Source organism: Erigeron canadensis, chromosome 9 (genome assembly GCF_010389155.1).
Source record: "Erigeron canadensis isolate Cc75 chromosome 9, C_canadensis_v1, whole genome shotgun sequence".
NCBI lineage: Eukaryota > Viridiplantae > Streptophyta > Magnoliopsida > Asterales > Asteraceae > Erigeron > Erigeron canadensis.
The window spans coordinates 12,090,062-12,234,240 of record NC_057769.1 but is presented as its reverse complement, the minus strand read 5'-3'; the positions used below and the strand labels follow the sequence as shown (position 1 = coordinate 12,234,240).

General features: G+C 34.1%; 11 protein-coding genes across 16 annotated transcripts; all 11 read left to right on the top strand.

Annotated features, from left to right (window-relative positions):
• Positions 1 to 8,620: 8,620 nt before the first annotated feature.
• On the top strand, positions 8,621 to 9,166 carry LOC122583228 (craniofacial development protein 2-like). The gene has a single exon (XM_043755653.1). The coding sequence runs from the start codon at positions 8,621 to 8,623 to the stop codon at positions 9,164 to 9,166; it is 546 nt and encodes a 181-aa protein (XP_043611588.1).
• A 2,184-nt stretch (positions 9,167 to 11,350) lies between these two features.
• Positions 11,351 to 11,680, top strand: LOC122583227. Its single transcript, XM_043755652.1, has one exon. It carries the CDS (start codon positions 11,351 to 11,353, stop codon positions 11,678 to 11,680), a length of 330 nt encoding a protein of 109 aa, XP_043611587.1.
• Positions 11,681 to 12,710: 1,030 nt separating this feature from the next.
• On the top strand, positions 12,711 to 18,233 carry LOC122582821 (chaperone protein dnaJ 50). Of its 3 annotated transcripts, none has more exons than XM_043755257.1 (11): positions 12,711 to 13,109; positions 13,226 to 13,288; positions 13,397 to 13,463; positions 14,139 to 14,198; positions 14,276 to 14,326; positions 14,437 to 14,517; positions 15,186 to 15,298; positions 15,415 to 15,532; positions 15,990 to 16,116; positions 17,802 to 17,901; positions 18,018 to 18,233. In XM_043755257.1, the coding sequence occupies exons 1-11, from the start codon at positions 12,997 to 12,999 to the stop codon at positions 18,019 to 18,021; spliced, it is 897 nt and encodes a 298-aa protein (XP_043611192.1). In that variant the 5' UTR covers positions 12,711 to 12,996; the 3' UTR covers positions 18,022 to 18,233. The 3 variants fall into 3 exon arrangements, with proteins under 3 accessions (XP_043611192.1, XP_043611191.1, XP_043611190.1); XM_043755256.1 differs by having other exon boundaries at positions 12,713 to 12,832; positions 12,977 to 13,109; positions 17,802 to 18,233; XM_043755255.1 differs by having other exon boundaries at positions 12,713 to 13,109; positions 17,802 to 18,233.
• A 5,207-nt stretch (positions 18,234 to 23,440) lies between these two features.
• Positions 23,441 to 31,273, top strand: LOC122581948 (tyrosyl-DNA phosphodiesterase 1). Its single transcript, XM_043754278.1, has 16 exons — positions 23,441 to 23,501; positions 23,594 to 23,785; positions 24,082 to 24,348; positions 24,501 to 24,665; positions 25,582 to 25,642; positions 25,950 to 26,026; positions 26,115 to 26,372; positions 26,500 to 26,589; positions 27,004 to 27,138; positions 27,590 to 27,739; positions 28,327 to 28,430; positions 28,621 to 28,674; positions 29,940 to 30,030; positions 30,433 to 30,510; positions 30,610 to 30,760; positions 31,021 to 31,273. The coding sequence occupies exons 1-16, from the start codon at positions 23,484 to 23,486 to the stop codon at positions 31,083 to 31,085; spliced, it is 1,956 nt and encodes a 651-aa protein (XP_043610213.1). The 5' UTR covers positions 23,441 to 23,483; the 3' UTR covers positions 31,086 to 31,273.
• A 7,082-nt stretch (positions 31,274 to 38,355) lies between these two features.
• On the top strand, positions 38,356 to 43,330 carry LOC122583226 (carotenoid cleavage dioxygenase 8 homolog B, chloroplastic-like). The gene is made up of 6 exons (XM_043755651.1): positions 38,356 to 38,625; positions 39,084 to 39,827; positions 39,980 to 40,173; positions 40,693 to 40,885; positions 40,989 to 41,091; positions 43,185 to 43,330. The coding sequence occupies exons 1-6, from the start codon at positions 38,356 to 38,358 to the stop codon at positions 43,328 to 43,330; spliced, it is 1,650 nt and encodes a 549-aa protein (XP_043611586.1).
• A 13,398-nt stretch (positions 43,331 to 56,728) lies between these two features.
• On the top strand, positions 56,729 to 58,798 carry LOC122580942 (polyubiquitin). Its single transcript, XM_043753089.1, has 2 exons — positions 56,729 to 56,808; positions 57,538 to 58,798. Exon 2 carries the CDS (start codon positions 57,538 to 57,540, stop codon positions 58,681 to 58,683), a length of 1,146 nt encoding a protein of 381 aa, XP_043609024.1. The 5' UTR covers positions 56,729 to 56,808; the 3' UTR covers positions 58,684 to 58,798.
• Positions 56,785 to 119,660, top strand: LOC122580940 (polyubiquitin). Of its 4 annotated transcripts, XM_043753088.1 has the most exons (3): positions 117,092 to 117,176; positions 118,401 to 119,264; positions 119,493 to 119,660. In XM_043753088.1, the coding sequence occupies exons 2-3, from the start codon at positions 118,401 to 118,403 to the stop codon at positions 119,544 to 119,546; spliced, it is 918 nt and encodes a 305-aa protein (XP_043609023.1). In that variant the 5' UTR covers positions 117,092 to 117,176; the 3' UTR covers positions 119,547 to 119,660. The 4 variants fall into 4 exon arrangements, with proteins under 4 accessions (XP_043609022.1, XP_043609021.1, XP_043609023.1 ...); XM_043753087.1 differs by lacking the exon at positions 117,092 to 117,176 and adding an exon at positions 56,785 to 56,808 and having other exon boundaries at positions 118,401 to 119,660; XM_043753086.1 differs by lacking the exon at positions 117,092 to 117,176 and adding an exon at positions 98,972 to 99,021 and having other exon boundaries at positions 118,401 to 119,660.
• LOC122583225 lies at positions 64,835 to 66,709 on the top strand. The gene is made up of 2 exons (XM_043755650.1): positions 64,835 to 65,386; positions 65,441 to 66,709. The coding sequence occupies exons 1-2, from the start codon at positions 64,835 to 64,837 to the stop codon at positions 66,707 to 66,709; spliced, it is 1,821 nt and encodes a 606-aa protein (XP_043611585.1).
• On the top strand, positions 96,821 to 97,998 carry LOC122583224. The gene is made up of 2 exons (XM_043755648.1): positions 96,821 to 97,427; positions 97,571 to 97,998. Exons 1-2 carry the CDS (start codon positions 96,821 to 96,823, stop codon positions 97,996 to 97,998), a joined length of 1,035 nt encoding a protein of 344 aa, XP_043611583.1.
• Positions 98,940 to 101,052, top strand: LOC122580943 (polyubiquitin). The gene is made up of 2 exons (XM_043753090.1): positions 98,940 to 99,021; positions 99,792 to 101,052. Exon 2 carries the CDS (start codon positions 99,792 to 99,794, stop codon positions 100,935 to 100,937), a length of 1,146 nt encoding a protein of 381 aa, XP_043609025.1. The 5' UTR covers positions 98,940 to 99,021; the 3' UTR covers positions 100,938 to 101,052.
• LOC122583223 lies at positions 109,863 to 111,064 on the top strand. The gene is made up of 2 exons (XM_043755647.1): positions 109,863 to 110,646; positions 110,733 to 111,064. The coding sequence occupies exons 1-2, from the start codon at positions 109,863 to 109,865 to the stop codon at positions 111,062 to 111,064; spliced, it is 1,116 nt and encodes a 371-aa protein (XP_043611582.1).
• Positions 119,661 to 144,179: the final 24,519 nt, after the last annotated feature.

The window sequence follows — 144,179 nt, the reverse complement described above, 5'->3', positions numbered from 1 at the left end:
GTTTAATAAGATTTAACCCAATTAATTAATTTGTTTTGGTTAAGTATTAACAATTATGTCTACTTGAAATTAGTGTGACACCATCAACTATTAACCCCAATTAACAAATCGTTTCCTATGATTACCATGTCGTTTACTATCACTCCATGAACTAGCACCAATTACTCATAGATAAATAATTGAAATCATACTTATGTACTTCCGACACAATCGACAAAGCATATAAATATCACCCACAAGCACAATAATATAGAACAAGAAAACGATTCATTAAGATCACGACATAACGTTAATAAAATCAACTTGGATTAAAAACATGCAACCATCGTCAATGTATCACTTCATCTCAGTGGATGATAAAAAATTTAGCTAAACATGACAAAACTAATAAGACTAACAATCATCGAATAGATAATATCCATAATAATAATTGTATAGTAATATAGTCTTACAATTAAACAACTAAAATAAAAACAAAAGAGTTAAAGAATTCGAACGAGTTGGACTAGCGGCTGTTGTTGATTCGAATGTAAGCTGCTCCTTCGAATTGTGATATTATGTTATGATGGTTGCTTCGAATTATTGCCTCCCCACAAACCGACCAATTTCGAATCCTCCTAATTCTCTATTCGATTCCCTAAAAACTCTCGTACCAATTGTCTCTTTAGTCGAATTAATGATAGATAGATAATTCGTCCCTCACCAACCGAATACCAAAACCCCTCATTAATTCGTCCAGACTTGGGATATATATAGTAATATATATATGTTTTTTCTCGGCACAAGTCACAAAACAAGGGCATCGGCCCTTTGGCTTTTCCTTTGGGCTCACGCTTCATCAAGCCCAAGTGGGCTGCCCCACTTTTTAGCCTATTTCTTTATCTTTTCTGTTGGGCTATTAACAACCAGGCCTAAAGGCTTTGGGCTTTTCTTTCTTCTTTTTGGCTGGACACAAGCACGAAACACCACCACCATTTTTGGACTTATACTTTTATTAGTCCATATCATATGTTGCACAATTTAGCCTCGTCTTGCTGTCTTGTAAACTTCATTAACCGAATTATCTTCTATGAACATTTTAAGTCTTTCCAGCTCCAATCTTCATTTTTTCCGTAAATGATCTTTATTCAATATACTTTCGTCAACTTTCATCTTGTAGACCTATAATCATATAAAATCACATATTAAGTATAAAAGTCTATAAAAGTGACCATAATACAAACTTAAAATAAATAAAAGAAACGATATCTCGTAAAATAACTATGTATAAAATAGGCGATATCAGGCTTACTGTGGGTCACCCAAATGGGACTCAAGCCAGAATTTTGAAAATTGGAGACTTGAAACTTACTGATAATATCATGATGTTTGGTGTATTGTTTGTGCCTGAATACTGTGTGAATCTCTTGTCTGTGCATAGTCTTGCTAGGGATAGCAAACTCTACATTGGTTTTGATCAAAATAAATGTTATGTCCAGGACTTGAACACAAGGAAAGTGATTGGGAGTGGTAGTGAAAGTGGTGGTTTATATATTTTTCAAAAAAGTTTTCAAGGTGGGAACATTTTGTCTAATCATGTGGAATTTAAATGCTATATGTCTAAACAATTATGGCATAATAGACTTGGACACCCTGTTGATCCTGTTATATATACTCTTTAAGAGAAACTCAATTTGGATCTGATGAACTCTACTTCCCCTTGTGAGGCTTGTCATAGAGCCAAACAAATCAGGGAACCTTTTCTAGTTAGTATGCATAAAAGTCATATGTTGGGAGAACTTGTGCACTTGGATCTTTGGGAACCCTATAAAATTCAAAGTAGATAGGGTTTTAAGTATTTTCTCATTATTGTGGATGACTTTAGCAGGGCTGTTTGGGTGTTTTTACTCAAAATCAAAGAAGAAACTTTTGAAAACATCACTTATTTTTGTTCCTTACTGAAAAATCAATTCAATAAAACTGTTAAAGACTTTCAGAAGTAACAATGGAAGTGAGTTTGTAAACCATAAGTTCACTTCAATTGTAAAACAACATGGGATCATTCACCAAACTTCCAGTGCCTATACTCCTCGACAAAATGGGATTGTTGAAAGGAAACATAGACACTTGCTCAATGTAGTAAGAGCTCTTATGTTTCAAGGGGGGTTGTCTACTTACTTCTGGGCTGATTGTATTCTGACTACGACTTATTTGATTAACAGGTTGTCCTCCTATGTTCTCTCCGGAAAGTCTCCCTATGAGTTAATTTTTAAATGCTTTCCTAGTCTGTCCCACCTTAGAGTATTTGGATGTTTATGCTTTTCTACCATTTTAAATAACAATGACAAATTTTCTAATAGGTCTAATAAATGTATTCTCATAGGCTACTTTAATGAGAAAAAGGGGTACAAACTCTTCAATCTTGATAATAAAACCACTTTATACTCAAGAGAAGTTAGATTCTATAAAAATATTTTTCCTTTTAGAATGAAGAATAACTCTCAAGTTGAGACTTCACAAGAGTCTCACTTGAGACCTCTTTACTCTGTTTTTCTTGATAACAATAATAATTATCATCCAAAGTGGAAGGATGCTTTTTTCCTCGATTTTTATGATCATGAGCTATACCATTGTATAGGATTTGTGGTCAAATAGACAAGCAGTTTGTTATTATTATAAACTGAGAAATTGAGAGAGAAATGATTTTGGTGAAATTTTGTATATTGATTTCTTGTATCAATTACATATGCAACTCAATACATATATATACAAGAAGGAAAATAACCTCCACTAACAAACTTTAAATATATTTTCATTTTTGACCCTAGACTATCCTCTATTGCTATTTCTAGACATTAACTTAACATTACATTTTGTTACACAATGTCAAACTCCAAAAGCATAAGAGCCTTCTTCTTTGAAGTGCATATTAATGTTTAGCTCCATCTTTTGCACTTGCATTCTGGTTCTTGTTTATATCTTTATACCCCCCACAAGTTGATATGTTGTAAGGATTACAACAATTCAACTTGGACAAACAATTGTAGTGTAGAGCTTTGGGAAGGCCTTTGGTCAGGATATCTGCAACTTGATATTAGGAAGGAAGAAACTGAGGAATGATGAGGCCTGCTTTGATTTTTCTCTTACAAAATGGCAATATAACTCAATATGTTTGGTTTTGGCATGGTGAACAGGATTAGAAGCCAATGCTATAGTGGAAGCATTATCACACATCATAAAGATGGGGGTGGGAATGTTAATATTGAGATCTTTTAACAAGCAGGCTAACCAAGTAACCTCACATGTACTATCTGCAAGAGCTCTCTATTTAGCTTCAGTAGAAGACCTAGATACCACTACCTGTTTCTTAGACTGCCAGGAAATTAAACTAGTGCCCAGAAATATAGCAAAACCAGAAACAGACCTTCTTGAGATTGGGCAAGAAGCCCAGTCACTGTCACATAAATTTATTAGGTCAAGATTGTTAATTTTGGGAAAGAATAAACCATGGCCAAGATTTAACTTGATGTATCTCATAACTCTTATTAGGGCCTTCATATGAACAGTAGTAGGAGAGTGAGTAAACTGACTTAGGAGCTGAGCTGCAAAGATAAGATCAAGTCTAGTAATTGTAAGGTAAATGAGCTTCCCAACTAAGGTCTGACATGATCAAGAAGGTCAAGTGCATATTTTCTTTGAGTCATTGCTAAACCATCAGAATTTCTTAAAATCTCAATACCAAGGTAATAATGGAGAGGGCCTAGTGCTTTGATGGTAAACGTCTGATAAAGTTTAGATTTGATAAGATCAATGAGCTGTTGAAAAGTTTCACAAATTAAGATATCATCAACATAGACTAACAAGGCAATGAAATCAGTGGAAGATTGTAGGTGAGCAGAGATGTGTCTGCATAACTTTGTTTGAAGCCAAGAGAAGACAAAAATGAGGTAAGCTTGGTGAACCATTGCCTATTAGCTTGTTTCAAGCCATAAAGAGACTTGTTGAGTCTGCAAATAGTATTGACTGGTAACCCTTTGGAATGGTCATGTAAACCTCTTCATGAAGATCCCCATGTAAGAAGGCATTATTCACATCTAATTGTTCAATTTTCCAACCCCGTTGGACATCTACTGCTAATAATGTCCTAACCGTTGCCATCTTAGCAACTGGAGCAAAGGTTCCCTTGTAATCTATGCCTTCTTTTTGAGTGAAACCCTGAACAACTAGTCTAGCCTTGTATCTTTCAACACTACCATCAGCATGGTATTTTATTTAATAAACCCATTCACACCCAATTGGGTGTTTTCCAGTGGGAAAAGGCATGAGTGTCCAAGTATTATTAGCTTCTACTGCATGTATTTACTTAGTCATTGCATCAATCCACTTAGGATCTTTAGATGCTTGGATATATGTGTGGAGTTCAATGTGTTTCTCAGTTGAATTTATGAAGTGCAGGGATTGAGAAGAGAGATTGGAGTAATTGATGTAGGTGGATAAGGCAAATTTAGAGTGAATGCAATTGACATTAGATTTGGGTAAAATAAAAGAAAATCTTTGACTTTGGTGGAGAGTTTTCTTGTTCTGTTAGATTGTCTGAGGGGGGGAAGCAGAAAGTGGAATAAGTGGGTGAGCTGATTGATGTTGTAGAGGGAGAAGAGGTTGGAACAAAATGAGAATTGGGAGAATGGGAGACTGTATTAGAGTTTAGATCAGTTGGTTCTGAATTAGAGATGGGAGATGATATAGGAGAAGAAGTAGAAGAATTGGGTTCAAGAGAATCAGAATTAGGAGTAGAAGAGGATGATGTATTGGGAGTGCTGGTGTTTGGAGTAGTTGGTGATGATGAAAGAGGAGGAGGAAGGAAGATAGGTGTGAATATGGTTGATTGAGTGTTAAAGGTAGGGTGGGGATCATTGTGAAAAGGAAAGACATCTTCATTGAAGGTCACATGCCTGCTGACAAAGGTAGTGTGAGTATTTAGATTGTATAAAGTATATCCTTTTTGAGTTTGAGGATATCTAAGAAGGACACATGGAATGGCTCTTGGGTGGAATTTGTCATGTGGATGGACAGAAGCAAACCATTGGCAGCCAATTGTTCTTAAATGAGTTACTGAAGGAGGTTTATTGTATACCATTTCATAAGCAGTTTTGTAATTCAGAACACTGCTTGAAATCCTGTTTATGAGATATGTGGATGCAAGAATGGAGTATCCCCACAAATGAAGAGGTAAATTTGCTTGAAATTGGATAGATCTAGCCATGTCTAATATCTGTCTATGTTTTCTTTCCACCCTAGCATTTTGTTAGGGAGTGTAAGGGCAAGATGTTTGATGAATATTTCCATGATTTTGAAAATAAGAGGTGAGATCAGAATTGAGAAATTCAGTTCCATTGTCACTGCGAATTATCTTGATATTAGTGTTGAATTGGGTAGTGACATAGAAATGAAAGAGTTTAAGAGTGGAAGATACACGAGACTTGGCAGGTAAGAGATAAACCCATGTGGCTCTAGATTAATCATCCACAATTGTGAGAAAATATTTGCATTTATTAATGGTTGGATGATGATATTGTCCCCATATATCAACATGAACTAAGCCAAACAATTCAGAAGCATGAAAAGTACTAAAAGGAAATGAAAATTGATTTTTTTTAGACAAAGGACACACGCTACATTTATGCACATCTTTACAGTTTATTGAACGAGAAATACTAGGAATCTTCTTTAAGATTTTGCAGAGAGGAGTGACCAAGTCTTTCATGCCAAAAATGAGAAGTACTTTTGATGGAAAGAACTGTGGAGTTGCAGATTTGTGAAGATGGGGAGGGAGAGGTGTAGATTTAAAGCCCATGGAAAATAGAACCAATTGTGATCCTTCCATCATGGGCCTGCAACATGCAAGTATCATGAGTAAAGATAATAGCAGAATTTGTGGTCTTAGTCAATTTTCTAATAGATATGAGGTTATAGGAAAACTGAGGTACATAAAAGACATTGCGAACTGTGAGATTTGGACCAAGAGTGACAGTTCTTATTTGTTTGACAATAACTGTCTGGCCATTTGGCAGACCAACAGATATTGGAGTTGTGCATTGTGTTATAGAAGTGAATTTGGCAAGGGTGTTGCAAATATGGTCAGTGGCCCCACTATCTAATATCCAAGCATCTTTAAAATCATAAGCACAATAGGCAATAATATGGTAAATACATGCAGAAACAAGTGAGTAAATAATACTTGAACAGGGGTGTGCAAAATCAATATTACCTTGTGAGGCCTGCTGCATGATCATCATCAATTGATTTAACTGGTTCTGCAGCTGGTCCATTCTGTTGTTCATTGCAGATTCAGAGGCACTGGCATTGGCATTATTCTCAATGAAGAGAGTAAGAGGAGTAGCTGGAGTAGTGGCCTGAGCAGTCAAGGCTTCATGTTGAATTATTGAGTTGACATACCTCCCTTTGAATGAATTATGTGGTTTCAACTTGCCATGTAAGGGATGACCAACAGGATACCCAACAATTTGATAACATCCCTCTTTAGAGTGTCCTTCCCTGTTGCATTGTCCACAAAAGATACCTTTCTTGAACATACTCTTTATGTCAGTGAACTTGGTAGTTTGAAAGTTTGGTTTGAACTTCAAATTAGTGTTTTGAGGTTTGTATGAAATGGTGTGGCTTGAGGAGGGATTGTAATTGGACAAGGCTACAGGGACAGTGGGTGGTTTGGGCAGAATTCCTTCCCTTTGCTTCTCTTCTGGCTAAGCATACCATATGCTTTTGGAACAGTGGGTAAGGGTTGTTGTAAAAGTATTTGGCCTCTGATATTCGCATAACTTTCATCCAATCCCATCAAAAATTGTAACAATCTTTTTCTCTGTTCCCTTTCACCATTGGTTTTTCCATTGTCACAAATGCACTTACAACTACAAGCATATGGAGTATCTAAAGCATCCAGTTCATCCCAAAACCCTTTCAACTTATGATAGTAAATTTCCACACTTGTGTTATCTTGTTTGAGATAGGTAAGGTCAACAGATAGTTGATAAATCCCGTGGTTATCTAGCTGACTATATTGTTCATTCAACTCTTTCCATATTGCATGTGCAGTGTGGATGAAACTTAAATTGTTTACAATAGAATCTGAAACTGAATTTAAGATCCAAGAAATTACCATATCATTGGTTTTATCCCAATGTGGTTTCAGAGGTGAGTTGACAACAGGCTCTTTGTACTCCCCATTAACAATTGTTAATTTGTTATTAGCACTTAGAGTAATTGACATTGATCACTTCCATGTACTGAAGTTTTCAAATCCTGATAGTTTCTTTTCAATTAGAATGAGTCCTGTATGGTCATTCTGACGATTGTAGAGAGGATGGTGAACTGAATCCACACTTTCAGTAACCGTTTCTGAATTCACACTTTCAGTAACCGCTTCAAGCATCTTGATCAATTCTTGAATTGATTATTTGAGAAATTTTGAAAAATTAGGGTTTTGATGAAAAAATTAGGGAAAAATTATTGAGAAGAAATTGGAGAATTATGAGTGTTAGGGTTTGTTTCGGACTAAAATAATGGCTAATTGTTGTATTGAAAGTCATTAATTTTAGGTATTTTGTGGTGAATTTTGAGATTTTGAAGAGGATGAGTATGACGGTTTTTGTGATCGGATTTCGTTTCTCTGGCCAAAAAATATGGTGATTCCGGAGATCAGATCGTTTACTCTAATACCATACCATATTATAAACTGAGAAATTGAGAGAGAAATGATTTTGTTTATTTGTTTATTTAAGGGTTTCGCAAAATGCAAATGCATCAGAAATCAAACGAGCTTACTATAAGCTCTCATTGAAACAGTAAGTTTTTATTATTTCATATATTTATATATTATTTATTGTATATTAGTCATATTTATTTATTTTTCATTTTAAGAATATCTAAATTTTGTGTTTGACAGTCACCCTCATAAAAACTCGGATCCGGAGTCTATACCATTGTGTGGGAAGTGTGGCCGGCGACTAGTGGTTTAGTTGTAGAAAAATTTCTATTTCAAATTTGTGATTGATTAGTATTACTATTTTGAAACCATCGTTCTAAGTTAATTTCTCTTTTTTTATTCGAACTGATTAAGACCGGTAGTGACAATTCACAGATTTTAGTAACAAACACTGTGAGGTTAAAAATGTAATTTCCTACCCCAATTGGAACCCAATTGGAACAAGAAGAAAAAAAAAAGGGCTACTTGAAAGATGGAAATCTAAGCTCCCTCTTTTTAGATCAAAATCCAAACAGAAAGAAAGAAGAAGAAAAGGATGGGTACGCCGTCGTTTCATCATTACGCTGTAGTTTCAATCCTCATAATCTTTTTCATACAACCTTCGATCTCTATCTATTGTGACGAAGATGAGTGCTGCGATCTACTAAGGTTAAGAGAACCTTTAGACTTAGATCCAGGGCCTGGAATGTAGGCACCCTTAAGAGAAAGCTTTTAGAGTTAGGAGATGCCTTGACTAGGTATAAAGTAGACATTGCATGCTTTTAGGAAACTAGGTGGACGGGAAAAAGCACCAGAGAGGATAACGAATACAAGCTATGGTATTTTAGAGCGCTTAAGTCGATATACGGAGTAGGGATCATCATGACCGAACGACTTAAAGACTATGTAGTGCTCGTCAAAAGATACGGGGATAGGCTGATGTTGGTGAGATTGGTGACACAAGAGGAGACAATAAACATGATCAACGCGTATGCTCCCAGTTGGGGACGGAGAGCGGAAGAGAAGAAGTGTTTTTGGGACTCACTCGATGAGCTTGTGAGGAGTTGCCCTGATGATCAACGATTAGTCTTAGAAGGAGACTTAAACAGGCATATAGGAGTAGAGTCAGACGGCTACCCGGGTGTTCACGGGGGATTAGGGTTTGGAGTTAAGAATGAAGATGGACGCACGATATTGGAGTTTGCTACTGCACACGACCTGGTTATCGCAAACTCTTTCTTCCGGAAGAGGGATCATCAGTTGATTACCTTTCAGAGTAGCCTAAATGAAACTCAGATCGACTACTTCTTGGTGCGTAAAGGCAATTTTAGGGCATGCAAAGATTGCAAGGTCCTCCCTAGTGAGGCTGGCTACTCCCAACATAGACTGTTGGTCATAGATTTGCTCTTGAGTAGACGAGCAAGATAAAGAAGGCTGTAAAGCCAAGAATTCTTTGGAAAAACCTAAGGGGTGAAGCAGCAGAGACGTTTAGGTCGATGACTAGCACGAGGTTCACAAGGGAGATTCAAGACATTCGCATATGGAAGCTAACCAGTTGTGGACACTCTTGGCAGAGGGTATGAGGGAGAAGGCAAATGAGGTATTAGGGTTATCTAGAGGAACAGGTGTTGGAATAAACATGGTTTGATTCAAGGTAAAATACTCACCAGATGATCTTGTGGAACCTGTAAAGGCATTAAACATGTTTGCCATTAATTTCGGGTTCCCAAAACAAGGTGATTGATTAATAATGGGATGAGTAATTCGGCTGTTGCTTGATGCACGAATTGGAGAGAGAAAAACACACGAATTTAGTGAGGGATTATGTGTAGGGATTAACCTAAACTTAGGGTTAATTACCTTCTATACATAATGAGAGTAATTACACATTCAACCCTTTAGTAATTACACATTCAACCCTTTTGGTGTTTAATATGTGTACCATTAGTCCTCTTAGTCACAATCACCTAATGGGAAACCCTATATTACGCCTCTAAGAGTAAATACGTCCATCATATATTTACTTAGACATAGGGATTTCATTATCGTCAATTATCATATCAGGAATGATAAACGATCAGTGACGATCATACTAACGTGGTTCCAAGTTTCCAACAACAGGAAGACTGCGTAAAGTGGGTAGAGAATCTTGGTGGATCAGTGAAGAGGTCCAGACCAAGGTCGCGACAAAACTTAGTTGCTTTAAAGAGCTAGTCAAAAGCCGCCAGAACGGGACAAATGAAGAATGGTCCTTGGCAAGGCAGAGGTACTACGAAGCCAAGAAAGAAGAAAAGAGGAGTGTAGCTAGAGCAAAAGAAAGAGCATACGAAGAACTGTATAAGAAACTAGATTCTAAAGAAGGGAAAAACGATATCTTTAGAATTGCTAAAGCAAGGGAGAGATGACGTAAGGACTTAGGTGATGTCATTTATATCAAAGACGGAAGCAGGCGGAGCATTGTGAAGGAAATAGACATTAGGAAAATATGGGAAGAGTACTTTGCCAATCTGTTTAATGGGAGTAGGTCGGGGCGAAGTAAAGGATGAGAGAACCACGCCACACTCCCACACACACGCTACAACGACGACAATGTTACGAGGATCAGCCAAGAGGAAGTAAGGTTCACCCTATAGAAGATGGGGAGAAACAAAGCAGTAGGTCCAGACCAAATCCCTATTGAGGCATAGAGATGCCTGGGGACGTGGGAATAAGCTTGTTGACAACCCTCTCCAACAAGATTTGGACAAGTGCAAAAATGTTAGAAGAATGGAGACTTAGTGAGTTTATACCTATCTATAAGAACAAGGGGGACGTGCAGAGTTGTAGCAACTATAGGGGCATTAAACTCCTAAGTCATACCATGAAGCTTTAGGAGAGAGTGATCGAGATGAGACTTAGAAGGGTTACGAAGGTTGCAGAGAACCAATTCGGTTTTATGCAAGGGAGGTCGACGATAGAGGCTATTCACATCACCAGAAGCTTATAGAGAAGTATAGGGAAAGGCAAAAAGCGCTACACTGTGCCTTCCTAGATTTGGAAAAGGCATATGATAGTGTACCACGAGAGCTTATTTGGAGGACACTTCAAGTGAAAGGAGTTACTAGGAGATATATTAGTGTTATTAGGGGTATGTACGATAGGGTGAGGACTAGTTTTTGAACCCTCGTGGGGAGCACATAGCTCTTCTCGGTAGAAATGGGCCTATACCAGGGTTCGGCGCTTAGCCCATACCTTTTTACCTTGATCTTAGACGAGTTGTCCAGTGGCCTACAGGATGAACTACCATGGTGCACGATTTTTGCCGATGACATTGCGCTTATCGCGAGATCAACGGAAGAGCTAAACCGTATGTTAAAGAAATGGAGAGAAGCCCTGGAAGACCATGGTTTATGCGTGAGCCGAGAGAAGACTATTTACCTAAGATGTGACTTCGATAAGCAGGAGATAAGACAAAATGGGGATGAGGATATTCGCATTAGGGAACGGATTTTGTGACCGAATGAGTCTTTTAGATACCTGGGATCGGCAATACACAAATCAGGGGGGATAGATGATAATGTGACACGTCGAATACAAGGTGGATGGATGAAGTGGAGAGCAACTACTAGAGTAATGTGCGACAAGAGGATCCCACTAAAACTGAAAGGCAAGTTCTACAGAGTGGCGATTAGACCGACTATGTTATACGGGTCAGAATGTTGGGCGATGACGAAAGCCCAAGCGTCTCGAGTGGAGGTGGCTGAGATGAGGATGCTAAGGTGGACTTGCGAGAAGACCCTATCAGACAGGATCCCCACGGGAGTTTTTAGAGCCGAACTTGAAGTAGGGGCCATCATTAACAAGCTAAGGGAAGGGTGCTTGAGATGGTTTGGCCACGTTAGGAGAAGTGATCGAACAACACTACTAAGGAGAGCGGAGTCTATTCACGTTGACGGCATATGAAGAAGGGGAAGGCCTAAGATGAGGTGGGAGGATCGAGTAGCGAATGACCTAATAGAGCTTGGCTTGTCGAAGGACATGACGTCAGATGGGACGGCTTAGAGGACTAGGATTAGAGTAAAGGGTTAGGTTAGGGTAAGACTTTTTGATCGACTCTTTTCCCATATTGCCTTGCCTAAGGATGGTAGTGATGGCTGGAGTAGTGGGCCCAAGGTGACTTGACGCTACAGAGGGCTTACACCTGATAGGAGAAGAGGTAGGTCGATGGAGGTGGAAGGACGGATTTCTGAAGGCGCCAATTGAACTTCCTGGCGGAGGACGTGGACAAGGAGTGTAAGACATATGGGAATAGGTTAAGTAGAATTTTTTAGTTAGACTTTGGTTCTCTGTGACCTCCGTAGGGGTTTTGGCCTTAATTCTCGATAGGTCGAAACCGAGGGGGGGTTACTCTAGTGTTTGTTGACCTCCAAATGCTTTCGTCTGTCAGAGGACATGACCAATGAGAGGTTTTCTAGAGGACTAGGGTATAGGCTTACTTTAGGGTTTTGAGAGTTTGATGAGAAGAGTAGGAGTCTAGGATTAGTTTTAGTTAGGCGGCCTTAATTACCTTGCTCCGTAGGTTGAGTGGAAATCGTTAACTTTCTTGGAAATGCTTAGTCAATTCCTATTTATATGTATGTATGTCTTTGTTGTTTTCTTACCATCTTTTGAGTTTCTTGTAAGAGACTTTGTTTATTATATTTCTATACTTTTATGTTGTTATATATGTTCAATGGTTGCTATAGTATATGCATTGTCGAACCAGTGCTAAGGTTTTGTTAGGTCACATGCTTGCTAATCTTCTCTACTCTCAAGGTAGCCGGACTCGGCTGACAGATATATCTCCTTAACATGTTCCCGGATGTCAAGTATGTTTTTTTTCTAAACACTTTACACTTTCCGACTTTTATCTTTTTTGTGGCCGGAGATCCTTACGGAATCTACATTTGGAGAGGTACCGCCTCAGGTTTGTTGTTCTGTCTCCTCAATCGTATCTATCTATATTTACGTTTATACTTGGGACATACTTATATATCTCTATATCCTCTCTCTCAAGCGCCACCACCATGGAATCATGGATACCGACCATCGCCCCACGGTGACCACTAGCAACAGGTCGTCCTCACTCCGTCTCTCTATCTATTTTTTTTTTCTTCTCTTTCTCCACCACTGTGACCGTTTCTTGAGCTATTGACCACCATTTCCGTTCCCGAAACGGATCCATAAGTACTCCCTCTTTTTGGATCAAAATCTAAACAGAAAGAAACAAGAAGAAAAGGATGGGTACGCCGTCGTTTCATCATTACGCCGTCGTTTCAATCCTCATAATCTTTTTCATACAACCTTCGATCTCTATCTATTGTGACGAAGATGATTGCTACGATCTACTTGGGTATTTACCATCATTTTCCCTTTTTTTTTTCTTAAATTTTAATTTTATCACTATTTATTATCACTTTTAATTTTAATAATGATTTCTCACCTTTTTTTTTTATTTGTTTGTTTAAGGGTTTCGCAAAATGCAAATGCATCAGAAATCAAGCGAGCTTACTATAAGCTCTCATTGAAACAGTAAGTTTTTATTTTTTTTTCATTTATTTATTTATTATTTATTGTAAATTAGTCATATCTATTTATTTTTCATTTTATAATATAATATATGAATTTTGTATTTGACAGTCACCCTGATAAAAACCCGGATCCGGAATCGAAAAAATTGTTTGTCAAAGTTGCAAATGCTTATGAGGTACTCTAATGCCATTTTCTATTGAATTTGATTTTTAGGCAATACTTTATGATTATAATGTCGGTTTTTCGTTGTGTGAATTTGCTTGTTTCGGATAGTACATTCAAAGTGTGGTTCAAAAGAACAAAGAAAATAACCTAGAAACATCTATAAGATACAATTTTGACCAAATTTTTTTGGGTTTTCATAAATTTTCAACAAAATTTCCTTGCTTTTTTCGAAATAACTTTGCTATTTCAATACCACAATGCGAAATCGCAAATTAGTATTGCAATTTAAACATCCATACAAAAGGCAGGTGATTTGTGTGCTGTGCGAATCGCTTCTATTACATAAAGAAACTGTAAAGTTGAGTAATTTATACATTTTTCTACCGACCAAATTAGTAATTACGGAGTATATATTTTTTTGTTTGCATGGTTTTGAAAAAAAAAGTTGCAGTAGTATATGGATATGCCATGGTGGAAAATCTTGGATTTATCACTACATAATATAGAAATGAGTCTGTTAACTTGTAAAGAGCGTGCAACTTGTGACTTGATGAGATTAGATTAGTTAGTTTCTTAGAGTGTGGCCGCTACTGAAGTTATAAAAGGTATAGTTTAGGACTATGGACTTCTGTTGTACGGAGATTAATAACACTTACATGTCACTTGTATTATTAATTTTGTGCAGATTTTAAAAGATGATGTTACGAGAGCGCAATATGATTATGCAATTGAGCATCCAGAGGAGGTAAGTTGCTATTTAAGACGCGTGCTTATTATGTATTTATATCAATAACTTTTAATGTGTCCCTTTTGCAATTTTAGGTCTTTTATAATACAGCTCGATATTATCATGCCTACTATGGTCATAAAACGGTAATATTAAACTGGCACTTTTGTAATTATATTTTTTACAGATTATAAGAAGCTGTAGTACATCTCTTGTATCATGATCAATAACGATGAGTATGCTTTTTATTTGCTAGGATCCTCGTGCTGTTTTGATAGGTCTTCTTTTAGTTCTCTCAGGGATTCAATATCTGAACCAGTGGACAAGGTATCATCAGGTAAACGATATGTATGCTAAAATAACTTCAGTAATGTGGTCAAACAGAACACTCTTTCAAAACCCTTAGCTTAGCAATTCTGCAATTAATTGTGGCCATTATATAATAGCTATAAAAGTATGTTTTCTTGCTATGGTACATGGGAATAACTGCAAGAAAGAAAAAGGTGATTTCAGTGGTTATAAAACCTTGGGTCATATTAACATGAGTCAAGCAACCTTCACCATTGCGCTTGTAGTTGGAGGTGGCTCTTTGAACCCATTAAGTATATGGGTTGATATGGATTCTGCTTATCTCCAATGGGTAAAATGAGTATGATATAATTATTAGCTTTATATGAAACAGACTTGAGGAATTGAGGGGTCAAAACAAGTCGGAAAGTGTACTTCTATTTCAGAAATTTTATATCGTTTATTATTGAAAAGATAGATTGTTTTGGATATCTAATAAGAATTTGGAAGATTCTGAACACAAGGTGTTTCAGCTGACCTGGCCTCTACCAAAATGATCCACTTTAATCTATTAGCCTACCCACCCATTGGCCACCTTGACCGGTGATTAAAGAAGTTTTCAGTCTACAAAAACGATACTCGCAGACTCCTCTCTACTTTTCTTATTAGTCATTTTGTTTCCGGTATTATATTCTTACTGCTTTTATGTATGATTAGGCTATTGACATGGTCAAGAGGACACCGGCTTATAAAAATAAGTTAAAAGCTTTGGAACTGGAGCGCACTGGGGCTATGTCAAGCAAGAAGAAAGGTGGTTACAAGATAGACAAGTATGAAACCATTATTGGATAATCTCATTTAATATTTTTATATAGTTCATTGAAAAACAATTTTATTTCACATTTGATGCTATTCTATATAAATTTTGAATTCATATTTATGGCAGGAAAATGCAGGACGACCTTAGCAAGGAACTTGAATTGCAGATAAAAGGTGCTGAAAAGCCAACAATGTGGGGACTTCTTGGTGTGCGTTTTATACTCTTGCCATACACTCTTGGAAAGGTTGTTTTATTATCTTGCAATTCAAGAGTTGACAATATTAAGCCGAGTAACCAATTGTGCCATATGCCATTAACTTTTGATATAGGTGCGAACATGGACAGGGTGGGTAAAGGGTCAATCGGCACTTTTTATATGGGCGGGATTATGTTGACCCATACTCTATAGAGTGTGTCAAATGTGACAAAAGAAAAGTTAATCAACTTTAATACAAATTAAAATCTGTCAACAATGATTTAGGAGATTCTATGCATAAACAATATGCTTTTGGCAAATTTCAACCCATTTGACTCTGTTTCTTTTAAGCTATTTTTCTCTTGAAGACCCCATTAGAGATGAAACACAACCAGCATCGACCTATGGGTCAAATTTTTCTTCTCTTATCACAGCTATAAACCATCATTCTACAAGGCATACATATAGAAATTGATCTGATTTTTTTTAAATTTTCTTCTTTCAGCTAGTTTTATGGTATGGATCTTGGTATTGGAGGTACAAAATAAACCGAACTTCATATTCTTGGGAAGATGCATCTTATTTGACAAGACGAGCACTTGGGGCACCTCCTGATTCATGGGAATACCTTGGTAACATTATTCAACTTTTTGGCAGAATTTATCTTATTTATGAAATTTCATTTATATATACATGCAAACCACTTTCATGGTGGCCTAGTGGTAACATCCCTGACCAGTGACCTCTTTACAAGAGGTCTTAGTTTCGAATTCCACCAGGTACAATCTTGTAGATGGCCAATTTTAGGTTTGGAAACGGTCACCAAATTCCCCGATTAGGCCGCATACATCTGAGTAGGAAAAAACATGCCCTCCTCGGGTAACCTTGAATAGGGAAAACCTCATCCGTTTTTAATTCATATATACATGCACTGGACAACTGAAGTATGACTTATGTCATTAAGTTTTGTCAGTAAATGAATTTTTCTTCTCCATTTATATTATATATATTGCTAAACTGGATATACTTATTTGCTTCTGGTTTTATAAGCTCAAGATTGGAATCATGCTAGTAAAAAAATATGAAAAATTGTAAATTGTTTTTCATTATCGAAAAATTTAGTCAATTCGTGAATATGGATTTTTATGGTATTTGTCCATTAATAATCTATTTCTTAAAAATTTTAAATCAAAATGTTTAAAATGATGAACCAAGAAAAACTCTCCAGTAATGATGATCTACCTGAGGTAAGATTTCTCTCAAAGTGAACCCAGAACCCTTTTTAACATATTTGGCTGTAGTTGTAATATGTTCTCCATTCAAGTTTAATAAGAATATGAACATTATACTAAGGGTATATCGATTTAGTAACATATAAAAATCATCTAATTTCTGTTGCATACATCTTGCGATAATTCTTGTATCTTTACTTCTAGCTTCAGCCTCTGCCCTTAACATAAAATGTTAGTAATCTAGAATTTCTTATTTGTCATTATTTAAACATTGAGTGGTGCAGTATGATTTTCAACTAATTTTTACTTGAAACATAGATTTCTGGATTGCTTGGGATGACAAACATGATGTTATTGTATTATATAGTTATAACTGATACACAACCATTCTTGCATAAATAAGGTTACGCTGTCTCTCTACTCGATTCTGAAGAATTTACTTGACAGACTTATTAATATCATTATTCCATGGATATTGATAACTGTTACTGGAAAGAATTTCAAGAGCATTGCTTGTTATTTGAAAGACAAAGACTTGCATATGTTGGACACCTGCTCCATATTACTTTATATGTGTCAACGGAGACTTGAACCCACAACCTATTGGTTAAATTTCAAATTCATTGCTAATCTCCGCCATTTTGGTTATATCTAAGAAGCCATCCACAACTTAAATGTACTGAATCTTGAATTGGCGAATCTACCTCTTGAAGATATGTTGATCTACGAAAAGCAATGCTATGATTTTGATCAAGAGCCAAGGTTTTTGTAAATGGGTGGTCAAAATTGGTATATTTTTTAAAGGGATCGGGTTGGCATTTGACGTGCATACACTTTTTTTTTCAAGTTACTTTAGCTTTGCCATAAGTATTTTACAAAAATTGAGAAATTGTATGCAGAATAGGTGCCTTTAAACCTCTTTGGCCATTCATTTTTTTCCTGAAATTGCTAGCTCTAATTTTCCTCTTAATTAATAAATTTATTTTCCTATCATATACAAGAATATATCTTTAGTTTTCTCGTTTGTGTGTTTCATCACCTTCTCCATAGTTTACAGTAATTAACTTTGACTTTGCAACTGTTAGATGACTCAACCAAGAAAGATCTCATTAGCAGGCGCTTATGGGTCAAGTCCAACTTAGATAGTTACCTTTCAGAGATGCGAAAAGAGTCAAAACGGAGAAGGTAAACAAACTGAAGTCCAAAGATTTGATTTTGCAATCACCATTTGTAATCAAATTACAGAAGACTGCCCATTAGTCATCATCAGTCATCATTTTACATCTAAAATTTTGATCCAGGTAATCACATAGAACTTACAAAGCAAGCTCTATAGCCACTCCTTTAGTCTTGACAATTTCATACAGAAATCACAGAAACAGAATTGTTGTCTCAACCCCAATATTGTCTGGGTTGTTTACTGGTATACTCTATTTATTACATGAAAGTTACAATATATATTAATTGGAACAGTTTGTATTGAAGATTATTAGATATCAAAAGTATGTTCTCTCAAACTTTCTGGCGGAGAATTCTACTAAATTTAATTTTATTGATCATTGTGTATCCTTCAGTTTGTAGGATTCAATTATTTCAAAACCTATCAAAGGAGTATCTTTTTAGTAGTCATAGGCAAAACAAAGTCAACTTAATTTTGTCTGTCCAAACAAGTCCGTATTATAGTTGTTGAAACTCGAAGATAACAATACATGTAAAACATATAAATCGCATGAATTGTTGTTGAAATTTGATCTAGAAAGCCTATGCCATGTAATTGAGTTTTTAAAAGTATAGAACGAAGAGAAAAAGAAAAAAATAAATAAATTATTATTCTCGGTGTCAATTTTCTTTTAAAATTGAATGCAAAGAAAAGACAAAGAAGAGAATATGTAATAAATTTGATTTTAAAATCTGTCATCTCATGTTTTAGATGATTGAAATGAAATGAAATATCACTTATAGTTCTCTTTGTTTTCTTAATCTTTGGAAAACACATCTTAAGATCAGTTTAGCTATATTTATGTTATTTATTACTCAAAATTCACAAGTAAAGCTGATATAATCTAGGCACTTAACATAGATGATGTTAGGGATAAGAAAAAGAAACCCGCAATCCTAAACCTAACTACTAACTCTTGCCTCAGCACAATAGGTCTGGTTGTCAATCCTATATATACCCATGTCTATGGTCTTAAGGGCGTTTAGTAAGAGTGAATCATAGAGAATGGAAATGAAATAAAAAAAAGAAATAGTAGGAAAGAGAATTATTTTTTGGAAAGAGAATAATTAAGTTGTATGGTAACAACAGAGAATGAACAAAGAGAAATATATAAAATAAACAAATTAATATAAATTTTTTTTAACAAAACTAATTATAATATCATGATATAAATAATTAAAGTTAATAGTTAAATACATGAGAAAAAAAAAAGATAATTTGATTTCATTCTCACCATTCTTTACCATTTTGTGAGGAATCATGAGAATGGAAATGATTCACTTTTCTACCACTTTATTTCCATTCTCTTATAGTCACCAAACAAGAGAAGTGATTCTCATTCAATTTTCACCCTTTCCATTCCATTCTACCAAATATCCGCTTAGTTCGGTCCAAAATTGGTTTGATCCGGTGCCCTGGCCGGATATCAAATGGTCTTTTGCAATCTTGAAGTTTTATATGTTTGTTTTAATGCAAGTTTTAATGGATTTTATATGCTTCTAGTTTCATATTATGTATAAATACAATGTAAGGGAAAAATCCGGGTGTTGTTGTTATACATCAAAGTTGGTGAAAGACTGTCCTCACATTTTTACTTTTTTTAAATAAAAAAATATATATAACTCAAAAAGTAAAAAAAAAATGTTGATTATGAAAAAATTTTAAAAATAATTAAGATGTGAGAAAGATTTCATCTAATTTATGTGTAAGAGACTAACATTTATTATTTCTACCTCTTTTTTTTACATCCATGGTCATCAAAGAATTTCAAACTACCATTTCCACCTCCCTTGTCTAGCTTTTGACATCCATGGTCATCAAGGAATTTAAAGGGAGAGCCAATTGCTAATCTAAAAGCTTTTCTCCTATTAGATTCATGTAAACAAACTAAATGATGTAAGAAGCCTTCAAACCCTATTGCTCACCCAATTTCTCTAATAGATCGTAAGTGCGAAACACGTTATGATGATATAATCGCTTTATTAAACTTCTATGATATGTATAGTCAAGTGATCAATCCCCGGAGTATCACACTCGAAGGGGGCATCAAGCTATAGGTCTAAAATTTTCTATACTAGGTTCATTTTATCAGGGATTAAACAAAAACTTTAAACGACTCTACTCATATATTGATGAAATAATTATTGAATTATTAATTTATTATTAAAAAAACAAAGCTTAAAGATGTATCTTAATGAAAAAGGTAAAAAAGTAAAAAATAAAAAATTGTAACAATAGTAACTCTAGAAATTTTGAACACCTTCATAACTTTACTTACTTCATGAGTTAGAATTCGGTAATTCAGTTAAAAGCACGATAACAAATTTATTTAGCTAGGATCGGAAACTTATGTCATATCTCTTACTATATTTTGATCGTATCCGTTCATGTGGAATCCTTTGTTTTACTTCTAGGCTTCTAGCTTGTGTCTCGTATGTAGAGAGTAACAACAACAAAGTTTTTGTCTCCCTTCCAGGCTTCTAGCTTGTGTCTATGTTATGTAAAAATTTCGTAAAATGTATATGTTAATGAACTTTCAAATTCTGGTTAATGGATGTACCAGAGTATATGTGGTAACCATATAAGCTGTCACGTGTAAGTTTTTGAGTGGTCAGGTACATCCAATAATCGGGATTTGAGGATTCATTACATGACATAGACATTTTACAATATCTTATAACATAAACATTTTAACATAGTTAGTTACATTCATTGATAATAATCCCTAAAATATTTACCCTGAGAATTTCTCCTTAAAATGATTGTACGATAAGTCAATGACGAATAACATGAAACGTATCTGTCTAAAAGAAACTAAATGAAAAATATAGGAACCATGATTCGATACAAAATTCTTATACTCTTGGTGTTCGTTTTGGACAAATGGATTTGACAACAAACAACCTACAAGCACCATACACAAATCGATAATTGAGCACGATATGGAACAAACAAAGAAGGCACCTAACTGGATATCGAGTACTTAGAATAGCTATCAAAATATGAAAACAATTTAACTTAAGTTTAATTCTTCCATGGATTTACTCTTTACTAGATTTGAGGCCCGTATATAATACACGGAGCTTACGGTATTATCAATATTGGATATTAGTTTATTATAGTTTATAATTTAATATATTATTTTGAGTAATAAAAAGTTGATCAATATATCAACATTTTGAGTTTTATATTGAAATATTTTTAAAAAAAAATATATTTATCGAAGTTGTTTACAATGACATGTTTAACGATAATTGAAAATTAAAAAATATATGTTCATCAAAGTTGTAAATAGTGACATACATAACAATATTTAAACATTACAAAATCATAATAAGTCATTATTATTTTATTTGTTTTATTGTCATACATGGTGTATTACATTCTAATATTACACTATTGAAAGTAATATTTTATCTTTGAATAATATCTTAAATATTTCAATTAGAATATGACAATTTTTTATGTTTTTCCTATAATGAATTATATTTTTATATATGCTTATGTTTTTTACATGCATCATGACAATTACTAAAAAACAATAAAAAATAATAGTACAACTACTCATAAAATCTTAATATATTTACATTAAATTTTATTTATCTTTAATCAAATAATTTTATATTTATATGATAGAACAATATATATTAATGATTATTTTGTTGGATATATATCAGTTACTATTCTATTGGATAATATTAGCCATCATTCTATTGGATATATAGTAACTATTATTATTTTTTTATTTTATTTAAAATTATTGGGTCAAAAATGTAAATTTGTGATAGAAAAAGAAAATGTAAATTATAGTCAAAATTGAAAACAAAAGTGAACTTTAAAAAATCGAGAACTGTGATTGGTCGATAATTTATTAGAGCAACTGTGCTTTAGTATAATAAAAGATATTAAAATTAAGATGAGATTAAGATAATATTAAGATAGAAAAATCAAATAAAGATTGATAATTGAAATATATAATTATATCTGAAAGAGTAAAACTATAAAATTGATGTTTTCGTTTTCTAGAATTTAAGATGACAAAACCTTTTTGCATGATTAAAGTTTATATATAGACAATGTTTCCGTTTTTTAAAATATTTTTAAAGTTTATATATTTTTGAAGTTAGGTCGACAGTTTTGATCATCAATAACATCGAATAATAAAATGCAATCAAATAAAGATTAATAATCAAAATATATACTCATATATTCAAAGTAAAATTATAAAATTGTTAATGTTTTCGTGTTTTAAAGTCTAAGATGAAAAACTCTTTTTCCAATCCAAGATATATGACCACTCATCCATTATTATTGAAAGTGAGCCTAATAACCATATTATTCGGTATGTGTCTTTTACACTATGTAAAATTGTAAATGAGTAAATCATCTTTCAAATTATCTTTTGTATGTATATTTGACTATTTGTTATATAAGTTTATTCTATAATATAGATAACTACTCCAAATCTAGTTTATCTATCTATATCTTTATGTCTATATCATCGATATTAGGAATTAGCTTTGTTATTAAATTGAATATATCTAATACGTATCTTCAATTAAGATTTATGCATCCATAAATTGTAATTGTAAATTATAGTTATAATTATGACATCATCAATGTTTAATTTGATAAAATCAAGAGTTGTGATTGGTCAATAAGCTATTAGGTCAGTTGTCTTTTAGTATATATAAAGATTCGACTGGAAATCAAGAGAAACAAAAATATCATAATTGCACAAACCAAAGGACATTCACACATGTGAAGCATGACTAAAATTTATGTCAATATGATGATTTAATCGCATTTATAACATACACAAACTTTTGACGAGAATTGTTAATACTCTAAAACTACGAACATCACAAACATCCTCAGTGAAGATAATATGGGGTGGGTGGGAATGAAGAAATAAAATAAAATAAACTATCTTATCTTATTCCTTTCTTTAAGTACTCGTATTGTAAGTCTGTCTCCTAACGACAAACCAAGCTCCTTTAGGTCATTCGATACTCTATCCTCTTATCTTGTTTTAGGAATACCCCTTCTCGTCACGGTTAAATGTGAATCAAATCTGCTCTCTTAAGGGGTGTTGCTTAGTCTATTCGTTTAACATGGATGAACCATATCAGTTAAATGTGAAAATACCTTCCGGTTTAAATTTCTGTTTGTTAAACTAGAAAAAACAATCCTTTAAGCATGTTTATTTTTTAACCATTAATTGACTGAATGATTAAAAAGATATTTGTATATATTAAGTCAATATAATTTTTTTAAAAGAAACAATTTTAATTAACTTAATAACTTAACCGATCATTCCCGATGAACATACCCGGTAAAACGGTCTGTTCGAACGTGATTTTAACGCATTGACCAATTCATAGTAAAACAAATCGTAGAGAGAAAAAAAGAAAAAAAAAGAAAAGTAAAACGGAGCTCCATCAGTACAATACTTAGTTACTGACCCACTATTATCTTGACCAAAACCCCCCAAAAATTAACATATTTCCGTTATTTAGGGTTTTATGATCTTATTTTATTCTCTAAAATGTCAAATTCTTCTCAGGTGCCTCCCCGTCTTCATTCATTATAAACTTTCATTATCACTATGTTGATTATTTAATAAATTACATAATAGTTTTATTTATTTACATACAGAAAGTTGGAATTTTGGTTCCATTAACAGATGAAGAAGAAAAAAACACTTCAAATCCAATCCCAAGCATTGAAATTAGTAAAGGAGTTAATGTTATAGGGCGAGAAGTTATTCCGATTCCCGACAAAAGACTTAGTCGCAAACATGTCACTATTACTGTCTCTCCCGATGTTTCTTCTGCTCAACTTTTCGTGGTATCGTTTCTCTACCTCTTTCGTATACACGACACTTGTTAGTTTTACGATAATAAGATTGTTGCCGTATAATGTGACGAATTGTCATTCGTATGTAATTAGCTACGTATGTAATGGACTTCTTTTTTTTTTTTTTTTTTTTTATGGTACCAATGTATGTAAGTAACTATTTATAGCAATGTTGAATGACTAAATTACCTCACAATTGGATCGCTTTGGTTTGTATAGTGCTATTAGTGATGCTTTAATGATGTTAAAAGAGTAATATATGGTTGACGTATTGTATCGATTTGTAGGAAGGAACAAACCCGGTTGTGATTAGATCTCAGGGTCAAAGGAAGAAGCTTTTGTCTCGAGAGAAACAGACGATTAGAGATGGTGATATTATAGAATTAATCCCTGGGCACTACTTGTTTAGCTATAGAGCTATCGATATTATAAGAAAAGGATCTTCATCAAACACCGGAAAGAGACCAATAACTGAAGGAGTTCAAGATGAGTCACCTACACAAAAACGATTGCGACAAGTCTCCCAAGATGAGGCCCTTGCTAGAAGATTGCAGGTACCATTTTATTGATTCAAAGAGTATATCAAAAATGGGTAAGATGTTTGTTGTGGTTGTTCCAGTGGTATTTCTTACTGTAGCAGTTTTTGTTGTGTAGTTTAGTTGACTGCTATGAGTATATGACTTATCTTTTTCTCTTTTACGTGCAGATGGAAATGAATGATGATATACAAGATAAGGAAAGCTCTGTTGAGGCAATTCGCAATTTTAAGCCCCCAAAAGAGATATTGTCCATGACCTTTCGGCTTATGCGCGTGAAAGGTCTGCAATCATGGGCTAATACTAGTTCTGTGTCAGTTGGTGATGTGATTCAGGTAAAGCGAGTTTTTTGCATTAGTGCTAATGAAATGGCTTTCAAATATATTCTGTTGCTTGTAACATATTATATATTGGCCAAACAATACATCTTAGCTGTTATATCGGTGTAGCATTTTGCAAGAAAAGTTTTAATGTTGCAGTTTGCAATCGGGTGTAGCAGCCTGTATCCTCCCCGCCCAAAGCATTCTGATTGCTTTGTTCTAAAATTTAAGAGTCTACTTGCTCAAAAAAACACCAACAGTAATATAAAATATATTATTAAAATCATTAATATGCAACACAGTATGTGTACATGTACACTGAAGTTAGTCCAACCTTAAAAAAACTACCATGCCATGCATATTTAAACTCTGAAACCAAATATCAGTAAATCAAAAGTTCTTTTTGCTTTTTTTTCGATACCATTCGGTTTTGGTACCGTAAAAACCGGTACCGAACCGATGACCGGTACCATAACTTCGGTACGGTATTCAGTTCCTACATTTGATGGATTTCGGTTTCGGTACCAACCGGTTCGGTACGGTACGGTACCGAGAACCATCCCTAGCTTGTAGCGTGATCAAGGGGAAAAAATCATGGAAAATAATATGCCTTGACATTTGACATAATATAACTAAAAAGTCGCACTGAAAGAACATCATTTTCTGCAATGAGCACTTCTACTTTATTATGGTCTGAAGAGACACTATCTTTGTGGCGTATAGTTTCTTATTTAATTTGATAACGTAGACAAGATGGAAAAACATTTAGCTTAGTTATTGTCTTGATATGAAATTTGTTGGGAAGTAAGATAGATTAAGTGCTTATCATTTGTCACTTTTGTACCCTCAGTTCATTTGGGGTTGGTATATATTACTGTAATAATGAGGGTTATGAAAACGCTTTCTGATATGATTTTCATATGTTTGTTAGGGGAATGTGCTTGTTGCTGTTCTTTCAAACTACATGGTGGACATTGATTGGTTGATATCAGGTAAGAAACATCCTCACAACTCTCAAGTGTGCAACTCTGCAACTCTGTGAGTCTGTGATATGTATTTAGTGAAACTTGTATAGTTTGTTGTCATCTGTAAAATTCTTTAAGACCTTACATTGCTACTCTCTGTGGATTCCAGATCATGACTACACATTCTTTGCCATTTCAGTTTAATTACTAATACTATTAAGCATATCTATAGCTTTTAAAAAAAAATTCTTTTGTGTTTTGGTTACTCTTCCACAATTTTTAGTTTGTCAATATTGAGGACTTATAATGATGACCATTTTGTTTTCTGGTGTAGCATGTCCAACTCTAAAGAATATCCCTCATGTTTTGGTGGTTCACGGTGAAAGTGATGGTAGACTGGAGCATATGAAGGTCTGCGTCGATCTAAGTTACCATTCATGCTTTTAAAGATTTTTGCTGGCGTAAAAATCTCACCAATTTATTCCTCGCTATCATATAGAAAAGCAAACCTGCAAATTGGATTTTGCACAAACCACCATTACCTATTGCATGGGGAACACACCATTCCAAAGCCATGTTTCTGGTCTACGCTGAAGGAGTGCGAGTTATCGTCCATACAGCAAACTTAATTTACGTTGATTGGAATAACAAAAGCCAAGGTCTCTGGATGCAAGATTTCCCCTGGAAAAGTCAAGATAATTTAAACAAAGGAAGTGCTTTTGAAACCGACCTGATCGACTATCTTAATGCATTGAAGGTCATTTACCTTTCCAATTAAAAAATTCTCATTTTGTGGCGTACATAATTAGTATTATCATTGTACATAAAATTAAATTAATCTGTCATCTATGGCTCATTTTAGTACTTATTATTAATATTTGCAGTGGCCTGAGTTTTCTGTCAAACTTCCGGAAGTAGGCAATCTCAGCTTCAACTCGTCCTTCTTTAAAAAATTTGATTACAGTAGTGCTACGGTAATTTCCTGACAGAAGTAGAGAGGATTTGTAATGGCCGGTTGGTAACAAGTCAAGGCTGGTACCTTTTCACACTATGGATCAAAACTAGTCTGATTGGGTTAAACATAAAACTGTTTTTTTCCAGTTATTTATATCATATTAGAAATGATTCATAACTTTATTATTATAATGTTTAACGTAATCGTTTTAGTAATGCGTTAAAAGGTTGTGTGGAATCGAAGATTATTCTCGGGAAGACTTTAAATTTGACCCATTTGAGATTAACTGTTACCTAAGTTGAACCTTTTTAAGTAAATTGGGTAAATTTTCTATTTAATAAACACACACACATGAACGGATGGTTTAGTAGTGTTATGCACTCTCAATTTTCTACTTCGACCATCTTTCCAATTTGGCACTCGTAAATTTCAGGTAAGGTTAATAGCTTCTGTGCCTGGATATCATACAGGCTCAAATGTCAAGAAATGGGGGCACATGAAGCTACGATCCATTCTACAGGACTGTATTTTTGATAAAGAGTTCCAGAACTCACCCCTGGTTTATCAGGTATTCATTAAATATTTCTCTATAACTGATGATGATCTGTTTACTTATATGAATGCCCTTTATTTTTAATTGACGTGGAAAAATGGATAGGTGGTTGACGAGTTATTATTTTGGTTGTCAGTGACCTGAAAAGTTTTTATCTATTTTTTTTCTTTGTATAAACATTTAGTGGGTCAAGCATATGACTACTAAAGTTATGCATTAAGCCATTAATTAAATTAGCTGTATTTTTTTTGTTATATAATGATTTAGGAGGTTTGATGGACTAAAAGGACGCTTTCGGCGACTTTCTATCTTTTCGATCCATTTGAACTTTATAAGCTAGTTATTTCTTTTTATTACACATTTGATATTTTAGAGGTAATAATGACTTTTGTTGACTCATTTTGAAGTATATGAGTAAAAAATTTCATCACTACCTCTATGCACTGATATGTTTGCACTGTAACAGTTCTCTTCCCTGGGTTCTTTAGATGAGAAGTGGATGACTGAGCTGGCATTTTCAATGTCGGCAGGAGTTTCAGATGATAAGAAGCCTCTTGGCCTGGGGGAACCTCTAATTGTATGGCCTACAGTTGAGGATATCAGGTGTTCTCTTGAGGTAATGTTCACCCATATTGTAGATGACGGTCATCATGGTCTTGTAGCTGATACTTGATCACTGCATTGCGTCTGGAAATACACAATTATGAACTGTCTTATTTAAAGTTATTTGATCATTGTTTAAACTCTAGATATTATGCTATATTATGAAATTATAACATACAGAATGATATTAGTGAAATTGTTTGCTGATTTAGTCTTTTTAAGAGGCCATGCTAAAAACTCATCTATTAGGAAGGCAATTCGTCTTACCTTATATTTCGAGGCTAACATATTCAATATCTGGTAGCTATTTTTATGGTTTAACTGAGAAAAATGTATACACCAATGAACCATTAGTTTTTTGAGTTTGTGCTTTTACTTTCTGTCATTAATGTTAGAGAATTTCTGTTATGTTTGGGTCAATCGAACTGACAGGTTTCAACCCCTACCCAAATTTGACAATCTCGTTTCGATATGTTGCCCCACTGGCTGGGATGAGGATCCTCTAAAGTTGCTTTCAACTTTACTAGTAAAGTTGGAAGCAACTTTACTGGCTGTCCATTTTACTGCCTCTAGTTACTAAGTTAAATCATTACTTCACAGGGTTATGCAGCTGGGAGCTGTGTTCCAAGCCCTCAAAAGAATGTAGAGAAAGCATTCCTGAAGAGATATTGGGCGAAATGGAAAGCAAGCCACACCGGTCGCTGGTATTAAATTAACCTCAGTTGTATGAACTTGTTAATCTTTATGCAGCCTACCAAAAAGCCTTTTGTTATATTCATTGACATATAATTACATTTAGCTTTGTTTTTGTCAACTGGAAGCATGTGCGGTTTTAGATTCATATTAATCAACCAGTTGTACTCGATACTAATAGATATATTTTTAATGTTACAGTCGTGCAATGCCTCATATAAAGACATTTACTCGTTATAACGGTCAAAACCTTGCGTAAGTCTCTATAACGCTGCATCTTAAAGTTGCCAATTTCAACTTGCTCCTTATGAATAAGTAGATTATTTCTAAAAAGTTAAGCAAGGTTACTGTAAGACCCTCAGGAACACGTATGGCGGTAAGGGTTTAGGTAAAGGCTTTCCCGAATATTGGGTAGCTCGCTGTTGTTAAAGGAACTGCGCTGAACAAGCCATACAACTCAAAAGTCCCCCAGAGTGTATTGTTGTGCTACAATATGTTATTCAATAAGTTAGATCACTATATTTTATATATATATTTTTTTATCTTAACTCCCACTTCTTCTTCAGCTCTTCATAAGCACTGCAATAATCTTAAACTTTACTCCAAGCAGCCGTAGCTTTATACTTTCTAAAACTTGCTCTTAATCTTCTCCTTTGAAATATCAATCTTGTTAAAAACTCTGCTGTTTCTTTCTTTCCAAATCCGATAAACGCAAGCTGCTAGAGCAATCCTTTGAACAACATTCCATATTGATTTGGGGCATTTAGAATCCAAGAACCATTTAATGATCCATCCCATTCATTAGGCATCCCTAAACCATTTATTTTACCCTTCACTTCCTGCCAAATCCACTTACATTCGAACTTTCACGTGGGGTACCATTTAACCAGCCTATCATGTGTACTCAGTCTTTCCTTTAAAGCTAACCATAGGATGAAAGCATGGCTAGGAATGCATTGAGTGAACCACACCACTTTAGCCCACTTAACTTTACTACCATAATCTCTGTTATCCATCCAAACTCTATTCACAGAAAACCTGACTTTTTCATTCTTATTATATACCCAAACAATGGTATCTTCTTTCTGTTAACTAAGCTTAGGGACATCTATTTTTTCTAATATACCATCATGCCCATACCAGTTTCTAGGCCAAGACCACTTCCCATTATCAATCATATCCACAACTTTAGTACTATGACTAAGCTTTGCACTATTAATCATTGCTTCAGTCACATAGTTACTCAATGGACATTCATTACACCACCTGTCATGCCATATATAGGTGCATTTACCATTCCCCAACTTATTAAACAGTGTTTTCTGATCAATTCTCTACCCTAGTTAGATCACTATTTCTGTAATATGTAAATGGTAATCATATTTAGCACATTCAAAACGTTTATAAAATTAGAAAAAATGTATTCTGGATCAACCTTACCTGACCCTTTTTGACCTAGTAGCCAAACCACTGATTTTTAAACTACTATTGATTTCGACTTTCCTTTGTTTGCTTGCCAGATGGTTCTTGCTAACTTCAGCAAACCTTAGTAAAGCTGCATGGGGAGCACTACAAAAAAATAATAGTCAGCTGATGATTCGATCCTACGAGGTATTTGACTCTCTTAATTTAAAGAAATACCTTACACATTTGACTTTTGATTGTTAAACGAGAGTCAGCTGGAATAATTATTAATAATTGTATGTAACTTAATAGTTGGATTGGCAAATATATTATAGGTCATTCGCTGAATTCTCACTGTACTTTAGCTTTTGCTTATTTGAAAAGTACACATCTTTTTTCTAGTATATGGTTCTTACAGAAAATTTTACGTAAAATTTGGTTTCTAAAACAATACATTTTGGAACATAAATACATGAAAGATTAAACATTTTTAGTCAGTTTTGTAGTCAAACAGGCAATTACAGTATAAAGTATACGAGAGTTCATGGATTGGAGAGCGAAAATATATCATTTGTCCTTGTATCTTGATTACCGTTTTTACTCTTGCAGCTTGGCGTGCTGTTTTTACCATCTTCAACCAATCATGTTCCTCCATTTTCTTGTACTGAAATAGGGAGCGCTTCAAAGGTAAAATGTTTGTTTCCATCTGTTTCTTCATTGTTAGGCAAAATTGTATGCTTCCTTATACTCCATAATTGTTACATAACTAACAACTTTTTATTTCAGAATAAATGTGGGTCCTCTTTGAAAAATCCTGATATCAGTAGAACAAAACTTGTAACATTGGCTTCAGTACATAACCAGAAAAGAGATCTGTCAGAGGTGATTACGTTGCCTGTGCCATACGAACTCCCTCCAAGACGTTACTCTTCAGAAGGTTACGTGCATTCATTTCTTAGTTTAACAGTTTAAGTATCTGGCTTTGTTTTCTGAATCATATGTTTATAGAAAAAAACATACACCGAGTATATGTTTTGACTAGAGGGGTCAATTTTGACCCATATACATACAATTGGGTCAATTAAAATTATGTTTCGTCTCTGATGTGTCAAATAGAGAACCGCAAGATACTATTATGATGGTCAGAAAACCAAATAGTTGTTCATGTTGTTGACATTGACTATGTGTGCCTTGCAGATGTTCCTTGGTCATGGGATCGACAATATAAGAAGAGGGATGTTTTGGGTCAAGTTTGGCCTTAGAAAAGTTCAATTTAATTTGTATATAACATTTTCGGAACAGATTAGGAACCAACAGATTACTTGCATTGTTAGTTGTTAGAAAACATTAACATTGTTTTTATTGGTTTTTGACAATTTCTTGCTTTCGAGACCGTCTAGTTGTATATTGTGTTAATTACTTAATTTGATTGTAACCACATTACCTTTAAGGGATGACATTGAAATGAATCAAGGAACTTTCACCGTAGAAAGTTACAAATATGTAATCAAGGTTTGGGTGTGAGAAAGTTCCACATGAACTCGTAGCAAGATCTTCGTTAGGGGGGATTCCTTTGTTGATGGCCTGCAATCAACAAATAAGCAGCACTCATATTAGAGTAGGTGCAGAAAATAATCCCTATGAACCACCTCTGGTGTATAAAATTAGTAGTATATGTTTATGGTTATCAATCCATAAATAAAATTTATGAGAGCTTAGTTTGAGAGGGTATGAGGTATCGTCCATGATTGGAAGATATTATGAAGGAAAGGTCCCCGTGTGTAAGTTAGAATGTCCCAAGTTAGTCTCAAGTATGGACATGAAGGCTTATGCGTAGGATTTTTCCTGGGAAAGAAGGTAAGGCTTGGTATGTAAAGTTTTACCATCAGCCTTGACGGACGAACGTCAAGGCTTCTTATCAGTTCATCATACATTGTATTGTTTCCATAACATTCAGCTAATAAATTATCAAGTCGTGCATCACACAAGAACTAACCTAGTTTAATTTACAAGTATAAATAAGCTAAAAGGGTTAGAAAAAACCCAAAAACCGATTCAAACTAAAACCGACAATTGAACCGAACTAAAACCAAATCCAACAACTTTTGGTTCGTAATTAAAAACTCAAAACCACTTGGTCTTAGATCAAGCGGCCACCTGCGGGCCCTTTTACGGGTTCTGGGAAGGAGATGTTGGCTTGGAGACCAGTGATTGAATCTCAATTCCCTATGGTTTTGAGCATTTACTACCTCTTCAGCCACGTGCGAGCCGTGTTATCGCATCCTTGGTCTCCGTGAGTGTTTTCAGGTTCCAACTTCTAGCATACTACCCGCTTAGATGTCAATAATCAGACGTCATTCTAAAGAAAAATTTAAAAACCGAAAGATTGGGTTTTGGTAACCGTCCTAATCTCACCCATTTCTTCAAATACATTATTTCAGTTCTGTATTTTAGCTATTTTTTTCCACTTAAATTTATTACTGTATTTAATAACTTTGGATTACTCAAAACACAATATTGGTTGTTGGTATAATAATATCTCTCATAACAGTATGCTAAAGTACATGAGATATGACAACAACATGTGATAATTTAACAAGGTAATTTATTGGCATATGTAAAAAAAATAGATTAGGATTCCTATCCAACTTTATGGGTAAAGTTGGATCAATTTTAACCATTAGATTAAATCCAATGATCAAAATTTATATATTATATTTTAATCTTGACCATTAAATTTAATACAATGGCCAAAGTTGATCTAACTTTAGCTATAAAGTTGGTAGGGAATCTCAATCCATTTGCGTACATATAACATTAAGTTTTTTATATATTACACAACTAGATTATTACTTGTGTAATACGCGAGAAACATATATAATTAATGATATATTAAATTTTTGAAAAATGATAATGACGGTCCTAAGGGTTGTCATTGACAACTTATTACATGCATAAAAAGTAGTACTTTATATATCAATAACCGTCCCCTGAATTTTCGCAAGACAAAGTACAAATTTTAAAGCATCAAATTAATTAATATTGACAACCCTAAGGGCTGTCACTAACAAAACTTTAAATTTTTAACCAAGTAAGAATTAAACTACTAAAAAACATGAAGTTACATTAGTAGTCGTTTAGTTCCAGTTAACAGTGACCAAATAGTTAAAAAATGGATACGTCATCTATTAGAGGTCTCGCTAAGTAAGGTTTTCGTTTCTTTGGATATTTTTATGTCTGTAATGTTAGTATACTTGTACATTAACGTTTTGCTCGAATAATTTAGTGGTACACTAAAATTACTAAGCAATTTAATTATCAATCTATATTCGCATATTGTGTCAATCTAACTTAAAATTATACATAATATCATTGCAATTTTCATACAATTATTTTTTTGATATATAACTATGATAACTTACTATATACTCCATTTTTTTTTTTTGGGTTTTTTATTAAGAAGACCGATTTGACATCCGGTCTGGTTTTTAAAACATTGATTAATTTAGTTAAAACTTTATATGATAAAAATCCTATACAAAAATACTTATAATCAAATTTTATTCGTTATATGATAACAATCCTATACAAAAATATAATTTAATAAAAACGTATTACATTAAAAAAGAAAATTATATTGTAAAAACATTAAAAATTAATTTTAAAGATAAAAAATTATGTAAAATATAAAAATATTAGTTTATATAATTATATTATTAAAAACATTAATTATTAATGTCTATAAACTTGAATAAGAATATAATAATAATTTAAACTTATTAAATAAAATTAAATCTAAAAAAATTAAATAAGGAATATGACATCATCTAATGATTATAAAAGTTGAATTTCATCCACACTTCTCTATTATAAATTAAGTTTTCTCTTTTTTATATATACTTAGAGATAAAAATTATTTAATACATGAGTTGTGATAGTTTTATCAACTCGTGTATGAGTAGTATACATACTAGATTTTAGACCCGTGTCCAACACTGGACACAGGATTTACGATATTATCAATATTAGATCTACATATATTTAAGCCATAAAAGTTTATAATTTTGAAGATATAGGGTTTTAAGTGTTACATTTTGCAAGTTGTAGTACAATAATCATATGTTCGTCATTGTCATTATTAGCTGAGATATATTGATGAAATTGTTTGTCGTATTCATTCCACAAGGCACATGTTATAATAATTTCTCTATTATATAACTTTTTGAAACCAGTTGTACTCATAATGTGATATTATTATGAAAGGTAATTAAGAATTAATATATAAACATACTTTTGATCATGTATTTGACATTCAAGTATATGTATGTGATCATGATGTGGACCCATAACACGCATCGGTTTATTTTCAATCACTTGTCCTATGATAATTACATAACAATTAAGATTGTTTTTATACTCTTTGATAACAATTAGGTTTCTTGATTTGAGTGACAATGGTAACTTTAAACATTAATACGCAAACCTAATATACAAATATATATATATATATGTACCTTTTTGATTTGAGAGATATAATACATCTTGGATAGAGTTCTTATTGACTTCGATTTAATATTCAAGTAACCATGTGTTATAAATCGTGTTCTGTTCTGTGACCGTTTCATGTTTTGTGATTCCTATTGTGTTTAAGATAAGGATGTTATATATCGTCATCTGTTATTATGTTTTGGATATGTGTCCAGAGTTCAAATTGTGTTTATATTAAATATTAAACTATATATTAATATTTATAATTCATAAAAATCTAATCTAATGTTTGTTAATAAGTCATTAGGTTTTGAAATAATTTTTTGTAAACAATATTTAATATATTGAAAATTTTTTTAACTAATTAAATGATTGTAAAATTTAAAAAAATTTCTCAAGTTGATGGTTAAAAATAAATATAAATTAAGTATTCAGGGCTAAAAAGTGTAAATTATTGATGGAAAACAAAAAAGTGTAAATTAATGAGATTTTTTTTACAAAATAATATAAGTACTAATATAATAATATATTTGGATAATGATTATTAGGATTTTTAATTTATAGTTAATCTAAATGATGACATAAGCGAAAATCAATTTGATGAAATTAAACGATTTGATTGGTTAATAAGTCATTAGTTCAACTGTATAGATTAAGATCAATATCACATTCTCCTCATGAATATACTCTTTTCCTACTCCTTATGAATAGCAATTATTACATTCATTCGTTAGTAACTAGAAATTAGCTTCGCTTAACACACCAAATGAACTCTGAATACAAATACCAGTATACAACTAGCTTTAGTACTAACATGAATATTATGTCAACCGGCTCTTTTATTTTTTGATTGCAGAGACTTGAACCAATAAATGACAACCACATATATATTAAAAGGAATCCAATATATTAAAAGTAAAAAGGGACGGTGAAGGTATTGTTAGCAAAACCTTGCTAATATATCACGTGATGAGTTTTAATGTAAAAAATGCTGCTAGCATACATGATTTTCCCTTATATAAACTCCTCAAATGAAACAGAGGTTGTAATATAAAAATATGAACAAGTAGGATCAAACATACTCAGACATCTTCAAAATATGACCATATTAACTAAGATATTGAATGGTGTTAATGGTTGGTAAGCTTAAATTCCCATCATTCGAAAATAAAGCTCCATAAACCTTTCGCCACTTTGTTTCTTTTTTTACAGGTTGGTCCGAAATAGCCAATCTACAATCAAACTTTTAATCAGGTCGAAAAATTCTTGCCGATGCATAAAGTACAAACTACAAACATATATGCATAACTTACAAGTTACAACTCCCTTACTATATATATTAAAATATAGTATTTTACAATTTAGATCTTCTTACTTCTGGGTTTTAAACTTTACCATCAACTTTTATCTTTTTCTTTTTTATTTTCTAAACTCAATCTCTTTCAACCATATACATTCTTGGTTAATAGTATGACTGTCTATATTTCACATGTCCTATTCACGAATTTTTTTACGGATGCGACATTTTTCGAAGCATATGGTGAAAATACGAACTTTTGCTTTAAAATTTATAAAACTACGAAAACTGGTGTCTGAGACACCGGTCTTTAGTTTTTAGGTACAAAGCCGGTGTCTAAGACACCAATCTAAGTCTACGTGGCACACTTTCTGACAACGCCGGTGTCTTAGACACCGGTCCTCCATCTTTACACCCAAAACCGATATCTAAAAGGTCGGGTTTCATGCGTGTTTAGTTTTAACTGTCAACGTCGGTCGGTTTTAAACACTAATTTAAAAAAAAAACCCTCGATTGCATACTGATGAGTTTGTTATGTTTAATTTTATTATGGTAATGTATATTTTCCATACTGATCGTTTTGTAAGCATATTTATTGTATATGAACATTAATAAAACCATAGAAATTAAACATTTTATTTAATAAAAACATAAAAATTAAACATTTTATTTAATAAAAACATAAAAAGTAAACATTTTATTTAATAAACACATAGAAAGCAAACAGTTTATCCTTTATTAAGACACCTACTCCTATTATGGCTATGTTGACTACAAATACCACATTTTCTTGATTGTTTGGAAGTGTTGTCGGGATTATCCATCTCATTTCGGATCCGTCTTGTTTGTCTCTTGCCCCTTTGCGTCACCATTCTTGATGAATCTGCCTTAATCATCCAAGTTGTCTTAATCATTCAAATTGTTTTGTAACACAATGAGCAACATGCGGTTCAACCGTACTCCAAAAAATCAACCAACCTGTGTATGCCCAGATATCACTTCCATCTCTACATGCTAGTTCGATGTAAGATTCCATTATATGGGGTCCACTAAATTTCATTATTTTTCAATGCCGTTAATGCTGTCCGAAAAGTGACCACTACAAGGGAAGGGACATCTTTAAATGTCATTATTGTATAGTTCCACCTATATTGAAAGAGTAATTATAATCAGTATAATTATAAATAGGTGTTAATATATATATATATATTATATATATATGTATTAAAGTTATTTTGAGAACCCTTTTTTTTGCGAGAATCTTTGAGAACTTTTCAAATCAAGCACAACCGATTACATGAAAATTGTTTTTTGATTGTTTTCTGAATAACTTATGAGTAATTTTGAAGTTTATAATTGTGTGGAGCATGGATTATCATCCGTTATACATTTATGTGGAGATTTGGATTCTTGATCACATGTGCACGAATATTGCTATGATCACATGTATGCAAGCCGATCACATGTAATCATAGCAATATTCGTGCACATGTGATTAAGAATCCAAATCTCGACATAATTGCATAACGGATGATAATTCATGCCTCCACACAATTATAAACTTCAAAATTACACATAAGTTATTCGGAAAACAATAAAAAGCAATTTTCATGTAAAGAATAATCATCGGTTGGGCTTGATTTGAAAAGTTCTCAAAGGTTCTCGCAAAAAAAAGTTCTCAAAATAACTTTTCACTATATATATATATATATGAGATCCTTATTTTGAGAACTCATATTTTTGTAAAAACCGTAAGAACTCTTAAATTTCATATTGGAACACATGTTTTTTTTTGTCATTCACATATGAAATGTTGTAAAAACATATGTTGTAGATGAAATTTTTTTTCAAAACCTTATATATACCATAGGTTTCTCAGAGATAGATGAAATTTTTTTTGTCATAACGTTTTTTCCTTCATGATTTTTATAAGTAAACATAAAGGCGATGGTATATCTGTATGTTGTCACGTGTCATATCATGTAAAATGGCCGCAAAACCATATAAGCTTAACATACTAAATATTAAACAAACATGGCCTTAGATTGAGTGATAACTTTTGAATTTATTGTGTTATTTGCTCTTAAATAAATATATTTGCGTTTTATTTCTTCTTTAGATGGATTTTTTTAAACATTAAGTTTTGCAAAATTAATAATTTGGATATAAACACATTTACGATGTTGTGTTTGTGGTTTACATTAAAAACGATAATTATAGCCCCGCAATGCGCGAATTACCTAGTTCACATATATTTCACATGTTATATTCACATCATGAAGTGATTGGAAACGCATTGTTGTTGGTTTCTTGACTTTCATTGCATATTGAACAAGCTAAAGATGCACGCCTCTTGGCTCTTGCTAATCTAACATTTAAGTTATTGCCTTCCATGTAAATGGACCTAAGCCCGATTGACTAATACCCCTATATACGCTTAGCTTGTCAATATTCATTCTGAGAACTTTTTTTTTTATTAAAGTCCTGAGATTCTTTAAGTAACATGCATTAAAGCAGATATACAGAATATTTAACAATCAAATTGGAATTATATTATGTTACTTTTGTTGATTAGGAAAAATCTAAAATGTAAACAATGTCTCTCGGTAAAACTAGGTTCCACCAATAAGATTCCTTTAAATTATGTGTAGTTTAGAAACCCAATATAAAAGCCCAAACATCCACCTAGATCTTTAATATCACAAATTAAGTATCAAAACAAGTGCATTATAGCTTGACCCCTTCAAATGGCATTTTTGAATGCAATATCTGTCCCTGAAACCTATGGGTTTCCCTCTAGCATGGCAGTCTCTGGCCATGCTAGAATGTATATCTCTGAGAAACCTATGGTATCTACTGAGAGAATTAAAACCATGATTATGAATGTAGCCACCAATATGCCAGGGATTGTTGAAAAAGAAGTGGCGAATGACCGAAAGCTAGTAGCCTGGACAAGTGTTTGTCAAGAACAGTGGGAGGGCGATCTCGTTGTTGAAGGAGAAATACCTAAATGGCTGGTATGATAGCTATACATACATGGTCATTTAGTTTGTGTTTGTTGAAACAGGCCCTAAATATTCACTTGTATGTATGTATATATGTATATATGTGAAAGAAAAAGAATATGACTTCTAAAATGAATGGCTACTATCATCTATTAATCAAGAATGAGTACATTACATTAAAACTAAACAACTGCAACTTTATTTATAGCTAAAATAAACACATTAAACTCATTCAACAGCTCCATGTTAGTAAGAACTTAACCACCTGATTATGTTTTGCATTCTCCACAAAAGAATCGGACTTGATAACCCATCATCATACAAGGGTGAGTGTCACTCAGGGCTCACATGGTTTACTAATGAACAATATTTTATCATTCCCATGTATTATTTGAAATGTAGTGATTAAGTATGATGGTATATATATGCTAAGTCTGCTAACTATGAGACCCAACTATATTTTCATGCAGAGTGGTACATACTTAAGAAACGGACCAGGGTTATGGCATCTCGGAGACTATCATTTCCGCCATCTCTTTGATGGCTTTGCCACCCTCGTTGGGCTGCATTTCGACAACGGCCACCTCAAAATGGGTCACCGGCAAATTGAATCTGAAGCCTATAAAGCAGCAAAAAATAGCAACAAACTTTGTTACCGTGAATTCTCTGAGGTCCCTAAACACGATAATTTCCTATCCTATATTTTAGACTTAGCCAACCTATTTTCGGGTGCATCCTTGACCGATAATGCTAGCACGGGAGTGGTTAAGTTAGCTGATGGCCGGGTGCTTTGTTTGACAGAAACCATAAAAGGGTCAATAGTGGTGGACCCAAATACTTTGGATACATTAGAGAAATTTGAGTACAGTGACTCATTGGGTGGGCTGATTCACTCAGCCCACCCCATAGTTAATGATACTGAATTTTTAACATTATTGCCAGATTTAATCAAACCTGGTTATATGGTGGCAAGGATAAATCCGGGTACAAATGAGCGAGAGGTGATTGGGCGGGTTGATTGTTGTGGTGGCCAGTCCCCGGGGTGGGTGCACTCCTTTCCGGTGACTGAGCATTATGTGATTGTACCAGAGGGGCCATTGAGGTATTGTGTCAAAAATTTGTTGAAGGCTGAACCTACACCACTTTATAAGTTTAAGTGGTGTCCTGAATCTAAAGGGTTTATGCACGTTATGTGCAAAGCTAGTGGCAAAATTGTAAGTGCTGTAAAATTAATGTCCATTTCAATAAGCTAGTACTAGCTTTTATAACTAACATAAGTATTTAGAATATTATAATTAAATCGTAATTAGCAATTCAGGTTTCTAGCTTCGATACCGATTTAAGATAAGGGGGAATTTTTTTATAGGTTGCAAGTGTGGAAGTTCCTTTGTTTATGACGTTTCACTTCATCAATGCGTATGAAGAAACAGACGAAGAAGGAAGAATTATCGGAATCATTGCAGATTGTTGTGAGCAGTATGCCGACACCACCATCCTTGACAACCTTCGGCTTCAGAACCTGCGTTCATGGGCCGGAGAAGACGTTCTCTCTGATTCTAGGTACACGACCTCTTATCTTCTTAACTCGACTTTAAAACCATTGAATGATTCTGCTCTTTTTCTATATATATAGCTTCATTAACGTACAAGAGTACTGGTGTCCATGAGGGACTTTGGTTACCTCGTCAATGGGGTCATCGGTTTGCCCCTCAACCGACGCCACTAGAGATGTCTTGGGTTCATTGATGTAATGTTCCTTTTTTATATATATATATATGTTTTTTAAATTACCGTGATGAAGTCCAATGACAACGTTTACTAGACGCATTTTAGTAGAGATGTCTTGGGTTTTATCCCAGGCATGCGTGGTTCAAGTTCCGCATACTTCCCAATTAGGTGTCACTATATGACGTCTCAAATGATAACTATTATCTAGCTACTAACTCACTGTTAAAAAAAAAAAAAGATGTCTAGCTTGATGTGTCATATGAAGGCTAATGTGCCCCATTAGCAAGCAGTGTTCTAAGAATGATAATACTTAAAAACACCCTTTTAATTAACTATGCATCATTTAAATAGGGTTGGGCGATTTAGGATACCAATGGATGGAAGTGATAGTAGAGGAGAGTTATTTGAAGCCATAAATCCAGATGAACATGGGCGAGGGATAGATATGTGCCGCATTAACCCTGCATTTTTGGGGAAGCCATATCGATATGCTTATGGTTGTGGTGCTCAACGCCCTTGTAACTTCCCCAATACTCTCACCAAGGTGCATCTTTCATTATGCATGACCCACAAGCCTTACTAACTTAAAATTGTTAATGATATTAATTAATGCTATTATATTGTCTACTATATATATATATTTACAGATAGATTTGGTTGATGGGAAGGCCAAAAACTGGTACGACGACGGTGCAGTCCCATCTGAACCATTTTTTGTGGCTAGACCGGGTGCAATAAAGGAAGACGATGGTGAGTTTTTAGTAATCGTATTTCAACCAAAATTGGCATTTTAGATAACACTAAAAATGAGAAAGAATAATAGTCTGAAATTCTAACAACCTTTTCTTTTGTACACACTCGCACAATGAACTTTTTATTTACGCCTAATTAATAAACTTTTTATTCACCTAATTGCATGCCTAATGAACTTTCAAGATTTGTTCACATATGCACATCGTACTTTATAATTATTGTCATCAAACTTTCAGTTGCTTAAATAGTCGTGAACTTTCAAATTTCGTTTATATATGGTCATCAAACTTTGAAATTTCTCATAATTATATATGTCGAAAGAGATAAGTATTTTGGAATGTAACAAACTTTGGACGAATTTCTATAGTGTAAAATACTAAAGTTGTGTTTATTATATGTAATAATCTTTAAATTATGTGTAATGTATGTATCCAAATGTATCCGATCAATCAAAAACTAATAAGTGGCAGCTATATATGGTTGTCATGTATGCCTGAATACATACAATAGACATAATTTAAAGATTATTACATATAATGAACACAACTTTAGTTATTTCACACTATACATATTCGTATAAAATTTATTACATTCAAGTATATTCATCCCATTTATAAATTTATAAGAGTTAATTACAGAAATCGTCCCTGTCGGAGTACCCAGCTTGCAGATTTCATCCCTAACTTTCAAAAATTACAGTTTAAGTCCAAAAAACTTTGCTCCGTCAACAGTTTTAGTTCTAGCCATAAACGTCCTTTTAAAACCATGTCACGTGATTCGCACGTGATAGGTAATCTCGTAAATTGACTTAATAATACCTAGAGTTAATTACATAAATCGCCCCTGTTGTGGATAGTCACTTGCAGCTTTCATCCCTAATTATCTCAAATTATAGTTTTGGTCCAAAATCAAAAATCTCAAATGAAAATTAAACACAAATTCATTTAGATTTCTAATGCATAACATAAAACACAGTACAATCCTAAATCCAAAATCAAACACAAATTTAATCCTAAATTAATAAAAACAAATCTAATGAAAATTAAATTTAAATCTTATCACTTTCATATTAATTACACTTATATATATTAGATCTATTCTTTATATACAATTAACTCCCAAACAAAAAAAAAGCTTTAAAAAATCTCATCATCTTTATTATTCTTGATTCTAATTTAGTTTTATAAGTACTCAAAACATAAATAAAATTTAAAGTAAAAAAAGATATCAATCGCTTAAAACCCGTAAACACTTAAAAACCAAGATGATGATGATAATAATAATAATAATAATAATAATAATAATAATAATAATAATAATAATAATAATAATAATAAAAGGTAAATTGAGGAAGTTGGATAGTTAGGACTTTTTTGTGTGTAAATGTTACTTTTCATGTAGATTGAGGATAAAATTTTTGGACTAAAAAATTTTGGACCAAAACTGTAATTTCTAAAAGTTAAGGATGAAAGATGCATGTGATGATCTATAACAGAGACGATTTTTGTAATTAACCCTTGGTATTATTAAGTCAATTTACAAGATTACCCATATGTGCGAATCGTGTGACCTGGTTTTAAACGGACGTTTATGGTCAGGACTTAACTGTTGACGGAGCAAAGTTTTTTGATAAAACAGTAAATTTTGAAAGTTAAGGATGAAACCTTCAAGTTGGGTACCACAATTTCTATAATTAACTCAATTTATAAGTTTTAATGACTACGAGTATAACTCAACAGTTTGAAAGTTTGATGGTATTTAAGGAATATGATACACACATATCTAACAATTTTGATAAACTTCTTTGAGCAACTATGCGATAAAAAGCTAATGATACATTGTGTACAGCATGAAAAATATATATTAACATTTTATGTCCTTATACCTCTTTCCATGTACAACAAACTTAATTATATTTGTCATATACAGTCTTTACATGTACAACACTACAACAAACTTTTTTTTTGACGTATACACCAAAATTATGACACACTTAATTCGATTAGTTAATGCAACTTATATATATTAATGTTTCCTGAGAACAGTTTTTTTTAGTCTTAATGTTAAACTCTTCTATATACTATCTACAGGAGTGGTGATATCGATAATAAGTGATAAAAATGGGGAGGGATACGCATTGATCTTAGACGGGTTATCGTTTGAGGAAATTGCAAGAGCGAAATTTCCATACGGACTACCATATGGACTTCATGGATGTTGGGTTCCAAAGAACTAGTATCATAATTGAATGCTAAAAGGCTGAGGATATGATTGCCAAGTAGGTGGTTTCATAAAATAATGCTAATTAAAAGTTTGAGGATTGCTAAATGCTAATTAAGGGTGGTTTCATAAATCAATGCTAATAGGTTGAGGATTGCCAAGTTAGTTGCAGAATTTCGTTTAGTATACGTTCATGAGTGTGCATATTGTATAACTTATTATGTTTAGATATGATATATCGATCTAATCCTATGTATGTCTAAATGTAGTACTAGTAAGTAGATTTCAGTATCGCTATCCACGGGTATAGGTTATAATACCGTCTATATGAATATATGATGATGGTGTGTGGGGAAGGTTGACATGTCATTTGATCCAATAGCGTTCCATTACAGATACGAAAAAGTTTGATAATTGAAGCGGAATGTGAGTTGGGTTCAGAATGCCGTGAGATACTTTGATTCTTTGGATTCCTTCCTTTCTTCAAACCGAAGAAACAAAGATAAAATCATACCGATTCCCGAACACAAGTTAAACAAGTTCTAACATCAATGATTTTAAATAGGTTCAACCGTTGTCGATCTAAACCCTATCTGGTTCCCACCCAATTTGGTCGGGCGTGTTCGTTTCTAGCTAGAAATCCGCCTTAGTTCAAATCAGTCTTCATCAAAACACATGTCTAACTATGGTTCGCCTGACTTATAACATTGCAAATAACTATTTCTTACACAATAATTGAAAACATTATGAGCAATTGTTTGTACACACCCACACTATATTATCTGTATGCCATATATATATTTTTATCACACTCTTCTTTGTGGAAGCAATATGGATACCCTCATGTAGTTATATGACTTTCTACATTTCATTTTTTCTCTATCATTTTTACCTTTATATGTAGTTATATGACGAGCTAGATGCGGCGCTTTCAAAATCCCGGGAGTCTACATATTATTAAATACACGGGTTTACTTTATTATAAAGATTAGATTATTGCTATCAAGGTTATAAAAGTATATACAAGCTAAAAAGTCTTATTAATCCAAGAGATAAATAGCCAATAAACAATCTCGAAAGATATATGAACATAATTAAAAATGAAGTCATGTAATAGTTTGAACATTAGAAGTGCGTATCTTCTTTCATTAGATTTTTAAATACAAACTAACTAATTAAAAATAAATAAAATTCAATGTATATATATTTAAGATTTTTATAGTAATTGTATCATTTTTTTTAATCATTGTCATATGTAAATGTTCTTTTTATAGAAAACACCTATAATTAAAATATTTAGAATATGTTTCTCTAAAAATAAGATATTGTCTAATATTTAAAAATAAAAATGCAGTACACTATATGTAACAGTGAAATGGATAAAATGATAGTGACCTAATATGATTTTCTTAATATTCAAATATCGTTAAATAAAATAAACTAACATCTAATATTGATAATGTCTAAAACGTCTGTGTATTAAACACGGATTGATAATCTATATATTGTTCTCAATCACTTGTCCTAAGATATATGATTTTTTTGTGTTAAACCATGGTTGTTCATGGAATATTCAAGATATAATTTAATTGATGCAATAAAAAGAGTTAAAGATAAAACTAAAATAGATCTACACAATGTATAATATATATAAATATATATATTGTTGGTAGCTAAGAGAAAAAATTAAGCTAATCTTTTGATCTAGATCACTCAAATTCATAGTCAAATTAATTCTAACCTTTAAAATTAAAAGTCAACTTTCATGTTTAATTATAGTAGCCTTTTATGATATTTACTATACTTCTTTTTTAACCATGTCAACCGTTTAATATTTACCAAACTCTACCAATTAATACTAATTCATATCCATATATCTTTCATATACATAATTCCTAAGTATACAATAACAAAAATACTACTACGATACAAGCAAGTAGTTTTTGAATGGAATAATACAAAGGCATGATCAAATTATAGTTTATGGTTCATTAAATAACCTAATGTATTATCGTGACCAATTAGTTTAGTTAGTCGTTCCATACTGAAAAAACTTTCCATACTACAAGTCGGCTATTATTGTAGTGGTAACAATCACATATTGTATCATATTTAAGAATGTTATCAAATCAATAATCTGATGAACCATATACTTTTAAGGAAATTATCGTAATGTATGTGCATTGCAATAGGAGAATGGTTTCTTTATCGGTGGAGCCAAACTTTTTTAATGATAGAATAATAACACAATTTGTTAATATCATTAAAATTGTTAATTAAAAATAATTTAATAATACTTTATGTGTTCTAAGTTTCATAAAGTCCACGTAAAAATATAATTTAAAAAAAATAATAACTTGGTAACCGAATCATTTCTGTTACCCACCTATCTATTTTATTTTTCTGAAATAACTTGTCCAAATTTTCAAAATATACATCATTTTACTTATCGTACCTTTATTTAATTATCATAGTAAACTTTTTTATTATAAGTTTGTCTTAATACATGGGTTGACGGGTTGACATGTAAAATAAAATGGTTTTCGTTCAAGAGTGTTTAATGTTAATGCTTTCAAGTGGATTAGTTTTAAATCAAGTGGGTCAAAATATCAAATGAGTTGTTTTTTATGTCAAGTGGGTTGCCGGGTTGGCAGTGTTAACTTGGTCTGTAATAATTAGATCTTTGGGATTGGCGGGTTGACCTGACAACCTTGGTAGGAGAATTAGCAGAATAAAAATCTCGAACCCTAACTCGATCCACTATAAATTTCAGCTTAGAACCTAGATCTACACAGGTTAATCTGGGTGGACTTGAGTCGACATGATTAATAAATGGGTTGGAGGGTTGACAAGTGGTTTTTTGGTCAAATGGCTTTGATGTTAATGCTTTCAAGTGGGTTGATCTTAAACTATGGTCAAATTGGTAGTTTTTAGGTTAAAAAAGTTGACAGTTAAAATTGATTGTTTTTAGTCAAGTAGGTCAAATGAGTTGTTTCGGATTAAATGAGTTAGCGGGCTGGTAAATCAAATGAGCTGTTTTCGGGTAAATTGTTTTTGGTAAGTTGGATTTTGAGTTAGATCTAGTATTGATACCCTCATAATATCGGGGTGTTGAAAACATTTTATATGCAACTGATGACAAAAATGATATCTATGGTTTCATACACATAACTCATCTATAAACTATAAGGGTGGGGGGTGAGCTTGACCACTCCTCCCCTCCCCTCCCCTTTTGCTAGGAGCACCTCGCCACCCCACCCCTCCCCTTCCCTCCCCACCCTTTTCTATTTAATTTCATTTCCATTTAATTTTTATTCAAATAAAACATTTTATTTCATAAATTAAAACTAATACAACTTAAAACACAATTAAAACACATAATTTTATTCTAACACACAAAAACAAGTAAAACATACAACTAAGGAGCCGACCATCCGTACTACTCACAAAGGGCGCGTTTCTACGCCAAAACCATCTCCAACATCGGCCCGCTGAGGTGATCGTGTGGCCTGATCACGAAGTCCATATCACTCTGTCGCTGCTGATTCTGGACCATCCGTGTCATCTCCTCCTCCCGATTCTTCCTAGCCTCCTTCGCCGCCATATAACTATCCATCATCTCCTGCTGATTTTGGTTTCTTCCCCCTATTCATTGTTGAGGGTTTATATGGTTGATTTGATTGAAAAAAAAAAATTTGTGAAAAGAAGAAAGAACAGGAGCATTGGCCAAGAGAAGAAGAAAAAAAGGGAAAATGAGAAAGGAAGAAAGAAAGAGAAGAAAAGAAAAAAGGGTTTTTTTTTTTTTAACCGTTTGATGTGGGCCCCGCTACTTTTTTTTTCTAACGTTCGAATCCATCGGCAACACATCCGGCACCACGCTCCCCTCACTCGTTCCCTCCCCACTGGTACCGGTAGGTCGGGGCGGTGTGCACACCGGTACCGGACCGGTACCGGTCCCCTGCCTAACGACTCCGTCCACCCTAACTGTTTGTTTCATTTTATGTTTTTTTTCTCCAATTTTATTTTTTATTAATATAATATATTGAATCTAACTGTTTGTTTCATTTTATTTTTAGTCTAAAAATGATGAACTAACTCACATAAAGTTTTCTTAAATTGTACAATATATAAATATTCGTTGAACCCGGTTAACGACCGAGTATAATTCTAGTTTGTAAATATAGATCTAATTGAAATAGATATACACAATGTAGTGATATTTATCAATATTGAAGTTATATAAACCGGTAAAAATATGCTCAATTTTTATATTTATGTGAATGGATGTATCCCTAATACAGTGATATAGGTTTAAATCGAAAACATAATCATGACATCAATAATGTTTAATTTAAAGAAATCACGAGTTATGATTGATCAATAAATGATTTGATCAATTACATCTAAATTTGTATATTTAGTAAGAATGGATGATATGGATATGAGGAGCTTAATCAATGGTTGGACATAAGGAATTGAGAAAGAAATTAAGTTATTTCATTAAGAAAATAACTGTATATTATAATTTTTCAATTATTATTATAAGATCCATCTTGATTAGGAAAGCGTTAATAGATATGTACAGGTTGGCTTTTATCTTTATATATCCGTAATGTTCAATTATTGGGGCCTAGCACTATCCGTACGCAAAGCTCGGTTTACATGCGTACTTTATTTACTTCTCTCTATATCTTATCTTATATATAAATAAAATAAAATTATTATGAGGTAATCATTTAAATTTTTTTACATATGTGGCACCACCAAGGCTTTCTATAATTCATACTTTCCATACAAGAATAATATTATGACATTACTTATTTATTTTCTTTTAATGTTTAATATTTTATAACTATTTAAAAAAAGTGTTTTAAATTTTCATAAATAATGTCATACCATGATGGTTAAAAAAAGGCTCTATTTTAAATTTAACAAGTCTAATCTTTATCTTTTTGCTAAATAAGAAAAATACTTCAATCATATCATCTATTTTTTTATATAAGAAAAAATTATATAGATTATCCCAATCAATTTTTAAAATCAATCTTACAAAAAAACTATTTTGTGATGTCATATTTACATTATCAATTTTTATTTTTTAGATAAATATTATCATTTCTAACGGGTAATTGCAAGTTGTTTAAAATTAGGAAGCAAGTTTTTAAATTTGTTATCTTTGCAAATTTTTAAATTTTTATCTTAATGTTTCTATTGTATATTTCAAATCCAAGATATTGTCTCAAACTTATTTTCATGAATGGTTTACTAGACTTTTATATTTTATTATTTATAAAATAAGTTGTAACTTTACGAGTTTTTATATCAAGTTTATCATTTTTATGTTAATTAACGTTAATAACAATTATATGCTTTAAAATTAATATAAAAAAATATCATAACAATGCCCGGGTAACACCCAGGTTGATAAGCTAGTATATAACTATAAGAGGATATTTTTTTACTTAGGTGGCTATATATTTTAATTGATCATTTTTTCATAAATTTGGTGTTTTTAAGTAATTATAAATACTTTTTATATAAAAATAAAAATCTATATATTTAAAAGATTGATTCTTATTTGATATTACGGGAGTAATCCTTTATTCATAGTTTAAAAAACAAAAAAAGTTTATTTAATTAGTGAAGAATTGTTTTGGTATATATAACAACTAACGTTTATACCACAAAAGATATATTATTAGTTTATTTATTATTTATTTGTCATGTATTTATAACAAACTTGGAATTTAATATCATGACATTTACCAATATAAACAAAAAATTGAGAGATCTCTCATCGGTGCCTATAATTATATCTGATTCAAATCTTACCTTTCTAAATATCATATTAGTTATCTTTATATTATTTTTTTCTTCTAGTTCTGTTTATTATAAAGTAGTAGCTAATCAATCCGGGCCAATTAATTAAAACTTCAAAACCAAAATATATTCTAGAAATTGTCTATTTAAATTGTGTTGTTATTACATTACAATTAGAAGTGAGGATAGTAAATCAACTAATATAATGGTTCGTAAAATAAGAAGCACTATTACATTATTAATAAAAAGACATTTCAATTTAAAATTAAAAAAGAGCTCTCAAAGAAGGTAAAACACTAAAACTAAAAAGGAAAAGTAGAATATGTCAAAACATTCATCATAAATTACATGGGAATTTCCTGCGGTAACTGTATGTGGTGAAACCAACCCATGCCAAATGAGCGCTGCGAAGACAAGGTTCTTTTAAAATTGGAATAACATCGACCAGACGACCAACAAACTAAAATGCTTATCATATTTACAAAAATGTAACAGGAAGATACAGAGAAAATGACCACAAACTATAATATATTGATCTTAAAAAAACCATAATAAAAACCATATTGAATTTGTCTACATCCTGCTAGAATTTGTGTGATAGACACATGAACAACACAGCTACATTTTCTTACAAAATTGATGTTGAATATAAAAAAACCAAGATCTATCATTGTACAATTTACCTTGGAATTCATGACCTCATATCTATTTATATATAACTGCAAAAAGCACTCAATCAAGTTATGGACCTAAAACATTCAAGCAAATATGAACTTAGAGAACTCTTGACTTTCACGTAGTCGTATACAAAAGAATAATCCACCAAGACATAACATTAAGTTTTATACAAGTTCATTATCCTCCCGCAAAACTTTTCTGTTGTCATTGCTTGAAAGTGATGTATTTTCTTGAAGGATAAGAAATATATAAAACCAGATAAACCATTGTATTTGATTGTTTTATATGTAATTCATATTACATATCGATTTGACTTTCCTCTATATCTAATTATAATAAACTAGGTTTTTTTACCCGCACGATGTGTGGATGTTTAATTGATTTTTCAAAATTTTTAATATTGACAAAAGATTATATACTCAACTGAACATATTCATCAGAGACCTAATGGTGTTGCTTTCCTACCTGGATCGTGAGGATTAGTTTGAGCAAGGTTGACGGTATCTTGTGTCTGCGTATTTGCTCCTAGCATCGTATTGGATAAGAAATAAGTGTTAACTCATGTCTTTTTTAAAACAAATCACTACCCATAAAAGAAACGAATTAACCTACATATTGCGCATCAACAAACCAAACATCCATTAAAAGCTCAAAGTCGATCATAATTAAAGATATATCCAAAAGAGTTAAAAACCAATTCATATGAAGATAGTAACTTAGTTTTCATAATAAAGAGTCATTATACTTATTAAAAGTTTAAATAAAATTTAGATAACAATCAATATATTACATTAAATTATCATCATGGAAAGAACTCACTTTGTTGTGGACCGATTAGAAGTCATTGTGTTGGACGGATTTCTCAAAAAGAACGAAAAGAAATCAAATGAAATCGCTAAACTTGGGATATTTGATATATATTTTATGTTTAGATTTATTCAGATCAGAATAATATATATACTGTTAAGATTTATAATTGTATTATTATTTTTATACGGAATAAGAAATATAATAATAAACAATTGGATGCAATGTTTTCATTTCTAGTATACGGTTTTTTTCTTAATATACGGGATTTGGTTTTTTAATTTTTAATTTTGTATATATAGAGTTTTGTAATGAGAGATGAGACGTGATATCAAAATAATTATTTACTTGTCATTGGGTGTTGTACGTAGCAGTTTTATAGTAATTCAAAATTGTCATGACAAACATAATATGTAATAATCACGAAAAACTGGAGCGAAAAATAATCACGTATAACATACAATTAATTAACATAAATAATAAAGAGATAAGCTTTTGATTTTGAAATAGAGTATAGCTGGTAATAATTTATAAAATATATTCAAATAAACATAAAGACGATATGACATTATTAAGGTTACCTCTTTTGCTTATTTGAGACATTACATCGAATACGTGGGAGTTGAGACATTACATGTAGGAGATAAGCATTCCAAAACAAACAAACAAATATAACCAGGATCCCCGAAAATTGTTGAATTGAATTTTTAGGTTGAAGACAAAAATATAATAAGAATTGAATTGAATTTTTAGGGTGTGAATACAATACTTTTGATATCCTCTGTTTGGATTTTTCCGTTGATTGTATTACGGAAGGTGGGTTAATAGTGAAACCTGGATTGAGATTTTTTTTTTTTTTTTGAGCGGAGGCCTTTTTTTTGGGAGAGGGGAAAAGTTTTTGATTGTCAACAAAAATTTTGGGGTAGCATGATGACGTAAGGGTTTCTAGAAACGTTTGGTAGGAAAGTGGGACAGCTTGTCACAGATTTTTTAAAAAAAATAGTTTTAGAAGCAACTTTTTTATTAATATAAGGGATCTTATTTTTATTTTATTTTTTTAATTAGGGTTCATAATCCGTCTATATAACATGATCCTAAATTTTTATGTTATTTAATATAGTCATAAATCATGGGTCTTTGTTATGTATGAGTATTCTTTGAATTTATTTATCTTCCTATATAATTAAAAGAATTTGAGCTTAGGTGATATTATTAGTTAGTTGACAAATAAAAATATTGTTTAAACGTCATTTTATCTTATTATTCAATTGTTTTATCCTTTTTTAAACATTAATTATTTGGTTTAATATATGCCATGTTGTAATTATTTATTAACTATTTGTTACTTTAATATAATGAAACTTCAACCATTTATTTATATTAAAAATTTTTATATAACTAAAAAAGATAGTTAATTGTAACATTGAATTTTTTTATGTTTTGTCATTTTTATTATCCCAATATTTATTATATTTTAATGTCATATATATAGTCATATTATACTCATTACTCCAAGTCATAACTAAGGATTTTATTAAGTTCTTTTTTTATTTAATTTTTTTACTCTAATAATGAAATTAAAAATTTAAAACCATTGATTATTTCTCTCTATATAATTAAAGAAGGATAATTTTAGACTTATGCGACATCCATATTTTTTGCCAAGTAAGTTTTTTAGTTGGTGCCTTTTTTGGTTGAATCAAAATCTTTTAAGTTATATATACATGTAATGTAAAATTAAAATATATTTAGTAATCATTCCACTATTATTTTTCTAATATATTTATTACATTATACTCTTTAATGGTCTATATATATTAAATATAACATATATTATCTATTTGTTATAATTATATATATCGCTTAATTGTTATAATGTTACCGTCCGTTAACGTCCAACGGACATGTTTAATCTAGTTTATCTATACGTATGTTAGAATTAAATTATATTTATTGATTTAGACATAATCGTAAATTTTAAATTGTATTCTTTATATTTATGACATCATCAAGTTTTAATTTGATGAAATCGAGAGCTATAATTAGTTAATAAGCTATTAGGTCAGTTGTCATCTAGTTAATCTATACATATGTTAGAATTAAATTATGTTTATTGATTTAGATATAATCGTAAATTTTATATTGTATTCTTTATATTTATAACATCATCAAGTTTTAATTTGATGAAATAAAGAGTTATGATTAGTTAATAAGCTATTAGGTCAGTTGTCATCTAGTTTATCTATACATATATTAGAATTAAATTATATTTATTGATTTAGATATAATCGTAAATTTTATATTGTATTCTTTATATTTATAACATCATCAAGTTTTATTTTGATGAAATCGAGAGTTATGATTAGTTAATAAGCTATTAGGTCAGTTGTCTTTTAGTATATATAAAAATTAAAGATCTTTTGTGACTTTTAGGAGCTTTTTTGGGTTGAATTTTTTGATCTCAAATGCATATCCAAACATGACTAATATTTTAAGGGAGGTGAAATCTGTACCATAAGCTTTGATATATCTACCACTATTATGCATTACTGACTTGTACAGTCAGTTATAAAACTTGTACAATGTGGTAGATGAATAAAAAACCGTGATACGTTTATCATTTCTCTTTTAAAATAGACTCATTTTTAAAAGTCCGAGGCATTTAATCACTTAAAAGCTCCTTGCCAAACAAACCCAAACTCTTAGATAAAATATATAAGTGTTAAATGCAATTTCACTCCTTCTGGTTTGTACATTTTTACGATGGTGGTTCAATTTTAATATATATATATATATATATATATTTTACAACCTTAGTCAATTTTGTATACATTTTTGAAATGGGTTTTTTTAAGAGTTAAAGTTAATTTGCTATTCGTAATTTGGACTGAGGTTACAAGAAAATACAAACCATAGAAACCCCGATTGGTAATAAAATAAAAAAGAGATCTCGTTAAAAAAACTTACAAATTACATCTTTAATATATATATATTAAAACAAAATCCTTGATTTTAAATTGGAAAAATGAGAACATTGATTGAATTTTATCTCTTATTCTCTACCATTATATCATTTTGATGACATTATCATTAACTAAAGAACTAGTCAATTACACTTTTGGTCCTCATAGTTTATATAAATAAATTTGTCTTAGAACGAAATGCATTTTTCGTCCCTGTGTTATCACCTCATTTGCAAGAATCGTCCAAACCTATGCAAAGTGGCTTTTTTGGTCCCTATGATCTCCACTTAGCAGCAATCTCAGTCCAAAACTAACTTTCCGTCCAGTTTATACTGTTATTGCCCCCATGTACCTGTCACGTTGTACCTGTCACGTGCGAGGTAGCTTCGTCCATCTCTTGCATATAGGACCATATTTGCAACCTACCGGTTTATCCTTTTTCCCAAAGAAAATCATCATCACTATTAACAACAAACTTTTTTTTATGAATCTTAAAATTTTCAGAAAACACTACCAACGGTTAAAAAAATTAAAAACACCACCACATATATTTACATACATATAATTTTCAACTCAAACATAAATTAATATATGTGTTTTAAAAGAAAAAAAAACAATCAAATCATACTACACTACTACATATATATCCATACGAGAGCCATCATCACCACGGAACCCATCATTATTGTTGTTGACAACTTGACATGCTGCAAAAACGCACACTATCCAATGGCCACTTATGGCGGTACTAGAAGAGTATTAAACATCTGAAGCACTATATTTATTGCAAAATCATCCATCCCGATAACTGATGTTACTGCCAAAGATCCAGATCTGACAAATCTCCGGCGGATCTGACGAATCTCCGATGCCTGACCCCATGAATTTTTTCAAGTTCCGGTATTCAAGGTCCCGTGTGTATTTGGAGATTGGGGTTTTAATGGTGGGTGGTTTGTAGTGATAGGATATTATTCAAAGAGATGAGAAAATTAAGAATAAATTAAGGTAAGAAATCGTATCAGAACCCACCAAACAGAGAAGAAGGAATCAGTGGGTTCCCCTAGGAAATCAACAAATCTGGAAGAAGAAGAGCAAAGATTCCGGCCAAAGGCTTTTATATGAGTATTATTATATGTTATATGTATGTATGTATATGTATATGTATGCGGTTATAGAAGAAAACGTAGATGAATAAATATAAATAAAGTTTCCAAGTAGCATGAATGGTCCTTTATGTGCATTAAGACAATATTGCCCTCACGTGAGGGGCATATGATGTCTTTAACGGTAAAAAATAGACGGATCCGTCTATTTGGACTGAAATTGCCACTAAGTGTATATCATAGGGACCAAAAAAGCCACTTTGCATAGGTTTGGACGTTTCTTGCAAATGAGGTGATAACACAGGGACCAAAAATGCATTTTGTTCTTTGTCTTATAAAGTCTTTTATATTGATTTATTTTAGTACAATAATGGTACTTCGTAGTCTTTAATGTATATAACTTATAAATAAAAAAAATCATTTATATAGTAAACTAGATTTTAGACCCGTGTCCAATACTGGACACGGGGTTTACGATATTATCAATATTAGATGTTCATACATTTAACTTATAAAAACTTATAACTTTGAACGTATACGATTCTAAGTGTTATACTTTGCAAGTTTTAGTACAATAATCATAGATTCGTCACTGTCATTATTAGTTGAGACATATTGATAAGAATTGTTTGTCGTAGTCATTCGACAAGGCACATGCTACAATAATTTTTCTATTATAGAATTTTTGAAACCAGTTGTACTCATAATTTGATGTTATTATTAAAGATAATTAGAAATTAAAATATAAATATATTTTTGATCTCGTACTTGACATTCAAGTATATGTATTTGATCATAATGCGAGCTCATAACACGAATAGGTTTACTTTCAAGTACATGTCTTATTTATTAAGATAACAATTAAGATTGTTTTCATATTGTTTGATAACAATTAGGATTTTTGATTTGAGTGACAATTGAAATTTTAAAACATTAAATATAAATACCTTTTGTAACTTTTTTAAAAAATCTCCTCAAGTTGATCCTAAAAATAAATATAAATTAAGTATTGAGGGCTTAAAAGTGTAAATTATTGATGGAAAACAAAAAAATGTAAATTAATGAGATTTTTTCTACAAATTAATATAGATACTAATATAATAATATATTTAGATAATTATTATTAGAGTTTTTAATATATAGCTAATTTAAATGATGACATAAGAGAGGGTCAATTTGATGAAATTAAGCGATTTGATTGGTTAATAAGTCATCAGTTCAACTGTCTTATAATATATATTAAGATAAGATTAAGATTATATTTTCATGTATACAAAGTTTTATATATTTGTATTTCTAATGTGGTGTAAATGATACGAATATCTATAAATTTTTCACTTAGAATGGGTTGATACAATTATTACATTTTTTTATGTGATTGCATAAATTAAAAATAACAATTTTGATACTCCTAATATATAAGTAAAAGTTATGTAGTTACAATTTAATGTTAATAATGATATGTATTTAATATCTCATAACTAACGTAATGGTGAACTTGTAGTCTTACCGTCCGGCAGGGTTGCAGGGTCGCTGGCTTGAAAGGAAAATTCCTCTACGGGACTAAGTACTAAGGAGTTTTTGGACATTTATCCTTTTTTTTTACACACTTACTGGAATATATGTTTTCCATGCATATTTTTTAATTTTATGGTGGACAACATTATTTGTTATATTTTTCAATGACAAAAAACATAATATTATTATTGTGGTTAAAAGTTTGTAAATATTTACTCAAATGTTAATCATTCTCATATATTAAAAGTTTTTTAATGCAAAAATACGTACCAATCTCGCGTATTAGGCGGGTAAAAAGCTACTTGATTAATATTGGATTAACTCAAAATGAAAAAAACCCTGAGTTGGATAAGAAAAAGAAGATGCTGTTTGCAAAGAGAAGAAAAGCCAAAGACGGCAATAAAATACGAGAGCCCCGACAATTTTGCCAAAAGATTCTCGACTTTAGCGTGCCGCAACGAGACGTGTCATGTTGTCATTGGGTTAAATACACCTAACATCTATCCATTCCGCCTATAAATCCCACCCCAATTTCATCCCCGATTCATTCATTCATTCTAATCCAATCTTCAATCTAGAAAAGTCCTAACTTTTTCTCTCTCAAGGTATTTTTCCTTTTTCCATTATTTTCTTCTTTAATTTTAATTTAATTATCATTTATTGTTTTTATTACTCGTATTAATATATGTATGTATTTTTGTTTATGGATTCAAATATTAGATATGAATTAGGTTTAGGTTAAATTTTTGTGATTGTTATTTTTATCATAATTTATTGTGATTAGATTTTTGATTATGATCTTTACGATGGTGCTTAGATGAGATGTGATAGTAATTTTTTTTTTTTTTTTTTCTCCTTCATTAAATTGTTTTTTTATTTTTTTATTGATATAATGTTTTCCTCTGTTCATTATCCCGATTACGTAATTTTTGTTAATTTTGTCATATTTTATGGTTGGATTTTTTATTCTGACTTTTTGTATGAATCTAAAAAGTTTTTCTCTGTTGTTTATACTGAGTTGATATTTTTTTTTCTTAATTTTGTCATAATTTGTGATTGCTGATTAGATCCTGATTAATGATAGTTTATTAATTTTATTTTGTTTCTATTAAATCGAATTTATATTCCCTTTTTGTTTATTTATTATAACTAATAATTAATTTTGTTTGAACAATCTTGATATTTTTGTTTATTCTTATGTATTATAAGATCAAATTTGATAATAGTTGCTGTTATAGAGTTGTTGTACAAGCCATTAATCCTGTAATATTTGATCATCATAACTTAAATATCCAATCTTGTGTTATTTACTGGTTATATTTATGTAACTACAGATGCAGATCTTTGTTAAGACCCTAACTGGCAAGACCATCACTCTCGAAGTCGAGAGCTCTGACACCATAGATAATGTCAAGGCCAAAATCCAAGACAAGGAAGGGATCCCCCCAGACCAGCAAAGGCTTATCTTTGCTGGCAAGCAGCTCGAGGATGGCAGGACCCTTGCGGATTACAACATCCAAAAGGAATCAACTCTCCATCTTGTGTTGAGGTTGAGGGGAGGTATGCAGATCTTCGTCAAGACGTTGACCGGAAAGACCATTACTTTGGAGGTCGAAAGTTCTGACACCATTGACAACGTCAAGGCTAAGATCCAGGATAAGGAAGGTATCCCCCCAGATCAGCAGAGGTTGATCTTTGCCGGAAAGCAGCTTGAGGATGGCAGGACTTTGGCCGACTACAACATCCAAAAGGAATCGACCCTCCATTTGGTTCTTCGTCTTCGTGGTGGTATGCAGATCTTTGTCAAGACGTTGACCGGAAAGACCATCACTTTGGAGGTTGAAAGCTCTGACACCATTGACAACGTCAAGGCCAAGATCCAGGACAAGGAAGGGATCCCCCCAGATCAGCAGAGATTGATTTTTGCTGGTAAGCAGCTTGAGGATGGCAGGACCTTGGCAGACTACAACATCCAGAAGGAGTCTACCCTTCATTTGGTTCTTCGTCTTCGTGGTGGTATGCAGATTTTTGTTAAGACCTTGACAGGAAAGACAATCACTTTGGAAGTTGAGAGCTCTGACACTATTGACAACGTCAAGGCGAAAATCCAGGACAAGGAGGGTATCCCACCAGACCAGCAGAGGCTCATTTTTGCCGGAAAGCAGCTCGAGGACGGACGTACTCTTGCCGATTACAACATCCAGAAGGAGTCTACTCTCCATCTGGTCCTCCGTCTCCGTGGTGGTATGCAGATCTTTGTCAAGACCTTGACTGGAAAGACTATTACTTTGGAAGTTGAGAGCTCAGACACCATTGACAACGTCAAGGCCAAGATCCAAGACAAGGAGGGTATCCCACCAGACCAACAGAGGCTGATCTTTGCTGGTAAGCAGCTGGAGGATGGACGTACTCTTGCTGATTACAACATCCAGAAGGAGTCTACTCTTCACCTTGTGCTCCGTCTTCGTGGAGGATTCTAAATGATATATGTTGGTTATTTGTCTTGTCAATTACTTGTTATGTGATTGTTTTCTTTATGAACACATTTATGGTACTGTGATCGTATTTTGGAATAAATGTATGTTTCGTTGGTAATGTTTTGCTGCATATTTTAATTTCTGCTGCTTTTATGTTTCCTGCATTTAGCTTTTATTGGTTATTGGTTATTTGCTCTGCATATTTGTGTTGGTTATTTGCTGTGCTTCTTTTATGTATCCTGCCTTTTGCAGAAACGAACACCAAACCTGGTTTGAACTATCTGAACTACGGAGTATTTAGCTTTTTTTTGTTAGCTAGGAGAAGCTAGAACATTCTGTATGTGGTAGTTCTACATTGATCTTAAACTTAACGAAATTGAAACTAGAGCCCCAGTTAATCCTTCTTGGGTGGTACTTGTACTAGTTTTAGTCATTAGTTATATACCCAGACTATGTATGAAATGAACTTGTAGGGTTTCTGAAATATGCATGTTAAAACTCTAACGATGCCATTCCCAGTAGAATAGTGACAATAGGTAGTACTTGGTATCCAATCAGTATCATATACCTGCAATAGTTACTGATAGTCTTCCGAACCCGTGGTGGATTCTTTTACTCCGATATGGCCATGTTTGATTTGATTTCCTAAATTTCTAAGACATTAAGACGAGTTGGAATACAGTTGCAGGCATCGTTACAAAATTATGGTTGCCGTTGTTACTAAATTTCTAAGACTGCTCTACCTTCTTGTTTATAGGGCAACTTGTGACCTTTGTAATTTTAAGTTGAGCTGTTATTGTGTTATTTTACTGTCTTAATTTTTTCTTTTTTATGATATTTGCAAACTTTGTCAAAGGTTATTTTTTTTCTTAAAAGTCTTAGTCAATGGTAAATTAGTTCCATTTTCAGTTTGCCTTTATATAAAAAAAATTTCATTCTCAATTTAATTACGTACACCTTGTAAACTAATTCCGTTAAAAACATTATTATATTGTAATTATTTAAATTTATTACTTTTATAAACTTAATTATATATATATCATATCATTATCAATATCAATATATAATTGGTACTTTCATCGCTTTTATTCGATTATTGTTTTTGTTAAAGAAAACAATATTGAAAACATTGCTTTTCAAGTAATTAGTGTTTACTGTTTACCATCCCAATTAACAGCTATGAAGTTTCAATTATTTTTATACTTTTTTGAACATAAACATTTTATGTATTATTTTTTGTTAGATTTTATATACAAAAGGCCGGTTTTCCGGTCTGGTCCGACCGGTTGAACCTTGAACCTCTCTCTTCTCGGGTTCGATGTCTATTGCCCCTGCCCAAATTTGACAAACTCATTTTGATTTGTTGCCCGACTAGCTGTCCATTTTGCCACCTCTAGTTACCAAGTTATGATATTCCTTCACAGGGTTAAGTAGCTGGGAGCTGTGTTCCAGGCCCTCAAAAGAATGTAGAGAAAGCATTCTTGAAGAAATATTGGGCGAGATCGAAAGCAAGCCACACCGGTCGCTGGTATTAAATGGCCCTTAGTTATATGAACCTGTGAATCTTTATGCAGCTTAACAAGAAGCCTTTTATTATATTCATTATTTAGTTTTGTATTTTTAAGTATAAGCGTGTGCGATTTTAGATTGATATTAATCAACTAGTTGTACTCGATACAGATAGATATTTTTAATGTTACAGTCGTGCGATGCCTCATAAAAAGACATTCACTCGTTATAACGGTCAAAACCTTGTGTAAGTGCCTATAATGCTGCTTCTTTAAGTTGCCAATTTTACTTGTTATAACGGTCAAAACCTTGCGTAGATTATTTTTTCTCATATAAAATAATCAAAGTTGAAAAATTAAAATTATTGATTTGAAATAGAATTAAAAAAAGGTAAATTATATTTAAATACATTAACTAAAATTTGTGCAACTTATATATCTTTGTCTCATATTAAATGTTCAATTTGAACTTATCAAGTTTTATGCTTTCATTGATTAAATTCATGCAAATTAATATATTTTCTTTAGGTAGATCGAGTTTTACATTTATCTTATAATTTTCATCTACTATTATATAACACAAACAAAAATATTTATGGTCAAAGTTGGAAAAAAAAAAGATAATACGAAACGAATTTATTATATATGTTATATTATAATTTTTTCCCATACAAAATAATCAATTTCGAACAAAATAAAATTGTTGGATTGAAATAGAATTTAAAAAAAGAGTAAATTATATCTAAATACATTAACTAAAATTTGTAATCTCGTGACAAATAGATAAGGTTAACTAATTGATGTACACAACATCGAATTAAAGGTTTTTGATATATGGTAATTCATATAATTGACATATTTTAAATGGATAGATAGATGATCTTTTAAATATATTGCATTAATTATTAAGTATGAAATAGAATTAGTCGTAATTAATTTTATATATATAATAAAAGTTAAGAAAAGTCAAAATTGGAATTTTAAGGAAATCAAGAGTTCTGATTGGTTAATAAACTATTAGAGCAACTGTGTTTTAATATAATAAAAGATAAATGGAAGACTAGGGCTGTAACTTTAGGGTGCGGAATATTATTATCAGTTTATTGTTCTTGTCTAGTTAATTTATAGGAGTTTACTGGTTCTCGAATACCAGTCTATCATTCTTATTGTTCTTATTATTTGATACAAGTCATTGGTTTGTATCAATTGGTATCAGAAAATCGATCTTGCATCCTGTGATATCAATATATATATATATATATATATATATATATATATATTAAAACACTGTTCACGGGGTACTGTTCATCGCCAGAAACCACTGTTCACTGCGTACTCTTCAGCGATACCACCAATCGCTACCACCACAAATCCACCAAAAACAACCCGTACTTCCCCACAACCCGTGCCAGCACAACTACCAAAAACCTTGCCATCACTACTACTAAAAACATGCCCTGTTTCCCCGTTGAAGTCCAACTTTACAGCAGTCTCCGCACTATCACTAGCAGTTTCATCAAAAGTCAGCCCAAAACAGATACAACCAACAATTGTCATTTCAAGTCCAACTCTCAAATATGTATCAACCTCGTTGGCACCAAAACCTGCACCAGCATTTCCGCAAAACACCACTGCGACCATGCCATCATCCAAATCAAATCATACGCCTTCTAAAAGTTTGACATCAAAGGTTACTTTTGAGCTCTCGAAGGCTGTGAATGCAAGAATTACTAAAACAATCTTAATTCATCATAATTCTGGCTTTTCACATCAGACGAGGGTATTTCGAAGAACGACTTGGGATCCAGGAATTACTTGAAGCATTCTTTGAAGCCACACCTTGAGGACAAGGTGTGTCAAGGTGTGTTTTGCGGCGGGGAGTATTGATATGACTCGAATTTTTCAGCAAAGATAAATATTCTATTATTGAGAGATATATATTATATTTTAGATCTAGATATGTTTAAAGTTATATTTATTATTATTATTATTATTTAGTTTCTTTAATTAATAATAGCTTGTTAACCAAGCTACATAATTAGTATAAATGAAGGATTAGGGCTGTAACTTTAGGGTGTGGAATATTAATTATTATCAGTTTATTGTTCTTGTCTAGTTAATTTATAGGAGTTTACCGGTTCTCGAATACCAGTCTATCCTTCTTATTGTTCTTATCATTTGATACAAACCATTGATTCATATCAGTATCCTAGCTACTATGGTGAAGATTGTCAAACCTTTGATAACTGCATTTAACCATGTAGAGTATCATAATAGAAATATATCAGTGATTATAGAGTAACAAGGTCTGAAATTCTAAAGCACCCTTGAATAATGATGTTAAGCAAATGGTTTAAAATGAATAACTATAAATATATATTTATATATAATACAGGGTTAAGTGCGTCAAAATGTAGATAACTAAGATCGAAAAGTTATAATGTGCACAAACTATCAAAACCTCTATTGTATGCACGAACTTTGTAAAAATGTTTAAATTATGTATCTAACTATGACCGGTCAATTAAAAGTTTTGCACGTGGCACCTCATATGAGGTGCTACGTATTCCATGTTACATGATTGAATATTTTTCCTAAGTTTAGGCATGTTCTGATAGTTCGTTCACATTATAACTTTTCGGTGTTATTTACATACATTTTGGTGCACTTAGACCTATAAATGTTCTTCCAAAATATTTTCCGTAAAATTTAGTTTCTAAAACAATACATGTTTGAACATGAATTCATGAAAGATTGAACATTTTAGTCGATTTAGCGAAGATATATCACTCCGTCACCCTTGTGTCTTGATTTTACCATTTTTACTGTTGGAGCATGGGGTGCTTTTTTTTACCATCTTCAAGCAATCATGTTCCTGCATTTTCTTGTACTGAAATCGGAAGTGCTTCAGAGGTAATATGTTTGTTAACATCTGTTTTTTCATTGTTAGAAAACACTGTATGCTTCCTTGTAATTGTTATATAACCCAGAGCTTTTCATTTCAGAATAAATGTGAGTCTTCTTTCAAAAATCCTGATGTGAATAGGACAAAACTTGTAACATTGGCTTCAATACATAACAAGAAAAGGGACTTGTCAGAGGTGATTACGTTGCCCTTGCCATACGAACTCCCTTCAAGACGTTACTCTTCAGAAGGTTACGTGCATTGATTTCTTACTTTAATAGCTTTGATATCTGGCTTTGTTTCCGAGTCAGTTGTTTTAGTATATATTTTGACTAAGGTGTCCATTTTGAGCCATATACATACATGTGGGTCAATTGAATTATGTTTGATCTCTAGTGTGTCAAATAGAGAACAACAAAAAACTATTCACACTAGCTAATTTAAAATATTTTGGTGACCTTTATGTGCATTATCTTATTCTTTTATTATCTTTAAAATAAAATAATATCTGAAATTTAAAATCATATTTTAAATAATTAGTTATTTTATAAATGGTAAGTTAGTAAATAAATTGTATTAAAATTCGTAAAAGATTATGTATATATCACAGAAAATTAAAAAGTAAAAGTATACTCAATTTATGTAAACTCTTTTACGGATTTTATGTGACCTCATTAGATAGACACATATTGTAGTTTAAAGTTTACAATTTGATATATGATTTTATACAATAAGAAGAAAGTATATTTTTCCATCATTTTATTATTATATTAAGTAAACATGTTTTAATTATATTTAATTTTATATTGGTATTATACAAATATATAACAAATAGATCTTACAAATTATGTATAATAAAATCATTTTCAAATGATAATATTGTCATTATTCAACAAATAGTATTTATTATTAAGTTTAGACCACTATTATACAAAAATTTATTATTAGTTTTAGACCATTATTATTAAAAAAAAAAAGTAACATATATACTTTACTAACTTGTTGAGTTATGGATTCGCTGAGAGACTAAGCAAGTCTCTTCTTCAGCGAGTCCTCAGCGATCAATATTATCTTCAAGTTAAAGCTAAGTTCGATGACTCATTGCCCAGTTTTTGTAAGTTAGAAAATAGCGGGAAAATGAAGATAAGAATATTGGTCCCAAGACACGTGTTGATCAAGAAGACTGAAGACATGTGATCTTGTACCAAAACGGTACCTGGGCCTTTCTCTTTCATACCAGATTTGGATACAAACAAGATGAAGACAGAGAGCCCTGCAGATCTGAGACATCCACCAATAGATGGTTGACAACCTTGAGGTGTCAACATCTATTGGGTTGTCATGTGATTCCCATCTCTGCCTATTTAAAGAATCACTTGACCTAGCCGCAACTCTGGTTGGTGTAGTTCTGCAATTGTCACTTTGTGTGTGTCTCTTATTATTGTAGAACATTTAAGTTTTTGTGTGTCAAAAACTTAACAAGTATTTTTAATTTTCTTCTTTGTAAACCAACCATGTATTCACTGTTTAAATAATATACATATAGTTAAACGTGTTTACTTTCTTATCTTATATCTTTTATTTAATCTGTTTTGATTGTTGCAAACTTGGGACTTTCAGTTGGTATCAGAGCGGTGGTTCGATACACCGAATCTGATCTGAGTAAAAGTTTGCAAGATCTTTTCTTTACTTTTTCTGTATCCAAAACTTTTTCTTATTTTCGTTCTTAAAATCTTTCTCTATGACTGCAGTTCCTACTCTGGTTAATACCATAGACTTTAGGTATGTTTCCATCCCTCCAAGATTCGAATCTCATGATTTTGGATCTTGGAAGGAAAGAATGCTTCTACATATTGTAGGAGTTGAACCTTACCTAATGACCATCTTAACCAAAGGTCCTTACATACCGATTCTGATTACCAGGACACCAGGAGCCACCACTGATGCTCCTGAGATTGTCACTGAGCTTATTAAACCAGAAGGACAATGGACAGATGACGAGCGTAGGCTTGTTAATCTAGATGCTAGGTTAAAAAATCTCATTATAAATACTATTCCTGATGACATTATGAAATCTGTCATCAAACTTTCCTCTGCTAAGAAGGTATGGGACAATCTTTGTACCAGATTCGATGGTACAGAAGATGTCCTTGCCACTAAAAAGATTGATCTGAAGCGTGCCTATGAAGGATTCTTCTCTCTTCCAAATGAGAATCTGGATGACACTTACAATCGCTTGAAATGTCTGTTGAATGATATGACTAATGCTGGCATTGAGCATGATATGCTTGAAGTATGCCACAAGTTCATTGACAGCCTTCCAATTAAATGGCAAGGCTTAAGATAGATTCTCCGCACCACCAAGCAACTTAAGTTGCATGACTTGGAATCACTTTATGGCACTCTTCAATTTGAAGAGAGAGCCCTTGCTCAAAACTTAAGAGCAGAAGCTGATTCCAAGAGGCATGCTGGCTCATCTTCTTCCTCCTCTCTATCTAATAATTCTTATTCTCATGACCCTCTTGCCCTGGTCTCTGCTGAAGTTGACTCCATCCATGTCAATAGTAGCTCTGCTACCCCATCTCATCTACAAGATCTTGTCAATGACCTCGATATTGAGGAGAGACAGGAAATGTTCTCAGACTTCATGCAATTTGCTCTCATCGCTGGTAAGAGATATTCCAAAAAATGGAATAGTCGCAAGTCGACTTTCTCTCAAAAACCAGTAGTCGACAAATCGCAAGAAGAATGTTGGAGATGTGGTCGTAAAGGCCACTACCAAAAAGAATGCAATGTTTCTATTCCTTCCATTCAGGCAGCGAAGCCCTCTTCTTTCTCCTCAGCAAAACCCTCCTCAGTCAAGCCTGCTGATGAATACAAAAAGAAGTACTACGAGCTTCGTGCTAAGATGGCTGACGTTGAGGAAGCTAAGCTTCCTGCCAAGAGTCTTGTTGCTGAACAACATGACTGGGCAGACTCTGATGACTCTGAAGCTGATGAGGAAGAGTATGTTGATGCCATTTGTCTTCTGGCCTTTGCTGATGATCAAGCGCTGACAAAAGATCAAGTCTGTTCCAGTCAGTGGGTGAATGTCACTCTCAAGAAGGTATGCAATTTTTCCTCTGCTTCTGAAGAAAATAAGTCAGAAATTTTTGAGTCGCTTACTTGTGACATTCAATTTGTTGAATCAATTCATGTTGATCTTCAAACTAAGCTTAACTCAGTTAGTGCTGAGCTAAGTGATAAAAATGACAAGCTCAAGGACCTTCGAAGTGTCCATGTTGAGCTTGAGTCTCAAAAACTTCTTAATCACAATCTTCAGAAATCAAATGAAGATTTAAAAAATAAGGTCGCTGACCTTGAAAAAATTGTTATCTCATGGTCTAAAGCCTCCAAGCTTCATGACCAAGTTTTCAGCAAGCTGATGCCTACTCAAATCAACGCCATTATTGGTGGAGATTATGAGACTGCTGCCCTTGTTACCAATCACTTTGGTGACAGTCCTGCTGCTGAAGAAAGAATTCCTCCAAGTGCTGTTGTTTCTAGTGAAGAAATGATGAAGTATTACTTCACCAAAGGAGTAAACGATTATCACTCCGAGCTTGATAATGTGTAATCCTTATCCAACACTTCTTCTTCTTCTTCTACTAAGCCTAAAACTAATTATCCTCCTAGTTTTGCTAAGACAATCTTTCCTGATCATCCCATCATTGATATGATGCCTAATGAAGGCAGAATTCAATATTCTTCTTCTCAAACCTTTGAAGGAAATCCTTCAAGTGATGGTTATAAGCCTATAGCTCCTCAGCTACTGACTCTTCAGTCTAAAGCATTTGAACCCTTCAAAAGGAGCAAGGTTGTTGTTCCATATGACTACAGTACTCCTCAGCGAGTTGTACCTATTAGTCAATCCGCTGAGTTTTCCATTCCTTCTGTAGTTGCTGAACGTCCTGCGCCTCAGCTGTCACCCTCCTCTTCAAATTCTTCTCATGCTGGCAAAAAGGCAGCTATGCATAGTCATTTAATGAACAGGAGAAATAAGTTCGCTGACACTCGCTATCAGCAACCCAACTCCATTAATATTCCAAAGGGAACTCATCTCTCCCAGCACTTCAGACCTGTTCAACAGGTCAGACCTTCCTAATTAGAAGGACAACAAGCTGGAAAATCTCCTTTGGAGACTCAGCATTTCAGATTTGCTCAGCAGGTTAGACCTTCTCAACAAGGAGGTCAGCAATGTACTCAGTTTCACCTTGATCCTTCCTCTTCAAATGCTCAATCTAAGGACAAATCCATTCTTGGTCCTATTCCAAAGTCTGTTCCTTTACTGCATCAGAAGAAATCTCCATATCTTAAATCAAAAAGGAAAAAGGCCTCCTCTACAGCATCAACTGCCTCTAATAATCCTGAAATTTGTGAGCTGACCAAATGTGTTAACGACCTATCCTCACAGCTTAAGGATTTTCTGACTCTAAATCAGACCAGTAATAGAAAATGTTATCTTTGTGGCGAAAGAGGACACATTGCTGCTGACTGTACTGACAACAACTCCCGGAATCCTCCTGAAATTGTCATTCAGCCAAATCCCTCCTCATCTCCTGCTACTCCTACTTCTGCTATCAACATGCAAGCTCATCTTGCAGAATCCAACATGAATTCAAATAATAATTTTGTTTTAAGTGAAAGCAATATTGCTGAATTCATTGCCTCTCAACAAATCTCCCTTCCATTCTCTCAAGAGATTATCTCCAATGGTACTAACAGTATCCTTGTAGAATATGGAAGTAATAATCAAGTTGGCGGCTTGGTTATTCTTGACACTGGAAACTCTGTCAATCAAGGAGATACTGTTGAAGCCATGAGTTCCATGCCTCTGTCCAATCAACTGACCGAAACACTTTCAGTTGATGAAACTGTTAATACTTCAGTCACCTCTTCTCCTTCCAATGACGATGATTCTTCTGTTCTCTCTCATTCTTCCTCTGCTGACAATGACATCAGCAGGGATACCTATAATTCAACCTAAATCCTTCTATTGTTATCCATGCAGGCCTCGCAAGGAAAGGAAGTGTGGTATTTGGATAGTGGATGTTCAAAACACATGACTGGATCCAAGGACCTGCTGGATAACTTCGTGGAGACTGATGGTCCCACAGTAGTATTTGGTAACAACTCAACTGGCCAAACTGAAGGATATGGATCTCTCTCTAATGGGCTAATAAAGTTCACAAAGGTTGCCTATGTGAATGGTTTAAAACACAACCTTATCAGTATCAGTCAACTGTGTGATGCTGACTATAAAGTCATTCTTGACAAACATCAAGGCTCAGTTGTAAATATTGACAAAGAGGTAGTCTTAATAGCTCCTAGAAAGAGAGACATCTATTTGGTTGATTTCACTCCGATTAAAACTGACAGCGAAACTTGTTTCTTCTCTAAAGCTGTATCTCAAATCAATTGGTTATGGCATAAGCGTATGTCGCATGTCAACTTCAAAACCATCAATTCTCTTGCCAAGAAAAATCTTGTTCAAGGCCTTCCTCCTCTCACTTATGAGAAGGACAGGCTCTGTGGTGCCTGTGAAAAGGGTAAAAGCCATCGAGCCACCTTCAAAACTAAACAGGTCAATTCTATAAATGGTTGCTTCCATCTTCTTCATATGGGCCTTTTTGGTCCTGTAAATGTTCAAAGCCTAAGGGGAAGCAGATATACCTTAGTTATTGTGGATGAATATTCACGATACACTTGGACTATATTCTTGCATTCTAAGAGTGAAGCTGCTGAGGAAATTATAAATTTTATCAAAAAGATGGAAAACCTCAACAACATTCGTGTTAAAGAACTCAGAAGTGATCATGGCACTGAGTTTAGAAACCACACTCTTGAAAGTTTTTGTGCTGATCAAGGGATAGCACAAAACTTTTCTTCTATTCAAACCCCTGAGCAAAATGGAGTAGCTGAAAGAAGAAATGGGACTCTTATTGAAGCTGCTAGGTCTATGCTCAGTGAATCATCTCTCCCATTAAAACTTTGGGCAGAAGCAGTTAATACTGCTTGTCACACTCAAAATAGATGTCTTATTGTCAAACGACATGATAAGACTGCCTATGAAATTCTTAAGGGCAAGAAACCCCAAATTGGGTATTTCCATGTTTTTGGTTGCCCCGTTTTTATTCTTAATAATAAGGATCACTTAGGAAAGTTCGATCCCAAGGCTGATGATGGCTACTTTTTGGGATACTCTTCTATTAGCAAAGCTTTTAGAGTGTTCAACACTCGCACTCAAAAGGTTGATGAATCAATTCATGTTACTTTTGATGAAAGTTATTCAGCTCTAAGTGATCTTCCCAAACAATCATCTGCTGATGAAATTCTCAGCGACCTCGCTGATCCTCCTGAAATGTCAGCTACTCAATCAGTCGCTGACATTCTCTCTGCTGAACCATCTTTGAATGGGTCTCCAAGTATTGATCACATCGCTTCTCATATCTATTCTATAGATCCAGTAGAACCTCTTCATAGGTCATTACAAAAGAACTCCATCAGCAATTCTTCTTTTGAAATAGTTCAAGAAACTGACAGTATCACTAATGATGTCTTCCATGATGCCTCAGCGAATCCTGATTTAGGAGATGTTGAGGATGACAATCTTCAGCAGGAAGAACCTGTCAGTGACCCTCCTGTCAGCAATACTGAACCTACCCTAACTGTTGATCTCCCTAGCTATCCAATAGTTACTAGTGATCCTATCTCCACCTCATCTACTGCGCCTACCTTCTCTTCCATTCATTCTCCTGCACTCAAATGGACTGCTGACCACCCACTTGACCATGTAATTGGTAATCCAACCAATGGTGTTCAAACCAGATCAGCGACAAGTAATACTTGTCTCTATGTCAACTTTCTTTCTCAAATTGTTCCTTCTAACATTGGAGAAGCAATGGCTGATCCCTCTTGGGTTGAAGCCACGCAAGAGGAACTTACCCAATTTGAAAGAAATCATGTTTGGTTTCTAGTTCCTCCTCCATGTAAGGAACCCATTGGTACTCGATGGGTTTATAGGAACAAAATGGATGAAGCTGGTATTGTTGTTTGCAACAAAGCCAGACTGGTGGCACAAGGATATACACAAGCTGAAGGCATTGACTATGATGAAACCTTTGCCCCAGTCGCTCGTCTTGAGGCTATTCGCCTCTTTCTCGCTCACGCTGCTTATAAAGGCTTCACTGTCTATCAAATGGACGTCAAGAGTGCCTTTCTAAATGGTGCTCTTGATGAAGAGGTCTATGTCAAGCAGCCTCCTGGTTTTGAGGATCCAAAGCATCCTCACTATGTCTACAAGCTCAATAAAGCTCTTTATGGTCTCAAATAGGCTCCCAGAGCCTGGTATGATACCCTCTTTGCCTTTCTTTTAGACCATGGCTTTCATAGAGGAACCATAGATAGCACTCTCTTTATTTTCAAAGAGAAAGCTCATGATTTGTATGTTCAAATATATGTTGATGACATAATCTCTGGTTCCCTTTCTCCTAAGCTGTGTAAGAAGTTTAGTACTCTTATGTCAAGTACGTTTGAAATGAGTATGATGGGCGAGTTAACCTTCTTCTTAGGTTTACAAACTAAGCAACTTCCCACGGGCATTTTCATCAACCAACAAAAATACATCAGGGATATGTTGCATAAATTTGACTTCACCCATGTCACTCCCAAACGCACTCCTATGTCTCCTCCCAATAATCTTCATGCTGACCCAGATGGGAAGCATATAAATCCCACTTATTATAGAGGTATGATTAGGTCGCTCATGTATCTTATAGCGAGTCGCCCTGACATTATGTTCTCCACATGTCTCTGTGCTCGCTATCAGGCCTCTCCACGAGAGTCTCACCTCCTCACTGTAAAGCGAATCTTCAAATATCTTAAAGGTACACCCACTTTGGGTCTTTGGTATCCTAGAGATTCCAACTTTGATCTTATTGGTTTCTCTGATTCTGACTATGCTGGATGCATGCTTCATCGCAAAAGCACCGTGGTGGTTGTCAATTGCTGGGAGGAAGACTAACTAGTTGGACCAGTAAAAAGCAACATACTGTCTCCATCTCCACAGCTGAGGCAGAATATGTCTCTACAGCGAGTTGCTGTGCTCAAATGCTTTGGATGAAGCATCAACTAGCTGATTACGATCTGGAATACTCTAAAATTCCAATCATGTGTGATAATACAAATGCTATTGCTATTACACACAATCCTGTTCAGCACTCCAAAACCAATCATATTGATATTCGATATCACTTCATTCGTGATCATGTCATGAAAGGAGATGTTGAAATCTATTTTATTCAAACTGATGATCAACTAGCTGACATCTTTACTAAACCCTTGGATGAAACTAGATTCAAGCTGCTTGTAAGCAAGTTAGGAATGCTGAATGGAGAATCAGCGATATGATTGTCATGTCTGCTACTCAACAAGTGAGTTTGTCTTACTCGCTGATCCCTGTTGCTTTGGGAAAAGGCAAAATAAAGGCAATGGAAAGCCAAAAGTTTCCATCTAGTCCAATAGCAAATGGTTGTTGGTAAAGACTTCTAAAATCCGCTGATCCCTGTTGCTTTGGGAAATAGCAAAACAAAGGCAATGGATAGCCAAAAGTTTCCATCTAGTCCAATAGCAAACGGCTATTGGTAAAGACTTCTAAAATCCATTGATCCTTGTTGCTTTAGGAAAAAGCAAAATAAAAGCAATGAAAAGCTAAAAGTCTTCATCTAGTCCATCAGCAAACGGCTGTTGGTAAAGACTTATAAAATCCGTTGATAGCTGACAATTTGCCAAAAAAAGTTTTATCAGCGACCTTATGTTAGTCATAAGATCGCTGACCTTCATTCTCTAAAATTATGTCTCAGCACCAAAATTAAATCCTTCTCTTAAAAAGAGGTGCTGAAGCATTTTTTTTAAATAAATTATTATCATACATATCTTTTCGATATTAAATAAAACATAGGACTACATCTGAAACTAACTATTTCGGATGCAACTATGTTGGTGATGTGTGATATGTCGTATTTTATACCCATTTCCCACGGTTTATATAGTTAAGTTAGCATGTTTAATGAGTCGTTTCGTATACATTTGTTGCGTTTATGGTATTTGTTAGTGTTTCAGGTTAGTAGCAGATACTTGAGCGTATTTCGGAAGAAAACGACATTCTTGGAGTGAAATAAGTGCTTACGGATGATTTCCGGGACATTTGGATGAAGTTTGGTGAAAGTCAACGAAAGTCAAACCTGGAATCAAGACAAGCTGCGCAGCAGCTTATAAGCTGCGTGGCAGCTGTAAAACAGAGGACCGAAGCTGCGCAGCAGCTTAGTAAGCTGCGCAGTAGCTCGTCTAGTAGGTTTCCAGCAAAGTCAATGAAAGTCAAACGGTCAACTGCGGTCAAAGGGAGCTGCGCAGCAGCTTAAGGACGAATCTGCACAAGTTTTTTTTGGGAAACATATAAATAGCTTGTTTTTCATTCCAAAACCTTATCTTATACTTTCCAGGCGTTTTTAAGACTTTTTGAGGAGACTTTTGATCAGATTTACCATCCTTGAAGATCGATATTACGATTGGATTTTCAACTCAAAAAAAAAAAAAAACTAATTCTCCAAAGAAAAGGAACAATGAGATAATGAGATGAGATACATACCTTTCCTTGTCTAGTCATGATGAATGATGATAAAAGATTTAAGAGAAGGTAAATGTAGAGAATTAAAAAAAACTAAATTTTTTTTTTTTTTTTCTAAATATGGGAGGGGTGGATCGGCAGCCAAAGAAGGAGAAAAGCAAGAAAAAAAGTTTAATAAGAGTGAAAAGAACACAATTTTACCCCAGCCACACATCCCTTATTCAAGTCCAGATGTTGACTTTTGTTGACCAGAGGTGCGGCGCACCTTACTGACTGCTGCACAGCTCCAAAACAGAGCGGTATAGCTGCGGCGCAGCCTAGCAAGGTGCGGCGCAGCCCACCTTTTGTCTTTTTTTTTTTTGGATTTTCTAATTTTCTCAGAACGACACAAGTTGCACGACAATGACATACCTGCGGAGCAACTAAAAAAAAAGGAAAGAATAGCTGCGGAACAGCCAAAAACCCCCCCACACTTACCTTCGTGTACTCCAGAAACGACTTACCGGAACGCATGTGAGCGGTTTCTACCTGTAATTTCTTATTAAAAACACAATACCAAAGACAAATAAACAAAATAATCACAAATAAGAAAACGAGAAACACGGGTTGCCTCCCGTGAAGCGCTTAATTTATTTACGAGTCTCCAGCTAGACTCGAAGCTCTTCATCATTGCTTCATGTCGAAAAAGGGAAGCTCGTCAACGACGACTCCCACACTGTCTTCCTCCACATGGTAAAGCTTTAACCTGTGACCATTAACAATAAAAGAAGTACCATCCGACTTAAACAATTCCACATAACCAGACGGATAAACATGTTTGATCACAAAGGGGCCGGTCCATCTAGATGTCAACTTGGGTTGCTTAAACTTGTACTTGGAAAGGAACAACAAGACTTTATCTCCGGCTTTAAAATCCTTCTTTCTAAGCCTACGGTCATGCCACACTTTAGTTCGTTCCTTATACAACAAAGAGTTATCATAAGCATACAACCTAAGTTTATCTAGTTCATTCAATTGCATAGATCTCAACTCACCGACCTCAACTAGGTCCATGTTACAATTCTTGAGCGCCCAAAAGGCTTTATGCTCAATTTCAATAGGAAGATGACAAGTCTTGCCATAAAGCAACTGAAATGGGGTAGTCCCAATTGGTGTCTTCTAGGCGGTCCTAAATGCCCATAGAGCATCATCAAGCTTGGTGGACCAAGACTTCGGGTTATCTCCTACGGTCTTCTCAAGAATTCTCTTTAGTGCCCGATTCGTGTTTTCAACTTGGCCACTCGTTTGCGGGTGGTATGAGATTGAAAAACGGTGATTTACACCGTACCTCTTAAGCACCTTAGCGAGTTGGTGATTCGCGAAATGACTTCCGCGGTCACTGATTAAGGCCTTAGGCACACCAAACCTACAGAAAAGCTTTTTCAAGAAATGAATGACCACACGTGCATCATTCATTGGCAAGGCTTTCGCCTCGGCCACTTTGAAACATAATCAACGGCAACAAGGATATATAAATTCCTATTCGATGGGAGAAAAGGTCCCATAAAGTCTATGCCCCAAACATCAAAAACTTCACATACCTGAATAAAGTTTTGAGGCATTTCATCATGTTTGGAAATATTACCTTGTCGCTGACACACATCACAAACCTCTACCAAGGTTTGTGCTTCCTTGAACACGGTTGGCCAAAAGAAACCAACATCATAAACTTTCTTACCGGTGACTGATGCTCCATAATGTCCACCAGTTGGCCCATGGTGACAAGCATCGAGAATCTGGCGTGTCTCATCATCGGCTACACACCTCCTTATCATCCCATCTGCACAAATTTTAAGCAAAAGTGGATTTTCCCAAAAGTAATGTTTGGCCTCGGTATGAAGTTTCCTCCGTTCTTGCTTTGACATATCTTCCGGAATTGCACCTGAACTAAGATAGTTAGCAATATCGGCGAACCAAGGTCCTGTTTCAATCTTCATCAAAAACTCATCAGGAAAATCATCATTAATATCATGCTCTTGTAACTCCTCACGGTGAGGGTTTTCGAGCCTACTAAGATGGTCAGCTGCCACATTCTCAGCCCCTTTTTTGTCTTTTATTTCAATGTCGAATTCTTGCAAGAGCAAGACCCAACGAATTAGACGGGGCTTGGCATCTTGTTTCGAGAACAAGTACCTCAAGGCAGAATGATCGGTATAGACAATGGTCTTGTTGAGGACCAAGTAGGGACGAAACTTATCAAAAGCATATACAACCGCCAACAACTCTTTTTCGGTAACCGTATAATTCTGTTGGGCAGGGTTTAAAGTCTTGCTAGCATATGAGATAGGGCGGAAATGGTTATCCTCCCTTTGGCCTAAAACGGCCCCTAAGGCATAATCGCTAGCATCACACATCAACTCGAATGGTAAAGACCAATTGGGTGGAGTCATAATGGGAGCATTGGTCAATCTCTGTTTAAGCAAGTTGAAAGCATCAAGACACTCTTTATCAAAAACAAACGGGACATCCTTTTCTAACAACTTAGTCATGGGTCTAGTGATTTTAGAAAAATATTTAATAAACCTCCGGTAAAACCCGGCATGACCAAGAAAGCTTCTAACCGACTTAACATTTGTAGGTGGAGGTAATTTGCTTATTACATCAATTTTAGCTTTGTCTACCTCTAACCCTTCTTTAGAAACTTTATGTCCCAACACTATACCCTCTTTAACCATAAAGTGGCATTTTTCCCAATTCAAAACCAAATGCGCCCGTTCACACCTTTCCAACATCTTGTCAAGACTTTTTAAACAATTTTCAAATGAGTTACCAAAAACTGAAAAATAATCCATGAAAACTTCCATGGAGGTTTCTATCATGTCCTGAAAAATGGCATTCATGCAACGTTGGAAAGTCCCGGGTGCATTACAAAGACCAAATGGCATCCTCCTATAGGCATAAGTGCCATAGGGACAAGTGAAGGTGGTCTTCTCTTGATCTTTTAGGTCTATGGGTATTTGGAAGTACCCGGAGAACCCGTCCAGAAAACAAAAATACTCATTCCCGGCGAGCCGTTCGAGCATTTGATTGATAAAGGGCAATGGGAAATGATCCTTGCGGATCGCATCATTTAGTTTCCGATAGTCAATACATACCCTCCACCCCGTGACAGTTCTTGTGGGAATTAATTCATTTTTGTCATTTAAAACAACCGTCATCCCACCCTTCTTTGGTACACAGTGTACCGGACTTACCCATGAACTATCCGAGATGGGGAATATGATTCCCGCATCCAATAATTTCAAAACTTCTTTTTTAACAACATCCTTCATGTTTGGATTCAATCTCCGTTGTCTTTGCACAACAGGTTTAACATTATCAACAAATTAATTGTGTGCTTACAGAATTCTGGACTTATACCTGGAATATCGGAAATCTTCCATGCAAAGGCCTTTTTATGGGCCTTCAACACGGTAATAAGCCTAGATTTTTCATCCTCCATCAAAGAAGATGAAATGACAACGGGGAGAAAAGATGTACCTTCTAAATATGCATACTCCAAATGATCCGGAAGTGGCTTAAGTTCCAAATCGGTGGGAGGACTCTCAACCGATGTAGGCACTCGGATGCTTCTATCATTTTTGATTTCTTCGAAAGATTCATCCTCCGGGTGAGTTTCATCAACATTAAGAGCCATGATTTCATGCATCATTTCTTCAACCAACTCATGCTCTTCTTCACTACAAGCTAACACAGCTTGTCCATCTTCCATATCCAAGTAGTCCATAAGCTCCTTTTCCAAAGCATCTTCCTCCTCGATCACATTGATCCTGAAACAAGATTCATCACATGAGTATGGATGCTTAAGAGGCTTATCTACATTAAAAACAACCCGGTCATCACCGACACCTAGAGATATTTCCTTGGCCTTGACCCGGATGATAGCATCCGCGGTCATGAGGAATGGTCGGCCTAAAATTAGAGGCACATTAATGTCCGCCTCCATTTCTAGAATAACAAAATCAACCGGGAAAATCAAATGACCCACTTTAATCTGTAAATTTTCCGCTATCCCCATGGGATATTAGAATGATCTATCCGCAAGCCTAATGCTCATGCGGGTCGGGGTCAATGCACCAAGAGACAACTTTTTGTAAACAGAATAAGGCATTAAAATAATACTGGCCCCAAGATCGGCCAATGCCTTATACAACTCAATACCAAAAGAACAAGAAATAAGAAAACTCCCTGGATCATCAAGCTTAGGGGGTATCTCGTTCTTTATTATCGCAGAAACCTTGGCACTCATAACTGCCGTCTTGTCTTCTTGTAGCTTCTTCCTATCCGAAATTAGATCCTTGAGAAACTTCGCATAGTTGGGCATACCTGCAAGGAGATCAACTAACGGAACAGAAATGTTAACATTTTGAATCAACTCAACGAATTTCTTAAAGTTCTCCTTGATCTTCCCTCGCCTCAACCTTTGAGGAAACGGCACCTTCGGTTGGTAGGGCTTTACCGGAGGTGTCTCAACACTCTTAGATGGAACGACCGGGATCTTCTTGGCTGTGTTCGGTTCCATCTCGATTTCTTCATCAACAGTACCTTCAGATTCAACCTACACAAGAGGAGTAACAACATTAGGTAAAGCATCTGCAGAGTTGTAAGTGTTACCTGCTCTTGTTGTTATAGCATTGACTTGCTCATTTCTAGCATTTGGATGGTTATACTTGGTTCCAGATCCTTGATTATTCTGTTAAGGCTTTGGATTCTGCTGGGTATTGCTCGGTAAAGTACCGGGCTGCCAGGGTCGGGCTTGCTGCTGGGCCAGAAGGGCTTGAGCCCAGAGCAGCAGATGGGTAGGGGGCAACGGGCTATAGGTCCACATTAGTATAGACTAGGTCCAGTTTTGTGTTCTTTTAAGCCTGGCCCATTTATTATTCACACATTCACAATTCATATGAAGATGTAATTTCAGGAAACTACGAAATTTTGGGAACAAATTATTCTCGAATATCTAAACACCAATAATCAAAACCATATCAATTGTTTTTCATCTTTTTCGATACAATCATTATAATTCTGAAGCTTCTTGTTCGATCATCCTACTATCTTTTTCATATTGTTAACTAATTATATTATTTTCTTATTGACTTATTACTATCATCAAGGCATTAAGCCATTAACCAACAGTCCAACATATAATTAAATTATGGAGTCATATACAAACAGAGAGTGGTAGTAAGGTTTATTTTTTTTTCCCATCGTTTATATGTGATAAGTTTATTTTATATCCATTAGTTGTAAAAAATCTTGTGTTTGTCTCTTTGTAAATCACATAATTTATATACATGTATATTTTTTTTTCCAGGAGGTAAAGAAGACAAGAGTCTACCAAATAAAAGAAAAAAAAGAAGACATTTTTGGAGTTTTCTTAGGTGATATCTATCTAAAACTTTTGTGTCCTGTTTTTTTTTTTCTTGATATTTTTGCTTATGCATATAGTATAATATAACCTACATTATTAGGTGTTTAGATATATAATATCTATTTGTTTACTAGTTTTTGTAGATATTAAATAGTTATGGTTCCTCATAAAAAACCATTCGGTGCCCAAAATAGAAAAAGAAAAAAAATACAAGATGAACTTACTCAATCTTTACAAGAATCTTTAAATAGGTATTTTGTGAGACATGAAAGTAATATTAATGAGAATAATGTTGAAGAAAGTAACCTTGAGGATGATAATGTTGAGCATAATGTAGATGAAAATAATATTGATGTAAATAATGATAATGAAAATAATGTTGAAGATAATATTGTGGAAGAGAATAATATTGATGAAAATAATCATACCGAAGATAATAATGAAAGTCTTGGAAATTCTTGTGATATTGGAGTTAATTACAATATTTTTGATGTAAGAGTTTGCGATGGTTTAGATTCAAAAATGAAAGATGTACTTGCAAGTAAATGGCCGGTTAGAGAAACTAATCTAAGTTAGATATTGTTGGAAATGATCTATTTATGGAGTTACAATTTTGCGGGTCATGTTGCCAAGTGTAGCGTATGGGGGAGAAAAACCGTGGAAATCTATTAGAATCATGGAGTTTGCAAAGAAGATGGACATGTTTCCAAATGTTTTACTTGCATACAAGCTTTTGTTAACCATACCTGTTACGGTAGCATCTGCAGAACGAAGTTTTTCAAAATTGAAGTTATTAAAGTCTTATTTACGAAGTATTATGAGTCAAGAGCGATTAAACGGGTTAGCAATTTTAAGTATTGAAAGTAGGTTTTTAGCTAATGTAGACTATGACAGAACAATTGAAGATTTTGCCTCAAAAAATGCACGTAGACATCATTTTAGGTGATTCGTATGTTGTAATTTTAATTTGAACTTTATCTCGTAAGACTGTAAATTTGTAACGTTTCATTTACGTAATAAAATCGGCGTGGGGATGAGCCGCCTAGCTTGACTAGGTTCCAAACCCTTAAAGAAATAATGTTGTATGATTTGAAGTTTTTGGAATGGGCATAGTTTTGACCTTCAAGCCCTGAGCATCCAAATCCTCAGGACCGGCGCTGCGGGCTGCCTGCTCGACGCTCCTAGCCTTTCAAGCTTTGCCTCAATATCCTGAAACGTTGCTTGAGTACTCTTCGAACATTGCTCAAGCTTATTTGCCAATCCATCCAACCTAGTAGTCATAACATCCCATTGAGAGGCCATCTTCTCATTGGTAGCTTTCTGAGCACCTACCAAATCCTTCATGATATCTCTCAGTTCAGCATTCGCATTCTGCTGACTGTTGAACCTGCTAAACCTGCTTCCACTAAAACCAGAATTATTAGCAATAAAATTAGATGAAGGAAAAGAAGTACCTGATGACCGATTTTGATAACCGGTATTCTGATTGAAGTTCCCTTGCTGATTCTGGACATAGTTAGCTTCTTGTGCCGGCTTATCCGGGAAATCCTCCGAGTAATGCATGTCCCCACAGTAATCACACCCATCAGCAATCACCTTAACATCTCTTTCAATGCTTTTGAATCTCACATCTTGGTTGTCGAACCTCTCGTTCATCTGCTTTGTGAGGGCTTTGACTTCAGCAACCAAGCTTACAACTTCGCCACAGTCTTACCATTAGTTCTCTTGCTTACAACTTCATCACGATCAGAGAACTCTTTGGCCATATCATCCAAGATTTTGTATCCTTCAGCTGGGGTGACATTGTTCAAACTACCTCCAAATGCCCTGGCTAATTCCCTTCTAGTTCTCTTTAGCAACCCATCATAGAAGATCTCAACCACTGCTTCCGTGTTCAGATTGTTTCCCGGGCAATTCCTAATCATTTCCTTATACCGTTTCCAGGCATCTACTACATCTTCCCCTGGATCTTGAGTGAATGATCGGATCTTATTCTCCAACTGTCTCTGAGTCCTTATAGAATAGAACTCATCAATGAACCCAACACGAAGCTCATCCCAAGTTGTATACAGATCATCTGGTTGCTCCTTGAGCCATGCCTTAGCTTCTCCACATAAAGTGAGTGGAAAAAGCTCAAGCTTCACATTATCATCTTGGTTCGCGCCATAGTGATAAAACCTACAAATCTTCTCGAACCTCTCTAAATGCCCTTATGGATCATTATTCGTCACCCCATCAAACTTCTCTTCCTCCACACTTTTCAAATGACTTTCTTTAAGAGAAAAGTTTACTCCGGTGGTTGGAAGGCGAATAGGAGTGCCCCTATTTGTGGGGACATTTCTCCTACGGTCACCGTAAAGACGGTTATTGGGGTTTTCCGGCTCTCTATCACCCATTCTCCTGGCTCTGACTGGATGAGTTGGCTGAGGATTTTCTCTAGCAATCTCGGTTAAATCCTGTTGATCAGTTTTATCCCGATTATCTTCTTCCCCTGAACTATCACCAGTTTTGAACAACCCACTACCTTCGGAGAATTTAGGACTTAAGCGCACCTCGGACGTTGAACCTTTCTTTGAGTAATATTGATCCAAATCTACGTCCAGGTGGTCACGGTTTTCGGTGTTTGAAACTATGTTTCCAGTGTTTGAGGGCTCCGTGTTGTTTGATCTGAGTAAGCGTCGTCTGGCTTTCCCTGGATTAGATTGAGGACTAAGCAAAGGTCTACCAGAGGCTTTTGTGTTCATCAACTACAAAGCACCTGCACAAACACCACAAGAAAAACCGTTAACCGCACCAGAAACTAACAAAATAAAACTAAAACAAAAATAAAATCTATCTATTAAAAACAATTAACTTCCTCACAAATGAATGCAAGGAAGGATTGAATCACAAAACTAACAATTACTTAATTCAAGTCCCCGGCAGCGGCGCCAAAAACTTGATGTGCGAAATCTAGCTTTAAAATTTATAAAACACGAATCACTGGAAAACTGACTACAACACACTCACGGGCAGTGTACCCGTTCGTATGCAGTATAGTAACCGGCAAATCCGAGATCGTTCACAAGGACTTAAATTAGCAATTGTAAACATTCAATGATTCAAGTAAAATATGGGTGTTTTGTGGCCGAATTGCCACGTTGCGAGCAATTAGTTTGAAAAGTTAGTAATCCCAAAGGATTAATCGAAAGAGAAGTTTGTTGTTGAAAACAATAATTTAAAAGTCACCCATCTTGATTTCGCTCAACAGAATGTTAGGATTGCACATTTGATGAAGTTCAAATTCAATTTAGTGATTTAATGACCAAGACTCAAATTAATCGTCAACCCCGTACCCGTCAAGTTAACAACTTATTCGACTCTCTTGCACAAACTAGTTTCATTATTAAGACCGGTACCCCGAGACGCCTTTTTATAACTTCCCTAGTTAAACAATTGTTTTGGTCATTTCAGATGACAATTTTGCCTATCGATTGTACCCAACCATCAACCCGTTAATTCTAATCAAATACTGATTACCTTCTACCGTACCCATCATAGAACCAATTGCTTCTAGCTAAGCAATCAAAATAACTTATACCCAAATCCTAGTCGTCACTAAGCAATGAGCACAAATTATCCGCAATCAATAATTGAATAACAAAGAATTAATAGATTAAGTTCACGACAAAATGTTAAATCAAATCACTTGAATTAATAAATATTGTGCAATCCCTACATAATTTCTCACTCCATCAAGATGGATGAAAAGGCGATTAGCCACTCATATTAAATATGAAATAACAAATCAAATAGAGAGAATTCATCGTTACCGAATACAAAGAATTGAACGGAAATAACAAGAATAATCCAATCGTAATATCGATCTTCAAGGATGATAAATCTGATCAAAAGTCTCCTCAAAAAGTCTTAAAAACGGCTGGAAAGTATAAGATAGGGTTTTGGAATGAAAAACAAGCTATTTATATGTTTCCCAAAAAAAACTTGTGCAGATTCGTCCTTAAGCTGCTGCACAGCTCCCTTTGACCGCAGTTGACCGTTTGACTTTCATTGACTTTGCTGGAAACCTACTAGACGAGCTGCTGCGCAGCTTCGGTCCTCTGTTTTATAGCTGCCACGCAGCTTATAAGCTGCTGCGCAGCTTGTCTTGATTCCAGGTTTGACTTTTGTTGACTTTCACCAAACTTCATCCAAACGACCCGGAAATCATCCGTAAGCACTTATTTCACTCCAAGAATGTCGTTTTCTTCCGAAATACGCTCAAGTATCTGCTATTAACCTGAAACACTAACAAATACCATAAACGCAACAAATGTATACGAAACGACTCATTAAACATGCTAACTTAACTATATAAACCGTGGGAAATTGGTATAAAATACGACATATCAATGTGGCACTCTTTTGAGCCATATGTTATATAATTCAAAACTAAATATTATTCAAAACTAAATATTACCCACTTGTTTCTCTTGAGTACGTCACCTGTCCACTTGAGACTGTTACTGTGCGTCTGACTGTCTGGCTCTGTCTGACGCATACGACGCACACTCAAGTATTTGTTAATATTTTTTTTAAAACATTACTCACAGAAATATTTTTTTTATAATTATATCTTTGACAGTTGTTAAAAACAACTGTACAATTTGAAAACGATGAGAGAGAGAAAACCTCTTTTGTCTTTTCATTTGACCAATCGTGTTCCATCACCATACCCTATATATACAAACTCATACCCATATTTCCACTTTCACACTTTCTTTCAACTATTCATCTTCTCTCAAATCTCTTAAAATCTCTCAAACTGTTCATCTCTTCTTAATCATATTATCTCCTTCTTTTGATTTTTACATCTTCCAATCTCCATACTAAATTTCTTAAATGGCTTCCTCATCTAAAACTCCATCCGCTTCCGCCGCCACTGAACAAAATCCAAAATCTTACTTAAATTCTTCTACTTATTCTCCTTCTTCTAATGTTGTTAAATCCTCTAAAATCTCCTTTGCTGCATCAGAGATGGTTGTTAAACCCAATAACCATCTCGGCTCGTCTGACGTACCAAAAGGTACAAAAGGATATAAGCCAATGCTTCCCCTGCCAGTTACTGTATAATGGCAGATCCGGAGAAGATTTATATTCATCTTCTTCGAGAGTTCTGGTGGACATGTAGTTTTGATGAGTCCACCCAGTCTATCTCTGGCACGGTTCGAGAAGGAACGAAAACTATTACCATCACTCCAGCATCATTACGTCAAACTCTTCGCTTCCCACAAGAGAATAATGATAATGCATTTGTGGAAGCTGCTGGTGATGATGAATGGAAGGCATGGCTGCCTTCAATCGGGTACAATCATAACTTGAGGAACCCTCCGGCGATCCCAAGCAATCCCTTGAAACAAAATCTTCCTGGGATCTGGGGAGTTTTTTTCACTCATGTGATCCAGTGTATGGGTGGAAACTCTGGATCTTATAATCAGGCATCTACAACTTCGATGCCTATTATCCACGCTCTCGCTGAAGGAAGATTTGTGGATTATGCCTTGTTGATCTTCAGTGACATGAAGCACAAGATCACCCTTAACAACAGATCTCACACGGTGCCTTTTGTGAGAATTTTCTCCCTTGTCTTCAAAGAGGTGCTGGGTGATGAGTATGACTTGCCAAATGCTGCCACAATTCAAGTAGCAAGGGTCGCCAGCAACATATACAAGCAACCTGCTGAACATTTGGTTGCTCGCCTCACTGTTCATATGAAAGAGGTACTCTTCTCTTTAAATTCTTCTTTATACCCCAAAGACAGGAGGTAGCACTTCTTTCTAATGAAGTGGCTGATACGGTCGCTGTGGACGCTGAAATACCTTCTGAGGATGGTTCGCTGATAAACCCCCCAGCGACCTCCAAAGCCTCTACTAAGACCAAAAGCAAACCTAAGGCAGCGTCCCCAACACAAAATCTACAATCTTCACCCTCCGCTGACGTCCCAAAACGTAAGCGGAGTGTATCAAAGGGCAAACCCAAGGTTAGGACGTCCTCAGCGCCCAAGGACATTAGTACCCCAACCATCCCATCAACAGTCTCCCAACAGACTATTGACGAGTTAAACGGGAACAACAAGCAACCGCCTCAAACTTCTTTAGGCGAGGTTGGTGAAGATATTGGGTCACCCCAACCCACTAGAGGTCAAAGTCCAAATCCACCCCCAAATACTTCCTCTTCATCTCATATGACCTCTGAGTCGTTCACAGCAGCCAGATCACAAGTGATGCTAGAGTCAACACCCTCTACGGCTGATGATATCTCAGTGGAACAACACACTGAGATTGAGGCACCAGGTTCCCTTTCCCCTTCACCAATAAATGTCTCAGAAATTGTTTGTGCAGGGACCGAGACTAACATTTTTGCAGATCTTGAGATGGAGGATGACAATGGCAGCGAGTTCGATCCACAAGATTTACATGCTGAAGTTACACTCGCTGCCGCTGAAGAAAGTGAAGAAGAAGTTATTGTTGGTGATTTTCTGGCTAATGATTTGGGTTATATTATCATGGCTTCTTCTCCCAAGCATGATGAAGAGCTCCCTATCTTCTTGGCTCAGATGCCTCCTCCTCCTAGCTTCTCTCCAAGGCCCACAGCTGAATTTGATCAAGTAGGTCACTATGGAGAATTCCAAAGTGATGTTTCTGAAGAGGAGTTGACAAGAAGAAAGGACTTGTGCTACAATAAGAGGATTAGGCTAGGTGCCTATGCTGAAACTGAAGAAGTTGATGATGACATTATTATGGAAGTGCCTCCTCTTCATCATCCAGACTTCTTCAAAATACCATGTGCCAGGTACCCTGTATCGCTGAAGTCTCTTCAGGTTCCTCAAGCTGATGAGGAACTTCAGACAGCCTTCACTGTTGTCCAAGTACCTGGACTTGATTTTGTAGAGACATGCTAACTGCATGAACTTTTGAGGAGAGTACAAATTTGTCAAAGCCAGGAAACAGGCAAGGCTATTTACATGGTTGGTTGGTTGATCAAGTGGCAAATGTGCACAAGGAAGTACACTTTAAACTTAAGGATGTGGTTGCTGGAAATGACACTATTATTAATGAATTTGCTGAGCAAAAGGATGCTATCTTTCAAATTACAAAGGCTCAGCATGCTCAAACTCTCTCTCATGAGCGCCTCCTTCATCGCAATCAAAACTTACTTGATGCCAGCATGAAAAGGGTCAGTGTTTCTAACTCTTCCATTTCTGCCTCGCTTGATAACTTGAAAAAACAAATTGCCAAATCATCGATGGACAATGAAACGCCTGGTCTTTTATCATCGCTTGAACAACTCTCCCAATCCAACATTCTTTTCACTGCTCATCTCACTCAACTACAACACTCCATAAACTCATTATCTCTTCGTCAAAATAACTTTCTCACCACTCTCACAAATGAAATCTCCTCTCTTAAAACTTCACTCTTCTCCAAGTCCCCCTTATAGGTCGCTGTTGACAAAAAGGTCCTTGATGAGTCTGTCAGCAGGACCAAGAAACTGGAAGAAGAAGTGGGCAGCCTTAAGGGCTTAATGACTGAAATGCTGGGTCTCCTCAAGAAAGAAAAGGTGGAAGTAGCTGGTTCCTATGCTACTTCCAAGGGGAGAATAATGCTGAGGAGATCCCAGCAACCAAAAATGATAATGTGGAAGACGCTCTCCAAGAACAAAATAATAATGATAATGCTGAGAAGTTTGTAGAACCGGCAGCAACTGTTAAGGGGGAGCAAGCTGAAGTTGAAAAGAAGGCCGCCGAGGATGTGCCAGCGAGGCCAATAAATGTGTCTTCCTTCAGGCCAACTGACGAGTTCCACGCTGCACTAGTAAAAAGGTTTGCTAGCAAAGACAAGGGCAAAGCAGCTGTGTTTACTCAAAGCAAGTCACTCAAAGTTTCTACATCAGCAAGGGAACAACAAGAAAAACTCATGTCTGGAGCTTTTCCCAAAGCCTCATCTTTCCCACCAACAACTGCTGAACTTACTCCAACAGAGATTGTCATTCAAGAAGAGTTGAAGCAAAAGAAAATTCAAGAAGAGCTCTCTCAAAAGTTCATAAGTGAGCAGATTGTTGGTGAAGAACTTAAGAATGCTGATGAAGAAACAAAAAGACTTGCTCAGCAGTCTGGTGGCTTGGAGGCATTAAGAAAGAAAGAAGAAGAATTCTTTGCTGAGAAGAACAATGCACGTCAGACTTATCTTGACTCAAGAGAAAGAAGGCAAAGAAATGAAGAGATCTTGTGGGTCAAGCCTTCTCTTACTCAGCAATGAATGAATCGTCAAATACAAAGAAAAGGTGTGCCCAGGATGTTTACTCTAAAGAATGTCAAATTAGACACTCTTGGGCCCACTGAATGGATCGAGATCTACAAGCTGATAAAGGACAATAAGACTGTTGTGTATGATCCATTACTGAAGATGGCTGGTGACCAGATCAAGCAAACAAGGAGGTTGGAAAAGAAATACAAAGTTGAAGATTCCTTGCTCAGCGCTGCCAGATATCCATATCCTCCTCCTCCTCAGCAACCTAGAAGTGGTGTCAAGAAGACAGCTTCTGGTCAGGTTACTTCCTCCCTCCCCACTATGCTTAGAGCCTTACCAAAATCTGATATTGGGGAGGAATCATCGCTCAACCTTCGCATGCCTTCAAGATTATTGTTCGTGGAAGGATTGTATAGTGAAGATCTGGGAGGTTTCTGTTTTTGTAATGTTCATGGTCATGAACTCTTCTTCAGGACCAGGGAAATTCCCATCACTCCCTCTAGATTTCTTGTTAAATTAAGAAAGTATTGTTCAAGGACTTCAAACAATCCAAGATTCATCAAGCTAATTGATCAAGAATTAATGAAGTCTGAAAGACAAAAGGATAAGGCCTTCATTGAAGCAAAGCAAGAACCTGTGTGGGAGTAGATTAATATTTGTAACTTTACTTTGCTGTATTTGTAAATTGTTTGTCATATATAAAATCAGCATTATACCAAAAATCTCTTGTCAAATACTTGTTAGTGCAAGTCTTTTACTCAGCTAAGTCTCCTCAGCGAATAGGGGGAGATTGTTGAGTTATGGATTCGCTGAGAGACTAAGCAAGTCTCTTCTTCAGCGAGTCCTCAGCGAGTAGCTTCGTCAGCGATCTCTCAGCGATCAATATTATCTTCAAGTTAAAGATAAGTTCGATGACTCATTGCCCAGTTTTTGTAAGTCAGAAAATAGCGGGAAAATGAAGATAAGAATATTGGTCCCAAGACACGTGTTGATCAAGAAGACTGAAGACATGTGATCTTGTACCAAAACGGTACCTGGGCCTTTCTCTTTCATACCGGATTTGGATACAAACAAGATGAAGAAAGAGAGCCCTGCAGATCTGAGAAATCCACCAATAGATGGTTGACAACTGATGTGACTAATTTATACCCATTACCCACATCATTATTGGCTATTTATTTATATGTTTTAAGTCTACTTTGTGTGCATTTGGCGCGTTTATGGTGTTTGTTAGTAGTTTCAGGCGCTTAGCAGGTTACGTAGTGATTTGGCTCACATTTGGAAGACTATTGGCTAGTACAATAATTCATGAAGTCGAAAGTTGATTTATGCAAAAGAAATAATGAAAGTGGCGAGTTGGAAGTTGAAAACGAGGTGGTCGAAGTTTTTGTGTCCACTGCGACGCAGTGGAAATGCACATCTGCCCACTGCGACGCAGTGGAAATGCACATCTGCCCACTGTGCCGCAGTGGTTATTCATGCACGAGTGATTTTTGTCCAGTGAGATTTGGCTGCGCCGCAGTGGTGGGTTTGTACGAGTCCACTACGCCGCAGTCACCCCTTTTGCACGCGAAGATTTGCCAGTGATATTTGGCTGCGCCGTAGTGGATGGCATGCACGATCCCACTGCGCCGCAGTCATCCATGTTGCATACGAAGGGAATTCCAGTGATATTTGGCTGCGACGCAGTGGAGGCCTTTACATGACCACTGCGCCGCAGTGGGAGGCTGGTCAACAAAAGTCAACGGCCGACTTAAAGCCTTATTTTTCAAGAGGTATAAATATAAACCCTAGGCACGAATTTCGAGGCATTCAAACTCTTTCTAGGAGCTGCTCTATCAGGATTCTTCCTTCTCCAATCAAGTGTTTCACTTAGGCGGACTCATTGAAGATATTACGGGCACCCATCTAGATCGTATCTACATTATTGTCTTGCAAATTATTTTCTTCAAACAATTGGTACTTCATGTTTCTTTTCCGTTTCTTTGATTATTGTGAATTGATCATGAGTGGCTAACTGCTTAATCGTCCACCTTGATGAAACTAGACGGATAATGTGATTGCTATATTTTTAATTTAAAAGGGTTTATTTAATTATCGTTGTTCTGTGATCTTGATGGTTTTAATTCTTTTCATTTAATTAAAATCGATATTGGTTGCATATGATTCTTCGTTGGTGGTACCAGTCGAATGTGTATGTGATTTTAAAACGGTTACTTGTCTATAAGTAATTATCACTAGTTCATGGTATGATAGTGAATATCATTTTAAGTAAAGATTAAAATTGTCAACGTGATTGATATCGGTTGGTGGTACCACGTTATTGTCACATAGGTTCAATTGATAATTTGATAAGTAGATAAAAACTATCGTTAGAAGAATTGTCTTGGTCTTGGTGGTACCGGCTCGGGTAATTAGACTAGTCAGGTGGATCGATAAATTATTCATGGATGGTGGTACCACGTGAATAGTTTAATCTTGTCACGACTACTTTTCAAACTTTTAAGAATTTGTTCCTCATCAAATGCAATCACATTTAAAGTCAAGGGAAGTCAAGGTGGATGACTTTTAATTATTTTGTCTGAATCTTTCTTTAATTTAATGCAATCAATTGGCAAATCAATTTGTTTAATTGTCAAAGGGAATTTCGAGCAACACCTGTTTTCCAAACCATTAAACAAGCAATTAATCATTTCACAGTCCCTGAGAACGAACTCAGACTTACCTCTTTGCTGTATTACAAACGATCGGGTCCACTACCCGTGAGTGCGTAATAGTTAGTTCTTTGGTAGTTTTAGTTTACAAATATTAAAGCTCGATTTGGCACATCAACAACCTTGAGGTGTCAACATCTATTGGGTTGTCATGTGATTCCCATCTCTGCCTATTTAAAGAATCACTTGACCTAGCCGCAACTCTGGTTGGTGTAGTTCTGCAATTGTCACTTTGTGTGTGTCTCTTATTATTGTAGAACATTTAAGTTTTTGTGTGTCAAAAACTTAACAAGTATTTTCAATTTTCTTCTTTGTAAACCAACTATGTATTCACTGTTTAATTAATATACATATAGTTAAAGGTGTTTACTTTCTTATCTTATATATTTTATTTAATTTGTTTTGATTGTTGAAAACTTGGGACTTTCATAACAATATTCGGTACAAAGTAATTTTTTTGAATAATAATCTCATCATATTTAAACATGTTTAATCTTTGTTGTTTGGGGGAAAAAACATGTTTAATCTTTAATTAATAATTATGTTATTATGAAAACTTAATATGTTTATCTCGCGTATTACGCGGGAAATTAATCTAGTATATATATATATAGGATAGAGATCAAATGAGAATGTACCTTAAGAAAAGAAGGGAGAGAAGGATGTTTTTTTATTTTTTTTAGCTTCTTTTTTTGAACTTTTTTTTTCTGTTCTTCACTTTTTTCATTCTCTCTTTAATTAACCAATTTCATATAAAAATTTTAAAATTCTTTTTAAAAATATTTTATTTTCAAAGGGCGTAGCCTGTAAGATATAGGCGAAGCTTCTCAGACTATGGCGGAGCCATGATAGGTAAGGGCGAAACCCGTAAGGTAGATCACCCCATCCCCGATCACCCCTATGACCTATCACCCTCAATGACCTATCACTCCTACCAGCTACCCTTTATTAATATCCTTAAGGGCGAAGACCGTACCGTTTGCTTACATGTATAACTTACTAACTCGGGTTAGAAATTTTTTTTTTCTAAATTTAAATTTTTTTTTTTATAGATTGAGTTAAATAAAAAAAAGAATGAAAAAAGTGAAAAAATTAAAAGATATTAAAAAAAGAAGCTAAAAAAAACGCACATTCTCTCCCTTCTCTCCTTAAGAACCTTCTCTCTGGATCTCTAATATATATATATATAGGGGTGGGTTATTTTAGGATCACCTCTTATTTTAAGACCAATTAGGACATGTTTTTTTGTAACTTACACACCACCATCATCATCTACTACGAGTCTACAATATACAAGATTTTTTTTGTAAAAACACTAAGACTTTCCGGTAACGGGCCCACCGGAAAAGCATGTGTAAGTTAACTTACACATGATTTTCCAGCGACGCGGTGGTCGGAAAATCATGGTGGTGGTCGGAGTTGATCATGGTGGTGTGTAAGTTACAAAAAACACATGTCCTAAAATTGGTTATAAAATAAGTGGTCCTAAAATAACTTGCACCTTTATATATATATATATATCTACCAATCTACCAATATATATATATATAACAAGGTCCTAAATTCATTCTTAAACAAACAAGAACCCTTGGATGGATTCCAACTTTGATTTAGAACCGTTAGATCAAATTTAATTGTTTCATCTTTATTAAATAACAATATTAATACTTATACTTTTATAACTATACAACAAAATCCCCCTTTATATTTAATTTACACTTTTTGATTTTTCATCACAAATTTACATTTTTTACCCAATAATTCTAATATAATATATTCATAAATTAATAGTTAATATATATCCTGTGAGTCCCTCAATAGCTACAGATCGCTCTCGAGATCGTCTATGATTATGTCGTGAGTGCGGAATCCTCACGAGATAACTAGTTTGATTAGTAAACGGGTATATCGCTAATTATCAAGTAAATAATCAGCCGTATGATGCTATATTCGTTTCTATAAGCTATAGAACGAACTTAGATGTCTGGAGTACGTATCTGTCGAATGTGTTGTTATTATTTTAGGGTATTCATTCGTATATATATGTTTCAGGTCGAACTGGGCTTGCTGGGCTTTGTTCTTACGAACTTAGTTGCCCAGCCCATGTAACGAAGTTAATCTTCGTTTGTACCAAACGAATTTTATCTTCGTTTGCCCCTAACGAAGATATACCTTATCTTCGTTAGATGTAATACTCGGTTATATTCCTAAGTGTTTCATCTTATGGAATCCTAACACATATTATGTTTGTACTTGTATATCACACAACAAACATCATACATAACACATATATATAACACCAAAACATGTAATCGATCATTACCAAAACATAAAGTCCATAATCTATCAATTACATATATAGATACGACATAAATTAACATAATGTCTTAATCTAAACGACATATCAAATCTAAGTTGCTGTTGTCACATCAAAGTGCATCAACATATCCTAATAATAAAATAATACTATCTGATCTTATACCTTATCCAATAGAATAATAGTTAATACAAATAAAGCATATTTTAATTTGAAATATTTAAAATATGTTTTATATAAAATATATAGATCAATATATTGGTAGATAATAAAATAATATTATCTATCTTATACCTTATCCAATAGAATAATAGTTAATAAAAATAAAGCATATTTTAATTTGAAATATTTAAAATATGTTTTATATAAAATATATATATCCATATATTGTTAGATAACAAAATAATATTATCTATCTTATACCTCATCCAATAGAATAATAATTAATAAAAATAAAGCATATTTTAATTTAAAATATGTTTTATATAAACTATATAGATCAATTTTCTATTAATAAAAATAGTAAGCTATATTTTAAACCATAATAAAATATAATTGAATGTTAATAATGTCGTAACACTTGTATCTACAATATATATATATATATAGGACCCTTATTTTGATTACCTATTTTTTTGTAAGAACCATGAGAACTCCTAAATTTCATATTGGATCACATGTTTTTTTTTGTTCATTCACATATGAATCGTTATAAAAATATATGTTGCAGAAGAAGTTTTTTTCAAAACCTTATATATAGCCGTTTGACACACGTGAACAAAGTCATTCATAAGTTCACAAAAGACTATATATAAGGTTTTGAAAAAAAGTTTCTTCTACGACATACATTTTTGTATCAATTCACATGTGAACGAACAAAAAAAACATGTGAACACATATATAATTTAAGAGTTCTCATGGTTCTTACAAAAAAAATGGTTTTCAAAATAAGAAAACTCTCTCTCTCTCTCTCTCTCTATATATATATATATATAATGTCGGGTTTAGAAATTATCAACGACAGTGTTGAGAAGGCCGAGTTTAGCTTTGGTGAATGACAACTTTGGGAACGTCAACCTTTAACATAGATCTGCAATTTTGGAGCATGTGGTGACAGAAAAGTTGCGCTTTATTAAACAACATAAAATAAATTATCGAAATTAATGATATATAAATTAGCTTCTAAATATGCATGTCTATTGTGATTACTATTATAAAGGAATTTGAAAAAAAAATATAATGTTTTTAGATACAGCTATATTATCAATGTACTCTACTTTTTCCAACCCTTTTTAATCTATTCTATTAAAAATAAAAACAACTTAAAATTTTTACTCTACCAATAGAGGGGTTTATCTCAAAAATAATGTTTCCAACCAAGTGATATACTCCCAAAGAAGAGGCCTATGACAAGAAAGTCAATGTTTGTATGTATTCTTTATTTATTAATATTTTGTAGGAACAAAATTACAAAAAAAACCCTTAAAAAAGTTTACATTGTACCAAACTTGGAGTGGAGACTCCATCCATAGTTATACTTCATAATTTTGCAAAGTTATTATCGAATAAAATCTAAACACAATACTAATGTGTTGTCTACGATGGATTCTAACTCAACAATTCAAAGTATGTAGAATATATTATTTTTCTCTATTTCGATTGATAAAGATCACAACTTCATTTTTTTTTGTAGAAGGGGTAAGGTAGGGGGGTCAAACTCGGAAAATGAAATGTAATGAATCTACTAGAAGACAATTATTAGGTAAAAAAGTTGGTAGTTTAGGTTTTGGTGGTCTGAATATTCTTAATTTAGCATTGATATGTACAAATGGATATGACATGTGGTTCAAAATCTAAATTACGTTAGGTTTAAATATATCAATGTGATTCATGGTTATGAGTTTGCGTTCTTGTGTAGGGCAAATATATGTTCCTCATTCTCTAACGCTCACTCGATTGCTAGCCCCTTAAGATGTTATTAAAGAAAAGTTAGGAGTGAAAATAAGACAAGATTCACCATATTGGATTGGGGACTCCATCCATGGTTATATTTCATAAATTTTGCAAAGTTATTATAGAATTCTAAACTCAATACTAATGCGTTGTCTATGATAGATTCTAACTCGGTAATTCAAAGTATATAGGATATATTATTTTTCTCTATTTCAATTGATAAAGATCACAACTTCATTTTTATGGTGGAAGGGGTAAGGGAGGAGGGGGGTCAAACTCAGAAAGTGAAATGTAATAGATCTACTAGAAGGCAATTGTTAGGTAAAAAAGTGGGTGGTTTAGGTTTTGGTGGTTTGGATACTCTTTAATTTAACATTGATATGTACAAATGGATATGACATGTGGTTCAAAATCTGAATTATGTTAGGTTTAAAATTATCAATGTGATTCATGGTTCTGAGTCTGTATTCTTGTGTAAAACAAATGGTAATAATATATGCAAAAATATATGTTCCTCATTCTCTGAGGCACACTCGATTGCTAACCCCCTTAAGATGTTAATAAATAACGATTGGGAGTGAAAATAAGACACGATTCACCAAATTGGAGTGGGTACTTCATCCATGGTTATATTTCATAAATTTTGCAAAGTTATTATAGAATAAAATCTAAACTCAATGCTAATGCGTTGTCTATGATGGATTATAACTCGGCAATTCAAAGTATTTAAGATATATTATTTTTCTCTATTTCGATTGATAAAGATCACAACTTTATTTTTTTGGTGGAAGTGGTAAGGGAGAAGGGGGGGGGGTTTAACTCGGAAAGTGAAATGTAATGGATCCACTAGAAGGCAATTGTCAGGTAAAAAAGTGGGTGGTTTAGGATTTGGTGGTCTGGATACTCTTAATTTAGTATTGATATGTACAAATGGATATGACATGTGGTTCAAAATCTGAATTACGTTATGTTTAAAATCATCAATGTGATTCATGGTTCTGAGTCTGTATTCTTGTGTAAAACAAATGGTAATAATATATGGCCAAATATATGTTCCTCATTCTCTGAGGCACACTCGATTGCTAGGCCCCCTTAAGATGTTATTAGAGAACAGTTAGGAGTGAAAATAAGACAAGATTTTGGAATGATCATTGGCTTGATGGTGGCAATCTCGCAACTCGGTTTAGAAGGTTGTATGCCTTGGCACCATCTAAAGAATGTGTCATGTGTGATATTTTTTATGATATGATATGAAAATCTGAATGACATCGAGATATTTGTGATGACATGGATAAGCAATAACTTTTGCCATTGAATAATTTATTTAATCAATGAGACTTAACGAGCAACACAATAAGTATTTATAAAATTATTAAGGTAAAAAACAAATGTTAATAAAGTGAAATTGAATATTTTAATTTGTTAAATATTAATTAAGAAAATAGTATTTTAGATATATAAAAGTATATAAATATATTTACTCGCGTATTATACAAGACAATAATCTAATATATTGATATAGGAAGACATTTAACTGGAAACCAAATTAAAATAAGAATAAATAAGAAGAAATCATGTCCTTAGCTTCTCTAGATCGACGGTTATAGATTTTTCAAACAAATTAAATATTAAAATAATGTTAAAAGGGTATTTGAGGAAATCCAAATGCCTTCTACATCCCAACGTTTTTCCAATTGGTCTGCAACTAGTTTCAGTTATCCATATCTACAAACTTACCATATCCATATCTGCAAACTTAAAAATTAAAATATCAATGATCCATAAGATTAAAATAATTATCCTTTATTGCAAAATATACTAAACCGAAAACTATTATTAATTTTAATATAATTTGAATAAACATTTGTTTGATCAGCATCATATCATCTATTATTGTTTTATATATTACTAGTTCACCAATATAAATAATTTTTTTGATATGTTTTTTTTCTATGCAACATTTTATCTTATTTATATATGTAGTTATCCAATATACTTTGTGCATCCAACAATTATTTTCTTACCTTTCCTTTTAAATTATCCAGTTAAAAAGTGAATCTTATTAGTATTTACAAAATTTGTGCATCCACTTATAGTTGTACAATATATGCATCATAACTTTGTTTTATGATGAAGTTGTGTTAATTTGTGCATCCTAAAATTTTATTTTGTGCCATATAAAATTAAATTATTTCATTCTTCTGTTAATTTGTGCATCCTAATTTTTTTATCCATTTTTTTTATTAATTATGCATCCACTAACTTAATTGATTTTTATGCATCCAGTCACATTATAAATGAACTATGCATCCATTTGTAATTTTCTACAAATTAAATCTATAAAATTAAAGAGGATGAAACAAATAATTATAATTATTATAGTATATAAATCTATAAAATGAAAATTGATGTGTTTGATTTAATTGCAATAAAATAGGTTGTCATGGAAGTTATTCTTTCCTCACGTACAAGGAGAATTAACCATAATAGGTGGTTACAATTTATAATTAATAGAAAAATAAAAGTTAAAAAAAAATCCATCTTATGTTAAAATTTCTTTTTTGTTCTCTGTTTTTACCGTTCTTATTTTAAATCTGTTTTTACTGGAAAGTTACCCTTGATATATATATATATATATATATATATTGATGGATTTACTATTTTGTATGTAGTAAATATTATATATTAAATTAAAAGAATCAAAGAAAATAAAAAAGAGGAAGGTGAGGAATAAGCAACCATTCCGTATAAGTGGGGAGGAATAGGCGTTTAAGTGGTGACCGGGGAGGGTTAAGCAGGCGTACCATCCACCCTAAGGGTGGACGGAGCGCCCCCTGGGAGGAGACCTATCTGGTACCGAATTGAAAACCGCGCCGACCCCCAGTACTGGTAGGGTGAGGAGCGAATTGGTGACCATGGTGCTGGTTATGGTGCCTATGTTGTTTTTTCTTTTCTTCATTCTTTTTTTTTGTTTTTTCTTCCTTATTTATTCCTTAAATAAATAGAAAGGGTGGGGAGGGGAAGAGAGAGGTGGTGAGGCATTCTTAACATTAGGGTGGACGGAGTCGTGAGGGGAGGGGACCGGTACCGGATGGCACACCGCGCCGACCCCCCGGTACCAGTGGGGAGGGGAGGAGTTTGGGCATCACTGTGCCGGTTCTCTTGCCTATGAAATCGACCGTTACATGCTTAAAAAAAAGAGGAGGGGCCCACTCACCAACGGTCTCTTTTTCTATATCTATTTCTCTCTTTTTTTTTTCCTTCCTTTTCATTCACACAGCAAACTCTTTTTTTTTTTTTTTTTTTTTGATTTCCTTTCATACTTACACAAATCACACACAAACATATATCATATATACATATATTATTTATCAAACAACAATCATGAACCCTTTCTTCAACAATCCTGTATATTCGGAAAACGGCCCAACACCCCCAAATATGCAGTCGGACTCAAGTTCACCCGACGAAATGGAACGGTATATTAATCTATTCACAATGGCTCATTATGCGATTGAACAAGATGTCCATGATACTGCCTCCTCTTCAAGAAAGTATACACAGAGAGACGATTGTATTGACTCGCACAACCGTCTATTTCGAGATTACTTTGTCGAGGAACCGAAATTTGATGAGGGTTTTTTTAGACAACGGTTTCGGATGAGTAGACGGTTGTTTGTGAAGATAGCTTCAGATTTGGAAAACAATTTTCCATTTTTTCAAAGGAGGATCGACGCTCGTGGTAAATGGGGGTTTTCGGTTTTACAGAGATGCACATCTACAGTTCGCCAATTAGGATACGGTAGTAATCCCGACAGTTTAGATGATTACTTAAATATGTCGGAAAGATCGTCACGTGACACCCTTAATGCTTATTGTGATGGAGTCATAAGGTTATACCGGCATGAATATTTGCATAGGCCAACGCGTAATGATATGCAAATATATTTTCAACATCACGAGCATTATCATGGTTTTCCCGGCATGTTAGGTATATATTTACTTATATATTTGCTTATATATATTACTTGGTTAATAATGTATATATATATATTACGTAGTTTAGTTAATAATGTGTATATATGTATATATTATGTAGTTTAGTTAATAATGGTTTAATAAATGTGTATATAGGGAGTCTTGATTGTACACACTGGGCTTGGGATAATTGTCCAGTGGCTTGGCGTGGCCAGTACATGCGAGGTGACCATCATGGGCCGACTATATCGCTTGAAGCAGTGACGTCACAGGATTGTTGGATTTGGCACGCATACTTTGGTGTTGCCGGTTCAAACAACGACATTAATGTGTTGAACCAATCTCCTTTGTTCAATGGCTTTGAAGACGGCACAACACCGTTGGTTCCTTTCACTGTAAATGGAACCAAATATAAGTACCCGTATTATCTCGTGGATGGAATCTACCCAAAATATGCGATGTTTGTGAAAACGATTCCTCATCCAACCGGTGAGGAAAGGATTCGATATGCTAAGGCACAAGAGGCTGCAAGGAAGGATGTGGAGCGAGCTTTTGGTATCATAAAAAAAATGGAAAATACTTAGAGAACCGGCACGACAAATGAAAGAAACCCCCATCCGTAAGATCATGTATGCGTGTTGTATTCTTCACAACATGATTTTAAAAGACGAGGACCACGCATTATGTCCTGATTATATTTCAGATCCTCCGGTTGCACCACATCCATCGGATGATCGATGGGCAGAGATACATGACTCAAGCGTTCACAAAGATCTTCGGATGGATCTCATTGACCATATTCATCGCACATTCATCCCGGGCATCGATCGCTAGTTTATTTATGTATTGTGTTGTCGTTTCGTTTAATATTGTAGTTTGGTGTTTTATTTAATATTGATTAGTTTTAATTTATTAAATAAAATGTTTTAGTTTTAAAAATAAATTAGAAAAAGGGTGGGGAGGGGAGAAGAGAGGTGGCGAGGTGCTCCTAGCAAAAGGGGATGAGAGGGGATGAGAAGAAAAATCGGGGAAGGGAGGAGTGGGGAAGCCCTTCCCCACCCTTACGTTATGTTCTTGAGTTTTTTTAATGAAGGAAAAAAAAAGAATATGAAGGATTGTAAAAGGAGTTGTGTTCTTGAGTTGATTTTAGTGATGGAAAAGAAATGAAATGAGCGGATTTGAAAGGATAGTTTAGTTGATTTCGTTTAAAATATTTTCTTCCCATATTTGGGGTGATTTGGAAGTAAGAAACTTTCACCTCCAATCTTTTTTCTTCTTTTATAAACTAAACTTGAGAACATAGTGTTAGGGAGCGGGCGGAGAAAAAACAGAGAAGGGAGGGGAGCGTTGGCAAGACGCTCTACTCGGGAAAAAAAAGATGTGTTTGCAAAAGGAAAAAAAAAAATACGAGAGCCCCGACAATTTTGCCAAAAGATTCTCCACCTTAGGGACGGCAACGACAGGTGTCATGTTCTCATTGGGTTAAATATACCTAACATCTATCCATTCCCCTATAAATCCAACCCCAAATTCATCCCCGATTCATTCATCTATTCGTTCTAATCCAATCTTCTCTCTAAAGAAGCCCTAATTTTTTCTCTCTCAAGGTATTCTCCTTTTTCCATTATTTTCTTCTTTAATTTTAATTTAATTATTGTTATTGCTTTTATTATTATTATTATTATTATTATTATTATTATTATTATTATTATTATTATTATTATTATTATTATTTAATAATAATATTAATATACCTGTATATGTATGTATTTTTGCATAATTATTGTTATTGCTTTTATTATTAATATTAATATTAATATGCTTGTATATGTATGTATTTTTGTTTATGGATTCAAATATAAGTTATGAATTAGGCTTAAATTAATTTATTTTTTGTGATTGTTATTTTTATGTCATAATTTGGGATTAGATTCAGATTATGATCTTTGCGATGGTGCTTAGGTGTGATGGTAATTTTGTTCATTTTTTTTCTTTCGTTTTATTAAATTGAATTTTTTTTTATTGATATATTGATACTAATTTTGTTCATTTTTTTTTCTTTTTTTAAAAAATAAATTTTGCAAAACTGATAATAGATAATCACTTTTTCATCCAAAAACGGTTTACAAATGCAATAATCAAATAATCACTTTAAAACATAATCCCTTATAGATGCGATAGTAATCTTATATTTTAGTTTTTTTTTTTTTTAATCAAATTGAATTTATATTTATAGATGTTGTATTCCCCTTTGTTTATTCTTATCTGTTATACATAAGTTTTGCCGACAATTGATCAGTAACCTGAAATATTTATTGATGATAAACTTGATTATCAAATTCTGTGTTTTATACTGATTTCATTTATATAATTACAGATGCAGATCTTTGTTAAGACTCTAACTGGCAAGACCATCACTCTCGAAGTCGAGAGCTCTGACACTATCGATAATGTTAAGGCAAAAATCCAGGACAAGGAAGGGATCCCCCCAGACCAGCAAAGGCTCATCTTTGCTGGAAAGCAGCTTGAGGATGGTCGCACGTTGGCAGACTACAACATCCAGAAGGAATCAACCCTCCACCTTGTGCTGAGGTTGAGGGGAGGTATGCAGATCTTCGTCAAGACGTTGACTGGAAAGACCATTACTTTGGAGGTCGAAAGTTCTGACACCATTGACAACGTCAAGGCTAAGATCCAGGATAAGGAAGGTATCCCCCCAGATCAGCAGAGGTTGATCTTTGCCGGAAAGCAGCTTGAGGATGGCAGGACTTTGGCAGACTACAACATCCAAAAGGAATCGACCCTCCATTTGGTTCTTCGTCTTCGTGGTGGTATGCAGATCTTTGTCAAGACGTTGACCGGAAAGACCATCACTTTGGAGGTCGAAAGCTCTGACACCATTGACAATGTCAAGGCCAAGATCCAGGACAAGGAAGGGATCCCCCCAGATCAGCAGAGGTTGATTTTCGCTGGTAAGCAGCTTGAAGATGGCAGGACCTTGGCAGACTACAACATCCAAAAGGAGTCTACCCTCCACTTGGTCCTCCGTCTCCGTGGTGGTATGCAGATCTTTGTCAAGACTTTGACTGGAAAGACAATCACTTTGGAGGTTGAGAGCTCTGACACCATTGACAACGTCAAGGCTAAAATTCAAGATAAGGAGGGGATCCCACCAGACCAGCAGAGATTGATCTTTGCAGGAAAGCAGCTTGAGGATGGGCGTACCCTTGCTGATTACAACATCCAAAAGGAGTCTACTCTCCATTTGGTCCTCCGTCTCCGTGGTGGTATGCAGATCTTTGTTAAGACTCTCACAGGAAAGACTATTACTTTGGAAGTTGAGAGTTCTGACACCATTGACAATGTCAAGGCGAAGATCCAAGACAAGGAAGGGATCCCACCAGACCAGCAGAGGCTGATTTTTGCTGGAAAGCAGCTAGAAGATGGGCGTACTCTTGCTGATTACAACATCCAGAAAGAGTCCACTCTTCACCTTGTGCTCCGTCTTCGTGGTGGATTCTAAATAATATATGTTGGTTACTTGTCTTGTTGCTTACTTGTTTTGTGCTGGTTTTCTTCATGAACACTTTTATGGTACTGTGATCGCATTTTGGAATAAATATCTGTTTCGTTGGTAATGTTTTGCTGCATATTTTGATTTTCTGCTGCTTTTATGTTTTCTGCGTTTGGCTTTTGTTGGTTATTTGCTGCGCATATGTGTTGGTTATTTGCTCTGCATATTTGTGTTGGTTATTTGCTCTGCTTCTTTTATGAGTCCTGCATTAAGAACAAACCTGGTTTGAACTATCTGAAGTGTAGTTGATGAATTATATAAGAGAAGTTGTGTTGCTTAGAGGTTAGAACATCCTGTATGTGATAGTTCTGTATTGATCGTAAGCTTAACGGAATTGAAACCAGACCTCTAGTTAACCCTTGCTTGGTTGGAGGTACTTGTACTAGTCTTTGTCATTAGCCATATACCTAGACTATGTATGAAATGAACTTATTTACAGGGTATCTGAACCATGCATGTTAAAACCTTGACGATACCATTCACAGTAGAATAGTGACAATAGGTAGTGCTTGCCTACTGCTTGGTATCCAATCAGGACCAAGATTAAATACCTGCAATAGTTTTCGAACCTAATATCATATGGCTACGTTTGATTTGGTTTCCTACTATATTGTTAAGACATTAAGACGAGTTGTAATACACGTGTGAAGGCATCGTTACAAAATTATCGTTGCCCCTTTTATACATGGTTACTAAATTTATAGGAGCTCTGCCTCTACCTTCTTGTTTGTAGGGCGGCTGGTGACATTTGTAATTTAAAGTTGTTAGCTGTTATTGCGTCATTTTTTACTATTTTATAATTTTTTCACTGTATATCAATTTTTTCATGATATCATGAGATGAATAGACGTGAAAAGTGGATTAGAACACAGTTATGATCCTAGCATGAAACTTAGGCCTCGCATTAGACTAGATGGTCAATTCCAATTTGTTGTCGTACAGGTTGTGCTTTTGTTGATTTAAGGCAATGTTTTAAATACTGGTAAATACCGGCCGATATTACCGGTATTACCGGTACCGGAGACCACGCCGGTATTTTAAGTCCGGTATTTTTACTATTCAATACCGGCCGGTATTTCCGGTATTCCCGGTATTCCCGGTATTTTCTGGTATTACCATACCGGTATTTCCGGTATTTCTGGTATTACCATACCGGTATTACCGGTATTTTCTGGTATTATTTTTATGATACTTTAATGTTATTTTTTGTTATTTGTGAACTTTATAACCTATATTTTGTTATGAAATACATATTTGGTATTATTTTTGAGTAAATTATAAATACATTTGGACTATTTTTGTTAAATTGTAACAAATTTTGTAAGATTTTTACACAAAAAAATATAATAAATTAAAAATAGTCGTACCGGCCGGTATTTCCGGTATTACCGATAATACCGGAAAATTTTTTCACACCGGTATAACTAAAATACCGGTTTTTAAAACATTACTTTATAGAATAAGTTTTCACACAAGTTCTGCAGATGCGGGGAAATTGTTTCTAGTACTTTGACAAATGCATTTTTCATAGAAATTGGTGAAACTGGTTATTGGTCTTATGGACAAATTACTAAAGTTGAGAACTATGATCACAATTTTGTGTTTTACTTTAATACACGTGCGGTTGTAACTTTCATAACTAAACTGTATGATTAGGTGTTTATTTTAACAGCAAAATTATGACTTAATATAAACTTCGGCATATAAACTGTATGGTTATTTTACATAAATGCTGAGTTGAGTTTAATTTTAAGAATTGACACTTAAAAAGTTACTGGAACTTGGGTTTGTTCAACTCACAAGATGAGTAAGTGAGTTTTTTTAACTTTTTCATTGACAAGGCAGGTAGGTCTAGAAGTCTGAAAGAATATGAGACAATATTGACAAGAACAACCTACCAAGAGTTGGTGTGGGCACAAAGTTTATTTGATGAAGATCTAAATCACTCAAAAAATTATCAAGGGAAGATCAATCCATGTATTTATATACATGGTGGTTGATCATTGGATACCCAATTATAGCTTTCAACCACCAACACTTAAAATAAAATGATTGACTTAAGTATAGTTTTGATAAAGAATGGTTGAAGTTTCTCAAAAACTACCAACTAGCCTACAACATATTTTTAAAACTTAATAATTAAAAATTTAATACATTTAGTTAAATTTCATATTATGTTTTTAACTTAATAAATAAAAAGAATTAATTTCTAAAGTTTCTCAAAAACTACCAACTAGACTACAACATATCTTTAAAACTTACTTAACAATTAAGAATTTAATACATTTAGTCAAATTTCATGTTTTGTTTTTAGCTTAATAAATAAAAAGAATTAATTTCATTAGGTGTCCCTATGGTTGTCGAAATTATCTCTTTCCACCTTGTACTTTTTTTTCATTGCTGGATACCCTTATGGTTGATGTTAATTTCAGTAGGTGCCCTTTTGACTAACGGGCGACATCCACTCTCCGTTAAAACCCCCCATGTGCATTGCTTATGTGGATATTTTGGTCATTTAGCCCAAAAACACCCAATCCTTTTCTTCTCCTTTTCCAGATCCAACAACAAAATATCTTTATCTTTTTCTTGCTTTTCTTTTCCAGATGTAACAACCAAACCAAATAAAAATAACAATAGATCCAAAATAATTCATTAACAATAACAATAGTTTTTCCCAAAATAAAATCACCATATTCATGTTGGGAAAATGATCCGTAATGCAGACTTTACCTAAGGTTAGGTACTGCCACATTAAAAAAAGTTACAGATTAAACCTTTGAATTTTACATACCCCGTTTTACCTAAGTAGGTACTGCATGATTTACTTAACCTTTTTCTATTCATGTTTTTCCCAAAATAAAATTACGTATTGTACCACTTAAGTGTTGATTCCCTTTAACCATTCATAAATTCATTCTTATATCACTTTAAATACTAATACTACTTACTAATCTCTCTATATATAAATATATAAACTGAGAAATTCAAATTCGAGTATTGCCAGTCGATGGGGTTCATTTTTCGGATACCCACCACCAACGACGGACTTATGATGGAAACAACACCACCCCCACTCTCCAACACCAGTGTTGGGTTTATTTGTCGGATACCCACCACCGACGACGGACTCTTATGATGGAAATTGGAAACAACACCACTGTCGTCGCTTGCCACCAACATGACAACACCACCTCCACTTTCCAACACCATTGTCGGGTCTATTTGTCGGAAACCCACCACCACCGACGGACTCTTTTGATGGAAAATACATCACTGCGTTACTTGCCACCGACGTGACAACTCCACCACCACTAAAGCACTACCACTATCGCGGCTGTTATGTTTCTCTCTCTAAAAAATTCAAATCAGAAGAGAGATGAGGATGGACTTGATCTAGAAATTGATTTGGGGGTTATAGATATGGATATAATATATATATATATAGTTATATATATATATATTGTATAGAATAGATTCACTTATTCACAAACTGCGTGTGGGGCTAATAGTTTTCATTTCCCATCTCATGGAAAACCTTTTTCACTCCGCTTAGCCTTATCCCTCTGTAGGGGTATTTTAGTGATAGGTTCTATAGGAACTGGATAATCTTTTTTGGTCAAATACCTAGTGAAAAACTCCTATCTTCCTTTCATTACGGTATTTCTGACAAGTTCCTGGATAACAAGTCTCAAGGTTTTGATGATATCGATATTGATGATATTGACGATATTGATGATATTGACGATATTGATGCTAGTGACGATATGGATGCTAGTGACGATATCCTTGATATGGAGTTGGAACTGCTAACTAGCATAATATATATATAAAGATATAGATAGAGGTATGGAAGGGAAAAGCAAATGATGGTGGGGTTTGTTATAAATTGGTTGTTAAAGAAGTTGTGGATTTTGTTATAGATACAACATATACATATAGATAGAATATCGATAGATATAATAGATAATCGGATATAGAAAAAATTTGAGTGGAATATTTTGGGAAGAAAATAGTCAAAATGACGATTATACCCTCACATGCAATGCACATGGGGGACATTCATGGAGGGAGACTAACGTCGGTTAGTCAAAATGGCACCTACTGAAATTAACATGAACCATAAGGTTATCTAGCAATGAAAAAAAAAAGTATAAGGTGGAAAGAGATAATTTTGACAACCACAGGGGCACCTAATGAAATTAACTCAAATAAAAATGATCGTCAATTGCCTATTTTTCATTTAATATATTTAGTCACTTACTCACTTAATAGGCTCAGTACTTAATGACTAAAAGAGAAACATGCCCTACGATTCTGTAAACAATGAACTTTGATGGTTTACGTTAATTTATAAAGTTAGTTTATTCATTACCAGAATTATACTAATTATATACTAAAAATTTATTGAGAAAAATGAATATAAGGTTGTTCGATTACTAAACTTAGGAGTGAAATGTCACACCCCAATCTTGCGGTGTGACTTTTTGAGATTACAATCACAAATTAAAAAAAACGACCTCTACATGGGACGTTTTTTATTTATAAAAGCTTCTTTTATTTGATACAAAGTTATTACAATGAGTTTACAATTATTGCAAGAGATTTTCTAAACACAATAAATATGATACATGAAAATTTCCATATGTGCGAATGTGACCCTTAGAGTATGCTCCTGTTGATGCACCTTAGTTTCCTGGAAATACACGCTAAAATACGTCAACAATAATGTTGGTGAGTTCATAGGTTTAGCATAAAAATTTATACGAGTTTTTAGTACAAAAATATAACAGATATTAGACCAATAGTTTTGCATGCTATGCCTTGAGTGCCGATGCCTTAACATATTGTTACCCCTTAAGTAGTATTTCACTCCAACACTGTGGTTCAAATATTATATGCCCGTTTCTCCAGCTAGCATGACTAGCCCGGGCAGGGGTGTCAACCCCGATAGTACTATTTGCGCGATGGTTTCATGGCATCAAGTTACCAAGGGGATTTCATGAGTGATTGTTACATAGCCATACATAACTATTTAAAGTACTTTTGAGCAGTGTATTCTCATCCCAAAAATAGTTTAAAAGGGATCCATGAACTCACCTTAACAGCAGAGAGTATAGATAACGAGCAAAATTTAGCCTTGTAAAGTGTTTATAACACACCCTAAATTAAATAAAAATAACTTGTAATGTAAATGATAAATTTTTGCCATGCTGCTTTTAATAATAATAGTAAATTAATAATGTCAGAATATATGGCATGACATGACTTTTATTTCCTACATTCCAGTAAAGGAAAATATTTGCTTTTTAGTTTGAGTAGTGAATTTTTTATAGTCGCCATATGCTTTCATCTAAATATATGAGTATGCATAAAACATGCTTTCAAAACCCAGATTTCTATCTTCTTAAATTTCATATTTACGTAGGCTGCTACAATGAACTTTGATCAATCATACTCACAAGCATATTACTTCTTGTTACCTAAGATTGTTTTTATATAACAGCTTGTTTCCAACCCATGCATTTTAAGTTATATATCTAGTTTTTATCCTATCATGGCAGCTAGACATAAAATATAAGGTAGTTTATTCGATTGGGTCGATGAGATATACCTCCAACGAATGATTACGATTTTGTAACGAAACTTGAAACGAACACAAAGAAACTTTGAAAACAGCCTTGAATAAACCTGAATGATCTTCCTACGAACTTGAAATAGACCCCGAAATAAACCCGAATGATTCTGTTATAGACTCGAAATGAACCCCGAAATGATTTTGAACAAAATGTCGACCCTTCAGCTTGTTAACTCTACTATATTTCGAGCAATTCCTCCTTAGAAACTTAATATTGATTCCTTAGAAACATGCTTTTAGAACTCGAAGATGAGAAAGATTTGAGGGTGAGTTGAAATGAAGAGATAGAGAGCTTATTTATAGGCTGTCAAGAAGGTGAGCGTGATGTGTTGGAGACTTAGTCAAGAAAAGGGATGTGATACTTTCTGTTAAGTTACACCCGAGGATGGTGATATGTGTCAACGTGTTCAGTTTTTGGTGAAGAAGAATGGCACTCTAGATGTAGGTTTAGAAGATAACAAGCATAGCTATGCTAGAGTGAAGATAAGCAAGTGATCAAAAGCAACTTGTGATTCAAATCTTTTTCACAGCCGATATTTTCAAAGAATAAAAGAAGGGTGCTTTTGTCATCTACTCATGTCAACCTTTATCAAGCTTAATTAATTTCTAGTGTGTTTTAATTTATATTAAAAGTTTATTAATTTGATGTTTCCAACATATAAATTATAATCCTGTAGCATGCTAATCGAGTTTATTTTAGAAATAAAATTACAAGTAGCTAAATTTTAACATGTCACATTGTAATATACACTATATAGTATATGCACTGCAATCATTTTTGACAAGATATAATATAACAAGTAAACTTTTATTCAATTTGAAAGCTTATATTACATATACCTTAGTTCAACTAGACTAAGCTAATGGTAGTAGCATTGTATCTTATTTGAGGGTTCTTATATGAAACTGCTCACATACTAATATTTTAATGTTTTTATTTAATGAATAAATGACATAACTTTTTTTGAACGATGTTATACTCAACTTTTGTTACTTTATATTAAAAGGTAACCTTCATACACCTGATCTGTATGACTTTATTTTCAATGATATTCCTAAAGAACATCATGTCTTGAAGCAACAAAGATCTTGTGTTCATTGTGGAGCATTGCGTACACAGTTTGAGTTCCCTACTTTTTGTTGCATGGGGGGGGTAAGACAAGGTTGGCATACACACCTTACCGTCTTTTCACATCACAAGATGAAATAGGCAATATCTTTAGGAAGAACATATATACATTCACACAACACAAATTTCTCTTTCACATCAATGGGTGTAAATTTGGATAAATCAATAGCTAATATGACAGCCGGAGTATATACTTTTCGTGCACATGGAGGAAATTTATCATACAATCGACCAGTTAGTACCAAGGGATGGGCATCCTAGGTACTTACAGTTGTATTTTTATGATGCTGAAAATGAATTTTCACACGGACTTGGGTGGCCAAATCTTGATAGGAGCATCGTAGAAATATTAACGCGTGTTCTTGCTCCAAACCCATATGTCAGAACATTTCGAAGCCTTGCTGAGCTTGGACCTCTTGACAACTACAAAGTCACTTTAAATGCATCGGTTGAAGTTGACCAACGAGTCTACAGCAAACTGACCACATCTGAGGTTACTCAGCATTTATGATGTTTATTTCCATGTAAATCAAATGTTATAAATGTATATTGGATATACATACAATATATATCACATAGATTAATACAATTATGTAGGTTGCTGGTATTTGTGTTGAAGGAAATAACAACATCACTACCTACAAGAGAAGTGTCATTGTCTATGGAAGATCTGAGTACAATCAACAAATACAACCTTACTTCACCTGTTATGATCCATTGTCTTATCCTTTATTTTTTTTCCCAATGGCGAGTCTGGGTGGCATTTTAACATACTAAGACATGAAGTACCTATCAACCAAGTTGTAGATGATGGTGGAGGAATCGAGGATGACATAGAAGGTAATACTACTTTTTGTAAGCAAATAAAAGTAAACTTCATTTACGGAGGTTAATAAGTATATTTCCCAAGTGGTGCATATATTGAAGTTATTATAACTTTTAAGCATACCCAAAATGCAGGTGGTGATACAAAGAATGGTAAGGATACAGTAAGTATGCGGGAGTACTACGTTTACAAGTTTCAAATTCGCTCTGACCCGAATGTTCTTTTATTAGGGGGAAGATTGTTAGAACAGGTTGTGGTAGATATCTACATAAAGATTGAGACTTCACGTTTGAGATATTTTGAGCAAAGCTAGTCCAGGATACGTGCAGATTTGAATCAAGTAGTGGTGGATTGTGTCAACGCGGGGGAGGTTTGCCCGTCCAAAATTGGTCAATGAATTGTGTTGCCTGCTTCTTTCATAGGAGGACCCCGGGACATGCGACGGCAATATCTTGACGCCATGACATTGGTTCAAGATTATGGAAAGCCTGATATTTTTCTTACCATGACGTGCAATCCAAGCTGGAAAGAAACTATTGATCTACTATTGCCTGGTCAATCTGCACAAGATTGCACAGAACTTGTTACAAGAGGTTTCCGTGCTAAGTTAGATGCTCTAAAGAAACAACTCTTCGAAAAGAATATACCCGGTGAGGTCGAAGCGTATGTTTATGTTATTGAGTTTTAAAAACGTGGTTTGCCACATGCGCATTTTCTCTTGATAATGAAAAGTGGGCACAAGATGACCAATCCAGACCATTATGACAAGATCATGTGTGCCGAAATTCCATACCTTGTAAAACATGGTAAACTTCACGATTTGGTGGTCAAACACATGATGCACGGTTCTTGCGGCAAACTGCACCCAAGCAATCCTTGTATGGAAGGTGATCCACAAAAGTGTCGTTTTCATTATCCTAGGTAGTTTAATGAGACAATTGTACAAGGCGATGACTCATACCCATTGTATCGAAGAAGAAACAATGGATTGACTGTTGCAAAAAGTGACAAGCCCTTGGACAATAGATGGATGGTCCCTTATAACCCATACCTACTTACGATGTTGAATTGTCACATGAATGCTGAAGTTTGCTCGAAAACAAATATAAATGTTTACTTGTCACATAAATTATATTAGCCTATTCTAAATACATCAATGAGTTTTTTTTTTTGGTCGGGTTTGCTCGAGTATTAAATCTTTGAAATATGTTTTCAAGTGTATTTACAAGGGCCATGACAAACAAACTGTCCATATCGATCCAGAGGAGCGAGAAGTCGTTATTAATGAGATACAAAGATTTCAAGACGTCCGTTATGTCTCGCCACCAGAAGCAATGTGGAGGATATTTGGCTTCCCACTTTCTGAAATCAAATCTCCCGTTATGGCTTCCAAAAGAGCAACAGATTAGGTTCAGAGAAACTGAAGATCCAGGGGATGTTGTTGAAAGAGAAAGACATAAGAAAACTATGTTGACAGCCTTTTTTCATTGGCATGACATAAACAGGAATGCTCCAAAGCATTTGTATAAAGATTTTCCAAAACATTTCACCTGGAATGCAAGTACGAATAGGTGGAATCCTCAACAAAGAACAAATAGCTCAATGAGAGGACGATTGGTCTCAGCTAATCCTGCTGAGGGAGATAGGTACTACCTACGCCTGCTTTTGTCACATGTTAGTGGCCCTACATCCTTTGATGATCTCTACACAGCCAATGGGGTATTACACACGACATTTCGAAAATCAGCTCTCTCTCTCGAGTTGATAGAAACTGACAATAATCTTTCAGATTGTCTTGCAGAAGCCTCTTTATTTCAAATTCCTTATGGCGCCCTTAGGAGGCTATTCGCAACTATCTTGATTTTTTGTGAGCCTGGAGACGTGCGCAACTTATGGGACGACCACTATGAATCTTTTTTAGAAGATCATAGACAATTGTGTCACAATGACGAGCGTGTAAAAAATATGGTTCTCACGGATATCAAAGTTTTTCTACAATCCATGGGTGAGAATCTCGAGGATTTTGATCTTCCAAGGTTGACTCTTGATGTTAACCTAAAATCAGGAGGTTTTCGTGAAGTACTTGAGGAGTCATCTTTAGGCGTGGAAATTGAACACTTGTGTGCCGTGAATCTCTGAATGCTAACCAAAAAGCTGCTTATGATGAGATCATAAGCCGTGTCGATAACAACTTACCCGGTGTTTTTTTCATAGATGGTCCCGATGGAACCGGGAAAACATTTCTATACAATGCCTTGCTTGCAGAGGTTCGTTCCCGTGTTCTTATTGCACTCGCGAGTGCTATATCCGGTGTTGCTGCTAATAACATGCCCGGGGGGACAGCTCATTCACGGTTTAAAATCCCTCTTAACCTCAATAATAACTCGATGTGCAACATCAAACAGTTGAGCGGTACTGCTGAGCTTCTTCGAGATGCCAAGAAAATCATATGGGATGAAGCATCAATGGCTAAAAGGCAGGCATAGAGGCATTTGATCGAACAACGCAAGACCTTATGAAGGTGAGACAACCTTTCGGTGGAAAAATAATGATATTGGGAGGTGATTTTAGACAAGTATTGCCTGTTGTGAGACGTCGTACTCGAGCACAAATTGTAGACTCTAGCCTAAAAATGTCACCTCTATGCTTTTCGATTATCAAAATGTCGTTAACAGTAAATATGAGAGCAATGACTGATCCATGGTTTTCGGATTTCTTATTAAGAGTTGGTGATGGAGATGAAGAAGCGATTTGTGAAAGCTTTATTCGTATACCTGATGACATGATCATCTCCTACACACATGAAAAGGTATCAAGAGATGCTTTGATCGATGCTATTTTTCCATTTTTACAAACAAACATGCATTTATGAGATTATATCAGTTCTAGAGCAATACTATCTACCAAGAATGACAGTATCGACCAAATTAATGACTAGATGATCGATAAGTTTGTTGGAGAGGAAAACATTTACTACAATTTTGATGAAGCAGAAGATGATAAAAATAACTTTTATCCAAATGAGTTTTTAAACTCACTTTCAGTTTGTGGTTTGCCCCCGTAACGCCTCCGGCTGAAGATTGGATGTCCAATAATACTATTATGAATTATTGATCCTACAAATGGATTATGTAACGGTACTAGATTGGTATGCAGAGCTTTTCAACACAAAGTTATAGACGCTGAAATAACTGTGGGTCAACATTCAGGCAAAAGGGTTTTTTTACCAAGAATTCCTCTATGTCTATATGAAGATAGACATGTTCCCATTCAAACTCAAAAGAAAACAATTTCCAGTTCGACTGAATTTTGCTATGACCATTAATAAAGCTCAACGACAGACGATACCACATGTCGGTGTTTACCTTCCAGATTCCGTATTTTCACATGGGCAGCTGTACGTGGCACTGTCAAGGGGGATATCGCGAGCCAATACTAAGATATTAGTGAAGCCAGAAAATAGTTCAATCGTGAAGGTGTGTACACATCAAATGTCGTGTTTCGATAAGTCTTACGTGATAAATAAGGTATGATTTGTGAATTTATATTAGAAATTAAAACAGTTTTACATTGAATTCCTTTTTCTTTTCTTTTTTATTACATAGAGAATAAGAGAGAATGTTTTTTTAAGCTTTTGTTGGTTCATATAATAACAAGTTTCGTGACCTTTTTCTTATTGCAGGCAAATATGAAAAGCGTTAAGTTGAATCATGGTAATGTTTTCTTTTGGTAGATTCCATTCATTTTAGACAGTTGTGGCAAAATGGGTGGGTGAGGAGGTTGGGTAATGGATCAAAAATGGTTTGGGGTGGTTTGTTAGACTTGCAGTAACTTTTTGTTGCCATGTTATGTATTGATCAGTAATTAGTATTTTATTTATGTTTGCTAAAGCTATAGGGATTAGTTTCCTGGAATGTAACTATCTTTGACCGAATGTCTATAGTAGGAAAAAACTAAAGTTGTGTGTATTGTATGTAAGCAACTTGAAAAAGTATTTATTGTATGTAAGAAAACATGCGTGGCAACCATATACAGGTGCCACTTGTCAGATTTTAATCGGTTGAAACGAAATTCTTACATACAATAAACATTATTTCGAGTTGTTTACATACAATACACACAACTTTAGTTATTTCCTATTATAGATATTCGTTCAAAGTTTCTTACATTCCAGAAAACTAATCCCAAAACTATAATATTACAGTAATGCTCTAAGATTTTGGATAAAGTGATAAACAAGGTTATACACATTACATGCACTTTCGGCAGTTTTCATTGACAACCCAGTCACTTTTAGCTATTATGTTGTAATTGAACCCTTGGGCCTTTACAAAACCCAACTTTTATAAATTTTTCCACCTCGATTTTGTGAGCTCTTCATGGATATTGAGAGTACAATGTACCTACCTTTGCAGGCAAATGAAGCATTTAGAGGATGATGTCTACAACTTTAGGTTCATTCTACTCGAGTCCCTTTTTGGGCCTTCTGGTGCATCTAGAAAAGATGAATTTCTGATGGTTCTTTCAGCCTCTTGGAATGATAAAGAATTTACCTCATTTATCTGGAGACTGCAGGCTTCGTTTGGAACTGAAGAGGAACGTAAGAAAGCAGTGGACCCTATCTTTTAAAAAAAAAGTTTTAAACAACCGCAGAATGTTTTTATTACTTTTAGAATGAGTGTCATTATATATATAACGATCCAAATTGTCAGTGCTACAGTAACTTTTTCTTCTTTTTAACTGCAACCACCAAACTTTAAGGATTCTTTGTTTTTTCCACATATTTTAGGTTTTGTCACATTTGGTCCTTAAATGTACAAAAAAGTATGCATCAGTTGCAACAACATAAAAACTGGTCACCACCACCAACGAACGACAACTGCGGCAACCACCGTTCATCACCGCCATCATTATTCGGTCAATGTTTCCAAAGTCCATTCTTATTAGGCAAATAGTACAAGTATCTAACCCCATAGAGGAACATTTGTCACAAACACCGACCACAGCCGGTAGCGGCAACCTCCGCCTACCACAATAACAGATCCATCCCTACTTCAAACAAAACTTCAGAAAAATGCTTTCTTTTTTTCAAATTCTATTCAAAAACTTATATGCAACACATCAAATCTGATATTAGAATAAAAAATCCTTAAATGAAAAAAAAAAGTAAAAATGAGAACAAAAATACTATCATAAAATAAAAGACATGTTCGCCGGAGGTAACTGACGTGGTAGCCTAGCCGTGTACCCGCAACCGTCGTCGCAACAGTGATGTCGGTGTTGCTTATACTCGAGTACAAAATTAAAAACTCAATACCTGCTGCTATAATCAATCGAAAAAATTGTTCCAGGATTTACAATATCAAGCAAATGATTATCTGTGAAATAACGACGACAATAACGACATCACAATAGAACAAAGGCGGCGGCAGCGACTACCACTTTAACCAGGCTTAAGTGGCGGCTAACTTGATGTAAATAACATAAATGTTATATTACTTTTTTTAGGATATAGAGAAATCATAAATGAATTTGGAAGAAATGAAAAGGCTAATTGAAGAAACATGTGACCCAAGAAAAGGCTAATTGAGAAAGAGGAGATTTTTTGAGAGAAAGATAAAAGAGCGAGGGATGCAAAAGGGAATGTAAAGGAAAAAATTGAAATATTGATGAAGGTTTACTTTCAGCCCATGGTTTTGCATTCGGTTATTCATTAGATGACAAAATGTTAGCTGAATAGATAACCACGTTTCCAGCCCGCATACCCCGTGTATTCACTTCATATATTGATTTTTATGATGATTAATATTTTTTGTTAAATCAATTAATTTTTATGACTTTATATACTTTTTCCCAACTAAAATAGTTTATCGTAGTGATTAGTGAATGGATATTAATGCACTTGACTAACAGACTATTATTCTATTAACACTTAACATTTGATCTAATAATATTTCATTTATTGATTTCTTAATGACTAGAAATTCTTTAATTTTAATAGAAATATGTGATCACATGTGTAGTTTTTTTAGAAGAATATTTTTAACAAATATTTTACAAGTTGTAATTTCAGTCTCGAAAAAAAAAACCCTCGCGACAATGCGTGAATTTATTTTTTCTATTAACATCTACTAAATTTATGTAAATGTTGATGCAATCATTATGAAACACAGAGCATATAAAATAGTACGATATCACAAAACCTATAAATAACCTATTAAAACTCAACGTAATGTGCATTAGAAGATAAACGATTATGAGAAACACTAAAACTGCTACCCCAGGCAACGCCGGGGTAAACAAATAGTTTGCAAACAAAGTGGTTTAAGTGGTTTGACTTTGTTGGAGATCTACTTTAAACATAATTTGAGGGTGATCATACCACTACTTGATCAATGTGGACAGTCAGATACAGTATGATTGCGTATAAATTGTAATTAGAATTGCCCTATGTACATTACATTTCTACTTTGACTCATTATGCAACACTTTAAATAACGCCGTACATTTAGCCATATATTTAGCCCATAGTCCCTTACACATTATATAGAGTTTGTTTGTATAGTATATCCACCGAACAGGAAGACGCCATCACATTTAATTGTTTTTTATTTAGATGTTTCGTTGCATTGCGTGTGTATTTTTAATAAGGGTTAAGTGCACCGAAATGTAATTAACTAAGGCCGAAAAGTTATTGTGTACATGAAGTTACAGAATCTTTATTGCGTGCATGAACTTACAAAAACATATATAGTATGCACGAATGATCTACTATTCCATTAGCCGGTCACCCTTTTGACTTTTCAACTTTTTTCCTTACGTGGCGGATTATTTGATTTAAATATTAGAAATATACATGTATACAAAATATATTCTGTAGCAAAGAACCAAAGTCAGTTTAACAGAACAAAACCCAATCATCACCTCACTAATGAAAGTCAGTTTCATTGAAAACTAGTTATACAAATATATGTGATTATATCCAATCGACAATCCATGAATTTGATAATCAATGAGCTAAGTCAAGCAAAACTTCCAAATTGAAACCCATGTAAAATATGTTTATATGCATTCGTCGGCATAATTAGGGGAAAGGTTTTAAGAGGTGGTGAACGGTGGTGAAATTTGGGAGTGGGTTTCATCGGCTTCAAGGAGTTGATGATAAAAACGAAAACCCTGTACACCCACGAAGGGTGACAAGTGGACGAAGATGGTGGTGCTACGGTGATGAACGGAATAACAATGGTGGCCGGAAAATCAAAACCCACCCAAATGTTTTATTTTGTTAACAAATCATCAATAAACTAAGATAGATAGATAAATATGGGGGGCTGATTTCGGCAGCTTCTCATCACTCCGCCGCCGCCGTCACTTCTATCACCACCATTATTTCCGACAACCCCATTTCAACATCCCTTAATGAACATCATCATCATCTGGGTTTGAAATTTGGACCTATAATCATCTCAATCATTTTTCTTTGAAAAAAATACATCAAAAGAAATAATTACTAATAGATAAAAAAAGATTAAAAAAGAAAAAGGGTTTGGTGATATGGTTGGTAAAAGAGAGACAGAGCCAGGGAAAGAAAGAAAGAAACATCAAGAATGAATATGTAGTCAAAGAAGATGAAATCTGAGTTTGTTGATGAAACCGGGCCCACATAAGCCTTTACCCGGCTTCATGATACAATAGAAAATTAGCAGGGTTCTTGTATACAATAAAGGTTTTGTAAGTTCATGCACAAAATAACATTTCGTCCTTAGTTAATTACATTTCCGTGCACTTAACCCTTTTAATAAATTTGATTTACAAAATCTACCCTTAACTTTTAAATAACTAAACTATCCCTTTTACATCATTACTTTTACATCAATAACTACACGTCTACACTGCTACCACAACCTCCGCCTCCACCCGTCGTTATTAAACCGATGCATCGCGCGGTTACTTTCCCTCGTATTTAATAATATAAATCATAAAGAAAATTTTTTACGATTTATTTATAATGAATGTTATATTTCATTAGTTATGTCTTCACATATCTAACATATATTAGATATTGATATATCATAATATTATTATTTACATAGCAAAGGCCTCCTCTTTCCGTTCGCTCTTTAATCGATAGTTTATCTTGTTTATCATACATAAATTATTTTATATATAATTTCAGTCATTTACATGCACGCATGGATTTAATCTAGTTTTTTATATAGGATTATCGATATATTCAAATTTTCATTTTATGTTGTTAATAAACGTTGAAAAAACCACTTCACAAAAACTTACAAACTACACCTCAAAAATAAAAATTCCCGAGCTGATGACAAAAAGAAGATGTGTTTGCAAAAGAAAAAAAAAAAGAAAAAATAAAGTCAAAGGCGGCAATAAAATACGAGAGCCCTGACAATTTTGCCAAAAGATTCTCGACCTTTAGCGTGCGGCAACGAGACGTGTCATGTTGTCATTGGGTTAAATACACCTAACATCTATCCATTCGGCCTATAAATCCCACCCCAATTTCATCCCCGATTCATTCATTCATTCTAATCCAATCTTCAATCTAGAAAAGTCCTAATTTTTTCTCTCTCTAAGGTATTTTTCATTTTTCCATTATTTTTTTTAATTTTAATTTAATCATCATTTATTGTTTTTATTACTCGTATTAATATACGTATGTATTTTTGTTTATGGATTCAAATATTAGATATGAATTAGGTTTAGGTTAAATTTTTGTGATTGTTATTTTAGTCATAATTTATTGTGATTAGATTTTTGATTATGATCTCTACGATGGTGCTTAGATTTTATTGTAATTTTGTTTATTGTTTTTCTATTTTTTAATTGAATTGATTTTTTTGATTAATTTGTGATTAGATTCTGATTATGATCTTTGAGATGGTGCTTAGATTTTATTGTAATTTTGTTTATTGTTCTTCCTCTTTTCATTATTCCGATAATCCGATTACATAACTTTTGTTAATTTTTTCATAAGTTTTTATTAAGATTTTTATTCTGATCTTTTCGATGGTGCTTAGATGTGACAGTAATTTAATCTGTTATATTATTCAATTGATATTTTGTATGATTAGATTCTGAGTATGATTTCTTCTTTTGTTTATTCTGGTTGTATGTATAATATAATTTTTGTTAATTTTTTTTCCTAATTTTTGATTAGATGTGATAGTAATTTTTATTAATATTTTTTTTTTATGTTTATTTTTTGTCAAATTGAATTTATATTTATAGATACACCCCTTTTTTTATTGACGAGAACAAGTACCCGCGCGTTGCGGCGGTGAGATGATAGAGGGGATAGGTCTTAGAGTGTGATATCCAAATGCCTTTACCGGGCTCCGCCCTCGGATTTAAAAATTCGTCAAAAGCATATGGAATGACATCTCTAATGAAAGAGCATGAAAATTTAAGAACACCCATATAATTTTTATAATTTATCGATGTGCGGTTTTTAAGATAAAAGTTTTTGAATAAATTGGAGGAATAAATGACTTATGGAGGAGGGAGAAAACAAATGATTGGTTGAGATTTGAGGAGAAAGAAAGGGTGTTAAGGTAAATATAGAATTGAAATATGGGCATTTTAGGAAATTAAATGTTGAAATTTAAAATGTAAACAGGTGCTTTATAATATAATATAGATAATGTTTATTTATATATTTTATATATAATTGAATTTGATTCGCAGTTAGTGATGTGGAACTGTTTTGCAAACCATTAATCAGAAACCTGTAATATTTGATCATCATAACTAGATTATCCAATTTTGTGTTATTTACAGATTTCATTTATATAATTACAGATGCAGATCTTTGTTAAGACCCTCACTGGCAAGACCATCACTCTCGAGGTTGAGAGCTCCGACACAATCGATAATGTCAAGGCGAAAATCCAAGACAAGGAAGGGATCCCCCCAGACCAGCAAAGGCTTATCTTTGCTGGCAAGCAGCTCGAGGATGGCAGGACCCTTGCGGATTACAACATCCAAAAGGAATCAACTCTCCATCTTGTGTTGAGGTTGAGGGGAGGTATGCAGATCTTCGTCAAGACGTTGACTGGAAAGACCATCACTTTGGAGGTCGAAAGCTCTGACACCATTGACAACGTCAAGGCTAAGATCCAGGACAAGGAGGGTATCCCCCCAGATCAGCAGAGGTTGATTTTCGCTGGTAAGCAGCTGGAGGATGGCAGGACCTTGGCAGACTACAACATCCAAAAGGAGTCTACCCTCCACTTGGTCCTCCGTCTCCGTGGTGGTATGCAGATCTTCGTCAAGACTTTGACTGGAAAGACGATTACTTTGGAGGTTGAGAGCTCTGACACCATTGACAACGTCAAGGCTAAAATTCAAGATAAGGAGGGGATCCCACCAGACCAGCAGAGGTTGATCTTTGCAGGAAAGCAGCTCGAGGATGGGCGTACCCTTGCTGATTACAACATCCAAAAGGAGTCGACTCTCCATTTGGTCCTCCGTCTCCGTGGTGGTATGCAGATCTTCGTCAAGACTTTGACTGGAAAGACAATTACTTTGGAGGTTGAGAGCTCTGACACCATTGACAACGTCAAGGCGAAGATCCAAGATAAGGAGGGGATCCCACCAGACCAGCAGAGGTTGATTTTTGCAGGAAAGCAGCTAGAAGATGGGAGGACCCTTGCTGATTACAACATCCAGAAGGAGTCTACTCTCCATTTGGTCCTCCGTCTCCGTGGTGGTATGCAGATCTTTGTCAAGACCTTGACTGGAAAGACTATTACTTTGGAAGTGGAGAGCTCTGACACCATTGACAACGTCAAGGCGAAGATCCAAGACAAGGAAGGGATCCCACCAGACCAGCAGAGGTTGATTTTTGCTGGAAAGCAGCTAGAAGATGGGAGGACCCTTGCTGATTACAACATTCAGAAGGAGTCTACTCTCCATCTGGTCCTCCGTCTCCGTGGTGGATTCTAAATGATATATGCTGGTTACTTGTCTTCTTGCTTACTTGTTATGTGATTGTTTTCTGTATGAACACTTTTATGGTACTGTGATTGGTGTTTTGGAATAATATGTGTTTCTTTGGTACCTTTTGCTGCATAATTTGATTTTCTGCTGCTTTTATGTTTCCTGCATTTAGCTTTTATTGGTTATTTGCTCTGCATATTTGTGTATTTGCTCTGCTTCTTTTATGAGTTCTGCATTAAGACCAAACTTGTTGATAATTGATATGTAGTTTTTTTGGTTAGCTGGAAGTTGTGTTGCTAAGAACATCCTGTATGTGATAGTCCTGCTTTGATCAAAGCTTAACGGAATTGAAACTAGACCCCTAGTTAACCCTTGCTTGAAGGTACTTGCACTAGTCTTAGTCATTAGTCATCTACCCAGACTGTATAAAATGAACTTATATACAGGTTTTCTGAACTATGCATTTTAAAACCTTAACGATACCATTCACAGTAGAACAGTGACAAATAGGTAGTGCTTGCCTACTGCTTTCAAACCTATGTTTTTTTTTTTTTTTTAAAAAGCAAAATGGGAATACAATTACAATAGTTTACATCAAAAATGAAAAATTACACCATTTATGCTAATTTGTCACCACTCTTGTCGCTCTTTTGGATATCCATAAAAATGAAATATATCTAACTTCTTAAAAAAATGGCAACTGATGAAAAAGTCTTGTGCTCATGCACCACCTCATTTCGTTCCCTCCATATGCACTAAATAGTGCTTTCGAACCTATGTATGAGATTAAATACCTGCAGTAGTTACTGACAGTCTTTCAAACCTAGAATTATATGGCCACGTTTGATTTGGTTTTCTACTATATTGATAAGACATTAAGACGAGTTGGAATACACATGAAGGCATCGTTACAAAATTATGGTCGCCACTTTCATACATCGTTGACATTTGTAATTTAAAGTTGTTAGCTATTATTGTGTCATTTTACTATTTTATAATCTTTTCACTGTATATTAAGTTTTTCATGATATCATGAGATAAACAGACAAGGAAAGTGGATTAGAACACAGATATGATCCTAGCATGAAGCTTAGGCGTCGTATTAGATTAGATGGTCAATTCTGTACAGGCTGTGCTTTTGTTGGTTTGGGAAATAAGTTTTCACACAAGTTCTGCAGATGCGGGGAAATTGTTCCAAAGTCTTTGACAAATGCATTTTTCATAGAAATCGGTGAAATTTGTTATTGGTCTTATGGACAAATTACTAAAGTTGGGAACTATGATCACAATTTTGTGTTTTACTTTCATATTTGCGGTTGAAAGTTTCATGACTAAACTGTATGGTTGTTTTACATAAAGGCTGAGTTGAGTGTTCTTTTAAGAACGGACACTTAAAAAGTTACTGGAACTTGGGTTTGTTCAACTCACAAGATGGGTAAGTGGGTTTTACGAGTATAACTTTTTCATTGACAAGGCAGGTAAGTCTAGAAGTCTGAAAGAAGATGAGACAATATTGACAAGAACAACCTACCAACAGTTGGTGTGGGTACAAAGTTTATTTGATGAGGACCTAAATCATTCAAAAAACAAGGTAAGATCACTCCATGTATTTATATACATGGTGGTTGATCAGATTTTGGATACCCAATTATAGCTTCTAACCACCAACACTTCAAATAAAATGATTGACTCAAGTATAGTTTTAACAAAGAATGGTTAAAATTTCTCAAAAACAACCAACAAGAGTACAACAACGTGTCTTTAAAACTTAATTAAACTTAATAATTAAAATTTTAACTTATCTTTAAAACTTAATAAAACTTAATAATTAAAAATTTGATACACTTAGTTCAATTTTATTTTTCGTTTTTAACTTAATAAATAAAAATGACCGTCAATTATCTATTTTCCATTTAACATATTCAGTCACTTACTTAACGACTAAAAGAGAAACATGCCCTACAATTATGGAAACAGTTAACTCTGTTTTACGTTAATTTACAAAGTTAGTCGCTTCATTACTAGAACTATATACTAAAAATTTATTTAAAGTTACATTGAAGTTAACAATTTTTTTCTTAACTGGTTTGGTTACACCCTCTCAATATAAAATGAATCCACACCCGGTCGACTGTGTACATAAATTAAAACATTTATCTATAATACCTAATATAGCAAACCTCTTTTTTATTTTATTAAACTTTAAGCCTTTGATATGACTAAAGCACCCTTACATAAAATCAAACATCTTTACACACTCATAATTCACAAGCACCCTTTTTCATTAATTGTACTATTTTTTTACGTCAACTACCTTTACATTAATAATCACACCGTTAATGTCATCATCACCCGTCACCGCCGCATTGCGCAGATACCTCTATCGTATATTGTACAAAAAGAAAATTACTATAATGTTAATACACTAAAAATATAAAGCATCATATACTTTTGAGACTGATGATGTACCATCTCCCTAATAGCATTGGGATAATAATCTCTCTTTTACCCTATGGAGGCTACTAGGCTCCAGCCCAGACGTAGCCTCCAGACTTGAGCATGGTTGCTCCTGAAAGGTTCCGAACATAGCCTCCGGATTGATCCATGGAGGCTCCTGACATAGCCTCCGGACCCTCCTCTATGGAGGCTCCCAATAAAGTCTCAAGATTTGAACACTAGCCTAACGCTCCATTACTTACGATGCAACGCTAGGCTGGGAGGCTTGATGATGTACCATCTCCCTAATAGCTTTGAGATAATAATCTCTCTTCTACCCTATGGAGGCTACTAGGCTCCAACCCAGACGTAGCCTCCGGACTTGAGCATGGTTGCTCCTGAGAGGCTTCGGACATAGCCTCCGGATTGATCCATAGAGGCTCCTGACATAGCCTCTGGACCCTCCTCCATTGAGGCTCCTGACGTAGCCCCCGGACCTAAGTTGCGGAGGCTCCTCAAACCTTCCTGAACATTACCCCAACTTTGTTATGTCATAGCTTGATTTAGGCCCATACATGGAAAGTCATGACCCAAAATCATCAAACCCTAATCTACCCATTATAAATAGAAGACAAAAGGCACCAAGCCAAGGGACTCTCTTCTCTCTCCCTTTTCCTTTCATTCTCTTACACACACTCCTTAGCCTACTTCGGCTTGTGGCGTCACATCTTGTGGTCACCAATTGGGAACCGCCACCCAAAGTACCAACAATCTAATCTCCCCCGTTACACCTTATAGATCAAGGATTAACCCCCCAGTACTTAAGGATAAATGCTATACCTAAACTGGTGTAGACTTATGATCAAACAAGTGGCGCAATTTGGTAATCTACATACTCTTCAATCCTGATCTATACAAACGGTGTCCTTCTATCAGGTTACAAATTTGATACCCCTTAACTCTTATTATTGCTTTCAGCTATTCTTATGGAATACGGAGTATATTATATATCATATATATGCACTAATGTTTACATATCAATTTGTAACATCCTGAAATTTTAAAGTAAAGAAAATAAATATTTATTATAGTTTTAACATTAAAATAATTTCTTGGTATTTTATTTTTAGATGCGGGTTTAATTTAGTTGGAACTTTATTGGATAGCGGGTATTTTACCCATCAAAAATATTATGGGACGTGGCATGTAGAAAGGATGTCCAACCATCTTCACCTTGTGAATCATTCTCCTTTTCCTTCAAACAACTTCTTCTTCATCATTCTTCCAATTTATTCTTCTAATCTTCTTCTATGTCATTGTATAATAATTCTCATTTAAATCAAATAATTCCCCAAGAAATGATAATAATGATAATAATAGTCATCATCTTCTACTTGATTCTTGAGATTAAGAGGGAGGTTAAATCCAAAAATTATAAAGGGAATTAAGAAGAAAGGTTAATTGGCTTGCATGAATTAGAAATCACCATCTATAATTGCAAATTGAGGTATTGTTCTTAATTCTTGTATTATATTTTTATTAGGGTTCTTGAGTATATAAATTGGGAAATTTAGGGGTTTTCATATATATGAGTTAATTTCTATAATACAAGTTAGGGTTATTGTAATCTAATCAATTTAGGATTGTTTTTTAGTAGGGTGCATGTTAGATTTTGATGAGTATTAGTGATAACAAAGTTGGACAGATTCTGTCCCTGAGTTTGAAACGAGTTAAACACCCTCATGACAGAGTTTTCACTTGTTGAGTCCTAAAAAGAAAGTGTACCTAAGTGTGTTAAGCAAATTTTGCCACTAGAATGAGTTAAAAATACGAAGTAGAACTTCAGTAATGAATTTTTGAATTTAGTAGCATCATGCTAATCTTTCAGCAAAAATGATTTTGTGTTAGTTTTTAAAACGAGTAAAACTCACGTATATGGGTCAAATCTTGTATTGGTCACTGAAGATAAAATGTGCTAAAATGTGTTAAGTAGAATTGGCCACTGGAATGAGGTCAAAATATTGTGTAGAACTCAAGTTATGGTCATTTAAAGTCAGTAAGGTCAAAGTTGTTTAACAGCAGCAATTTTTGTTTTTAAAACGACCAGAAGTCACCTTTGAAGGACAATTCACGTATTGGTCACTAAAGATAAAAGGTAGGTATATGTGTCATGTAAATTTGGCCACTAGAATCATGTTAAAAGAGTAAGTAGAACTTGAGTTACACTCGTTTGAAGGCAGCTTGGTCAAATGATGAAAATGGTACTTTTTGTATGAAAGTGAGCTGGCCATATGAAAATGATATAAGAGATAAATGTTATGTGAACTAACCCAAGATTAATAAAAGAGTGTAAATGATGGGTTGGGTGTTGGAATGCTAGTGATTATGGCTAGGTGACCTTATACGTGATGAATGACCATATGTGTGTTTTTAATGTGAATTGATAGGTTGATTGCAAATACGTTGTTTTATGGCCATCTTGCAACTGTGGTCGCAAATAAGGTGAGTGTATATGCATATGATCATGTTCTTGTTATTAGAGGTCATAGGTGGATAAATTCCTATGACCCGTATGTTTGCTGAATATGAAGACTAGTAGGTGGGTAAATTCCTACTAGTCAAAGTGTTGATTTAATGAATGAAGCTAATAGGTGGGTAAATTTCTACTAGCATAATTTTGATTATGTGAGCTAGTAGGTGGGTAAATTCCTACTAGCCAAATTGATTTTGTGAGCTATTAGGTGGGTAAATTCCTACTAGCCAAATTGTTTATGAGAGCTAGTAGGTGGGTAAAATCCTACTAGCCAAATTGTTGATTACGACTAGTAGGTGGATAAAGTCCTACTAGTATTATGAATGATATGGATGAGATGCCTATCAATTGATAGGCTATAATTGATGCACTTTTATATGGTAACTTGTTTATGATTATATGTGTATGCATTCACTAAGCGTTTAGCTTATTCTTTTAGTTGTTTACCCTTTTTATAGGTTGTTCCGGATGCGGAAGAAAGTTAAGTAATGTAAAGATTGAAGTTAAAGATGCTTAATGGATATAGGTTGCTTTGGTTAAATGCGGATAATGGTATTGGTAATAGGACCCATAGTGACCCCTTCGAACTATCGGCTCATTGTACTCTTGTTATGCTTTTTGGAAAATTATTATGATGTCTAGTGTTAGACTTAAGTTTTGGGTATTTTCAATGGGTCGTTTTGTAGTTGTAATGTATTGATTTTGTTTAAAAGTATTTTGGAGAAACTCATAATCCGTAACAGGTTTGGATAATGATTTTACGAATGGGTCATGCCGAAATTTCCAATTTTGAAAGTCGTCTTTTGTAATGTGTCAACTTGGGTAAAATGACCCGTTTTGTGGTAAACTTGCTCTTGAACTTTTGAAACTTTTTTTTAAAATGTTTAGTGAAGAGATTATGTCCTATTTGTATTAGTGATTGGTAGTGGGAAGTTTGGATTTGAGTAGAAATGTTTTAAAATGTCATGAAGAAAGTTTTTGGAAGTTCAGCAAAGATGTTTAGTGTTTGTGATTAGTTTTACTAGTTGTTAATATGAGGAAATGAATTTTTGGGTCAAAATGGGTTTGTGCAGAAGTTTGTGGAGTATTAGTCTGTTGTTAAAAAAAAAAAAAAACAAAATATCCTTATTTTTCTATTAAATTGAGTCGTGTTGTTACACCATTATATTTTTCTTTTATGTTCTTTAATCAAGAGAAAAGTAAATATATCTTATTGGTGATATATCATTCGCTAAAGAAAAACTATCTGTGGTAATCTATAAACGCTTCCCTGGTTTCTCCCATTTTCATAAATAATAAACCCCTTATATAAAATTTTAATGCTTTACCTTTCATCAAATCCTATAATTGTTTTCATCATCTCTCGCCGCCGTTAGTAGTGTCGAGAATTTTCTGGATAAAGTTTACCAGTTCCATAAAATGTAAAGAAAGATTGAAATTGTGGATACAAAAATATGAGATAGGTGGTCTTGAAAATGACCATTGAATGTTTACATGTATTTATCTATATCGAGGTCTATCATATATAATGATATTTTTTTATTGCAATTCTGTCAAAAGTACACCTTTGTTGTGTCCCCACTCACACTATCCTTTTCTTCACACAAAAACAAGAGTTGTAACTCAAATAAATCCATGAACTCCGGAATCTAAATAACACTTGGTCATATTATATATACAACTATACAATTGATGAACATAACAACCTCCGGATTCGTCTTCATCACCCTTGTAACTTCCGGCAATACCTTCCATCTACGAATTAAGTGATTTGTAGCCCTCCTCCATTCCTCCAGATATAATAATATTTATAATAGATACATAGTAACATACATATGTGTAACATTCGTGACTTTTGACCTTATTTGACTTGTAAATAAACGTGGTAAAATGTGAATGATTTTGTGAATTTATATGAATTATGGAACAGTTTGACGTGTTTTGACACAACGTTGAGTTAAATGGGGCAACGGGTTCGTTTTAGCGTTAAAGTGGTTAACGTTTAACTATTTGTCAGAATTAGCGGAGCGGGAGCCCAAAAATGGACTCCCTAGGTCGGCCCCCAATCAACACCCACACTCACTCATCCATTCATTTTCACTTTACCAAACTTCAACTCTTTCTCTTCTCCATCCTCCTCTTTTCTATCTATCACCTAAAATTCTTCATAAATACATAACAAATTCTTGGATTTCCTATTGTTGTGAGTAAATTAACAAGAACCAACAATAATCATCTTGGTGTATGAATTTTGGGTATTTTTGGTGCTCATTCTTCTTCAAAAACTCCAAACCCGAATTTGAAGTCTTGAGGCGTTTTGGTAAGTAAAACCTAACTAAATTTCTCCATCTTATGTCTTTAAACATATTTCCTAGTCGAATATTACGAGTTCTTGGTCGAATTCGGGTCAAAATACGGGTTGAATCAAATTTAGGGTTTCAAGATAAATGATTTGGGTCAAAACTGAATTAGACATGAAAATGATGTTATGGGTCGTGGTTGAAGTGGGTTATGTTTGTTTAAGTGTAATTATGTCCCAAAACGAGTCTTGAAGTTTCTCCTAGTCGATTTTGAGGTTAAAACGAGGTTTTTGTTGAAATTAGGGTTTATGCCCGTCAGACTTAGCACGACCTCTGAGTGGCTGAGACGACCTCTGAGAGACTTAGCACAGCCTTTGTTCTGCACAAGAGTCGTGCTCTACTGATCTACCGGATACTTTTTCACTTCCCATTTCGTTCTATATTCAATCGACTTGTAACTTCAAGGAGAGTCTTATAACACCATTCTAAGGTCAACAATATTGTTTAAACTCAAATCTAAACACTTTGATTTTCATATCAATTATTGGTGCTAATTCGTTGAAACGTATTTGACCGAAACTCTTCCTTTTGTATCCAAACATTCTAGAATCACTTCTAATGTACCTTAGGGGATTGTGGCATCGTATAACTAGTTAGACCTTATCGTTTGGGATACCTTGTGATGCTGTGGTGTTGACGTAATAGGTTTGTGTAGCTGTGCTCCCCGCTCACCCGCTTATTCTCTTTCTAGCGACTTCTAGAGGCCAAGGTGAGTTTTGTAACCTTCCCTACTCAATTGAGATTCGGGCTGAAAAGTGTACATCCTTGTTTGTTTGTTGATTGATAGATTTGATTGATTGTTCGATTGAAGTATAGACTTGTTTCTCGATTGATTATGCTTGTGGTTATTAATGGTTGTTGAGATTAGGATAGTTGTACATACATGGAAGACGATGATGCATTTAAAGAATTGGAGATGTGGTGGGAAGGCTGCGGGTGACCCTATATATAAGCATCAAAGGTTCTTTAAATGCAGAGTCGTACGAAGTGTAGGTACATGGTTTTTCAGCAGTGGTTTGATCGTTATAAGTTCGTATCAAGGTTAAATGATCAATTATTGATCAAATCATGGTTATGGGATCGTTTATCGGTCCAATCAAGGATGTATGATTTTTTTGTGTTCATTTAGTTGTGAATCAAGGTTGTATGATCATTTGGGTAGTTCGTTTTCTTTTTGAATCAAGGCTGTATGATTGTTTGGCTATGTTATCAAGGTTATGTGTTTGTTTGCTTGTGTATCAAGGTTGTATGATCGTTTGGCTAGTTTATCAAGGTTATGTGTCCGTTTGCTTTTTGAATCAAGGTTGTATGATTGTTTGGCTATGTTATCGAGGTTATGTGTTTGTTTGCTTGTGTATCAAGGTTGTATGATCGTTTGGCTAGTTTATCAAGGTTATGTGTTCGTTTGCTTTGTGAATCAATGTTGTATGATCGTTTGGCTAGTTTATCAAGGTTATGTGTTTGTTTTCTTTGTAAATCAAGGCTGTATGAATGTTTGGCTATGTTATCAAGGTTATGTATTCGATTGAATTGTAAATCAAGGTTGTATGATTGTTATGCATTCGTATCAAGGTTATGTGGTTCATTAAATGATCCAATCAAGGTTTCAAGGCTTGGTGATCGTTTAACGATCCCAATTATGAGATCATTTAATGACCCAATCAAGGTTTCAAGGTTGTGTGATCATTTATCGATCCAAATCAAGGTTTCAAGGTTATATGATCATTTAATGATCTAGTTATGTTCGTATCAAGGTTAAACGGTTGTTATCCCGACACATATTTCTAATACTTGTCCTTACGAACACTAGTACAAAAAATCCTTATAGAGACCGGTTATACAGGGAATAGAGACCTGTTGTACAACCGGTCTCTATGACTAGTGGTTTCTCAAATAGAGACCGGTTGACAACCGGTCTCTATACTAGATATAGAGACCAGTTACATAGATACAAACCGGTCTCTATTCTATTTTTTAATTAAAAAAAATTAAATAATGTTTCAATCAATTTCATCCAAACCAATTCACAGAATCACAAATCCAAAACCAATTTCAATTTGAAACCAATTTCATTCAATCCAAATAATACAACTTAACAAACATTTATCGATTCATTCAAATAATACAACTTAACAAACATTTATCGATTCATATTTTGTAAACAAAAATAAGATAATAAACTAACTAACAAATGTGGAAACTCTGCTCTAAACCTTCGTATCTAACAATAGCATCTAAGAAAATGAGTCTTAAGCTTTTTGTTTCATATATTCTAAAACAGATTGATAGTTGCTTAGAAAAAGCAAAAAAATACATTAACAACTTCAATAGTTCCTACATAATCCAAAAGAAATAAAAATAAGATATAGGATGAAATATATATATATATAATATATATATATATATATAAATATAGATAAGATATAAACCAATCTCATCTTCAATCAGCCAGATCTAAAATATCACATCCTGTGAATAGAGAATGATTACAATCTTAAAGGTAGTCATGTATAATATATATATATGAAAAAGAAAAAAAGATAAGAAGATTAAGATCCTAGATCTTAGATCTTACCCAAAAACTCTTAATAACTATACTAGATCTTGTAAGAAGAACCAATTAAGATTCACAATTTGTAAAAAGGAAAAAGAAGGGATGAAAACAATAGAGGCCACCTGGTGTAAAAGTCCACTTGTAAACAAAATGTAAACAAAATGATTCGCTTGATTGTTCCTGCACCACTTGTAAACAAAATGTAGTATAGATTGCCACAATCGAACTTTCAATAATATAGTTGAAAAAAAAAAACTTTAAAGCTTACGTTTATTACTTTGTTGCAGTAATGAATAGATGTTGCAACAATGAATAGATAATTTAACACCCAAAAGATAAGTCTAAATCTTGAAAATCAGTGAATTTTACCATTTTTATGAATATATAGATTGTGCGGCTGCCGATTGTAGTGGAGCTTAAAGTAGCGGGGTTGCGGATCTGATGGGAGCAATCGCGGCTGGGATTAAGGGTAATTGCAATGGGTTGTGCGGCTTGGTAGTGTTGATAGAGTTAGGGTTTTTTTTTTAGATGAGAGATAAGAAATATTTCTGGGTTAGTAGAGGAACTAATGTCTGTTGCCTGAAGTTTTGGGGAATTTTTTTTCTTCTATGTATTGATTTAACTTTTTTAAACAAAAATATGAGGAATAGAGACCGTCTAGGTAGAAAACAACCGGTCTCTATTTTTTTTAAAGTTTAAAGACCACTTGTTTTATACTTACCCGGTCTCTATTCTTTTTACAACAGGTCTCTATTCTTATCTACCTATAGAGACCGGTTGTGTATGTTTATAGACCACTGTTTTAGAGAACAACCGGTCTTTATTCTTTCAACCGGTCTCTATTCCTCAAAATTTGTAGTAGTGGAACTCACCAACTTTATGTTGACGCATTTTTGAACACTTTTCAGGTAAGCATGTGGATTAAAGATGTATTGGAAGTTTCATTGCATGCTAGTTTGGACTTAGACCTTTTCATGGATCCGTGATTCATGATCCCGATTAAGGGTTATGTTCATGTATGAACCAATATTGGTATTCTTGGATGTTTTGTATGGATTATTGAATCCTATTTATGCATTTAGTTTTGTTCTACATAACTTCCATGTTGTGCTGTGCTATTGGTGTAACCCTCATGATTCCGCCTTGTTGAGGTGTTACAATATGCCACAAGGCCTATCGAACTTGTGTGTGTTTTTTACATGCCATGAACAAATATACTAGTATATATATACAGCTATATATATATATATATTAATATATTTAAGAGGTTGTGAGTTATCCTTATTCACACAGTTGTAAATCTTTACAGTTTACACATTCTCATGGCAAAAAAATAAAAAATAAAATTTGTAGCAATAATTTGGCAACAACTAACACAAAGAAAATAACTGGGCCAGAGATTCCGCCATGTTTAAATTATGTTTAAAGAAAATAATTTAGATGCATTACAAGCCGTAGTCTAGGCCGAAGCAGCCTACGCTTACTACGAAAATTATGTTGCCCTCCTTCCTTCTCAGCCTGAGATGGCGGCACCCGTACCATGGTGGAGGAGTGGGTTATATCCACCCAAGGAAACGGCTTGCGATTGATTGAAAGAAAAATTTATCAAGCAAAACTCACAACTTCCGATAGTACCTTGTTAAGTACCCTTTAGCTCACCATCTCGTTCCATCTTACCTTCCGGGTTGATCGGGCTACTCATCCGAGTTCATGTTTTGAAAATTTTCTCAAATTATTTCAGTATGGCTAGTAAAATTTTAAATTGTGGTGACTTCTTAATGGACAATATCACCTAACACGGGTGTTATTTTTAATGACGACCATAACCTCCTTGCGAATAGTAATGTTTCAGGGGCCTGGTGAGGCTTCCATGTCAACACCCCTCCGAGTTTACACCCTCCGGGTGTCACTTTTTATCAGCGCCTTCCCATTTATGGTTTATCTCTTCTAGTTAATTATTACTCTAGAGGACGCTCCCGAGCTGTATATCACTATTGCAAGTGACACCCTACGGCCTACCACCGTTTAATTTTACCTTGCGGATGAACCAATCATCCGGTTTTTTATGTTTCAAAAACTCCCTTAGCGTTTACCTTCCGTTTAGTATTGTCGTATATACACAAAGGTTTTAAAGTGTGTCGCATCTGTTTTCATCCTCCGGTTATAACCTCCGGCAACTGGTGGTGGTACCCATTTCGTAAGGCACATGAGCGAGAAGCGTTCTGTACGAAATAAGCGGTAGAACCTTGATTTCATCAAAGAATATGTGAAGTCGGTGACGACGGGGCATCAAGAGTTCATAAATGAGTTTTGATTTCTTCTTAGATAACAAAAACTCTTAAAACGACTTGACCTTCACCCTCCCGGTACAGGATACTATTTTGAAATTAACTTTTGTATTATACCCTACGGCAATACCTTCTACCTCCGGACTTCCATCCCAACAAGCACTTGTAACATCTTTCTATATGACAACTATATGGCTACGCATTGCCATATGGATGATTGAACTCGCTTTCTAAACATGACGTACCATGACAAGAAAGATACAACATTTAACTTTAAATATATTTGTTACTCTCAGATAGTACGTAGCCATTCTTAGCTCAACAAGCATAGATATTACACTTGTTCTTATTGCACTAGCAACCACACCTCCTGATTCCCACTTTCTAGATATACCTTACGATTGAGACAATATAACCAATGCCTGTAGCCTTCAGGAGGGAAACGACAATCAAATGCATGTATTCGTGTTCTGTTTTAGTTTTCTCGTGTGACTCGCATGCTACACCATATAAGAGAGTAGTCAATCGACATAGCTAGGAAGCTTTAAGACGATAACGACTCATTTTCGACACTTGGTGTTGAAAGACAGATACGGCAAAACTCTCGTAACTTCCGACAATACCTTGCTAAGTACCCTCCGTCTTTCCAACTCATTCAAACTTACCTTCAGGGTTGATTGAGTTTTATGTTAAAAGATTATTACTTATGATAAAGTAGTAATAAGATAAAACAAAATTGACTTTCCATGGACCATATTACTTATCGGTTTTTTATTTTTGGTAACGATTCGGATCACAATAACCACGACTGCCTCGGAAGTAGAAATGCTTTTGTGGCTCGATGATGAGGCCTTCCATGTTGACATCCCTCCCAAGTCCACATACTCTCTAGGTTAACACCTTTCGACATTCATGTAATGCTTCCGTGTGAACACTCAACGAGTTTACCAACTTCTGTTAGTCACTCATGGGAATACCATTTCCTTGTTCACAGCCTCCGGGTTGTATCGCTTTTCAGTTTTCACCACCTTCACACACCAGCGAAAACCTGAGAATACTTACCATTTATCCTTTCACTCCCGCTACTTGCAAGCTGCCGAGAAAGAAAAGAAGAAAATCTTTGTTGTATTGCTTGGTGGTTGCACATTCGCGTAAGGGAAGAAATGAAGAAGAAATTTGCTTGTCCATCCTAGCATGAAATGAAAAGTACATTTGATATATTTTGGCTAATTAGGCAGAGCATGCCACGTTTTGACAAGAGGATGACTAATCTGATTTGAAAATTTACATGTGTCATCATTTACAAATAAATAATTACTTATCAAGCTTAAATGATGCAAATGAACAGTGACCAACTAATTTACTAGTAGTTTACAATACTAAAGCAGTGAACATGTGTTAAGCATGGTTAGTTGATTAATCAAAGTTAATTAAGATCTTGGGTTAAGAACCCTCCGGATGTGACCTCCACCAGCTACCTTGCGAAAACAGACACAAGTCCATATTTTGTATATTGAAGCATTACACTCATATTTTTTAAAAATATATAAGCTAACACCATTGCAGGTTTCAAGTATGTTAAATCATTAATCTCATATTAAGCAATAACAAAAAATTGCTCCGGTTACAGAGTTGATGCCATAAAGTCAAGGAAGCCTTGGGAAAATACAAGTCTAAGTCCAAAACTTGGTAAATTGTCTCTAGACATCCAAGAGTAAGTAGTCATTACTACTAAACTAACGTCTCCACACGCTCCGGCTAAGAGACTAAATGCTAAAATTTAAAATATAGGCACATTGGCGCTAAGCTGACGTCTCCACACGCTCCGACTAAAAGACTAAATGCTAAAATTTAAAATATAGGCACATTGGTGCTAAGCTGACGTCTCCACACGCTCCGGCTAAGAGACTAAAAGCTAAAAATTTAAAATATATGCACATTGGTGCTAAGCTAACGTCTCCACACGCTCCGGCTAAGAGACTAAAAGCTAAAATCTATAAAGTATGCACATTAGTGCCAAGCTAACGTCTCCATACGCTTCGGCTAAAAGACTAAAAACTGAAATTTAAAATACAAGCACATTGGTGCTAAGCTAACGTCCCCACACGCTCCGGCTAAGGGACTAAAAACAAAAAATTAGAAGGTATGCACATTGGTGCTAAGCACGGACGTGTAGGCTCGCAACCTTGCGTCACAGGGTTCTAATGACCCTGCAAGATATGAACGAGAACACTCTTCCTAGACATCTAACATCGACCCTCTATAACGCTCCAGCTAAAAAGGTGATAATGCCGTAAGCCCAAGAAACTTGGCAACCCTGCGCGGTAAGCCCAATAAAACTTGGCATCCATGCAAAAGCCCAAAACAACTTGGCAATCTTTATATATAATGTATTTAGCATGGATTTAGACTCGCAACCTTGCGTCGCAGGAAGGCTAAGTTCCCTGCATATGTGAACGAAGACCAGTTCTTTAGACATCTAATAATAACATCTGTCTAGCTCAGGCTAAAATACATGGCTTTTGGTGCTAAGTTAGCATCCTGGTACGCTCCGACAAGGGACAAAAAGCTAACATTTAAAAAGGATTCACATTTTAACTAAGCTCAAGTCCCCACACGCTCCGACTATGGGACTAATAGCTAATCTTTAAAAACTATGCATATTGCTGCTAAGTTAAGGTCCCCACATGTTCATGCGAAGGGACTAAAAACTAACATTTAAAGGCTACGTATGTTGGTGCTATACAAAAGTACCCACGCCTTACGGCTAACGAACTTAAATCTAGCGAATTGAACATAAAAAAAAGAGAGAGAGAGAGAGAGAGACCACCATAATAGTGATAACACCCGCCTAACTCAGGATACAGGCCAAGACGGTTCCGACCATATGATATACTTTGTCTCCTGCCACATCATATTGCGGATTGGTATAATGTATAACCTAACGCTCCATTGCTCACAATGCAGCACTAGGCTGGGAGGCTTGATAGTGTACCACTTCCATAAAGCTTGATTCATTTGGCTCCTTTTCGGAGCCTTTGGGTAAGTAAGCATGTTACTCCTTTAGTAATATTAAGAATCAAACAGTGCTCCAAAGCCTAACGCTCCATTACATGCGATGCAACGCTAGGCTGGGAGGCTTGATAATGTACCATCTCCCTAATAGCTTTGGGATAATAATATCTCTTTTACCCTATGGAGGCTACTAGGCTCCAGCCCAGACGTAACCTCCAGACTTGAGCATGGTTGCTCTTGAAAGGCTCCGGACATAGCCTCCGGATTGATCCATGGAGGCTCCTGACATAGCCTCCGGACCCTCCTCCATGGAGGCTCCCAATAAAGCCTCAAGATTTGAACACTAGTCTAACGCTCCATTACTTGCGATGCAACGCTAGGCTGGGAGGCTTGATGCTGTACCATCTCCTAATAGCTTTGGGATAATAATCTCTCTTCTACCCTTTGGAGGCTACTAAGCTCCAGCCCAGACGTAGCCTCTGGACTTGAGCATGGTTGCTCTTGAGAGGCTCCGGACATAGCCTCCGGATTGATCCATAGAGGCTCCTGAGATAGCCTCCGGACCCTCCTCCATTGAGGCTCCTGACGTAGCCTCCGGACCTAAGCTGCGGAGGCCCCTCAAACCTTCCTGAACATTACCCCAACTTTGTTATGTCATGGGCTTGATTTAGGCCCATACATGGAAAGCCCATGACCCAAAATCATCAAACCCTAATCTACCCATTATAAATAGAAGACAAAGGGCACCAAGCCAAAGGACTCTCTTCTCTCTCTCTCTCTTCCTCTCATTCTCTTACACACACTCCTTAGCCTACTTCGGCTTGTGGCGTCACATCTTGTGGTCACCAATTGGGAACCGCCACCGGAAGTACCAACAATCTAATCTCCCCTATTACACCTTATAGATCAAGGATTAACCCCCCAATACTTAAGGATAAATGCTATACCTAAACTGGTGTAGACTTATGCTTAAACAGAGACAAATGTCTATTCAAACATCGAGAAAAAAGAAAAAAAAACTTAACTTTGATATATGTATATATATATATATATATATATGGAAATGAGAATATAAGGTTGTCTGGCACATAAGCTTAGGTGTGGAATCCCCCACATACTAATATTTTATTATTTCATGTTTAATGAATAAATGCATGAGCCCCCATGATTTTTATGGATTAAAAAAATAATATGTGAGTGTTTCATACCTAAGCTTGGATACCCGACAACCTTATATTCTCATCCCCATATATATAATACTATACAAAACAACAATATATTAAATGGTAAATGTGTTAAATGATATAAATGAAATTTGAATATTGATAAGGTACCATGTTGCTAAACATCATAATAAGGTACTTTACGCTAATGAAGGTTACTTAACATACTGCAGGCTATGATAAGAATGAACCTCCGGAGCCCTGTGTCGTGTAGGCTACGGACTGAAGTAGGCTACATGCTTTAGTAGGCTACGGACTCAAGTAGGCTACACCCTGAAGTAGGCTACTGACTCAAGTAGGCTACATGCTGAAGTTGGCTACGTGCTGAAGTAGGCTACATGCGAAAGTAAGCTACGGACTGAAGTAGGCTACATGCTGAAGTAGGCTACGGACTAAAGGACTAAAGGAGGCTACGAAAGCAACAGTGACATGTAACAAACTCTACCATGACTTTGTCTCTTCTACACTATGGACAAAGGGCTTACGTGCGTAACTCGTTCGAATAAGAATTTGCAATTACCTCTGCTGTCAATTTATTATTCATTCAGGGCGCTCGGCCGGTGCTCCTTTCTCAAACCAGAACAACTCTGAACGTTAGGGAAGATAAGGGAGGATCACCTGAAGCGAACTGACCGAAGGGACTTGACTTATCCGAACCGAACGATAGCGGCTTAAAGCTAAGAGCAGTGTCGCTGCTTGATCGGCGGGGAGGAGCATCTCAAAGTATGGGGCACGACACACCGAATAAACGTCACCCTACAAGACGAACGTCACGGTTGGGGACCAATAAGTTGACCTATCCTCGACAAACGACACGGTTAGGGACCAACACGCTGACTTATCCTCAACCTCATAATTGGCCTCTTCTAAGGACCAATGAACAGCACACAGAAATACACACAATACACTTTTTGGCGTGAAATTATCATCATAGTTTCACACCATTAGGGAATTGCCGGCAAGTATAAAACACATTTCAAACCCCCTTTCCACACAAGATTAACCCTTAGACCTTAAGCGAGAATCCTTGCTTAAAAAAATATAAAAATGGGTTAACTGCATAAAAAGGTAACCTGGTTTTTTAAAATTCTTAAAAAAAGTAACGTATTATTTTGACTATAAAAGGGATTATGTTTTCAAACTGTAAGCAATAAAGGTAACTTAGTTAACTTTTAACGTTGATATTTTTCTTTCACCACTTTTATACCAATCATCGATCTATATTTGTTTCACGGATACATGATACCAATTGTTGGAGATGACGATTTTGTTGTCTAAATTGTCTAAAGCGACCATTTTCTTTAATGACATAAGTTTTTTATATTGATGTAGAATTTCACGTTTACATTTAACGGATGTTTAATGTTAAAATTTAATGATAATATTTTTTACCTTTATTGATTTCAGTTTGAAAACATAGATTCTTTAATGGTTGTCTGACACCTAAGCTTAGGTGTGGAACCTCTCACATACAATTATTTTAATATTTTGATTAATGAATAAATGCTTGGGCTCCCATGAATTTTATGGATTAAAAAAATAATATGTGAGTGCTCCACACCTAAGATTAGGTACCTAACAGCCTTATATTCCCATATATATATATATATATATATATGGGAAAAGTGAAAGTGGTGCTATTATGAACCCAACTTGGGTGAAATCCTTCTCACATACTAATTTTTTAATATTTAATATATAATGAATAAATAATTGGGCCCCCATATTTTTTATGGTATAAAAAATTAGCATGTGAGAGGAATTTCACCCAACTTGGGTGCATAACAGCACCACCTTCACTTCCCCCTATATATATATATATATATAGGGGGAAGGGAATATGAGGTTGTTAGGCACCTAAGTTGGGTGAAAAATCTCTCACATACCTTTTTTTAAACTATAAAAATCATGGGGGGCCAAGCATTTATTCAAAATATTAAAATATTACCATGTGAGGGGTTTATCACTCAAGTTGGGTGCATAACAGCCCCATACTTACTTTTCTCATCTATATATATATATATATATATATATATAGTTTCCTTATTTTGAGAACCATTTTTTTGTAAGAACCATGAGAACTCTTAAAATATATATTTGTTCACATGTTTTTTTTATTCATTCACATGTGAAATAATATAAAAATGTATGTTGTAGAAGAAACTTTTTTAAAAAACCTTCAAAGTAGTCTTTTGTGAACTTATGAATGAATTTGTTCATGTTTTCTGTTCACATGTGACAAACAGCTATATATAAGGTTTTGAAAAAAAATTTCTTCTGCAAAATATGTTTTTATGACATTTCACATGTGAATGAACAAAAAAAACATGTGATCCAATGTGAATTTTAGGAGTTTTTACGGTTTTTACAAAAAAAATGGGTTCTCAAAATAAGGGTCCTATATATATATATATATAGGGGAGCCATCCAATAAGAACAACATAAAATAAAAACATGTAAGAACCAATAGGAGACTTCCAAATCCTCAAACATTGAAAAGGGTAATTAAGTCAATTGCAAAATACAATTAATTTATATATTTTTTTCAAGCAGTTTTTGATTCTATAAATTTAACTTTTTTTCAAATTTAAATTAAAATTAGAACCGCTTTCAATACATGTTCCATATTTTATCAAATCCAATTTCAATTTAATGATTAATTTTTGCTTTTAAACTTTTTTTTTTCTTAATGATGCGTAAGTTTTTTTTAGTAGAGAACCATTAAATTTCATTCGTATTAATCAATCTATTAACTAACTATTATTTTTTTAACTGTAGATTATGACTATATATTTAATCTGAGTTATATGATCATTGTATTATATTTTTGTGTTGATGTTTCTTATTTTTCATCCCTTTGGAATTTTATTTTCTAAACAGTTCGTGTAATTATAAGTGTTTACCCATCATTTGTTTTTATTATTTTTAACATACCGTTATTTTTTTTTCCAACATTAATATATCCAGTTTTAGTGCTTCAATTCAAATAAATTCAATTCGTACTCTACTGGATGTATTGTTCATTTGCTCCACAAATCATCTTATACAAATGGATGCACAACTATCATATAAAGAGGATGCATCGGCATAACTCTTATAAATGGATGCACAAATCTTATATAAAGAGGTTGGATGAGTCCTAAATATGAATGCATACTTTTAGAAATAGATGCACAAAACTTATATAAAGAAGCTGGATAACTCCTAAAAATGGATGCATAACTTTTATAAATGAATGTACAAATTTTATATAAAGAGGCTAGATAACTCTTAAATATGGATGCATAACTCGAATTGGACACAAATTTTATATAAAGAGGTTTAACTCCCAAATTATAAACTTCATTAATATATAAGCAAGGATGCATTATGAACTATAGAATGAGGCTGCATTTTAAATTTGGAAAACGAATGCACATGTCATGAAACCAATAGGTAGAAATATTCAATAGGTCTACTACGTATTGTGTAATATAAATAATAGAGTCATCCGGCTTTTAGTTTCCAAGAAATATTGAACATGAAGATAGAAGTTGATTATTTGTGTAACTTCTTTTGCTTCTTTCTAAACCGCCATGTACGTGTCCATATTGCATTTTTTTCCTTTTGTTTTTGTTTTTATTTGCTATCATGCCCTTAAAATTCTTGGTAAAAGACATATTTACCATTAATTATATTTAATATTTCAAAAATCCCCTCGTTCATCTTGGCCCTTCAATTTTTTCATCCAACGGTTATAAGCTGTTCTCAGTATTCTTATTTGTAACATGTTCTCACCGGAAAGCTACTATATATATATATATATTATATATATATAGGGTAACACTTCGGTGAGAACACTTTTAAAATAAGAACGGTGAAAATACTTAAAAACATCATTTTGATGTATTAAAAGTTGATAAAACTAACATAGTGCTTAACTAATTATCATTATTTAAGTGTTTAACAACACATTGATCTGTTAAAATCGAAAAAATCACGTTTTTTTGTGTGCATCCATCTTGGATGCATATTCATCAATATGATGCATCCAACAAAAAACGAGATTTTTTCAATTTTGACGGATCAATGCGTTGTTAAACACTTAAATAGTGATAATTAGTTAAGCACTATGTTAGTTTTATGGACTTTTAATACATCAAAATGTAATTTTTAAGTGTTCTCATTTGTTCTCATTTTATATATATATATATATATATATATATATATAGGGTAACACTCCGGTGAGAACACTTTTAAAATAAGAACGGTAAGAACACTTAAAAACATCATTTTGATGCATTAAAAGTCGATGAAACTAACATAGTGCTTAACTAATTATCATTATTTAAGTGTTTAACAACACATTGATATGTTATATATATATATATATATAATAAGGTCCTAAATTCATTGCTAAACAAATAAGAACCCTTAGATGAGTTCCAACTTTGATTTAGAACCATTAGATCAAATTTAATTATTTCATCTTTCTTAAGTGACAATTTTAATACTTATACCTTATATGGTTAGTCAAAATATATCCTCTTACATATATTTTAATTAATAATATTAGATTAAGAAACGAAAATTTTATAATATGTTGATACTTTGTAGTTGACTTTTAATATATATCTTAACTGTTAGGTCAAAAATCGATCAAGTATAATTTGTTCAGAAATAGTTGAAGTTTAGTGAAGAATACTTGTACATGATTCTGAACCGTTTCGAAATCACTTCACCGAAGCTTCACTTTAGTTCAGATAAGCCCAAACCGAAAGCATTCATTCTGAAGTCAAAGACTGAAGACTGAAGAAAGAGAATTATCTCAGAAGCAGAGCCCAGAAAAGATTCTACCTGATCGAAGACTGAAACATCTCAGTGTAAAAGTACTTACAACACTTTTACACTGATTACGAGGAAGCCTTTTTGACTTTATCTTTTTTTACCCGGTTAATAATATCGTACTTGGTAAATTAATAGATTGGGTAAAAGGTTAGAAATAAAAGTGTCAAGTCATATCAAAGTGACTTTCACACTTAACCTTAAAACAAGCATCGTATGAATTTGTCATTCAAATCCTTAAATGTTCCCAATCGTATTTGTACGGCCTTGTCCACGTCATCATGGAATTTGCCTATATATACAAGACTTCTCACAACTTGCATAATTCTTGAAACTTTGCATTACATAAGTAGTTCTTACGAGTATTTTTAAGTTATTAGATCACTTGTATTTCAAGGTTCTTTAGATACTACACTTGGATGTTTATCTTTGTTCTGTAACAACCTTTGTATTTTTTTTATATCAATGGACAAAAGATATTGAAATGTACATCGTGTCTCAATGCCACATTTATTATATATATATATATAGATTCAGTACTTTAGTTTCTTACAATTTACTTTTAGTTATCTACTTTATTTTTTATATCCATATCTAGAAACTTGTCATTCCAAATCAAAATTGCTTGCAAGTCGTGTTTAACCATCTTATTTGGGACTTACATTAATAATAATAGTAATAAAATATGTTATATGTGATTGATACTATCTATTTTTTTTTACAATAAAACAAGTTAATTTGTTAGTTTTGTCCTCATGTATAGTCTTTTATAAAAAAAAAATTATATATCATCATATTTATGTTTTTGGGATGGGAATATAAGATTGTTAGGTACCTAAGCTTAGATGTCGGACACTCACATATTAATTTTTTAAACGATAAAAATCATGAGGGCCCAGACATTTATACATTAAACAATAAATAATAAAATATTAGTATGTGAGAGGTTCCACACTAAGCTTAGGTGTCGGGCAGCCTTATTATTTCCTTTTTCCTTATGTTTTTTATGACAAATTAATTCAATTATCTATTTTTTTTTCAAAGTTCACATTGTCTAATTTTAGAAGCTTTACTATACATATAATATAATAATATTATTATATTCTACTCTTAAATCTAAATTACTTATATGTTTAGGATGAAATCCATGACTAATTTCAGATGATCTTTCAATAATCCACTCACAAATGTGAGAATGGAGACTCAAAGCCAGTGGGTCTTATCAATGTTAAGGACCTTACTGATGGACCATTGGACCTCTAACCCTTGTATTACGAGTATATGTTATATACCTATTTATTATTATTTTAATGACTTAAGATTTGGTAACCAGCATTTTCAATATTTAGAAATATTCTCTAACCTCATTTATTTCATTTTATGCCTTATAATTTCAACTGAAAATCCTTACCCATACATACAAATCTCTATCCACCTATTTATATAATAAACAAAGGTTTATGCTAGAAACTTTTTGTTCAAAACCACAAGTTTTTTAAATATATTTAATTTTATACCATAAATATAATATCTCAATATTTCAATTTATGTTTACACCATCATTATACAAAGATATACCATACCTATCGTACTAACAACCTATGATACAAAATATTTTTTTAAAAAAATGTCTTATTAATAACTATTATATATTATATTATGAAAACTTAATATGTTTATCTCGCGTATTACGCGGACAATTTCCTAAATTCATTCTAAACGATTAGGAACCCTTGGATGAGTTTCGTCTTTGATTTAGAACCATTTTATCATATTTAATTATTTCATCTTTGTTAAATGACAATATTAATATTTTTACTTTATATGCTTAGATAAAATACCCCCTTTAAATTTTAAACCGTAAATAATTAAAATAGTTATGTACACCTAAAAATTATCACGTACCATAAATTAATAATCAAAAACAAGTAAATAATAATAATAATAATAATAATAATAATAATAATAATAATAATAATAATAATAATAATAATAATAGTAATAAGGGAAAAGTGAGTATGAGACTGTTATGCATTCAACTTAGGTGAAAAACCCCTCACATACTAATATTTTAATATTTTAAATAAATACATGGCCCCCATGATTGTTACCTTTTAAAAAAAGGTATGTGAGGGATTTTTCACCCAACTTGGATGCCTAACAGCCTCATATTCTCTTCCCCCTAATAATAATGTACACCATATCTCAAAGCATCGACATCAACTTCCCTTTTCTGAATCATATACACCATTAAGCGTTGTTTCAGATTTGTGTAACTTGAATTAATGAGTAGATAAATAATCTTGATTAAGGAAGTAGAACAAAATAATAACTTGCATAGGTCCACATTACAATAATTGGCTTTTTTAGTATGCCTACATTTTCAATAAGATTTTACCCCGTTGGTATCCTAAATCTCTAGGCAAAAGCATGGGTCTAGAGAGACCTTGCTTCAAACCTAAGAAGGTGAAAATTTTACCCCTAAATAGTTATCGTATTGTTTAGCGGATTATTATGGGGTTTCACTGTAATACCTATGGTGACATGCATCCCAAAATGGACTTAAGGACCATTAGGGATGAACGATTATGACATCGAATATTATAAAATAAATCTTTGTAAAAAAAAGTGTTGACATATTGTTATTCATGACACTTTAAATTAACAAGTTGAAATTATACAAAAGCTTTACATGTAAAATACTTTATATAAATGAACATTTTAATCTTTTGTTAAATTGTGAGTTAAAAGAGTATATTTGGTATCATTATATTGTCATTAATTATATGTGAATTCTAAATTTATAATTGTGTCTGATTTTATTATGAACAGTAGATGAGGTAATATTTGATGACCTTAGTCATGGTAATATCATGTTAATTTATTGAATAGATAGATTTTGTAGTTTAAATTAATAATTTGATATTTCATTTTCTATAAAATAAGAAGTTAATGTTTTTTTTTAAAATTGTATTATTACAATAAATAAACATGCTTTAAATAGATTTAATTTACATAGTTGTTATATAACAAAAAAACTCATATATCTACGAAGTATCTACAATTAAAATAAAACATGGGAAATGATTAATCACCCTAAATAAATGGCCTAAAAATTCGCCTAACTATTCGATAAAGACATGTGACAAAATCAGGAGACAAGATTGGGAAAGGTAATTAGTGGATACCACATGCCATTTTTTTTTATAGTTTTAAGAGAATTTTTAGAAAGATTTATCATTTTCCATAAAATATTTTAAACAATAATAAAACCATTTTTCAATAAAAATTATTCGTATTTTATTTTATATTATCATTATACAAAAGATATATATATATTTTTTGGTAAGTTAGTTTCGATTTAGACGTGTTAGAGACAATTTTAACCAACAAATCGCTGGACCTC

Coding starts and splice junctions, on each gene's coding strand:
- LOC122581948 (XM_043754278.1), top strand. Junction 24,666..25,581: donor CAGTTGGTGATGTGATTCAG/GTAAAGCGAGTT, acceptor TATGTTTGTTAG/GGGAATGTGCTTGTTGCTGT. Junction 27,139..27,589: donor ACTCACCCCTGGTTTATCAG/GTATTCATTAAA, acceptor GCACTGTAACAG/TTCTCTTCCCTGGGTTCTTT.
- LOC122583223 (XM_043755647.1), top strand. CDS start 109,863: ATGAGATACAAAGATTTCAAGACGTCCGTTATGTCTCGCCACCAGAAG. Junction 110,647..110,732: donor TGTTAACCTAAAATCAGGAG/GTTTTCGTGAAG, acceptor CTAACCAAAAAG/CTGCTTATGATGAGATCATA.
- LOC122580940 (XM_043753087.1), top strand. CDS start 118,401: ATGCAGATCTTTGTTAAGACCCTCACTGGCAAGACCATCACTCTCGAG.
- LOC122583226 (XM_043755651.1), top strand. CDS start 38,356: ATGGCATTTTTGAATGCAATATCTGTCCCTGAAACCTATGGGTTTCCC. Junction 38,626..39,083: donor GAGAAATACCTAAATGGCTG/GTATGATAGCTA, acceptor ATTTTCATGCAG/AGTGGTACATACTTAAGAAA. Junction 40,174..40,692: donor GACGTTCTCTCTGATTCTAG/GTACACGACCTC, acceptor TCATTTAAATAG/GGTTGGGCGATTTAGGATAC.
- LOC122583227 (XM_043755652.1), top strand. CDS start 11,351: ATGTGCGACAAGAGGATCCCACTAAAACTGAAAGGCAAGTTCTACAGA.
- LOC122583228 (XM_043755653.1), top strand. CDS start 8,621: ATGACCGAACGACTTAAAGACTATGTAGTGCTCGTCAAAAGATACGGG.
- LOC122580943 (XM_043753090.1), top strand. CDS start 99,792: ATGCAGATCTTTGTTAAGACTCTAACTGGCAAGACCATCACTCTCGAA.
- LOC122583224 (XM_043755648.1), top strand. CDS start 96,821: ATGAACCCTTTCTTCAACAATCCTGTATATTCGGAAAACGGCCCAACA. Junction 97,428..97,570: donor TGGTTTTCCCGGCATGTTAG/GTATATATTTAC, acceptor ATGTGTATATAG/GGAGTCTTGATTGTACACAC.
- LOC122580942 (XM_043753089.1), top strand. CDS start 57,538: ATGCAGATCTTTGTTAAGACCCTAACTGGCAAGACCATCACTCTCGAA.
- LOC122583225 (XM_043755650.1), top strand. CDS start 64,835: ATGACTGCAGTTCCTACTCTGGTTAATACCATAGACTTTAGGTATGTT. Junction 65,387..65,440: donor TTGAGCATGATATGCTTGAA/GTATGCCACAAG, acceptor GGCTTAAGATAG/ATTCTCCGCACCACCAAGCA.
- LOC122582821 (XM_043755257.1), top strand. CDS start 12,997: ATGGGTACGCCGTCGTTTCATCATTACGCCGTCGTTTCAATCCTCATA. Junction 13,110..13,225: donor GATTGCTACGATCTACTTGG/GTATTTACCATC, acceptor TGTTTGTTTAAG/GGTTTCGCAAAATGCAAATG. Junction 15,533..15,989: donor TGCCATACACTCTTGGAAAG/GTTGTTTTATTA, acceptor TTCTTCTTTCAG/CTAGTTTTATGGTATGGATC.